The sequence below is a fragment of the Mustela nivalis genome (assembly GCF_964662115.1).
Source record: "Mustela nivalis genome assembly, chromosome: 5".
In the NCBI taxonomy this organism is placed as follows: Eukaryota; Metazoa; Chordata; class Mammalia; order Carnivora; family Mustelidae; genus Mustela; species Mustela nivalis.
The window spans coordinates 142,084,143-142,203,321 of record NC_139024.1 but is presented as its reverse complement, the minus strand read 5'-3'; the positions used below and the strand labels follow the sequence as shown (position 1 = coordinate 142,203,321).

Sequence of the window (119,179 nt, the reverse complement as noted above, 5' to 3'; positions counted from 1 at the left end):
TCAAATAGGGTATACCACTTTCAGAACATTTATTAAAAAATTGCCCAGAGGGGCACCTGGGTGGCTCAGTGGGTTAAAGCCTCTGCCTTCGGCTCGGATTGTGGTCCCTGGGTCCTGGGATTGAGCCCCGCATCGGGTTCTCTGCTTGGCGGGGAGCCTGCTTCCTCCTCTCTCTCTACCTACCTTTCTGCCCACTTGTCTTTCTCTCTCTGTCAAATAAATAAATAAAATCTTTAAAAAAAATTGCCCAGTGATATAATCCAACTCCAATAAAATATTAATCTAAAATAAAATGGGGAGCCCCTGGCTGGCTCAGTTGGAGGAACATGGGACTCTTTTTTTTTTTTTTAATTAATTTATTTATTTGAGAGAGAGAGAGAGAGAAAGCTCATGGAGGGAAGAGAGGGACAGACTCTGCTAAGAGCTCTATGCGGGGCTCCATCTCATGGCCCAACCACCCAGGTGCCCCAGAGTGTGGGACTCTTGATCTCAGGGTTGTAAAGTCAAGCCTCATGTTGGGTGTAGAGATTCCTAAAAGTAAATTAATTAATTAACTTTAAAAACATAAGAGAAATGGCATAGAATAAAAAGGTAGCGGAGACATTAAACTCGTAGTTAAGTCTAAGTTGTTGTTAGTGCATTGCTTTTAGGTTCAGGGCAATTCTGGAGAAAATTATCCTAGGATGTAGTAGATATTGGGTAAACATTGTGGATCTTTCCCTCCTGCCCTAAAACTTACCCATAACAGCAAAGATTTCTTTCTTTCTTAGGAAAGATATATATATTTTAGATAGAATTAGCTGTTGACAGTACTGGAAAATAGTAAGAGTAACATCATCATTAAATCTGGCTGATCAGGATGTCCTTTGGAAGACAGAGAGCAATAAATCAAGTTCAAAGCTTATAGAAGGAGGTGTTCTGGTCGGAGTAAGACGGGCCCAGGGATGGCACCAGGCACAGAAACAGGAGGGCTCAAGAGGAACAAGGTAGGGCCCTGCACAAAAGTCAGAGTAATCTCTTGGAAAAATAAGATTAGGAGGTACCTGATAAGTAAGTCCTCTCTTTCATCTCCACTTAGGTTAAGCAACAGGAAAGAAACATTTGTCTCAGGGTAGGGGGACGAAGGTAGAATTGGAGCAAAGGCCAGCAAAAACCAGAGTCCACAGGCCAAATCCACCTGTGGTCCATTTTGTATTTTGTATATTATCTGCAAACTAGCTATGGTTTTTCCGTTTTCCATTTTTCCACTTAAAATATTTTTTAAAAGGCAAAGAGTACACGACAGAGACCTTGGTGGCCGGCAAAGCCTAAAATCTTTACTATTGGGAATTTTCCAGTTTGCTGGCCCTTGGTGTAGACGTCTGGGAAAAAGAAGTTGTACCATCTCTGAATGACTAGTGATGCTCAGGAGGAGGAAGAGCAAAGATTTAAATGAAGGGTACAATGTAGTCTAGCTGCAAGCTCGATCCGCTGGCTCCCCATCATCACAGGCCATGAGGGATATTAACCGATGTGCATAGACAGGAGGAATGAATCTTAAAAAATAAGAAAGGAGACATGCCAACAAATATCAAAACAACCGAAAATGGAAGCAAAGAATCCCCAAGTTCAAAAAACAGAAGCATTAACACCTAAGAAAAACAGTTAATAAAGAAAAGATAGGGTGCGTGGATGGCTCAGTCGTTAAGTGTCTGCCTTTGGTTAAGGTCATGATCCTGGGTTCTAGGATCAAGCCCAGCATCAGGCTCCCTGCTCCGCGGGGAGCCTGCTTCTCCCTCTCTCACTTACCCCACTGTGTCTCTCTCTGTCAAATAAATACATAAACTCTTAAAAGGAAAAAAAAAAAAAAAGAAAAGATGACTAAAATAAAACTAGAGAGACATTCAGTTTGGGGCTCTTTTACTTGCAGATTAGTACTAGGAACAGCTTACAAAGGTCTGTTACAAATCCTGCTGTGATTTTTATTGGAACCGCATGGAATTTGGAAATTAATTCGGGGGCATTGCCATCCTTAAAATATTGAGTCTTTCAATCCATGAAAATTGCATATCACTCCTTCTAAAATTTTTAGTAACATTTATAAATTTATCTGTTAAGGTCTAGGACATCTTCTGTTAGATTTCATTCCTTAGTGAGTTAGGGTCTTATCATTGCTCTGGATATTCTTGGCTGGTACCTATGAACACCATTCACCTACAAATAATGATCTTATATGCAGCAAACTACTGACCTTGCTTATGGATTCTAAAAAATTTTTGGAGGTTCTTAGGCTCTATATATTATAATTCTTTATTCGTTCATCAGTGGACAGTTGGGATGTTTCCATATCTCGGCTATTGTGAGTAATGCGACAATGAACATGGGAATGCAGGTATCCTTTGGATACCCTTTGATGTCTTTATGATACCCTTTTCATTTCCTCTGAGTCTATGGACAGATGTGGAATTCCTGGGTCATATGGTAGGTCTATTCTTAATTGTTTGAAGAACCTCCATTCCCGTGGAGGATGGGAATTTACATTCCCAGCTCCAGTATAAAAGGGTTTCCTTTTCTCCCTGTCCTCACGGGCATTAATCTCATCTTCTTCCTAATAGTCGTTTTAATAGGTGTGAAGGGACAACCCATTGTGGTTTTGATTTGCATTGCTCTGATGATCAGGGGTGTTGAGTGTCTTTCAATGTACTGACCATTAAATCTGGCTGATCTAGGTTATCTCTAGTTTCTCTCTGAATATGACCATGAACTTTGTGGACGTTAGAGTTAATTGTACTGTAAGAGCCCGACATAAGCTTTTTGATTGGGAAGTAGGTGCCTGACAGTAAGCTTTTGGTTACTGAGGCATCCATTTCAAAAGGCGTCTGTATGGAAAATTGCCAAATAGTGCCAGTTGTGTGACACAGCTACTGGCAAAACAATCAAGTAAGGAAATTAGGTTGCCCCCATTCATGAAGGTTCTTCTTTCAGAAAGCCCCGGATAACCAAGATAACTGATCTCTTGAGTGACTCTGCTTCTCCCTTCCTATGCCTTAATTCTTCATTTTATATTTTAAATTAGCTAATAAAGAGTGAACTCACAAAATTCTAGATACCCCACCCTTGGATCCTAATAAAGGCAGTGCCCGACACCCTCTGTGTGTGTGTGTGTGTGTGTGTGTGTGTGTCTTTCTCTCTCCCCCCGTGACCTTGCTGTGTGCCTCTTGGATACACCACGTACATCTTGTTCTTCACCGTTTGCAATGACATGGATGGAACTAGACAGTATAATGCTTAGAGAAGCACGTTAGTCAGAGTAAGGCACATAACAGAAGATTTGACTCATATGTGGAATTTAAGAAACAAAACAGATGAGCATAAGGAAAAAGAGAGGGAGGCAAACCAAGAAAAAGACTCCTAGCTGTAGAGAACACACTGATGGTTACCAGAGGGGAAGGAGAGGATGGGCACTAAGGAGGTGATGGGGATTAAGGCACACATTATGAGCCGTGGGTCATGTACAGAAGCGTTGAATGCCTGTACTGTACACCTGAAAATAATACGACCCCATCGCGGGGCTCCCTGATCATCAGGGAGCCTGCTTCTTCCTTTCCCTCTCTCCGTCTGCTGAACCCTGCTTGTATTCCCCCTCTCTCTCTGTCAAGTAAATATATAAAATTTAAAATTAAATTTAAAAATTAAATTAAAATTAAAACATTTAAAATTAAAAAAAAAAAAAAAAAAGGAATCACAAGGAGGGGGTCCAGCCACAACATTGGCCCTGTGAGTAATAGAGTTGAGCGAGTGGTTCAGGCATTGCTAACCCATAGCATCATTATCAGTAGACTGGGACCCACACCACATAAACAATCCAAATGTGGTCCCACATCTTCCCACATGAGCATCCTTGTTCTAGCCTGTGAAATATTAGGTTGCAAATTTTTCCTACATCGTACATCAGATTAAGATTACTCATGCAAAACTGGATTTAATATTTTAAACATTAAAACATAATTTAATAACTAATAAAAAGAACTAGAAAATATATTATTTATTCAAATGCTAGTATTGCCTGGAAGGGAAACATTCATTTAACAGTGAACATTTAATGTAACCAGGTATAAGGAATTTAGGGCATCGAATAAAACTTAGTTTTCTCTAAAAGGATTTCCACCCTGGATAGGAAGAGAAATAGACATTAAATATGTAGTGGGATAAATCCAATCACAGAGGAATAACAAAAGTGTCGTGGAAATAGAGAAGAATGATGATGATTCTGTCTGGGAGAGTCAGAGGAATGAATCTGTGTCCTTCATTCTACTTACTTCAAGCTCAAATATCTTCATTCTTACTCAAATATCTTACTCAAATATCTTCATTCTGGAACCTTCTGCGGCTAAGGCAGTGTGCTGTACATAGAGGAGAATCTGATTCAAGAAATGCTCCTTGTTTAGAAGCTAAGCTGGAATGTGGGAACGAGTGGAAAAGGAAGAACGCAGGATGTCTCAGGACATTTGCCTTGAAAATGAGTACCGGAGGAAGAGCATTCTGGGGGAGGGGGTGAATTCTCCCGGGGATATGTTTATGGGTCAGTTAAAGGAAGTGAATCTTCCTGAAGTCACTTGTGAATTTTTGCATCCCTACAAGGGAGACAACCAGACATTATATGTATCCTGATTCCATGCAAGAGGACCCCCTTGCCCTTCTGGCCAATCTAACCATAATCAAACTTTTAGATCTAACTTCTAGTCTGTAAGAAATGCGTGGGATAGAGAAACAAGTGAAAAACGAAAGAAGAAAGCAATCAGTCAAATCTAGAATGTGTGGTGTTCTACATGACTAAAGATCTGTTTTAGAAGAAAAGAAACTTAAAAGAGCTTTGAGAGGTCAGAAACAAATTCAATGGGTGAAACTTGTTCAGATCCTTATTTTAACAAACTAATAGTATGAACTTTTTTTTAGAAAATTAGGAAATCTGAATTTGAATTGGGTATTCAGTTACGTTGAAGAATTATTGCTAATTTTCTTCTATGTGTTTATGGCATTATGTTGAATAATAAAATGGTGGGGTTTTTTTTTCTTCTTTTGAGATGCATCCTGAAATTTTTAAAGACCAAAAGACAAAAGGGCCTGGAATTTGTTTTCAAATATTAAAGTTAAGGAAAATGTGGAGGGCAATAACTGAATTAAGTATAGATATCACTGTACGTATCATTCTTTTTTTTTTTTAAGGATTTTTTTTATTTATTTGAGAGTGGATGTGCACCAGGGGAGGTAGAGATGGAGGGAGGGGGCAAGCAGACTCCTCACTGACTGTAAAGCCGTTGTCGGGCTCAATCTAAGGACTCTGAGATCACGACATGGACTGAAATCAAGACGCTTGGGGCACTTGGGTGGCTCAGTGGGTTAAAGCCTCTGCCTTTGGCTTGGGTCATGATCCCAGGGTCCTGGGATCGAGCCCTGCATTGGGCTCTCTGCTTGGCAGGGAGCCTGCTTCCCCCCGCCCCCTCTGCCTGCCTCTCTGCCTACTTGTGATCTCTGTCAAATAAATAAATTAAAAATCTTTAAAAAGAAAAAAAGAGTTAGACATTTAACTGACTGAGCCACCCAGGAACCGCTGGATCATTCTTAAAGCTGATTGATAGGATTGTGGGGTTCATCATCCTCTATATTTAAAGTATGTTTGGATACTTTTGTATTAAAACATTAAAAATAAATTGGACCAGAGAAAAAGCTGGACTTGAAGCTGAGTAGGGAGGTTGGGCTGTAATAGAAATACAATGCATTGTTTTATCATTTAACATGGACAGCAGCAGGTTCATAGTGCCAGTTGAGGGTGACTCTGAAGGACAGTGCTAATGGGAAATCCTCCAACAGGCAAAACTTTGAGGACATTTGGTAGTTGGCTTTGTTTGGAGGGAGAGGTGACCAGAAGTATGGATCTATACTCACTACATGGGCAGTTGCATAGTTGGACTGGATGTTAGGGACTTGGGAGAAATGGGATTGGAAGACTGGTGACAAAGAAGTTTAGGGAAGAGGTATATGGATGGGTATCTCACAACGGGAAAAGATTATGAAGATATTTGTGTCTAATGTGAATGCCTACCCAACAGCATATATTGCAGAGAAGGCTCTTAATTACCGGGTGAAGCAAATGACTCATTCTGGGTCTCTTAGCCAGCCACTATCCCCTATCATCCAATCCTTCTTCTTGGGTCCATGAACAAAGTGGCTGTGGTGGCAGGAATGGGAGCTAAGCATGGGCTCAACAATACAGACTTTCCATTACCAAGGCTGACTTAGCCGGTGCTACTGCTGAATGCCTAATCTACTAACAGCAGAGACCAATACTGAGCCCTGAAATGGTACTTCTCTCTAGAGGGTCAGCCAGCTATCAGGCGTCAGGGTGATTATACTGGACCTCTTTCATCCCTGAAGGAGTAAAAATGTGCCCTCACCGGAACAGACATGGAATACGGATTTGCCTTCCCCATCCGTAATGCTTCTGCTAGCACCACAATCCATGGGCTCATAAGATGACTTATCTATCATCATATCATTTTGCATAAATAATCAAGGAACTCATTTAGAGTGAAGGAAGTTTGGCAATTCACTCACATCCATGGAACTAACTGGTCTCACCACATACCTTAACAGATACAGGAGGTTGTCCTAATTTAAATTTGTAATGGCTTTCTGAAAATTCAGTGCCAGCTCCTGAAAGAATGGAATTCTCTTATACAGGATGCTACAAATATTTCGAATCAGGGACTGTTATATGGCAACCTTCTCCATAGCCAGAATACATGGGTCTGGGAATAAAGGATTAGATTGAATTCTGTGATTTTGTTTTTAAGTTGGAATGCTCCCTCTAAGGGGCACACCAATGGTTCCACTGAATGCAAAGATGAGATTTTCCCTTGGTCATTCTGGATTCCTTGTGCCACTAAACCAACAGAGGAAAAAACAAAAAAAAAAACAAAAAACAACAACAAAAAAAAACTACCACTCTAAGAGAGAGAAAAAAAAGCACATCACTCTTCTGGCTGAAGTGATTACTATTTTCAAAGGTAATTTCATCATACTACCCAGTAGGGGCAAGGTGGACAGTTTTGGGAACCAAGGAAATTCTCTGGGCATTTCCTCTTAATATTTCTATGCCCAATAGTAAAGGTTAACAGGAAACTAAAGCAACTAAAAAGAAGTAAGATGATAAAGGACTCATAACTTTCAGAATTGAAGATTTGGATCACCCCACCAGGTAAAGAACCCTGACCACCTGGAGTTCTAGCTGAGAACATGAGAAATATAGAATGGGTAGTGGAAGAAGAAAGTCATAGTTACAATATGCAAATTTGTGACTGATGATAAAAGTGGGGACTATAGTTGGGAATGTAAAATGGTGTAGTCACTATGGAAAACGATATGGAGTTTCCTCAAAAAAATTAAAAATAGATTTATTGTATAATCCATAAACCCCAATTATGGGATCCAAAAGAATTAAAATTAGGATCCTGAAGAGGTATTTCCATACCCTTGTTTTTTTCAGCATTACTATTCTTAATAGCCAAGAGGTGGAAGCAATTCAAATTGTCCATCAAAGGATGAATGGATAAAGAGAATGAGGTCTATACGTACAATGGGATATTGTACAGTCTTTGAAAAGGAGATCCTGTCCCATGCTACAGCATGGAGGGACCTTGAGGACATTATGCTAAGTGAAATAAGCCAGTCACAAAAGGGCAAACACTGTATGATTCTACTTATATGAAGAATCTCTAAAGTAGTTAACTCATGGACACAGGAAATAGGATGTTGGTTGCCAGAGGCTAACAGGAAGGGAAATACAGAATTATTGTTCAATGGGTATAGACTTTCGGTTTTACAAGATGAAAAATTTTTAGAGCTCTGTTTCACAATAATGTGAATATACTTAACACAGTAGAACTGTGCACTAAAAAATGGTTATGATGGTAAAATTTATGTCATATAATTTTTTAAGACTCTATTTATTAGAGAGAGGGAGAGGAAGTGTACATATGGACAACCAGGGGTGTGGAGGGGCAAAGGGAGAGAGAGAGAATCTCAGGCGGACTCCATGTTCAATGCAGAACCCAACGTGGGGCTGGATCTCATGACCCTGAGACAATGACCTGAGCCGAAATCAAGAGTCAGTCACTCAATCCACTGAGCCACCCAGGTGCCCCAACGCAATGTAAATAAATGATAAAAACATCGAGGACTACGGTAGCTTTGCATATTTTCTCATTGATTGTGTTTATTTGTACATACTAACAAGTTTTTCTCATTCTTCCCATTATGTTTTGATGTATACAAGTTATTGAAGGTTATCTTTGCAATGCTTTCCTTAGGTAATTCCCAATATTCAGTGGGACTGTGACTGCACGTAAGTAATTAACGTAGCCAGTGATGGATACAGTAACTGTTTAGACTGTGTCTTCCTGTTTTGGAGAAGTATGAGGTCCTCTTACACAAAGGTTAGCCAGATCTTGTTGGATGGAAGCATAGAGTTATTTCAGTTGTTACAGGGAAGTTCAAATGTGTGTAGAAAAAATTACCTCTACGGTCCAAATGAATCCTTTGTGTTACTAGAGCTGGACCCTCATGTTCTCTCATCATTTAGCTAATTTGGCTCTGAGGGAAGACTTGAGTAGCTCACATAAGAATATAAAGGAGAGGCAGGTGTTCCTTCAGAGATGTGTGTGTGTGCCTGTGTCTCTGTGTACATGTGAGCGTGTGTTCCAATTTCTTGACACTGGCTTGTGTAGCCCAAAAGACTAACTACATAGACTCCAGATTAGTGAGATGTTACTCTACATGGGTATTTAGTTTTTGAATAATCTTACCCCCAGGATATAAACACTAAACCTTTTCCTCCCAGCAATCACCACTCCTAAGTCTACTGCTTTAAATCTCCCTTTCTTCTCATAGCAGATTCCTTAATAAATAGCACCTTGAGTGGATTCCAGAACTTTCAGGTTACCCTCGTGATGGAAAATCCATTCTCAAAAGCTACAACCTCATTCCAATCCAAGGCTTTCCTTCCCCTGCCACTGAAAAAGCTCCCAAATCGAGGGAAGCTGAAGTGTGGAGGAAAGCAAGGTGTGTTCTTTGAGGTCCCCTCACTCCTCCTCACCTCCGCATGTGTAGTTTGGTGGAGAAGAGAGGACATGTGCTCTTGCCCTTTCTCTTCTTGGGAACAGATGAATGTCTCCTACTGATTCAGCTGCTAGTGTGGCTTTTTGTTGGCTGTGGCTTACTTCTCTTTTTCATGCCCACTGGCTGTGGATACCTACTTCATGGCAGGTCACCAGCCACTCTTTCTTTGTGGCATGGTGTGCATTCTTGGGAAAGCCTAGAAGCCTCCCTATTGAGCATGTTCTCTGACCTGGGAGGTCTGGTCCCGGCTCAAACTCTTTCACAACTGACTGGGTCATCTTTGGGCCAGGATACAAGTCATGTTAGATAAAATTAGGGCAAAACCAATCACATGCAGTTTCCTTCCCTTGTGACCCCTGGAATTAAGGGAATCTTACACATATTTGTTACAGCATATGGGGTTGCTCCTTCCTCTTCTATAGCCTCTCTCTCTGTCTTGCCATCTCTCTCCAGTCTGTTCACTCCTTGGAAATAGATCTAACTAGAGTAGGAGATGCCAGTCTTCCCTTTGGACTTACTTTGTGTTTTCAAGCAATTCTCTTGTCTTCCTCATTTTGCTTTGAGGTGGGGGTAACCACAACATTTCCACTGGGGTGATAATTCACGTTTGTGATTTTCTTTCTCCCTTATCAATCTTAGTTTGATATTAGGGAGGAGGGAATGTTTAGATCAGGAGTTGACAAACTACAGCTCATGGGACAAATCAGTCAGAGAACAAAGTCCTCTGAGTTAGAGAATCATGGTTGATTGTAGTAAGACTGGTTTTGGGGTTGTCTGAGTGGCTCAGTCTGTTAAGCATCTGCCTTCAGCTCGGGTCATGATTTCAGGGTCCTGGAATCTGACTGGCATCAGGCTCTCTGCTGGGGAGGAGTCTGCTTGCTCCTCCCCCTCTTCCTCTGTGATCTCGCTCACTCCCTCTATAATAAAAATAAAAATAAAATAAAAAGACTTGTTTTGCCATGTCTTAAGAATCTCTGATAGGGATTTATGAGCCTAGTAATGTGGGACTTAATGCTCTTTTGACCTCCGTTCTGGCTCTTGTCACTAATTCCATGGACAAGAAGCTAAATCCTATTTAATATTTTGTTACAGTTGCTTAGACACACACACACACACCATTTGAAGTTTGACTCTTTGCTTGATATTTTATCTTTTGGCTCATTGACTAAAGTGACCCATTTAAATAATATTAGTTGGATTTTTTTTTAACATTTTATTTTTAAGTAACCACTACATCCAATCTGGGGTTCAAACTCACAATCCCGATGTCAGGGGTCGCATTCTCTAACAATTGAACCAGCCAAGTGCCCCTAGTTGAGTTATTCTTAGCCAAAATTCAATGTGAGTTTCAGAGACAGAGACAGAGAGAAATATTATTTCTCACTCTATCCCTCTATCCACTGTATCTAAACTTATGTCTGAGATCTCTAAATAACAAAGAATTGGCCCGTGACTTTGTTGACTGTCTTTATTGTACATTATTTCCTATTTCATTAATTTCAGCTACTTTTATAATTAAAATTTCAGGTACTTATCTTTTTTAATTAATGCATATATTCCTTATAAATTCCCCCTTAGCACAGTTCAGCTACACTCACATATATTTTATTTATATTCTCAAAATATTAAAAATATTTTCAAATTTTTATTTCGATATTGTCTTTGACCCATGGGTTATTTAAAAATGAATTGTTTAATTTCAGAACATATGAAGATCACCTAGTTACTTTTCAAACATTTCTTGCTTAATTGCTTTTTGGTCAGAATAGGTGCTCTGTATACTTCCAATTCTTTGAAATTTGGTGGTTCTTATTATATGAGTGATAACTTATTGTAAATGTTTCATCTTATGTATATGTCACATTTTGCTCATCCATTTATCTGTCAATGGATATGTGAGTTGCTTTCATGTCTTGGCTGTTATGAGTAGTGCTACTGTTAACATGGGTGTGTGCAAATGTCTCTAACGTTTATTCTCTAATGAGTTGAGTAACTATGACAGTGAACTAGAGACTCTGATCTACAACCCTAAGATATTTAACATCTGCACTTTTTAAGAAAAGATATCAACCCCCATCCCAGGTCAGACTATCAGTGGTGCTGTTCAGCCTCCAGACTATTTCTCCCACATCAGAAATCTCTGGATTTCCATTTCTCTGGTATCTTGGCTTAGTCCTGCCTGACTATCTTGCTGCCTCTTTGATGCTGTTAGGAAGGACACATTTATTTCATCCAACTTTCTTGGTTGGTTTCAGCAGAAAGCTGGGTCTGAAGGAGGAGTCCATTAAATTTAAAAGTCAGAAGCGCCTGGGTGGCTCAGTTGGTTAAGTGTCCGATTAAGTGTCTGATTAAATGTCTTGGTTTCAGCTCAGGTCATGATCTGAGGGTCCTGGGATCGAGCCACACCAGGCTCCAGTGCTCAAGGGATGTCCTCTTCCCCTTTCTCTCTCCCTCTGCCCCTCTCCCCATTCATGTATCTACATGTGAACACACACACACACACACACACACACACACACAGTCTCTCACTAAAAGAAATAAATATGTCTTAAAAAAAAAAAAAAAGTAGGGGTGCCTGGGTGACTGAGTCAGTGAAGCGGCTGCCTTCAGCTCAGGTCATGGTCCCAGGGTCTTGGGATTGAATCCACATTGGGCTCCCCGCTCAGCCGGGAGCCTGCTTCCCTCTCTCTCTCTGCGTGTCTCTCTTCCTACTTGTGATCTCTCTCTCTGTCAAATAAATACATATTTGACAGAGAGAGAGATCACAAGTAGGCAGAGAGACACGCAGAGGGGGAGGGGGAAGTAAAAAATTTTATGTATTTATTTGACAGAGAGATCACAAGTAGGCAGAGAGGCAGGCAGAGAGAGAGAGGGAAGCAGGCTCCCCGCTGAGCAGAGAGCCTGATGCGGGATTCGATCCCAGGACCCTGAGATCATGACCTGAGCTGAAGGCAGCGGCTTAACCCACTGAGCCACCCAGGCGCCCCATAGATAAATAAAATCTTAAAAAATTTTTTTTAAAGTATAAGTCAGCTCTAGTACCTTTTAATAAATTCCTTTTCTAATGAAATCAGCCAGAATCCGTTTCTGTTGATTTCTGGTAAAAACCTTGTGTGATAAACATTTTTTCTGTTGGAGATATAAAAACAATTCCACGAGAAAAATACCCATCTATTTTGGATTTCTTTTCCCTAGGGGTTGTTTTTTAATTTAATGAATTTATTTATTTAAATTTATTTTGTATTTTTAATTTAAATTCAGTTAAGGAACATATAATGTATTATTGGTATCAGAGGTCGAGGTCAGTGATTCATCAGTCTTCTATAACACTCAGTGCTCATTATATCACGTGCCCTCCCTAATGCCCATCACCCAGTTACCCCATTCTCCCAGCCTCTCCCCTCCAGCAACCCTCAGTTTCCTGTGATTAATTGTCTCTTATGGTTGGTCTCCCTCTCTGGTTTTGTCTTGTTTTATGTTTTCCTCTCTTCCCCTATGATCCTCTGTTTCGCTTCTGAAATTCCACATATCAGCGAAATATATGATCATTGTCTTTCTCTGATTGACTTATTTCACTTATAATCCCCTCTAGTTCCATCTGTGTCATTGCAAATGGCAATACTTTCTTTCTTTCTTTCTTTCTTTCTTTCTTTCTTTCTTTCTTTCTTTCTTTCTTTCTTTCTTTCTCTCTTTCTTTTTGATGGCTAATATTTTGGATGTTTTATGCCCATGGGAAACCAGGCCAAAAAAAGAAAAAAATTTTGGTTTTGGCTAGATTGATACACACTGATCACGAAGGATCAATAAGGTTTCTGGTGCATGTGAAAGACCGAAAAGATTATGCTTGGAACTTGGCTTCTGGTACTACCGTATGTAGGGTAATGAGTCAATGGGTGTTCACTTCCACCTTACGGGGCTGTGCAGTTAAGGTCAGAATTCCCGCCAGAATGATAACTTCAATCCTACCACCAGATGAAGCAGGTTAAACAATTGAGGTTTAGGGTGTGTTTGGTTGGTTAGTTGGTTGGTTGGATTTTTGGCAACATTTCATATGGATATATGTTCGTACTTAGAGGAAAACTGAAATAATGGTACAAGGAACTCCCTTACACCATTTACCCAGACCCGCTCCGTGTTTTTGCATCCATCTCATTTATGGTTCTGTGTGTATACTTTTTTTTGAAGCTTCAGAGACTACGTTGGAGATATTATGCTACCTTATACTCTAGACACTTTGGTACAAAGTTACAAAGAAAAACTTTTATAGAATCAGAACATTTAATACTGATACAATAACGTTATCTAACCCATAATCCACATACTATTTTTTCTCTATGGTCCCAGGAATGCCCTTCATTGCTTTTCTTTATTCCTCCGGCTGACAATCAAATCCAGGATCGTACATTGCATTGATTTTCATTTCTCCTTAATTTCCTTTAGTCTAGAACAGTTCACCTGTTTTTCTTTACATCTTTGAAGAGTACAGGCAGTTATTTTGTACAGTGTTGATCGATTATGACTACAACCTCAGCTTATGCACTTGGGATAGGCGTCCCGTCACAGGCATTTTATGCCCAAATCTGCTTTCTTTCAGTTTCAGTCGATTTGTCCCAGTGTTAGTGATGTAACTTCACTCCCCTATTACATGATATCTCCAGGTTTTTTTCGCTGCAAAGTTACAACTGCACCTTTACAGTTAATAAGTAATCTGGGGGAAGATATTTTGAAACCGTAAACATTCTGTTCCTTATCAAACATTTGGCCACCAGTTTGCAGCAACCATAAATGATGTCCTAACTCCATCATTCCTTCTGTGTTTGCTAGTTGGCCTTTTACTGTAAAAGCTTTCCCTTCTCCTTTGTTTATGTACATGTATATATATATGTATGGGTTCATGAACTCATTTTGTTTATTGCGTTACAATCTATTCCTTTCTAAATATTTATTTTGATGTTCAGAATGTCCCATGTTAGCCTGTAGGAGACCCTTCGGGGTGACACTGGTGCTTTTGATTTGTTCTCATCATTCTTTGCGTACTTTCTACTTACTGGTGCCACGTTATGGTGCAAACTCATACTTTCCCTGCTCAAGCTCCGGAACCAGACTTTTCTCCAAGGAGAACTTGACTGGCTGAAATTTTAGCAAAGCCAAGGAGTACATGGGTAAAAAGCAAGTCCCTAGCGTCCGGCCACTGCCTTGGTGAGCAACTGCAGATAGCAAACCTTTAATCTAAAAATGACCCCTCTGAGAAGAGGATTTGCCGGACAACCTAAAATTGTTGTTGTTGTTTTATTAAAGGTTTTTTTTTTTTTTTTAAAGATTTTATTTATTTATTTGACAGAGCGAGATCACAGTACGCAGAGAGGCAGGCAGAGAGAGAGGGGGAAGCAGGCTCCCCACTGCGTAGAGAGCCCAGTGCGGGACTCGATCCCAGGATCCTGAGATCATGACCTGAGCTGAAGGCAGCGGCTTAGCCCACTGAGCCACCCAGGCGCCCAATTGTTGTTGTTGTTGTTGTTGTTGTTTTTTAAATTTTATTTATTTATTTGAAAGACGGAGATCACAAGTAGGCAGAGAGGCAGGCAGAGAGAGAGAGAGAGGGAAGCAGGCTTCCTGCGGAGCAGGGAGCCCGATGCGGGGCTCGATCCCAGGACCCTGAGATCATGACCCGAGCCAAAGGCAGCAGCCCAAACCACTGAGCCACCCAGGCGCCCCTGTTGTTGTTGTTTTAAACAGGGTCTTTTTCTTACCAGAAATACACATTATGTACGATAGTATGTTAATTTCAGGTGTACGACAGAGTAATTCCACATTTCTATGCATGACGAAGTGACTACCATAATAAGTCTAGCTAGTCAGCATGCAAATTTATTACAATATTTTGACTATATTCCCTATGTTATACTTTATGTCCCTGTCATTTATTTATTTTATGACTGGAAGTTTGCACCTCTTAAACCCCCTTACCTGTTTTACCTATCCTCCTACCCCTCCTCCCTGGCAGCCACCCTCTTATTCTCTGAACTTATGACTTTGTTTCTGTTTTGTTTGTTCATTTATTTTGCAGGCAAATGAAATCATACGGTATTTGTCTTTTTCAGTCTGACTTATTTCACTTATCATACTACCTCCTAGGTTCATCCATGTTGTCAAAAATGGGAAGATTTCATTCTTTTTTATTGCTGAGTAATATTTCATTGTATATCTATACATATACACCTTCTATATCCACCCGTCTATCAATGAACACTTAGGTAGCTTCTATATATTGGCTATTACAAACAATGGTGCAATAAACATGGGGTGTGTGTATCCTTTCGAATTAGTGTTTTTGTTTTCTTTGGATAAATACCCAGAGGTGGAATTGCTTGATCCTATGATATTCCTATTTTTAGTGTTTTGAGGAACCTCCATACTGTTTCCTGTAGATCCTACGTCAATCCCACCAACAGTGCACAAAGTTTTCCTTTACTCGCCATCCTCACCAACACTTGTTATTTCTTATCTTTTTGATGCCAGCTGTTCTGACTGGTATGAGGTAATACTTCATTGTGCTTTAGATTTGCATTTCCCTGATGGATGCTGAGCACCTTTTCACACACATGTTGGCCACCTGTATTTCTTCTTTGAAAAATGTCTCTTCTTTGAAAAATGGTCCTCTGACCATTTTTGAACTAGATGGTGGTGGGATTTTGGCGGGGGAGGGGGAGGGGGCAGTGTTTAATTTGTTCGGTGTTGAGTTGTATGGGTACTTTATATATTTTGGATATTAACCCCATACCGGATACATCATTTGTAAATATCTCTTCCCCTTCAGTAGGTTGCTTATTTCATTTTGTTGATGGTTTCCTTAGCTGTGCAAAAGTTTTTTAGTTTGATGGAGTCCCAACTCTTTGTTACTGCTTTTGTTGCCCTTGCCTGAGGAGATGATCCAAAAAAGAAATATAGCTCAGACTCTTGTCCAAGAGTTTACTACATGTTTTCTTTTAGGACCGACAGCCTAATCTAAAGGAGCTCCTCTCCCTCTAGGTCTGTTGATCTCTATCCCCTCCCGTTGTTTTGGGTTTTTTTTTTTTTTTCCCACAGAACTTAAACATTGTCTAAAATTATCTTGTTTGTTGATATCTTGTGTAAGTTTTCTATCTCTTCAACTTGAATATAAAAGCTCTATCAGTCTTAAAACATAGGTATATTACCAGAAAATGAACCTGGCACAATTTCTTTGTCAAATATATGTGAATAAATGGAATCTTCCTGCTTGAAAATCCTGTGAAAACACAGCATATTTCTTTACCCTTATTTTACATAATGAAACTTTTTCAAACGACATTTGCCCTGATTCCCACCATCCCTCAGAAAAGTTTCCTGGCTACATACCCAGATAGGAAAATTTCGATGTATGGGAATGACTACCACATTAGTGTTTTAAATTTCCTACATTTCCACATATTTGTCTGGCAGTCCAGAATGTATTTAAAGTCACTCTGTTGCTTTTTGTAACTGTATCCCCTAAGAATCTCACGCTGTTACTGTGGTTACTCTTTAAACCATTCTTCCTCCCCTGGGTCATCTCTGATACACAGCCATGCAGGTGGAAAGTCTAATTTAAATACTTCTTGCTGAGTCCCCTGTAAAGGCCACCATATGAATGCTAACTGTGGAACTTCCATGCCTGGCGCACTCAGAGGTATGCAGAAGGGGGTCACCAAAGGTGTTAAGTGTCAGAGTTTAAATGTGTAGGCATGGCAGTCATCAGTACTTTTCTTCCTAGTTGTTCATGAGCCATTATATCTATATAGGGAAATCCTGAGAAAATTAACCTACATCAGAATTTTCCAACCAGTAATCTGTAAGATACAAGATACATTTCAACCACGCCATTTTTTTCTCCACCATTTTCTTAGTGCTATGACTATGGATCTGCTCTTCTATCTTCTTTTATCTCACTTCCATATCTCACTTCCACATACTGAATGTACAGAGTTTTCTTTTCCATTGTACTTTTCATCAGGAAATATCACTTGAGATCAGTCTAAGTCTCATTGGGTCTAAGATGATGGTACTACATGTTACATACCATCTGGTTTGTTCTGTGCGAAGGTAAAAGTCCATTGGCCACAACTCTCAACACACAGCCAGCCCACAGTTAAAAACCAAACAAACTGGGTTTGATCATTACATTTGATTATGCAAGATGTTAACACTGGAAGTAGCACTTTGAAGGATATATAAGAACTCTTTGTCATTTTTGTAAGTTTTTCTTTAAGTTTAACATTACTTCCAAAGTAAAAAATTTTAAGGAAGTCTCTAAAAACCTACATTTTTGAGACACCTGGGTGGCTCAGCCAGTTAAGCATCTGCCTTCCGCTCAGGTCATGATCCCAGGGTCTTGGGATTGAGTCCCATATTGGGCTTCTTGTTCCATGGGGAGCCTGCCTCTCCCTCTGCCTGCCACCCACCTTGCTTGTTGTGCTCTCTCTTTATCTCTCTCTGACAAATACATAAATAAAAACTTTAACAATAATAATAATAATAAATAAAATAAAATACAACCCTACATTTTTGCCTTGTGTACCTGGCCTCAAGCTCACTAATAATTCACTTTAACTGAAACAAATGGCCTGAAGTTCATAAATAATTCACTTTAATCTTGTAATAACTTCTTAACTGTTTCTCCTAATCTCCTCAGCTTGTGACAACAGTTAGCCCAAGATTCCCCTCTACAGTTCGACCCTCGATGCTGTCCATCATTTTCTGAATTTTGTCCTCTTAAGAACCTTTCTTTCTGGATCATTCAGCTCACTTATCTGGTTGAGCCCCTGGGATCCTTCCCAAGTTGTAGGTTAGGCTTCCTGGGCTCACAATAGGACTTGTCAAGTTAGTCTTCCAGATGGCTACAGTGGGTGCCTTTCTTTCTAAGTCTGTAGGTATCCCTCATGGAAAAGTGAGCAGGGACAGCTTCACCTCTTACCCTCTTCCTCTCAGAGACATCACTGTTAGTTCTCTTTCCAAGGTCGGAAGTTGGCTCTGAGAGGTTTGACCTCTGCTCTGTTTCCCATTGCCGCTTAAACCCTAAGCCATCTTGACCAGAAGAGGGAGTCAAGTGACAATAAGGAATCTTCCAGTCAGCCATTGGTTTTCTCAAACTTCAGTTGTTTGCCCGGTTGTTCAAAGGGATCCCTGCTCCAGATTCCCCTTTGACATCGACAACTATACTAAATTCTTACTGTTTAAAAAGTTTAGGAATAGTGACTTTTCCCTCTCATTTTTTGAAGTAATATATGCAAAGAAAAATTTTAAAAGCCAGTCACCCATAATTGTATTACACAACAACAAAAAAAGGGAGAGAGCAACCAGGTTATATACATATTATATTTCAATGTATATTTATTTTCGGGTATTCTTTTCAATAAAGAGTATCTACCAGGAACCTATACCAAACCTCCGACATATCATGCACATGAACTAACATGCCATTTAATGTTGGGAACAACTCAAGGATAACTGCTATCACTGCTACCATTTAAAATTGTACCACAAATTTTTGCCAATGTAAGAAGACCAAAAAAAAAAAAAAAAAGAAAGAAAGAAAGAAAGAAAGAAAGAATGAATGAATGAAAGAAAAAGAAACAAGATGACTTAATTTGGGGAAGGAAGAGGCAAAACTAGTATTTATAGATAATTACCAGAAAATGTGAGGTATAATAGATTGAAACACTATTAGAGAACACACTGAGAGGGGCCTCTGGGTGGCTCATTTTGTTAGGTGTCCAACTCTTGATCTCAGCTCAGGTCTTGATCTCAGGGTGTGAGTTCAAGCCCCATGTTGGGCTCCATGCTGGGTGTGGGGCCTACTTAAAAAAAAAAAAAAAAAAAAAGGAGAAGAAGAAAAAAAGAAAACACATTGAGAAACTATTAGGAATAATGAAAAAATTTAATAAAATCCACATACATGATCAAAATCAGTTGTTTTCCTTTATGCCACCTACAACATTTAAAATCCCATTCCCAGTAAGCACAAAGAACTGTTTAAAATATGGGCGATTAATATAACTTGCATAAGAAAACTATACTAAGGAAATACACAACAGGGGGCCTGAATAGACGTACTACAGCTCGATGTTGTCAAGGTATAATTACCTCAAAACTAATCAATATGAATTCTGTGCAAATTCCATTAAAATCCCGATAGGATTTGATAAACTGTTTCTAACATTTGCCTGAAAGTAAATGAGCATGAAAATGTTGAAATGTTGAAAATGTTGAAAAAGACAACAGGGATTCTTTGTCTTGCTACAGAGCAGAGATCTACAGTTTGGCATATGGATAGACCAAAAAATCAGTGGAACAGAATAGATTCCATAAAAACACCCCCAATACATGAGAATTTAATATATAATCTTATTGACATATCAAAGGAATGGGGGGAAGAAGGGATTGGGATAACTGGTTTTCCTTAGTAGAATAAAAAGTTTAGGTGCCTACCTTAAATTGTAAGGGAAAATAAATTTTAGATGGCTGAAATCCTGAAGAGTTAAACATAGAGGGTGAAAAAACAACTACGAAAGTTAAAAAAGAAAATACAGGTAAATTTTTTTTTTTTTTTTTTAGATTTTATTTATTTATCTGACAGACAGAGATCACAAGTAGGCAGAGAAGCAGGCAGAGAGAGAGGAGGAAGCAGGCTCCCTGCTGAGCAGAGAGCCCGATGCGGGACTCGATCCCAGGACCCTGAGATCATGACCTGAGCTGAAGGCAGAGGCTTTAATCCACTGAACCGCCCAGGCGCCCCAAAATATAGGTAAATTTTTGTGTCATCGTTTGTGCAGGGAACATGTTACAAGTGAGGTTCTCCAAAAATCAGACTCTCAATTGATGAGTGTGCAAGGGAGCTCTTCACATTCAGTATTTATGGAGGAAGAGAAGGGATCAGGATTACGTAAAGAAGCTGGTCTGTAATACAATCACAGTAAGGCCTTGTTCCCCCCGCAGAGAGCTCATCGGCTGCTATGGGCCCAAGTTAGGGTGAGGGCATTGGGCCTTCATAGCCCCACACCCTCCTGCCGTTGGGTGTAGGCTGACCTCAGATGGGATGTGACATAGGGTGGGGTCACTCCCCGAGGCTGAGAGTCATTTCCAGGGAAGGCTGACAGCTTCAGTCTGGAGAAGATCCCATTTGTCCACTGCACCATCCACACCAGGGCAGCTTGGATCAGTTTCTTCTGATAAACTGAGAGAGTAGCTCCTCCGAATCCCGTGAGTGTGTTTTCTTGGGGAAAGCTTACAAAGGGAAGATTAGTGGAATGACCTACAGTTTCCACCACTGTAGTTGGTCTTGGAGCCATAACCGATGCCCCGTATCCCCTTCTTCTCTTTCCCATTCCAGATTCCCCATATCCTTCACTAGCCCCTCTGCTAGTCCGTGTGCCTAGTTGGGGAGGTGACCCAGACCCTTATCCGAGAGTCCGAGCCTCTGATCACCATGTACTTCTCATGCCATGGCTATTGTACTTGTCATTTTTCCTCAGAATGGAGTAAGGGACTAGTAAGAGTGGAGCACCTTGCCATGCCAGAAGATAACTAAGAGTTCAAGGAAAACCCACAGTGATGGGGGTAGGTCAAAGACTTGGGGCCACATGAAAGAACTACCTATGGCCCCAACTGGAACAATTAGAGAAAAATATAGTATTGGATTATTTATCTTTTGAATATTTTATTTATTTATTTGAGGGGGAGTGTAAGAGAGAGATCACAAGCAGGGGGGAAGGGCAGAGTGAGAAGCAGACCCCACACCGAGCAGGGAGCCCAAGGCAGAACACCATCCCAGGACCCCAGGACTGCAACCCGGGCTAAAGGTAGACACTTCAACTGACTGAGCCACCCAGGTGCCCAAGGTAATACTGGATTATAACCTGAAGTTTAAAATAAAAATCTATGAGCGCCCCACTGATGTAAGCAAATTTTTTTAATCAATAAGTAAATTGGGGGAAAGAGACAAATCTCCTTTATAGATGAATTCTAAATAATTTATGTAGGTATTTTACTCTAAAGAAGGTGGAACGTAACTCCCTATTCCTTATATACAGGTTGCCAATAGTGACTTCCCTCCAAAGAGTGAGGTATGGAAAGGGGAAAAAAACAGTGGCTTTCCAGTGGAGCAAGTTAACAAACACCACTGAAGTCAGGTGATCAAGGCCAGCCTCAACTCCGGTTAGGTCCCGTCGATGGAATGTACCCTGGCACTTCACCTCTGTGGTCTTCCTCTTCCAAACCCAAAAGTCCAGTCTAATCATGAGCAAAACATGGGACAAAACCAGGGGGACACTTTATGAAATAGCCGATTAGTATCCCTCAAAATCGTCAAGGTCATCGTAGCTAGAGAAGACTGAGAAACAGAGCCCAATGAAGCATGTCGACTGAAAGTCACATGATGAGGCATTCTAGATGGGGTCTTGCAGGTAAAAATTTAGGAAATCTAATTAAAACGCACCATACTACTCTAATATGGCAATAATGGAAAACTGAGTGGGGTGTACGTGTGAATTTTCAGGACTATCTGCATTTTTTTCCTGTAAAGTTTCTGTAAAACTAAAGCTATTCAAAAATTTTAAGTTTAATTATTTTTATTTATGATTTTATTTTTAAAAGAATACCTCCACACCCAACGTGGGGCTCGCGCTGACAATCTTGAGACCAAGAGTTGAGTGCTCCACTGACTGGGCCAGCCAGGTGACCTTTTATTTGTGGCTTTTTTGTAAAAATGCTAGAATTACCTGGTTAAACATGACCTTTAGTGGCTATTAGCCAACCATCACATAAAAAGACACAATAGCCCCTAAGGTGAAAACAATATATTAATTTATTTCTAAGACGACAACGCGGAACATCATTGCAATCAAGGATGGATTTAGTAGTTTCAGCCGTCCCTATGGGCTAGCAGAAACCCACTGGCCCAAACACTACAATCTTCCAATATTAAAAAATGCAAGATACAGAGATGACCAGCAACAGACATGTAAACATCATCTACTCCAAAAAAGAGTCTCGTTCTATATGAGAAAGATCCAGTGTTAAACATTCCTTCTTCTCCAGTGGGGTCATTTAAAGTGGAGAAAAAAAAAAGATGGTTCTTAGACTCCATTAGCTCTGGGTGTGTTTCCTATGCTTCAAGACTTTACCACTGCATAGCTACATTTTTTTCAGTAGCAGGAACAAAAGGCGGCTTTAGTTCAAAGGCACTCCCTTAAATACAATTAACACTCAACAGGCACAGTCACAGGAAAAAATAATAAAATTTGTGAATTAAAGATATCATTAGTTGTAGTAACTTTTTTTGGTTAGAATAAATAAATATTAAGGAACTTAATGGATTTAGGAGGACAAGAGTAGACTTCACATTTTTCTGAGGGGACAGCACATTTTCTCACATTAACGCTGAGACCCTTCTTAAAACCTACCGTTTCTGGTATACTAAATATGGCTTTATTTCACCTTCTCTAAATACTCCATCTCAGGAAATCGAACGAAGGAGACCAGTAAAAACACCCCGACCCTCAGAGAATTTGTTTCCTAACGCTTATTAACAACGTCTCTAAGCCTCGCTTACTTCATCTGCAAAATGGAGGCAATCTTGTGGGACTCCCAGGTGTTGTAAGGTTTTAGCACAACGAGCCCTAAGGGAGCTCTCAGGATGCCTACAACCTTCCCTTCTCCCTTTGCAATAATCTCTGATATCTCTGATTTAGACCTTGATTTCTTTTTTTTTTTTAAGATTTTATTTATTTGAGAGAGAGAACGAATGGGGGGTGGGGGTGGGGTAGGGCAGAGGGAGAGGGAGAAGCAGATTCCCCGTGGAGCAGGGAGCCCGATGTGGGGCTCGATCCCAGGTCTCTAGGATCATGACCTGAGCTGAGTGCAGACGCTTAACAGACTGAGCCACCCAGGAGCCCCTAGACCTCGATTTCTGATTACTCAGATTCTTGGCCTGATATCCCAAATCTATAACTTTGCACATGAAAGTATTAAAATACAAGCAATCCGGGAGATTCTCTACAGCTGCCTTTTCGACCTCAATGCTGTTTCCAAGAACTTTAGAGTGAAAAAGCTTCTGTCTCCCTTTTCTCCTGGTGTCCAAGATGGGTGTGGTGTACAACAGGCCCTCAACAAGTATTTACGGACTGCAAGTATGTACGGAACGAGACCAGGGATCGGTGACATAGATGCTCACTCACAGCGGAGAGCTCTTAGAAACCTAGTCGCTCTTACTAGCACTAAGCACTGTAAACCTACTCAGAGAATACTCCGGAGTCCTTTGAAGCCTCACGGCGTAGAATCTGGACTCCATTTTGCAGGTAAGATCACTTCGGTGGCGATGGAGGGTGGTGACCAAAGAGGAAAGTGACTCATTCTGAGGCTAGAGACTTGGACAAGATTCATGCAACAGCACCTCTCTTCTAGAAATATCTTCATTCTTGGGAATGTTTCAGCGTTCTCCGTGGAAAGCAACAGCAAGGGGACTAGCGCACATTCTAGACACACCCCAAGAAAAGTCCAGTTTCCCTGGGATCCCTTTGCTGAAGCAGGAAGCATTGGCCACTGTCCGAAAAGCATATCCTGCCTCCTGTCAATGATTTTACTTTCTACACAGAACTCCAGACACAGTCAACTGGAAATGCTAGTGTTGGAACTTGGGAACAAGACCTAGTTCTCCCTTCTGGTAGCTCAAGTTCTAAAGGAGACAGCTGTGTTGCCCAGAAAGCTGTTTCTATGCCTCAGTGCAGCTGAGCAAAGAGGACTTGTGTCCATGTATGCGTGGCTACAGACCTATCAGAGAAGCCTTCAAAGAGACACAATTCCTAGTTCCCTCAACAGTTCTCCTTTTCATGAGAACGTTTCTCTCCAGTGAGCATCTGGTGCAAATGTCTGACGTCAGTTCAATTTATCACCGATCAGAGCATCAGCCCCACTGGTGAGGCCAAAAGGCTGGCCTCACCCCGGGCAGCCACCCTGATGGCAGAGTTCACAGTGTCCACAGATGTCATCACACAGAATGACACGGCCAGGTTCTGCAGCCCTAACCTCACTCCGGCACCTCCTCCCCTAAACGAGGCAGAGTTCTCCCACGAAGCAAGGCTCTTCTCCCCGGCCGCAGGCACCCGCTGAGCCCGTGTTACAGGGGATCAGAAATACCAGCTGGGTTGAATTACGGTTTCACTCTGATTTAGGGTTCTTTCTCGAAGCCTCAGCTCCAGGCATTCCACGGTGAGGGGGTAGGTGGTAAGCTCAAACTTGTTAGCGAAGAGGCTGGGCGAATTAATCAACCACTTCAAGTCTCCGTTTCCGTAGATACAGATGCCGTGTACGTAGCGGCCTGCGGAGGGGAGAAGAAGAGACTGTCAGAACATGCTGGGTTTCCCAAGCTGGGGGCAGTGAGGCTGCCCAGCAGTAGAGTCTTGTCTACCTGCGGAGCGGCTAAAAGGGTGCTGAGCACTATGGGCTTCTAATGAAGCAGGACTGTGGGGGCCCAGCCCACAAGGAAGTTCAGCTCTTTATGGGAAGACAAAGGGCACACAGAAGTCCTTAAAGAACAGGACAGTGAGCGGTACAGTACAATGGTACACTTCCGTGTATTAGCAAATGAGAGTGATGGAGGAGAGGTTCTAGAAGCGTACAGAAGGGAGAGGTCCCTATGGGCTGCCCTGGTCAGGCCTGTTCTGTGAGCCTATCCAAGCGCTGACTTTTTATCTCCACTTAGATGAGAACGAATCTCCCTGAGAGGACATGTCAGGACTCAACTCCTCACCCGCTCCGAGCTCCCCTGGGTACGTCTCCTTCTTTCTCTCACACCCCAGACCATCTGTCAGCCATTCTGACACCTCAACCTTCAAAATACTAATGGAATTGGACCCCTTTCCACCACCTCCGCTACCACCACTGGGGTCCACACCACCTCCACCGTCCTGTCCAAATTGTTACAGTAATAACCGGATTCCACTGTGACCACCTTGGTCTGTTAGTATGTTCTCAGCGCAAAAGCCAGAGCGACTGCTTTCAATGTCAGCACATCATGATGTCTCCTCTGCTCAAAACCCTCTAAGGGCTTCTCATCTCATCTGGAGTGTTAGGTCCGGGATCAAAGGAGCGAGACTGATACGAAGCGAAGGTCAAGCAAAGCTTCATTTCATGCCAAGCATCGAGAATCAGACCGTTCGGGGCCGCCTCCCAGCCTCACAGACTAACTTTTCTAGAGCAAAGGTCATGTGGTTGAGTCTGGCCACACACAGCTGGCCAATGAGATTGCAACACACAGAGAAAGCTGCACAGTCATGGTAGGTCCCACACAGGTGGCCAACTGAATTACAATTCACCCTATAGTAGCTATTCGAACTAGCCTATCACCTTGGTCAGAATTGGCGCCCAAAAGGCGGGGCCCACACTCCTTGGTAGCTAGGGGACAGTATGCGCGTTCCACTGATTGAATGTCTCCACCTGGCCCGACTCATCCCTGCATTCGGGCTCTGTTACCTCCACCTGACCTGACCCCCCCTTGTATTAGGGCTCTGTTATCAGGGACTGGTCGACCACATTCTACTGGTTTCCGGGACTTGCTTTTAAGTAAGTTCCCCTGGCGAGGTGGGGACAGGGTCAGGTTAAGTTTTACTGCATAAACAACATAATCACTGTTTAACCCGATGGAATCGCTCTGGCTAAGTAGGCCCTTACACGGACTCCTCAGGGCCTGGCTTTTACCTCCCACCCCTTGCCCATTGACTTCCAACCCTTAATAGCCCTTGCTTAGTCCCTTCCGCCACACTGGCCTCCTTGCCGGCCCCGAGCCCACCATGCACACTCTACATCCACGTTGCTCCTCTCCCCGCCGCCAGCCCCTTCCCACCACACATCCTGGAGGCTCACTCTCACACCGCACCCCAGGCACCTGCTCCAAGGCCGTGTTCTCAGTGAGGCCTCCTCTGACCCCTCTTTCCTCCTTCCCTGATTCATTTTCCTCTTGGCTCTCATGAGCAACAGGTAGATATGTGTGTCAGTGCCAGGAAGGCAAAAATTTGTTTACTGTCTTTCTTTCCAGATGATTGTTTATTGTCTTTCTCCCTAGACTAGAACATAAGGTTCGAAAGGGCTGAACTTGAGACCATTTTGTTCCCCTCTATGTCCTCGGCATCTGGGACAGAACCTTGTAAACATTAGGTGTTACATTAATACTATTGAACAAACAGATAGAGAAGGATGGGTGGCGACTTTGTGGAAGGATAGAATAGGGGAAGCCATGGGGGGCACAGATGGTGGCTTCATTTGGAGACAATGCCTCTGGAAAAATGTGCAGGGGTGGGAATTTTCTACTAGAACTGGGAGTTTGGTTGGGAAGTGGGTCAGAAGAATGGTAGGAAGTTGAACCTCTTTTCTAGAGGTTTCTTGGCATAGAGAGGAACGACTATGGTTGACTGACCTAAAACAAACTAAGGGCCTGGGCCTTTTTTTTTTTTTTTTAATCCCATACACAAGGAGTCTCTGAAGATTTTTGAATGGAAGATTCAAATGGTGAAACGAGCTTTAGCAAGATTAATTTTGCACAGCTTGGCAGGGTGCATTAGAAATCAATCATGAGGCACACTAACAACTTAATGTAAACCAGAGAACCGGTTCAAAGTTAATGGTTGCCATGAGAGGGGAAGGAAAGGTATTAGAAACAGAGCAGAGAAGGGCTGACAGGACTTGTGATTAATTGAATGTGCCTGGGAGGAAGTACAAGAGAGACTGGAAATCACGGGGCACAGAAGCCAGAGTTGTGGGAAGTCCGAGAAGGACCCGGGGGAGGAGGCGGGGGTAAGAACTGAAGTTATAAGCAGCTCGTCCATGCTTAAGAGAGTGAAGTGAACAGAGGCGACTGTTTCAGTGTGGATGGAGTAGAGGCTACACAGACAACTTGGTCTTCAGGCCAGAGGCAATCCCTACACACTGATAGAGAAGAGAATCCCTACCCATCAGCACAGAGGGGGCAACACAGGAAGGCAGGAGAGCAAGGGGATGCTCTAGGGAAACCCACACAAAGCTGAGCCCCCCCCCCCATGGGGACGCCGGTTGTGAGGATGGGTAGCTTTCCTCTCAGAACAGGAAGGAACGATGAGTGTGTGTCCAAAGTACCCTGACATGGAGAAAAGGGGATGGCATGACAAACGGGTAAGGGGATGTCCATCAAATGTCTTGAAGGTTCTTCCTCAAGTTGAAGCTGTTACCTTCTGAGAGTAGAAAGGCCATTTTAGCCTAAGATGGAGAGTTTAAGGTGAGCAGGAAAGATGAAAAGGACACCAGGAAGATAATGAGGTAAATAATGTAGGCAGCCAGGAGGGTCTAGCCTCCTTGTTGCGGGGGGGACAGTCTCCAGCGATGGTCTGCTTAGGCAAACACAAATGGCATAAAGAGGATGGTGGTGACCCTTATGCATAGGAATGGACCTTGTAGGGTCAAACGGCAGGGGAATCTGGAATGTTGAGTGAGACAGCTGACCCCATTACACAGGCGGTCAGGGAGTCCTCAGAAGGAAGCTAGTAGGAGGAAGCAGCTGGGACAGTTGAAACCTTGGCAATCCCAATTTTTTAAAAAGCTGCCACGTTTTAAACAACAACAACATATTTTAGATGTGGGGATATAGCAATGAACAAATTGGTCAAAAATCCTAGCCTTCTTGGAGCTTCTATTCTGCTCTGGGGAGAAAGACGGGAAGATACAAAGCACGTAAGCTGGTGAAGAAAACTAGCAGAGTGACAAAAAGATTGTAATCAAAGGCGGAAGCTCCAAGTTCAAGACCACGGAGCTAGAGCGGTCGGGTGATTCTAAGTGCTGGCAGGGTCCAGAGTGGGTACACATCCACAGGTTTGGAACGATTCCTATTACTCGCCAGCAAGGGGAAAGGTCCAGATCGTACTCCTGACTTGCTGGTCTGGCATGCACTGTTCTGCCTTCTCTGGGTTCTTTTTCTTTTCCCTCTTGAGTGGTTTGGGGGACAAACTATTTTTATGCTCTGTACCGTACAAGGCTTTCAGATCTTGACTGGTGTAACAGGTGCTAAAAGAAGAAAAATGAGACATTCTCTGAGAGACTTGGGCTGCCCACGCTTTGTATGCTAGGTAGGTCCCTGGCTCAGGGCTCCTCTCATGGGCCCACTTGTCATGTGGTAAGTAAAAATCCCTCTAAAAATGTAAACCTGACTAGCCTATACCTTCTCTATGGGGTAGGGCTTGGGCACAGGTGAGGATGAGGAGGTGGAAGGTAAGGCTCTATGGAGGGGTAGGGGTTGTGACGGAGGCACAGGGGGACAGGAGCCTCTGCGGTGGAGGCTAGAGCCACAAAGTCATGATGTCCCATGGGTCCCTGCCATGGAGGCTGAAGTCCTCCCGAGTTACAGCTGGAGAGAAGCAGCAGATCAGAGGATGACCACGGCGGTCCCCGAAGGAGGGTGACAGGGTTACGGGAGGACTTCGGGGAACTTAAATACTGGGCCCCCCAACTGATGGTGATGATGGTGTCTTTTCTAAAGAAGACCCAGGAGACCCAAAAGCAAATGTCTTCTCCACCCTCCTTCCACCAGCAGGATGGGCTGTGATGAAATGCAGGCACGTGGCACGGGCGTCCTCTGGGGACAATATGTTGGCTGATTAAGGTAAAGACATGAATATGCCTGCTGAGGGGCAGACTGTACAGTGACATGAGGATTTGCCATCTGCAGCGGAAGCGGACGCTCAGAGAGACAGGAGAAGGGGGTGGGGAGGAACGGAGAGCTGCCAAGAGGCAGCCATTTGGAGGTTTTCCTCTGAAACGTGAGGTGTTGAGATGTCCCCGAGAGGGAAGCCAGAGACTGCACGTAGACGGACTGATGGACGAGTAGAGGTGGCAAAGCTTTGTCAGCATAGGGAGCAAAGGCCACCTCCCCTTATGGGCTGAGTTGTCCCCCTCCCCAAATCCATCCATTGAAGTCCTAGCCCCCTGCCTCTGTACCTCAGACTGTGACTGTGTCTGAGACAGAGCTATTCAAGCTAAAATGAGGTCGTACAGGATGGGCCCTAGTGCAGTAGGAATGCTGTGGGGTTAAAAAGAGGAGATGAGGACCCAGACGCACACAGAAGAAGAAGAAGAAGGTGGCCACCTGTGAGCCTCTCAGGAGAAACCAAATCTGTCACCACCTCGATCTCCAGCTTCCAGCCTGCAGGAGGGTGAGGAAACAAATTTCTGTTGTTGAAGTCACCCGGTCTCTCATACTTGGTTACGTGAGCCCTAGTTAATGAATACCATGCTCGCTACATACCAGGCAACAGTTTAAATGGAATGTTGACTAGGGCGGATGAAAGCCCTTCTTTATAAAGTCCTACAGAAATGAAAACTACTGGGGCGCCTGGGTGACTCCGTTGGGTAAGTGTGTGCCTGAGGCTCAGGTCATGAGTCCGGGTCCCAGGATAGAGTCCCTCTGGGTGGGGAGCCTGCTTCTCCCTCTGCCCACTATTCCCCCTACTTGTACTCTCTCTCTCTGTCAAATGAATGAATAAAATCTTTTAAAAAAAGAAAGAGAGAAATGAAAACTACTTAAACTTTCTCATTCTTGTCCATTTGGAGGAAAGACATCTCTTGTTAGTGCTGCCCGTCATCACGCCTGAGCTTCCAGCTGCATGGGTAGCAGAAGCTGGTGTAAAGGGTAGGGGTGGCGGTCCAGCTTGCTTGGTGGTGAGAACATGACATCACTTCTCATCTTGACCACCGGCCCCTCCTAACCGCTGCACTCCCAAAAGGAACAGAAAGAGGAATAAATAAGAAGAAAGCAGAAACTAGCAAGAAAGTATCCTTAAAGTTGAGGCCACTTCTACCCCCTCTTGATAATCATGAGCTAGAGAACATCGGTGAGATCTATCCATCTTTCTTTCCTTCCTTCCTTCCTTCCTTCCTTCCTTCCTTCCTTCCTTCCTTCCTTTCTTTTTTAAATGCAGCCTCCACGTCCCGCATGGAACCCAATGTGGGGCTTGAACTCATGACCGTGAGATCAAGACTTGAGCTAGGATCAAGAGTTGGATGCTTAACCAACTGAGCCACTCAGGAAATCACCTAAATTGACCATGTCCTGAAGCCTCTAGCTACTCTAAGAACACATAGATTGTTCTCCGTGAGAACCCCTGTATTTCACAACAATATTCACGCCAACACCAACAAACTGCGTGGCCTCAAAGTGTGGAATGAAGAGCTCACCATGGCAGCCTCCGTGTTTATCTTCCATGTCGATCCACTTTATAGCCCTGAGGTTACCGGTCCATGATGCATTTGGCATGGAGCCAGGGACACCTGCAATGTTGATAAAGAAGAAAAGCAGAAATGAGAACCAAGAGAGATGGGTGCCATTTCATCAACGAAGCCTGCAAGTTATGCTTATGTTTTCAATAGATTATCTTTCACATTAGATTTTCCTTCCTGGGTGCAAAAACTTCAAAAGCTTACGGCATTAATAGTTGGTGGTTATGACCCCACCTTGCCACCAGTGAAAAAAAGAAAAAGAAAAAAAATATATATATGCATAATTTTTTTGGTTACAATGTGTGCAAAATAGAGTTTAAGAAATACCATAGCTTGAAATCGTAATGAAGACGGAAAAGTTGGGAGATTTGGGGGTTATCTCTTAGTGGCCCTCAACTGACTTTACATTCAGTCCTAACATTACAGCTTTTTAAGACTTTTCAGATGACTTGTATCTTAAAATGAAAGCTCAGAAAACAGGCTAATTTATGTGCTAAGCACTAATAAGTGAAAGCCCTTTACATGAGGTTGCAATGTTAGGCATATAGAAGGGAAATATCTTGTTCACTACTTATTTTTTTTTTTATATTTTTATTTATTTATTTGACAGAGAGAGAGATCACAAGCAGGCAGAAAGGCAGGCAGAGAGAGAGGGGGAAGCAGGCTCCCTGCTGAGCAGAGAGCCCGATGTGGGACTCGATCCCAGGACCCTGGGATCATGACCTGAGCCGAAGGCAGCGGCTTAACCCATTGAACCACCCAGGCGTCCTTGTTCACCACTTATAAACTCATACACATCCCTTATCATGCTACCTTTTTAAAATTATTATTTTTATTTTTTTATAAGCAATCTCTATACCCAACATGGGGCTCGAACTTAGGACCTCAAGATCAAGCATCCCACGCTCCACGACTGACTGATCCTGCCAGGCCCCCTGACACATTCTTCTTCTTATTCCTTAGAGTGCTTCTTGAGCATTTGGTGTTGCCAAGCACTGTACAGGGCCCTGGGGAGAGAGAGAGGAAACAAGACCCAGTGAAGATGAATGTTGACCCCAAGCCATAGGTTTGAGCTTTGAGATCCCCACTATGAGGAAAACTGACGTTCACTGACCCACCCATCTTCTCTATTTCTTTCCCCTGTTCTTTGGCCCAAAGTTTAGTGGCAGACCAATGAACTAATCAGGAATCAATGCACTTTCTCAAAATGTAAAGAGTCTTTAAAAAAAGAGAAGAGGGCTTTGGGTCCCCACTAAGCCAGGGCTTTTTCACCTTGGCAATACTGACACTTTATCTATTTATTTATTTTTGTGTATTTTTATATTTATTTATATTTTAATTTTATTTTAAAGAAATTTATTTTATTTGCATTCAATGAATGAACATACAGAGCATTACTGACACTTTAGCCTGGATGATTCCCTGTGATCAGGCCTGTCCTAGGTGTTGCGGAATTACTCAGCAGCATGCCTGCCTTCCCCCCCCACCGGATGTCAGCAGTACACAACCCTCTGTCGTGACAATCAAAAACATCTTCCAGTGTGGCCACATGCCCCCCAGGAGGGACGGTGGATACACAAAACTACCCCATTTAAGAAATGCTCTGTTAAACCATTTTTTAAAAGATCTACTTATTTATTTTAGAGAGAGTGAGAGAGAGTGTGCACACACACGAGCAGGAGGGGCAGAGAGAATTTCAAGCAGGCTCCCTGCAGAGTGTAGAGCCCGATGTGGGGCTTGATCCCGGGACCCTGAGATCACAACCTGAGCTGAAGTCGAGAGTCAGACGCTCAACCAACTGAGCCACCCAAGACTCCCTGCGCTAAACCATTTCGTATAACCCTGTCTATCTCAAATAAATTTTGAACAGTTCACAGAGATTAAAGGGTCCATTTTAATCCTATAGAGTAGTTTTACTCCAAGATTCCCATTACTGGAAAGTGGGTAGATGGGAATCAAAGGTAAATGCAACAAAAGAAGAAATACTTTGTTTTACAAGAGCTCCAGCAATTTCACTGGTGAGCAATGCAAATCTGAACATAATTCTGATGTTAATAGTACTGCTGTCATGACATCTGTACCCAGATTCTAACAGTCCTTTCTCAGAAGACCCAGTAGGCAGAATAATGCCCCTCCGCACGACATGCATTCCAAGAAGTCTGGATCCTAATCTCTGGAACCTGAAATTATGCTATGTTACAGGGCAAAATGGAATTTAGTTTGCAAATCAGCTGACCTTAAAATAGGGAAATTATCCTGAATTATCCAGGCTGGACCAATGCAACCACAACGGTCTTTTAACAGTGGAAGAGGCAGGTGAACAGCTGGTACACGGGTGGCCATTAGAAAAGGCTCAGACCCTGCAGAAAGGAATGGAGCCCAGCCAACACTTTGGTTTTAGTCTGGTGAGACGTGTGTCAGATTTCTTTCCTAGTAAGATAATACATTTGCGTTGGTTCAGCTGCTAAGTCTGCGGTAGTTTGTTACAACGGCAAACAAAAAACTAATATGCATACTAATGAGAAAAAAATGATCCAGGATGATAGATATTTTTTAATAAGAAAAAAAACTAGACAAGACCAATACTTTTCAGAAAGTTTAATTGGATTAGGTGCATGAACATGTTTCCTCTTTAAGAACATTAATAAAAATGTGCATGTTCAGAAGAAAAAAAGCTCTGTTCTTTTGCCCTGGTGTCACATGGTAATTATATGATGACCTAAATCAAGAATTGTACCCAGGTCTCCCAACTAAAATTAAATTTTGCACAGCCCTTCCTGTAAATGGCAGGATCCCTACTCCTAAGGCCTTGCTACAAGACAGATCCTTTTTTTTCTCTCTGCCAAACTTGAAAAGTTTGCTTATAAATACTGAGTAGTCCCCAAGAAAAATACCATTTATTTAGCAATATTTCTTCCTGTTGCTCTGATTTGCATTAATTACTTTAAAAATTACATTAGCACATGCCTTTCCCAAGAGAAGCTTCTTTATTTTGTTCTTAGTACTCATTTTAAAAGAATTTAGAATAAAACTTGCCTTGGTTAAGTTGGGGGGTGAGGGGCGGACACCCCAAAAAACATAGAGATAATCTGGTATATTTACTTGTTATCAACAAGATTAGCGGACATGAATGTAATTTCTACAAGTCTATTTTGGTGACAAGCTACAGCAGAAAAGTGCGAACACATCGCCGTAACAAAAAGTCCCTACCCTCCTTTACGCGATTATGTCTTTTAAAGGATACGATTTTTTTTCCTCTTTCATTCTCATGAATATTGATCATCACAAACTGACTCTTCCTCGGAAACACACTCCATTATTCTAGAAATAAGATGGTGACATTTATAATTAATGACTGCCGTCTTTACAATAAACACAGAACAGGGGCGCCTGGGTGGCTCAGTCGGTTAAGTTCCTGCCTTGGGCTCAGGTCATGAACCCGGGGCCCTGGGATCGAGCCCGTGTTAGGCTCCCTGCTCAGCGGGGGGTCTGCTGTGTGCCTCCCTCTGTGCCTCCCACCCCCACCCATAGGCACATGCTCTCTCCCTCTTTCTCTCAAATAAATAAAAATCTTTAAAAAATAAAAAAACTAAAACACAACACATGTGAACTTCCTGCTCATGGAATTAAAAACCTCCATTTTTTTTTTTTTAAGATTTTATTTATTTATTTGAGAGAGAGCGAGAGAAAGAGAGCGAGCCCAAGCTAGGGGGAGAAGCAAGCGCCCGGCTGAAGTGGGGCTCCATCCCAGGACCCTGGGATCCTGACCTGAGCCGAAGGCAGACTACATTAGTCCGTTAAACTGACTGGGCCACCCAGGTACCCCAGGCCTCAACTTCCATACTTTGTTTATCGACAAGTCTCAAACATGTCTGTTTAAATATTACTCATATGTGTGCAGACAAAAATTACATTTTTCCAAGTGGAATCAGAGAGAGGGACAAAGTCGAACTCTACTCTGTCTTTTCTTGCAAAGAATTCCGAGGCCCAGAAATACCTGGCAGGAGTGGGCAGCGCCCCTGGCTTTGTTGGACTGGGAATTTGGGCGTCCCCTGGAAGCTTGTTAGAGATGCCAAATCAGCCATCCTGCCCGAGAATCTGCACCCTCACAAGATCCCCAAAGCATCCCAGCACGCGATTGAGCCTGAGCAGCCCTGGGCCATAACCAGCTTGCAAAGAGGACGGAGCTTCTGTCTCCTCTCTCCTTGAAGTCTTTCCCTCAGCCTTCACCAAGTTTCTGGTTACCTTTTCTTTCTCCTTTTCCCCATTATTTTGCCCTGGTGAAGAAATCTGGTACTATGTACCTTCCATCCTTTGGTTAAGTTTGCAAACCTGTCTGCACCGCAGGGAACACAGGCAGGCATTTGAGTAGACCACTCAAATCACTTTCCTGAAGACCATCAGCCCCCTCTCGTGTGGGGGAGAGCTATGTTGAGCAGAAGACCGGTCCTCAGGGAGCCTTGACCTCACAGCATGGGGCCCATGGGGGATTCTCAGTCAATGTTAAAGGACTGAACGGGTGAGGCACGCAAGGGTTGCCCCCAGCAACTCAGTCTCCAGGGCTGCCCATACGGTGTGGCTAAGACAGGCCTCTTGCCACCTTGGTTTCCCAACAGGTCACTGTACGATGAAGGTACAATCATGCTCTACCTCTCGGTATCAAAGAGTATTTATTGTCCTCTCGTGGCCGAGGCCAACCTGTTTCGGTTCACCCTACAGCAACTGCTTAAGAGGCCATCAGTCACCTATTTGCCACGTGGGTACTGCCTGGTACAACTCGCTTGATAACCCTCCACAGGGCTTCTGGCGACAGCTCAAATGTCAACTCAGTGTGAATACTCTGCAGGTGTCGCTTGATTATTTTTGTCAGGGAATGATGGCAAGCGAGAGACTGAGTGGTCTGAATGCACCGTGTGCCTACTACCCAGTGACTTAATGCGGCCTGGGTTAAAACATACGTGGAGACCCCAAAGCTACTGGCCGCATCACTTGCGCTGACATCCGATGCTCCTTCTACTTCCTGAAATTATCTACTAAGCATAATTTTCTCCCAGGGACAACCCACAGCAGATGCTCCAGCACCCGTGGAACACAATTTCCCACTGCGATTGGGGAAATTCGTTCTCACCCCAGCTTTGTCAGCTTTGTCGCTAACCGGCTGTGTACCCTGGAACCATCACTTAAGACTGTAGACTCACCTGTCAAATGAAGCCTAGAACAGATCGGAGGATTTTCAAACATTCAGACTGCAATCCACAGAAAAACAATTTATACCACCGCAGGCACACACTCGTACATATGTGTCATGCACCTGTTTATTTGGTGTTATTTTTTCATATTCTGGTCAAAGCCTACTGAAGTGATTTCTGGATCCACTCATGGGGAAAAGTGCTATTTTAAAAATACTGGACTAGGGTGCGCCTGGGTGGCTCAGTGGGTTAAAGCTTCTGCTTTTGGCTCAGGTCATGATCTCAGGGTCCGTGGAGGGCTCTCGGCTCAGCTGGGAGCCTGCGTCCCTTTTTCTCTCTCTGCCTGCCTCTCTGCCTACTTGTGATCTCTGTCTGTCAAACAAATAAATAAAAATCTTAAAAAAAAAAAAATGCCACCTGGGTGGCTCAGTGGGTTAAGCCTCCGCCTTCAGCTCAGGGTGCTGGGATCGAGCCCCATATCAGGATCTCTGCTCTTCCGCGAGCCTGCTTCCCCCTCTCTCTCCGCCTACTTGTGATCTCTCTCTCTGTGTCAAATAAATAAATAAAATCTTAAAAAAAAAATACTGGACTAGATGACTGTGTTTTTATTATTGCGGATATGATTATGATTATTCTCACTAGGAGCGCAGTTTTGGGGTATACGGATAAAGTCTACGTTCAATTCACCCGTGTCCTAGGAAGGGTCTCTTTTGCATTATTTCTAGGTTGGGGCAAAAAGACAACACTAGTATTATCCGAAAAAACCATTCTAAACTATCAACTCCAATTCTCTCATTTGCTCTTCATAGGCTTATTTAAACAAAAGATTTGAGATACGTTTACAGAGTAACCAAGAATGTTTTTCTTGGAGCTCAGCCATTATTAGTCAAATAACTGCATTTGTTGAATAAATGAATACGGTTCTTTGAAATGCAGGCTTTATTTATGTTGACTTGACTTTCTCCTTATTGTTCTTACACAGTGTGGTCCTCATTTTGGGAGACCAACTCCTGCTAACAAATTCCAGCAATTGCTTATTTTTGAAGCTCAGATGTATACTTTTTAACTTACTGAATAAACAAGGGCTTTTGGTTTTAAATGTCAAAAGTCAACCCCAAGTCTCCCAATGCTCACCCATTAAGGTCATGCTGTAAACTGGTCTAACTCTGGAAAATCTGGAAATATGCAAAGAAAGCCACGAGAACGCCCAATTCCCTCTGGCCCTTTAAACCAATAGCTTCAACGTGAGCTAGGAACCTAATTTCTTAAGTGTAAGTATCTTTATGTGAAGATGGTCCTTTAAGCATTTTTTATACATAATGATTAACAGCACAGGCTTTAAGGTCAGAGTCCACATCTCAAATCCTTATCTCTGGTACTACTGGTTGTGACCTTGAACAATTACGTAATCTCTTTAAGAGATCACAGACTAACCTTCAAAACCTAACAGGGATTTGTTCACGTTAAGTAAGATAACGTATGTCTTGTGCTTAGCACCGTGCTTGGCATAGTTCCCTAAATTGCAAACAAAATCCATCTATTAAAGTCACCGGGACCATTGTAGCTGTGGAAGAGACTGCTTCTTTACTATAACCAGAAGCTAGTTTACCAGCCTCGGCACTACTGACATTTGGACTGCAGTGACGTCATTGCTGTGGGGGCTGACCTGCCCACCGGAGAATGTGGAGCCTTTATCCATTAGAAGCTGGTAACAGTCCCCACACCTGTCCCATCCTCTTACCTCCTGCCCCCACCCATGACGACCCAAAATGTTTTCGGATGCAGCCCAATGTCCCCTGAGGAGCAAAACTGCCCCGACTTGAGAACATGAAAGTATGCATTATTAATAACATCATGTGCAAATATTTGCGTGTAAAATGAACATTTTTTAGTTTATAAAACCTTTAATGTTATTGCTTTTATATTTTTCATACATTTATTTATGAACCTCTGAGGCTTACTGGCTTTGCTGACTTAGTCATGGTACTTGTGACTGTTCTAAGAATAATTCAACAAAAGACAAATGCACAATGTTCAGTGGTGATTCGCTTTATCAACAACAAAAAAAGGAAAATTACCTAATAAGTGGGAAATGTAGCGTGAAGTAACTTGTAACCCTTTTATCTCATTGTCAATTGGGGTCATGTTTAGCAATAAAACGGTATGTTTATATTTATACCTACAAAGTTGTTCATTAATCACTTAGTATTTTTGACACATGAAATTTCCTAAAAGAGATGCTGTCTGGTTTCTTAATGGATGCTTCTAGAGTTCTGCAGCTTTGAGATCATAGCATAATATCTTTAAAATGACACCCCGGCATTCAACTCCAGTGATCGTAAATGAACTGATTCCTCTTTTGTTGTAAAAAGAAAAGACGAAATGAGTAGAAGGAAGAAAAACCCAGAATTTGAGACTCGAAGCAATTTTAGAAATTTTAAAATGCTTTACTATTTTAATATATTCCTTCTCATTGGCATGCTGTATAAGCCAGAGCCTAGGAGATGTAAATGAATTGCCCAGGAATATGGGCATGCTAGGTGACTTACGGAGTTTGTTTCAAGACAATTTACTCAGTTATTCAATCAGTTTTCTTGAACGTTTCCTATGTTCTAGAGTAGATGTTGAGGATAAAGCTATGAATGAGGCGTTCTTGGAGCTTTTGGCCTAGCGTATCCAGAAGGGTTTATACTTATTAATATTTCTACTAGCAGCCCAGATACCTCTACTCAGGTCTTTCCTGGACAGTCTTCTGGGGAAGAGCAGGGAAGGTCAGGGACAGGTTTAGAAAGATGGAGAATCTTTGACCCAGAGCAGCTCAGATTTCAATACAACCTTAACCTAAAGGCTGACCTTGACCCACTGACCCTCTGCCTACAGTTCTCTTTGGCTGCTTATTACCTTTAACTCTTCTCAAACACTCCTTTTAATCACGGACCATTTTTCTGAGATGGAAAGACCTCCAGGTTCACCAGTGCCAGGCTTGGAGGCTGTCAACTTGGCCTTTCTTTCCTCCCCTAAACCACGACAGCTTTCAAAATTCTTCATCTTCGCAATGAACCCCAATCCACTATTACTCCCTTCCAGCTGAGACTTTGCCATTTTGTGCAGTAGGGGAGCTCCCAACTGATTTCCATCCTGCCCGTGGTTCCTGGTACAAACCCTCCCTGGCTTTATAATGGTGCTGTTTCCCTTTGTGGGCACTGTGCTAACTCAGGGGCTTCCCCTCTCTCACCTAGACTATTTTGAGTGCCTCCAATCTGTCCACTTTACTGACAATACCACTAGATGGCTTTTTCCATAATCACCGTTGACCCCGTTTACCTCCTGTTTTGGGGGGGGGGGGTGCAGGATTACTTTGACCTGTCTGCCCATGTCTGTTTCTTCAAGCCACGTTGAGATGCTTACCCGCCAACCACTCAGCCCCCAACACATGAAAGCAAAGGCAGACTTGCCGACATCCCCAACCTCTCCCACAGGTGCCCATTCTGCCTCTTACCAGAATTCCCACTCCTCACACCACTGCTCATTTTACATGGCTGCTTCTGCTTCCCCTGGACCCAGTTTAAAACATTGATCTCCTCCCTCCAAAGCTTGACCCTCAACTGCCATTTTTAATATTTGGCCTCAGACTGTCACTAATCAAGCAGCTGGGCCCAGCGAGCCCCTCAGACCCGAAACCCTCATTCACAGCTCGAGTTCATATTCTGGCCAGGAAGATACCAAGATACTGACCATGACAACATAAGGATCCTTGTGATCTTGTCCCCAGGTTGTGAACAGCAGACGGGCAGCTCATAAGCCACATCTGATCACAGGCCTATTTGTTTCAACCCTCAGAGAAGTGGGGGCTGAACACTGAAAAGGAACCAGAAGGTTCCCCATGGAGGTTAGGACTGCCAGTGTCCCTTGACAACAACTTATTGGACTTTAAGAAGCCAGGAACTGTCCAGCTCCTATGACCCCTACATACTTCACTCATTTATCTTGTCTACCTGGCCCGGATCAACGTGTAGCGTGTAGTACTTGGTTTCCAGACCCTTCCTCCATACATCACTGCCCACACACATCGGGCTGTCCTGCCACCCTTTGGGAAATTCTTGAATTGGTTTTCCATTTTCACTACTCAGCGGTGAGGCCCAGATACTGCTGTTTTTCAAAATGCGCGTATATTATATTATTGCATAGTCAGGGTTGAGAACACCTGTTCTTACAGAATATTCTATGAAACATCCCTTCCCAGGGATAATACTTTTTAACTTCTCAGACAACAGGCCCTGTGCCTCCTAAGGAGAGATTTTATTTTTTCACCAAATAAAGCAATTTTCAGTTTTAGAGACTTTAAAAGCACAGGAAAAGTACAGAGAGACCAGATGTTTATTTTCCAACTCCCCAAAATTAAGCATTGTCAAGCAAGGTGGCCCATTTGCCTTGTGACTCTTTCCTTTTTCTCTTCCTAATATATCAGTCTATAATTTGTGAAAAATTGAACTCTGGTTATCGGAATGGATTCAAATAATGCATAGTAGTACAAAGAACAAAAACGAAAGCTGAATGCAAACTGGTGTAGCTACTGTGGAGAACAGTATGGAGGTTCCTCAAAAATTAAAAAAAAAAAAATAGAACTACTCTACAATCCAGTAATTGTGCTACTGGGTATTTGCCCCAAACCCATAAAAATGCTAATTTATGCACCCTGATGCTTCTAGCAGCGTTATTCACGATAGCCAAATTACAGAAGCACCCCAAGTGCCCATCAATAGAAGATGGATAAAGAAGATATGGCATACATCTACAATGGAATATTACTCAGCCATAAAAAAGAATAAAATCCTGTCTTTGGCGACAATGTGGATGGAGCTAGAGGGTATTATGCTAAGAGAAATATGTCAATCAGAGAAAGACAAATACCGTATTATTTCACTCATATGTGGAATTTAAGAAACCAAAAAAATGGCCAAAAAAAGAGAGAGAGAGAAACCAAGAAACAGACATCTTAACTATAGAGAACAAACTAATGGTTACCAGAGGGGACGTGGGGGGTGGGTGGGTGAAAGAGATGATGGGGACTGAGACGGGCACCTGTCATGATAGACTGATATACAGAAGTGTTGAGTTACTATACTGGACACCTGAAGTTAAGATCGCACAAATGTTAACTATACCATAAAAATTAGGGAAAAAAAAAACATTATTTCATAAAGCATCTTCTTATACAAATAAATACTTCCATGGCCCCTTAAGACTTCCACATAGCTATTAACTAGGTGACTAACCTATACTGGATATAGATTGCAAATAACCTCTCACAGGTGGCTCTTACCGTTGAGATGTATGGGTTGTTGGGGCACCTAGTGGCTCAGTTCGTTAAGTGTCCGACTCTCTTTCAGCTCAGGCTATGATCTCAAGGTCATGAGGTCAAGCCCTGTGACGGGCTCTGTGCTGCTGAGTGTGGAGCTTGCTTAAGATTCTCTCTCTCTCTGCAACCCCCTCCTCCCCTGCTCATGCGTATGCTTGCTCTCTCTCCAAAAACAGAGAGAGAGAGAGAGATGGGTTGTGTTCTCTAAATGTGTCTGGGCATTCCTTACGTTCAAGTTTACCACATTCATAAGTGTATCAATTCAAAAACAGTTTCCTTAGGACTTAAGTTTTTACAGATTCTAGAAATGGGAGATTCTGTTGTTATTTGCAGCATGTGAACATGACATACTCTAATTTCCTGTGATCTATTTGTTTAGATGTGTTTGTTTCCAGCTTCAATGGAGTATTTCCCTTTCAACGGGGCATTTCCTAGATTTTACATGACTGTTTCAAATAAAAGCATGTACCAGACTGATTCCCCTTCTCATTCCATTACATGGTAAAGGATTTCATGTCAGGATCATTCCCTGTTGGAGGAAACAGAACACTGCATGCCCTGTGCTACCTCGTTGGTTGTCTGGGAGAAGGTTCTTACCAAATCCATTAGACAAATTTTCATCTTGCCCAGTACACAGTGCCTTCTTCATCTTCAAAACAAGGCACGAGGCTACACCCAGTTGGAAGTAAATCAAGAACTCATCTGCAAGGTTAAAACATTCCCTCCAATTCCACGGAAAAGCAGCCAGACAAAAAACTTAGGACTTAGGACTTTTGTCTTATTTTAATCCTATTTTCAATTCAAGACAGGTCCGAAGAGTTAAAGGTCAGTGGTAAGTTCCATTGGTTGCTACATGTACTGGGGTACATAAAAGGTTGCTAATTCTGGGAACTAAGTACCTATCTATAGCAAGCAATCTTTGATATAGAATCGGAGAGAAGGAGTTCTTCTGTTTACAATCTTCTTCTACAAATATGAGAAACATCCAAACTTTCAAAAGAGAAGAAACACGGGAGAAAGAGTCTTGGGATGTGCCCCTGGTATGTGGGCACCCTCACCCGTCATCCTCTATCTACCTCCCCCCCAACCCTTAATCCCGTGGAGTTTGTAGCAGTTTTTAAAGAAATACACAAAGCCACGGGGTAGGCCTAGCATTTCTTCTGGAAACATCTCTTGAACCTGAACATTTGGATGAAAAGCACTGGGCTACAATTACAAGTCACACAGCAACACAAAGACACACATAAATAATTTGGGGGATTGGGAATGCTTGTCACTCTTGGAAGCAACTAGAGTGGAAATCCTGGGTATTAGCAGTAACTATTTTCTTGTGCAGGTCAAGTAAGATCAGTTGAAAATTCAGTGATCGAGTCTAAGATTTATGCTTACGTTTAGGGAGTATTTTCAGTGTACAGTTAATAAAGTTACAGATGTGTAGGAATGTGCTATTTTTATAAATTTATAAAATAAAACTTGAGACTTCAAAGAAACGTTGTCCCCATCGGTTTTTTGCCCTGGTCCCTCTGCCCCTGCCCTGGGTCATCCTTGGGATCACGGGGCTAGTTCTGAGTCTCCAGCTCTTGGGTTTCGAGGCCCTCACTCTGAAGTACTTGAAACTGGTGTTCTCATTTGTATGATAGTTATTTCAGTATGTTAGAAACTCTGAATTATGGGCTAAATACAAGACTAATGACTAATGCATTTCATTTGTAGTAAAGGATAAACTCTCAAGGCACCCAAAAATCTAGACAAATCCTCTTCTGTATGAGTTTTGGTTTGTTTTTTAAGTAGGCTCCACGCCCAATGTGGGGCTTGAACGTCCAACCCTGAGGTTAAGAGTCACGCTGTCTACAGACTGAACTGGCTAGGTGCCCCCAGATGAGTTCTTTTAATAAGAGATAATACCGGGATGTTGTGAGGTGCTCATTATGATGCTTTCATATGACTGACTAAAAAGACTCACAATGGAAGTTTTGTGAATCTGTCACATGTTACTGGAAGAAAAGTGAAATACAGTTTTGTTACTCTTATTCTTCCAATGAAGCCCGTGATGTTCCTATGATTTACAGATCTTCCTTGACTTACAATGGGGTTAAGTCCCAATAAATTCATTGTAAACTGAAAATATCAAACTGAAAATACATTTAAGACACCTGAACTACTGAACATCAATGCTTAAGTCTAGCCCACCTTAAATATGCTCAGAACACCCCTTTTGCCTCTGGCTGGGCAATACCATCTACCACAAAACCTATCTGATAACACAGTGTTGACTATCTCCCGTAATTGATTGAACACTGTACCGGAAGTGAAAACCAGAACCGTTGTCTGTATACAGAATTTGTCAGCCATCAGCTGCGGACCCTTGCCATCAGATGGGGACTGACCCAGAGCTGCAGCTTGCCGCTGATACCCACGAGAGGGGACAGAGTAGCACCAGCCCGGGAAAAGATTAAAATTCAAAATTCAAAGTGCAGTTTCTACCCAATGAGAATTAACATTCACGCCACCCTAACGCTGAAAAAGAGTAAGTAGAACCAGAACCATCCTAAGTCGGGGACTGTCGGTATTCTGAATCACAGATACTGTCAAGTCAAAGCTAACAGAACCTTACCAAATGGAAGCTTAGTAATGATATAACTACATACCGTATTTACTTTTAGTTTATTTACCCCAGGGAATAATATTACTAAAAAATGATCATGCTTTTTTTTAATAATAAGAGATCCAACTGATTCTATTATTCATGGCAAACAATAAATAAATAATATGGGGAAAGTCTGCAGAATGGAACCAGTTATCAACAGCTGTTATGAGGCCATAACGTCTATAAGAAACCATTCACCATTGTCGCAGTTTGCACTCCAAACTATTCACCCTGGAACACACAAAATTTATTAAGATTTTTTAAAAGGCTGAATAAGAAGCTTCTTTTCCAGACCCTACAGGTGACATATTCTAGGATCTCATTTTTATGACATTCTGGAAGAGGCAAAACCACAGGGCAGAGAACAGGTCAGACTCTGCCAATGTGGTAATGGACCCATGACGTGATGTAACTATCAGAACACAGGGGACCGGACACCAAAAGGTGCCTAAAATTTAAAATAAATTTAAATAAATTTAAAAATAAAAAAGGAAGCTTCTTCAAATTCAACAGTATTGTGTAACAGAACGGGTCTCCTTCATGGTAAATGGATACATGGAAAAGTTCCCTTCTGTAGTAGACCAATAGAGATTTTCATTTGACAAATACGACTATTCATTACCTTTTTTGATAAATTTGGAACACATTTATAGAGTTGCATCATTAAGACTAAACTTTCAGTATTAGATAACATACATAACAAAATGTTACTGCTCTTTTGCTCCAAAATCTAGAGTATTTCAGAAAGAAATGGTGAGAAGTACTAAATATACAGACTACTATATTATGACTTAGAAGTGCCATCTTTGGGGCGCCTGGGTGGCTCAGTCAGTTAAATGTCTGCCTTCCGCTCAGGTCATGATCTCAGGGTCCTGGGATGGAGCCCTGCATTGGGCTCTCTGCTCAGCGGGGGGCCTGCTTCTCCCTCTCCCTCTGTGCTCTCTCTCTCAAACAAATAAATAAAATCTTAAAAAAAAAAAGAAAGAAAGAAAGAAAGAAAGAAATCCCATCTTCATGTCCCAGACAATCACTTCACCTTCCTGAGCTTGGTTTCTCTAAACTTAAGTGATGGGAACATATCTCCAGCTCCAGAAGGAAATTACCCGTTCCGCTTCACAGTCATCTTGTTCTTGAAGTAGCCCGTTCCAAGTTTTCACTGTTTCTAGTATGGTCCACTTAAAACAAAAACAGAATTTACTCCCAAAACCACATTCAGGGAGCACCTTCTGTGCATCAGTGGCATTACGGGCTTCAGAGTTCTGGCTGGAGTTAAGTTACCAGTTACAGAGTCACGGTACAGTTAAGAGTGACCACATGATTCACTTCTCACGACACGTGCCTCCTTTCCCATCACTGCCGTGAGATTGGCTGTACCATTCCTCAGTTGGAAGTTTGAAGAATGGAAGGGATGTTCCCAATCACGAGCTAGAAAAAGACATGATTTGGGGCCCCCTTCCCCTCAAAGGGGAAGGGGGCCCCCACTCCTTCTCCCACAATTCTTTTTATTTTTCTTTTATTTTTAAAAATTTTTTAATTTTTTATTTATTTTCAGCATAACAGTATTCATTATTTTTGCACCACACCCAGTGCTCCGTGCAATCCGTGCCCTCTCTAATACCCACCACCTCGTACCCCAACCTCCCACCCCCCCAACCACTTCAAACCCGTCAGATTGTTTAAGATTTTATTTATTTGACAGACAGAAATCACAAGTAGGCAGATAGGCAGGCAGAGAGAGAGGGGGAAGCAGGCTCCCCGCTGAGCAGAGAGCCCGATGCGGGGCTCAGTCCCAGGACCCTGAGAACATGACCCAAGCTGAAGGCAGAGGTTTTAACCCATTGAGCCACCCAGGCGCCCCAACCTTCTACCCCAGTTCTCAATTCCATGTGGCCCACTGGAGGACTCTGAGGGTAAATGAGGCCATGTCTGTCTCATCTGACGCACTCCTCACTTCCCATGTCCTTCTTGGGACACAGTGGATGGAAGCGGACAGGGAGATGGACCAGATGCCCCTTCCTGAGGCACCCTGTTTCATCCTGGTTCAGGATGCCTGGTGCCTCCTCATTCTGCTGGAAACAATACCGCATTTTTTTTTTTCCCAGCTGGGGCAGAGAGAGGAGATTCAGATGATCTGGAAACTGCAGGTATCCTCAAGAGTCAAGATGTCAACACTGAGGTAGGACTGCTGTTGGTCACCTGTGTTTCCTCATAGCTAAGCATGAGCTTGCGCACCCACAAATGATGCCCATGCGATAAATACTCTCACTAACCAGTGCTTTACGATCAGTTACTCTGTTCCTCTCATGTTCCCACACAGGTGAGTAGTACTGGAAGCTGGGGGGAGGGAGAAACTCAAACTGATTTTGTCGGAGTTCTAGAACATCTTCCAGATCCTTTGTGGTAATCTCAGAAGCCTTCGCGTCATGGAAAAATTGTGTTTTTTCAGTACCTGTTGTCTCTTAGTGAGGACAATTGGGTGGAATAAAACAACAAAAACAAAAAGCTAATAGTTATTACTAATAAGCTAATAGTTATTACTACTTACCAGGCACCAGACACCACTTTTGGCATTTGAAAATGTCTTACTACACGTAATTCATTTACAAGGGTTGGTACTATTATCATCCCCACTCTACAAGTACTGAAACCAAGATTCAGAGTGATTACATCATTTGCCTCAAATTGTAAACACTAGGAATCTGAAAAACTGCATTTGAAGCCAAGGAGTCTGGCTCCAGAAGGCCTCTTTCCCTCCCCCACGGTGACGTATTACACTGGCCTCCCTCGAGCTCAGTATTTATGGGTGTGCCCAGAAAATACGCTCCCGAACAAGGAGAAATGTGCTATATTAAGACAGCCAGGCAAATGGAGATAACGTGTTAGTACTCAGCAACTAACATCCTCATTTGGTTAGAAATTTTACAGCACAAAAATCACTTCCATCCACTGCCTACGATGACTGGCCCGAATTTTAAGAAGTCATGGCAGGAGTAGCAGTTGGCATCTAAACACAGACATAGTGAGCGTAACAAGGAGAGAAGAGAAATTCATTGCCCAGAGGCCGCTGTTCCAGAAATTCTATACTGGGAAAGGGGGCAGAACGGAAATGGTCACAGAATCAACAAAGGCTGAGCCGGGAGGACCCTCTCGATCATCTTATAAGTTGCTAGTATTGTCTCCATTTTACAGATGAGTCAACAGAAGCCCACACAGGACAAGTTAACTGCACAAGGTCAGCCAGCAGATTTGTAAATGAATGAGTAAAGTTTCTGCCCCTTCCACTGCATGCGCCAGAGCTAAAGCAAAATAATGCAGGAGAACTTTTTGATCTCACACAGCCCAATTCTTTCATTTTACTGAGGAGGAACCCAAGGCCCAAAGAAGTTATGTGACTTACCTAGGGTCATACAGCTAATCAAAGACAGAGGCTAGAGTAGAGGTTAGAAAATAATTTTGCAGTGCGTATATCTAGGTCATTGGCCCTTCTTATATGGTCCAGTGGCTAGAGTTTGAAGAACTTATAAAAAGGAAAATAAAACATTCACATCATGCTCGTAGCACTTATGGTCCATTTATTTAGTATTAGATGTGCAGCGTGTAGTGTTTAAAAAACTCCAAGTCCAAGGGGCACCGGGGTGGGTCAGTGGGTTAAGCCTCTGCCGTTGGCTCACCTGCATCCAGCTCCCTGCTCAGTAGGGAGCCTGCTTCCCCCTGTCTCTCAGACAGGCTGAACTGCCTGTCTCTCTGCCTGCTTGTGATCTCATTCTCTCTCTCTCTCTTTCTCTCTGTCAAATAAATAAATAAAATCTTAAAAAAAAAAAAAAACCAAAAGACTCAAGTCCAAAAACGTGCTCTAATTTTTTTTTTTTTTTAAGATTTACTTATTTTTTTTAGAGAGCAAAGGTGAGAGAGGGCAAGGGGCAGAGGGAGAGGGAGAGAGAGAATCTCAAGCAGACTCCCCACCGCGCTGGGAGCCTGACCTAGGGCTCGATCCCACGCCCCCAAGATGATGACCTGAGCCAAAATCAAGAGTGAGGTGCTCAATCAACTGATGCAGCCAGGCGTCCCTGCTGTTCTAATTCTGGGGTGTCCTCTGGGGTCATCCAAAACAGTCATCCACAAAGGCATCCCAAGATTCTTCTGGCTCTTTCACAAACATCTTGGAAAAGAAATACTAGCCAGTCAGGGCCACTGCTGTGAAATGCATTACTCTACCTATTGGTAATTAGGAAGTGAAACTGAACCAGAACCGCCCAATACACAAATCTCACTTTTTAATAAATTCCCAAATACCTTCCACATTTTCTCTAATGTCCCAAAACCAAAGACGAACTGAGGACCCAGTCGGTAAAAGTAAACTCCCCCAGGGTCAGACCAGCTGCTAACGGGGGAGGCTGGGGTGCCAATGTCAAAACTGGTCCCTCCGCACAGTCCTGCAAGATGACAGGCGCTTCACGCCAAGCTCAGAAGCTTGAAACCCGGGGAATCTCAGATGAAATCACACATGTGAAAAATTAACAAGTCGACTGAAGCCACCAGAGGCGGCCCTGGGAGAACCGTGGTCACGGTCACGGTAAACACATTTACATGTAGCTGATAGCGAAGTATCTTTGTGTCAATTCCACAAACACACAGCGGGCGCCCCCTCCCCCCCACTAAATCGAGGAAGTGGATATTTGGTAGCAACAAGAGATGAACAAAAGTTATCTCTAAAACATTGCAGGTGTTAAGGGTCTACCTCACTAAATCGGTTTTACCACTCCTAGTAACATACTCTTCCCATTTTCCCAGCATGAAGAGGAAGGCCAAGAGAAGGGAAATCTTAACAAGCATTATTCTGACTCTTACTTTCTAAGGCTTAAAGAGTTTGTAGACTCGGTTTTGTCCACTGGGGAAAAAAAGGGTTGGGGGGCGGGGAGAAAACATAGTCTGGTTGATGTAATATATCCTGAAAGTTTAGGTTGGATAAAAAGATTTTCGCTTTTCAGCAAATCATTATCATGGAATACACAGAAAGCCCCAGGCTGGACTATTGGAATTTTAGATTTCCTTTGATAAGAGGAAGCAACTCAAGTCTGAGAATTGTATCTATTCAATGATTTTTCGTAAATTTTGCTTTCTGGCTTTGAGTGTGTGTAGTATGTTGGTAGCTGCAGAAACTGGCTGGTGGGCACAAGAGGGTTATGATGCTGCCTGCCGGTGAATTTCACATTAGGGTTTATAAATTATCCTGTGTTAAGTATCTAGGAGGGGCTGCGTTTGTTTTAACTTTGAGGAAGTTGAACACCCAAAATGGGAAGGATGTGGCTACGCCAGCAAAAACCTGTATAGAATGTTTGTGAAAAAGCTCTCGCTTCTTTTGGGTCCTGGCTGTGCTAATTTCCCTTTGTGAGAAATTATATTATGTTCTAAACAAATACCACGTAAGTCCCTTCTGGTACATGGTGCGATTTCAGAAAACAACCTATGAATCCCAATTCCTGTTCCTTTCACCTGAAGTGACCACAAAAATAAAGTCCTGAAGACACTACTGACATCCTTTGGATTTTTAAGGAAACTCTTCTTAAGGATAATACACACTTAGCAATATTCATATGAGGACTGTAAGGACCTACTTAGCAAGAGGCTTTCATTCAAGTTAAACTATCCCTGCTCCCCTTCCCTCAGGGGATTCACTTAAAACAAGTCCCGGAAACCAGCTCCAGGTAACAAAGCCCAGATACAAGGGTGGGTGAGGCCAAGTGGAGAGATCTGATCAATGGTGGGGGGGGGGTGCATACTTTCTCCCTGGTTACCAAGGAGTATGGGCCCCGCCCTTTGGGAGCCTTTTGGGCGCCAATCCCAACCAAGGTGATAAATTGGGTCAAATGTCTACTAGGGTAAATTGTATTCAATTGGTCACCTAGCATCACTGTGGAGTTTCCTCTGTGTGTTACAATCTCACTGATCACCTGTGCGTGGCCAGGCCCGACCGCAAGGCATTTGCCTTTAAAAGCTAGTCTGTGAAACTGAGAAGGGTCGCCCTCTCTTGTAAGAGGTGCGTCCCCAAACATTCGGTTAGATTCTTGATGCTAGGAGCGAAATAAAGCTTTTGCTTGAACCTTCGCTTTGTATCAGTCTCGCTCCTTTAATCCACAGACCCATTATTGGGCCATAACAAGGACGATGGGAGCTATTTTAGTGGTTTTAAAAATTCACATTAAGGGAAATTAAAATGACAAAGTGCCCATCCCAACATGTGCACCTGCTTACATTTTCCTATACTTCCTCCCGGGTTTCTTTCTTTCTTTTTAAGATTTTATTTATTTGACAGAGACACAGCTGAGAGAGGGAACACAAGCAGAGGGAGTGGAAGAAGGAAAAGGAGGCTTCCCACCCAGCAGGCAGCCCCATGTGGGGCTCGATCCCAGGACCCTTGGGATCATGACCTGAGCCAAAGGCAGACGCTTAACCACTGAGCCACCCAGGCACCCCTCCTCCTGGTTCTCTTTGGGTATATATCTATATCCAGTTGTACATGGTGGTGGAGTCATAGAATAGATATTCTTTTGTAAAAAGATACTTAAATTAATTTTATTTAACACCTTGAGGATCTCCTTAGTTTAAGAATTTGAGGTCACATTAAGGTTTTCTTTATGTATATTCGTATTACTAAGTAGATGAACACTTATCCTGTCACTTTACACTCAACGTTTTCCTTTAATTCTCAGAACTTGATTTTTTTTAAAAAATTTGGGTAAGCTTTAAGTAATCTCTACACCCAGCATGGGGCTTGAACCATGACCCTGAGATCAGGAGTCCCATACTCGACCAACCTGGCCAGCCAGGTGCCCTCCTCAGAACAACTTATTAAGTAGCTGTGTTAATCCGGATGGTACAGATGAGGAGTCTGAGGTCAGAGTTACCCACGATCACCAAGCTAAAAGGGACAAAGCTAAAATTCATCAGCAGGTTTGTCTCATTCCTGAGCCCTGGAGTTATTTGCTCAACAGCACTTTCCCATTAGCTCTTTGTACACCACCTCTAAAACATCCTCTACATGTAATCAACACCGTCCAGTTTTTCCTTATACACTCTCACTTCCCTTTGTCCTGGTGGCTGTCTTTTTTCCTCAGTCAAGGAGAGTGTCTGGAGGAAATCAACACAACCAACATTTGCTACAGATCTATAAATGGGCCAGTCTCCATAAAAGAGGGTCTAGAGCAGCGGTACTCAAAGTGTGCTTCCTAGACAAGAAGCATCAGGATCCCCTGGGAACTTGTTATAAATACAGATTCTAGGGCTTGCTCCAGACCTGCTCCATCAGAAACTCGGGGCGGGGGTGGGGGCAGTATTCTGCTTCACCAGGCCTTCCAGCAGATTTTGGGACTCTGTCCGAGAACAGCATTGCACTATACACATGATCTTCCTTAATACTTTTAACTTCTCTGGGAACTAAGTGTTATTTATTATTCCCATCATTGCAGATGGGTAAACTGAGGGTCAGCACACACTAAGGCCAATATCACATAATTAGCAAATAATGGGAGTCAGGACTTCAACTTTTTTGGTCTGACTCCCAAGTCCTTTTCGTTAAGTATCATGTGGACTCACTCAAAGGCAGATGGAAGGAGATGCTGTTGTAATGGTTCAGAGAGCTGGTGTAGAGATACTCATGTTACAGAGACAATTTTGACATCAATTATACATCTACTAGGGCTTTGACATGCAAAATAATTTATGGTGTTCCTTAAAGAGTCATTGAAATGCACTATTATGTTTTTGCTTAAAAAAAGGCAACTATGGCTTCTAGAAAATACTTGTCTTATGCAGTCGGTAGACAGTGATGGCAGGTTGAAAGAATGTTGGACAAATGGTCTTGCCAGTTCTGAAATCGTAGCTACATTAATCCTTTCCGCCAGAATTCAAGCCATGTTAAGCTCAGTGAATATTTACCAATCATAATGGTATTTATATTTAATTACATCTTCATATATACTTTAATCCAATATCTTCTGTCTTGCATAATGTTGTTCTAGAGATTAGGAATTAAAAGTTAATTAACAGCAGTGTTTCCGGACTATTTCCTTCACAGGGGTGGGGGCAAAGAATGTTTGGGCACAGATTCTCCAGTAAAGATGTTCCAAACATTACAGCACAACCAATGGCTTCCAGCAACATAAATGAGCCCTCAAACTGCCTACGGCTTCAGCAGATCTTAATTATGCAAATAGTAGGCAACCTGCCTAAGGTTTCTCTACCAGGAACTCACCATTTTATGATATAAACTCATCAGTCGGGGTACTGGAGAGCTATGATGAATTGTAAACTATAAATCTTCCCCAAATTACTGGCCTGAGAAGAGCCTCAAGCCCTTTTGTAATGGAAGAAAAATAGGCCCAAAGGCCCAAACCACTGATATAATATTTTAAAAATCACGTCCAAACTCATTATGTGTATTTTGTATTATCTGGCTATACAAAAGTGGTATCATTTTATTTTTTATTTAATTTTTAAAAAGATTTTATTTATTTATTTGACAGAGATCACAAGTAGGCAGAGAGGCAGGCAGAGAGAGAGGGGGAAGCAGGCTCCCTGCTGAGCAGAGAGCCTGGTGTGGGGCTCGATCCCAGGACCCTGAGATCATGACCTGAGCTGAAAGCAGAGGCTTAACCCAGTGAGGCACCCAGGCGCCCCTTTATTTAATTATTTTGAGAGAGAAAGAAAGAGAGCGCATTCATGGTGGGGAGGAGTGGGGTGCAGAGAAGGAGAGGGAGAGAATCGTAAGCAGACTCTATGCCCAGCCTGACATGGGGCTCAATCTCATGACCCTAAGATCGTGACCTGAGCCAAAACCAAGAGCTGGATGCTTAGCTACCCAGGTGCCCCCAAAGAGATATCATTTTAAAGTTCTGTTAAATGGATAAACCCATGGAAGTTTCAGTGGGTTGTCCTCTGGCCACACACACACACACACACACACACACACTCAGCTTTCTGGTAGACCTGACTATTCTATGACATTCATGAAGACAGGACTACTTACACCAGGCCATCAATGTTTCTAATTCCCGGTCACTGGTACAATCAGCATGACTGAATGCATCCTTTGTGGTTCTAGAAACTAACTTCTAAATTAGGCTGATGTACAGAGCACACAATGCATACTTTGAAAAGGACTGGGACTGATCCAGCCCTGCCCAGATTTAAGGGCCTGGTAACCTTTCCGTAGAGAACACATACCTCCTCAATGGCTCACTGTTTACGTTTGCCGGGAGCTACACCTGGAGAAATGTTTCAAGTTTCTTTCTATTGTTGTCTTTCCTAACCTTTCATTTCCTTATACTCAGGTTTTTTTTTTTTTTCTTTCTTTCTTTTTTTTCCCTCCTAATCCCATTGCTGAGCAGCAGCCTAGATCAAATTAAAGACAGCAGAGTAGGCCAGGAAGAGGTCCTACCAGCAGGACTGGATGGGCAGCAGTGCTCTCTCTTGGAACCAGATGAGACTGCATGAACGGCCCAGGGTGACTACCTGGAAACCAGGATTTTGCTTTTTGTTCCTTTTTTTTTTTTTTGAGGAACTCTGCCCTACTAACTTTCCAGCCGGAACTCTGGGGCTTGCCAATTCTACAAGGTCTTTCTGATACTGTTATCTTTCCCCTTACTGATACCATTCACAGGACTTGTGGTGGAATGATACCTCCAAGCAGTATCTTTACTTCCTGTTTCTCTAATCCCTCCTATCGAAAATTCACCCCACCCCACCAGGAGACAACAGTTGTGTCCTTTGAAGCTTCGGGTAACTATCTAGCCCCTCCCACAATTTGCCCCACAAGCTACAAACCCTCGAGTCATGGGGAAGACACGGATGGTGGTCCTATTTCGAAGACAATCATCCGATTCCGTACCCTTCAGGAACCCAAACACTGAGGGGGTAGGGCAGAGGAGATGTGCGTTTAGCGGGAAATGATAATCCAATGCTTGCAGGAGGGGCCTCCGGGAGAGGAGAACCCAGAGCTTAAGTACCACCCATCTGGGAGGTGAGTGACTGGAGATGGCTTCAAGAGGTGCCATCCCAGATGGATTAGAGAAGATGAACTGGAGTTAGACAGAGATGGTCAGAGGGATATCCAAGAGAGGACATCGCAGAAAGCCCCTCACTTCCCCCAGATTAAGTGAAAATTGCCAAAGCGGAGAGGGTCAAGCAGTTGCTGAAACATCAAGTCTGAGGCATCAAGTAAAAAAAATCAAAATAGAGAGATAGGTTAGGGATGCGGAAGGGGGAGGAGTCAGGTCATGGAGGTCACGTCCCAGTAAGAACTTCAACCTGATCTCAAGATAATGAAAAGCCAAGGGAAAGCTCCAAGCAAGGAAACAGCAGGTGTTGTACTAACCTACCTGAGAGCTCCCTGCACCTGCCATTGCTGCGTTCTGGGAAGCAAAGATCCCTGCAGACTTTTGTTCCACCGAATTGTTTGCGTCCAGGTTATGAAATGCTTCCAAATTAAGAAAAACTTAAGCATTTAAATGAAAAATTAGCTTCCTAAATATCTGCATATGACCTATGTAAATACGGAACAGAGCCAGGAGTCCTTTGTTTCTCATTTACAGACGACAGGGTGCCTAAAATGAAGATCAGTTTTTTCTGTTTATTTTGTGGTAAACTTAAAAACAGTATATGTGGGGTACCTGGTGGCTCAGTGGGTTAAAGCCTCTGCCTTTGGCTCAGTTCATGATCCTAGGGTCCTGGGATCGAGCTCCACATCAGGCTCTCTGCTCGGCAGAGAGCCTCCTTCCTCCTCTCTCTCTCTCTGCCTGCCTTTCTGCCTACTTGTGATCTCTGTCAAATAAATAAAAAATAAAAAATCTTAAAAACAAAACAAAACTATAGGTAAAAGGAAAGAGAGGCGACTGGCTGGCTCAGTCGGTAGAGCATGTGACTCTTGATATCTCTACCCCACCTTGGGTGTAGAGATTACTAAAAAAAAAAAAAAAAAAAAAAATCTTGGGGTGCCTGGGCGGCTCAGCCGTTGGGCGTCTGCCTTTGGCTTAGCTCAGGATCTGGCCAAGGTCCTGGGACCGAGCTCGGCCTGGGGCTCCCTGCTTCTCTCTCTCCCACTCCCCCTGCTTGTGTTTCTGCTCTCCCTAGCTCTCTGTCAAATAAATAAATATAATCTTTTTTAAAAAAATCTTTTTAAAAAAGGAAAGAAAACCTCTACTCATTGTAAAGACAAAGTCCTCAAGACACTTCACGGTCATTAGGCTCAAAAGACACTTCACAGTCATTAGGTTCAAAGTCTCAAGCGTGTTTGTTTCCTCCCCTCACCGGCCTTTAGTAAGAACATTAACTAAAGAACACCTCCCATTTCCACCGGCTCACAGAGGGAAGAGCTAGACCAAAGCCCATTCCAGATAGGGACGGAGAAAGCTGGCACAGAAGGGTGTGTGGGGTTGGCAATCCGTTCAGCAACTTCCTGTGACTCCAGCCAGCACAGTGGCCCTGCTAAGCCTCAGCAAGTTCATTGTGCTCACACACACACACACCCCTAGCACTCCATATTCCTGCTTACCTTATTCCAGCTTAAAGTGGTCTAGTAGAGCTTACTTTACACTGTTCTTCCCTGCTTCCCACCCCCCTTACCTTACCCCCATTCTGAGATTCTGCAAGAAATTTGCTTATTTGTTTTTTAAAAGATTTTATTTATTACTGTAGGAGAGCACACCTGAGTGCGTGCGAACAAGCAGCGGGGAGGGAGAGGGGCAGAAAGACGCCACACTGAGCTTGGAACCTGACCCAGGGCTCTGAGATCGGGACCTGGGCTGAAATCAAGAGTTGGACACTTAATTGACCGAACCCTCCGCCCCTCACCCCAGGCACCCAGAGAATTTGCTTTAGATACAGGAAAAGAGAAATGATTATTCCCTCCTTTTCTGGTGCAAGCTCAAACTTCAGGTCATACGGATCCAGGATTAGACCCCGGCTTTGCTTGGACAAGCTGAGGAGCATGTCACTTCCATCTCTCTAAGCCTCTTTTTCTTCCTCTGTGCATGAGGGTAACAGTGATTATTTCTTATAGTTGAACAAAATGATGTAGAACACACATCTGGAGCAAACTCCATCAACCAAAACAGTATTAGAGATGCCACCAACAGCATACTGCCGTGTGTTTAAACTTTGTAAACAGTAAGAATGAATACTCCCTACACTCAGATAAAGTGTTTACTCCCCTCCTAAAAGTCTTTGTGATCTGACAATTTCGTAGCCCACGGGATAGAAAAGGTCTCTGTCCCCAGTCACCTTGCCTGTCCTCTTTCTGCCCTGAGTAGACTTTTGTGGCCACCACTCCAGTGTGGCTCTAAGGAATGCCGGGTCACTGAGAAAAGAGTCACTGCTACGAATCTACTTTCAACTATGAAGCTAGCTTCAAACCGCTCTTAGATGTGTCCAGGATACCAAGACTCCGTGTAGAAGCAGAGAGTTTTTTCACATATGGCAGGCATTAGGGTCTCGTTCACACAGGGCTGACAGCCACAGCCCTGCTGTCACAACAATGGAAACTGGTTTATTGGGACATCACCAGGAACAGGTGCTACAGGTCACACGGGTGTTCTCAGACAACAGACAGAAAACAGAATTTTGAGAAGAAACTCAGTCCCGAATCAAAGAGGAAAGCCGGTGCTGTTTTCTGCTTTCAGTGGCCTGGCAGACCTCAGACCCCTTTCCAAGTGATCATAAACAATGGAAAAGACTTCGCAGTCTACGAAATCAAGAGACTGCAAAGTGGAATTTCCAATAATCTGTGACTTTGAAATTGAGAATTAACTTTGGATCAACTCCCACTGTTGATCCCCTCTGTGTTCACTTTACCCATTCTCCTTGACAACAAAACATCAGACGGTTCTTGTTGAACCAAGTCGGTTGACACCTGGGTACTTGGTCAGGTCTTAGGTTAGAGACATTTAATTGAAGAGCTAATTTATCAACTTCCAAAGAAGATTCACAGATTCCAAAAACAGTCCGGGCGGCTTGGAGCGATGCCTTTGAGGATGAATGGGATACTGTGTGACACGGTCTGAAAGGAACATACCTATTTCAAGTCATGAATTCTAGGATGCTTATTAAAAATCGATTTCAATACGCTGTAGCTGTGCTTATCAAGGATGATGAAAAGCATCCATTCACGAGACTGAGCTAGTATATGTCAATTATGCCTCAATTTAAAACACACACACACACACACACACACACACACACACACGACTGAGCTACAGGATACACGATCAAAGACAGCTCTGCCAGAGCTCCTGCAGCTTCTCATGCTTCTTAGATCACTATACTGCACACAGTTATAAGACAACACAGTGGGCACTAAGCTGGTCACTAAAAACAACCAGACTGAGGCACCTGGGTGGCTCAGTCATTAAGCGTCTGCCTTCAGCTCAGGTTATGATCCCAGAGTACTGGCATCGAGCCCCTCATTGGGCTCCGGGCTTGGTGGGGAGCCTACTTCTCCCTCTCCTACTTCCACTTGTGTTCCCTCTCTCGCTGTCTCTGTCAAATAAATAAATAAAATATTAAAAAAAAAAAAAAAAAGAAAGCAACCAGACTAATAGTTTTCTACGTTTTAAAGTTCTGTTTTTTTTTTTTTTTCCAAATAATCTCCAGTGAGTCTGTTCTCTAGAAGCGTTGGGTATTAGTGAACTCAGTCTATGAATACGAAAAATTTGGAATGCACATCGGCACATACCTGGAATCCTATTAAGTGTCACCCAGAAATGTTCATCGGGGCTGTAAGTATCTTTCGACCAGTGTAGAAGATCAATGGCCCTTTTGTCGTGGAAGACAAAGTTGACAAACTCTCTGGTCAGGGCCACATAGGCAGTGCCAAAGTAGATCGTCAGCTGATGCGGAGGTGAGCTTTTCAAAATATTAGTATTTTTCACAAAAGAGCCATCTTTGCCTATGTGCTCCTGGTGCACGAACTTAGTCCGTCCAATGGCGTGATCGGGGGGCAGCACCCCCGGGGTGATGTTTTTCCCTTTAAAGCTTTTCAGATACCGAACGATCTCCTTGTTGGTCTTCAGGGGGAAGTCTTGCCCACACGTGTTGATGGCGTACTTCCAGGGCACCTCGGACAACGCGAGGTCTTTGAGGCAGTTCAGGTCAGCCTGGAGCCTAGAGATCCCCCCATAGACAACCGGCTCCATCTTGGAGGCCAGGAAAGCATTTGGGAAGCAGCTCAGCAACTGCTCTACTGACTTCTTGAATTCAACGGTGGCCTTTTCATCCACGTGAACGCAGTAGACATTCTGGGGCATGTAAACAGCTCGGAAGAGCCTCTGGAAAGTATCAAAGTCCTTATGGATGACCATGACATAGGCCAACGGGAAAGCAGCTTCCTCTTCCGACAGGGGGCTGGTGATGTAGTGATTCTGGGTCAGGTAGTCCTTGCACGGGACGCTCCCCAAAGGTGAGGGCAAGGTCCTCCCCCACAAAAAAGGAGCCTGATCTCCTAAGGCGTAATCACAGGCATGAATCCCCAAGTACTTGTGACGGGAGCCATTCAGCGACCCGAACCTCCCCGGCAGGTGTAACTCGCTGTTATAAAGTATCACAAATAGAAGCGCACTGAAGACCGCGAAAGCAAAAAGGCAGTACCTCCAAAAGTTCATTATTTTCACTTCCCTGGGGAAGGACGCGCTCTCCAGGGACTGAGAAATGACCAGTCCCTGAAACCGCGAGTGGGGAGAGGTTGGACTGACCGCTCTTCCCGGTCTTCCGACCGGCTTCTCCCGAGGGCTGGAGTCCTTCAGTCCTGATGCACTGTCTGCCCCAGCGCGGCGTCCATCCTCCGCGGCGGCGCCGGCGGGAGGAGATGCTGCCGCAGCGCGCCCGGCTCTTCCGACCCGGAGGTGCTGAATCCGGAGCCGCGCTCTGCGCCGCGCTCAGCCGAGCCCCGCGCTCGCCCAGCCCAGCCCAGCCCCGCCTCTGGGAAGCCCTCCTCATTTGCATGCGAAATGCAAGTGGCGGATATAGCAAATTGCGTTCTGGAATGGACTTTCCACGGGGGCTGAGTTTCCCTCGCTGCGCCCCGCCCGCTTTCCGTGCCCCGTACTCCGCTCCCACCTCCCTGCTCTTCGCCTGCTATCTCCTCGCCTTTTCGAGTGAAGAGCGTCTTTTTCTGCTTCGCCCCGGCAACCTGCTAGCAGCCCTTGCAAAAGCACAACATTTAGGACTTCTGCCCCCTCGGCTTTATTCGTCTTTCCTCTTTTGCATTTCAGTGTTATTTCTACCTCTGGGCACACAGACACAGGTAAGAAAAAACATGCACTTGTACTAGGCATTAGCAGAAGACTGTCAACGGCGACAAGAGCCTGTGGCCAGGTGGATGTTCCTGGGTTAAATCAGACAGTCCGATCGTGTTACGTAGAATATACAGGTGTGTGTAGGCTATGGGAAGGGGGTGGAAGAATTACACTCTTGGAGTATGGGATGAGGGCAGAAGGAACCTAGCAGTGACTTGTAACGTTAAAGGGTCAGTGTGGCTGACATAAATGAAATAAACACACCTTTCAGTTTGCACCACCCAAGGGAAAGGTGATAGTCATTGTTCCCAGAAAGTTGGTTCCCCTTTCACACAGAGCTTCAGATAACGTGAACTCTTGACACAGTGGCTATCTCCAGTATGTGGAGTCACTCGCCAGTAGTCTTTCAAAAAGTCTGACATCTTCAGATCTGAGGTCATTTCATACAAATCAAAGAAGTCTCCTTCCCACCCAGCCCCCTCTTCTCCTACTTCCTCACTCTGAAGAAAGAACAAAGGCTTCGGGGTTGCTGCAAAATTCCTGGAAGTACCAGTCAGTGTAATTCAGGGGAGGCAGGAAGGGAAGCCCAGCAGGTCTGGTCACATTACAGAGGGCTTGTTTGTCATAGCTCACCTGTGAGGGTGGCTGGAGCACTTGGCAAATGTGGAGGGCGCTGGAGACATAGGAGGGTAAGACGCTCCTGGGGGAAGAAACTCCAGCAGCTACAAAAGAAAATCAATGGTGGCAGCCACAGGGGTAGCTAAAAGTGGCCTGGTCCCTTCTCAGCCCTCAGTCACCTAGCCATCCTAACTGTCTGGGCACCAGGTGGCTGTTGGAGCAGGTGTCGGGCAGGTACCCCGCCCGAAAGCGGGGTATAATGCAGCACTCTCCCTGCCCCCTTCCTATCCCACACCCCTCTTACTCTATGAGCACTTGGAAAGGAGTCCAGCCGGGATTCCTCCCCTGCCCCTGTAACCACCGCACCAGCATTCGCGGTTACCTCTCAGGGCCCAGCTGGGGTGGACACAGAGTTCCTAGAATGTTCATGAGAACTATGGGACTGTAAGCGGGGGAAAAAGTTTCCACCATGTTCTCAGAAAGCCCCAGAGAGCCCCGACTTTCTCTTTCACGTAAAAGTGGATTACTCTAATCCATAGAGCTAATGAATGACAACAGCGGCCTGGAGATGATGGATATCGATTTAGAAACAGACTCAAAGATCATCTAACATGACCCTTTCTTTTACAGATGAGGAAATGGGAGCCAAGAAGAATATTTTTTCCCAAGGCCATTCAGCTGGACAGAAGCCAGAAACCTTCACTCTGCAGCGCCCTTGTCCAGATGCTGAAGCCAGTCTATTTGGCTTCTAATCCCTGCTGGTCAGTGACCAGCTGCAAGACCAGGGTAAAGTTACTTAACCTCTCTTAGCTCCGGGTTCTTCATCTGTGAGATGGAAAAAAAAAAAAAAAATCACAGCGATTCCCGTTTCTCGCGCTTGTGAAGAACTGTAACCGAGATGACTTCTGTTTAGGGTTTGGGCATATGATCTCATGTGTTCAATACGCATTACCAATTACTATTGTCACTTCTCTTTTGAAAAACAGCCAACATTTCTCACCAGGTGAATGACCTGATATTTTGACTTCCGTTCATAATAATAGAAAAGAGATACATTTATCCTGTTAAGGCTTTCTACCGGGTTGATTTTATTCCCACTCTTTTCCTTCCCCATCCCTAGCCCCCTTTGGCCCAGACAAAAAGCAGAAATACTGCTTGAGGAAGGGAAGAATGGAATGGTCCATTTGGATGCCTTCACTTCCCCTCATTCTAGTTAGAACTACACCCTTTTCTGCAAAATACATCCTTGGCCAGACTTGTGGAGAGCAGGAGGGGAAGTGCCAAAGGGGAGAGAGGGGAGGCCTAGGGCTCTCTCTCCTCACAGGTTCTGTGGGTTCTTCCCTCTTTGTGCCCCGAGCCTTGGCCCCACAAGCGGGAGCGCCGCTGGAATGCCCACCCAAAACAAACCCAACCAATCTTTAATCAGGACTTAGTCAAAGCAGATTGCACATGGGGTGGGGAGTGGTGCAAGGTGATTTACAGTTCAAAACACCAGTTCCCCTAGAAACCCTTCTGTGGTCTGACCTGCCTCGCTTACAGTTGTGTAGATGAACAACCAGACATGAAAATGGGATGCCTGCTAAGCGCTTAGCCCAGCGGGTAGGTTTGTTTTGCTTGGTATCTGTGGCAACCGAACAGGCATTTTCTTCTAGCAGATCGCTGGGCGGGCTGAGCTAGTAACTTCCAACCAGTACGTTATTTCTGCTCTGTTCATTCTAGCTGGCTTCACATACTGAAAACTGTCACCACGTGTCATCATTTGGTATCCCAATCCCTGCCTCTCTTGGTCCCGGGATCATCTTTAACATCACCAACAAGGGGACAGCACTGGACAGCCGCTTGCCACACACCATCAGCTTAGCCCAATGTAAGAGCAAAAGGTGGTGCTCTCTGGGGCTTTCTGAGAACACGGTGGGAACTCCCCCCGCCCCCTTACAGTCCTTTAGTTCTCATGAACATTCTAGGAGCTCTGTGTCCACTCCAGCTGGGCCCTGAGAGGTAACTGCAAATGCTGGTGCAGTGGTCACAGGGGCAGGGGAGGAATTTGGGCTGGACTCCTTTCCAAGTGCTCATAGTTCTCCTTGACCTCAGATCACTCCTCCTAGCTTAACTTTTGCTACCGCATCAAGGCGATGCTTTCTGATGGATTCCTTCATCTCCACCAAGGGTACACCTATCGCTGTCAGTCTGGCAACCTGAAACACTTGGGCTGCACGGGAGACCCAGAAAGCAAACAAGATCTCCCAGCAACCAGAACAACGACCACAAGGCTGTGGACTGGACTCACACACTGGAACATGTTGAGGATGGCAAATGTAAGAAGGAAGTGAAGCTGGTGGAGGAAGGGAAAGATCGGGCTGGTATGTTCATGAGTGGCAGCAAACACTTGGCCAAGGGGTCATGGACATAGAGGAAGAGTGGCGACCACAGGGAAGAGCCTGGGTCCCACTTAAAGAAAGCAGCTCCCTCTCAGCACCGGCTATTAACACCATGCTGGTCACAGGGCCAGGATGCCAGCTCCTCAGGTATTTTAAGAGAAGTGAGAAAGCTGAGTTTTATATATATAAAAAAATCCCAAACCCTTTAAATGTTACCGAGTCACTATCACATTTGTAAGACACAAGTGTCTGCATACATTTACGCCCCCAGAGATTGCATTTGGCCCTAAGAATGCCAGTGTATCATCTTTGCTTTAAGCATTGAAGGTCATGTACTTTGAATCTCTCTTGAGACTTAGCCTATTGGACTCTTAGTTTCGAGGACACAATCGTAACAATCAGACTCAGAACTGAACAGATAAGAAGTCACGGATTAAAAGAGGGAGGTAGCCCTGGGGGATTGGGACACCCTATTGTCAGCAAGAGGTGATGGGCAGAGGATGAAGTGGAAGGTTCCAGAAAAACTACGGGAGCAGAGCAGTGCACGATCATTCAATGGAAGGATGGCTGGCTTTCATACAGCTGGGTGACCATTTTATTACTGTCGGTAAGGACCTCCAGCATTTTTAAATTATCAACTAAGTCCATATCACTGTGAAAGTGCTTGACAACTGTAAAGATCGCTGCAAACATTGGGCCAACCAGACCTGGAAAACAAGCAGAGTGCTAACATTTAGGAATAACATAACAAGAATATAAATGTACTTGTCTTATGCATACACGCTTCAGATACTATTTAAAAAGTCATCTATTGGGGGCGCCTGGGTGGCTCAGTGGGTTAAGTGTCTGCCTTCAGCTCAGGTCATGATCTCAGGGTCCTGGAATCAAGTCCCATGTCGGGCTCCTTGCTCAGTGGGGGTCTGCTTCTCCCTCTCCCTCTGTCTCCCTCTGCTTGAGCTCCCTCTCGCTCTCTCTCAAATAAATAAATAATATCTTTAAAAAAATAAAAAGTCACTTGTGAAATGTTTATTCAGAATCCTTTTCTTTTTCTAAGATTTTATTTATTTACTTGACAGAGATCACAAGTAGGCAGAGAGGCAGGCAGAGAGAGACAAAGGAGGAAATAGGCTCCCCATGGAGCAGAGAGCCTGATGTGGGGCTGGATCCCAGGACCCTGAGATCATGACCTGAGCGAAAGGCAGAGGCTTTAACCCACTGAGCCACCCAGGCGCCCTCAGAATCTTTTTTTAAATTTACCATTTCCTGTACAAAGTGGGAGGCTTTTGGTTATTTAATAAACTCCCCATTATGACAAAAATGTTTCTCTGAAAGTATTAGACAATTGCGCTGACCACACGATCCTATATCAGGTATCAGCATTTTTTTCTATAAAGCGCCACACAGTAAATACTTTAGGCATGTGGGACTTTTGGTCTCTGATGCAACCACTGAGTGCTGCTTCCCCAGCATGACAACAGCCATAACAATACCGGCCTGTGTCTTTTTTTTTTTTTTTAAGATTTTATTTTTATTTATTTGACAGAGAGAGAGATCACAAGGAGGCAGAGGCAGGCGGAGAGAGCAGGGGAAGCAGGCCCCCCGCTGAGCAGAGAGCCCGATGTGGGGCTCCATCCCAGGATCCTAAGATCATGACCTGAGCCGAAGGCAGAGGCTTAACCCACTGAGCCACCCAAATGCCTGGGCCTGTGTCTTACTAAATTTTCGTCTATGGACACTGATATCTGAAGTTCATATAATTTCCATGTCACCAAGTCGTCTTCTTTTGATTTTTTTCCCCAATCATTTAGAAATGTAAAGTCACTCTTAGTTCGTGGAAGGTAGAGATATGGGTCAGATTTAGCCCAGGGGTTGTAGGTAGTTTGCTGATCTCTCTTCTAGACGGCAACTGGGATCCTCCAAGGCCCACATTTTGCATTACTGGAGTCTTTGCAATCACCTAGAGTTTCTGTATCTTTGCAGATAAAGAAACGTGAAATGAGGGCAAACAGTGATGTTGGTCATCCTTTTACTTGCATGAAACTGCTTACATACACCATCTGGGTTAGAGCGCGGGGCACTGGATTACATGCCTCAGTATCCCTCTTTCTTCTAGAAAATGGAGATGCTAAGAAAAGACTGACCCCATAGGGTTCTAGACAGATTTATCTATTTATCTATTTTAAGATTTTATTTATTTATTCAACAGAGAGAGGGAGTACCTATGCACAAGCAGGCAGAGCCATAGAGGGGGTAGGACAAGCAGGTTCCCTGATGCCCGGCTCCATCCCAGGATCTTGGAATCATGACTTGAGCCAAAGGCAGAGGCTTAACTGACTGAACCATCAAGGTGCCCCAGGTTCTAAAGAGTTTTAAACAGGTCAGGACATAAAAAGAGCTTAGAACAATGCACATTGAATGACTCAATATAAGAATAAGAATGCACCTAAGAATGACTCAACACATCTAAGTCCTCTCTCTGTTGGCAAACTTGTCTCACCTAGGAAACTACCCGTCCCGTCCACGGCCCAGGTACGTTTAGTGAAGCAGAACATCTGTGCTTGAGGGGTCATTCTGCCACCTAAAAGAGCCTGAGACAGGCAGGAGCCCTCAAGGCCACTATTATCATGGGAGGCATGGGCCTCTTCTGCCCTGTTCTCCTGACTCAGGGTGGGGCAGCGACCCTTCATTCCCAACTGCAGCCTCTTTAGCCTGTTTTTCCAAACCACATCCAAGTGGTTAGCTCTCAGAGTGCCAGCCTGCTGGGGCATCCCACAGAAAGGTTATGATGGAGACAAACACACAGCATGGTGGGGAAGACTAAGGCTCTGGAGCAGGGTTTGAGAAAGGGTGGCACCTGCATGGCCCAGTCCATTAAGCAACAACTCTTGGTTTAGCTCACATCCTGATCTCAGCGTCCTGAGATCGAGCCGCACATCTGGCACCACGCTCAGTGTGGCACCTGCTTGTGATTCTCTCTCCCTTTCCCTCTGCCCCTTCCACTTGTGCTCTCTCTCTCTAATACACAAATAAATCTTAAAAAAAAAAAAAAAAAATCAAGGCTCTGTTGCTTACTACGTGACCCTGAAAAGGTCTCTTGAGATCACTTTGTCTTAGTTTCCCAATTTTTAAAAAAGGAGTAATCCTTTTTTATCCAAGTGGTGGAAAGTAAATCTGGCTAAAAAGACTTCTTCTGCATGTTCTCCCACTATGCCACACACCACCACCACATTCTTCTGGGGTCACAAGCCTTTTCCTACTTCCCTAGAAGTAGTATTCTTCGGAAAGCAAAGTTCTCTCCCTTCTGAGGTGAACTGCCCAGATTTAATTCTAATTGCCCAAACAGAAACAAAAGTGAAAGCCAAATACAAAACAGAAACAGAAATTTTTATCTTCGGTTGTATTCTGTTAAATTTCAAGGAACAGAATAGGTGACTGTCTTTCTGTGCAAGGTCTCCTTTGAGAAGAAAAGATTGAAGATTCATGATGAGAACTTGCATGTCCAAGGTCTGTCCAGATCTGGGACAGTCTTCTGACACCCTTCTGACGCCAACCACCTCCCAACTCCTCCACCTCCACAGTTTTGAACACGCAACTGACATTGCAAGGGGATGGTACTTCCATCAAGAAACAGTATTTTATCTTTCAGCAGCTGCCACAGAACTCTATCTTGAAGATATTCCTTATCGGTTGAACATTTTCAATAAGTGGAAACAAAACAGTCTTAAAATAGAGATAGGCTAAAATAGAGTGGCTCCCTCCAACTTCTTCTTTTAATAGCCCTATTAAATTCTTGACTCTTGTTCAGTTTATTCAATCCACTGTCCTACTAGCTTCTTTCCCACAGAACCTGTCATTAACTTGAGTTTAGACAGTTTATTAGGGCAGAGGGCTTGGATCCATCCCAAAAAGCAGACACTTCTTCTTTGCTAGACATTAAAATGCTGGAACAAATTTGTCTCCAAGATATGTCCTGTGTTTGCATTTCTTCGAAGATCTTTGCATTTGATTCTCCCACTGGTTAAGGCGGATTCAGATTCCAATTTTACATGTACCAATTTATCCTTTTAAATGACTTCCTTCAGCTTTATCCTTTCTCCTCAAAAACAATGGAAAAATTGTTATAAATAGAGTAGGCTTGGTCCCAGTCTGCTTTGGTTAGGGCCCTCGTGACTGGTAGTAAGTTTCAATGACTACCCTTCAACAAGTCTTCAGTATGATGGAACCTGCCTTACTAAGTGGTTTGATTGTAACTTGTTTCCAGTTTATTGATCAGTGTTGTTCTATGGAACAAGAATACCTAGGGTGCTCATTCTTGACCCTGAGATGACCCACCTAGGCTTTGGGGAGTAAGCAGGAATATGTTGGGGCAGTGCTTAGGGTAACCATCTGTCCCAGTTTGCCCAGGATGGAGGGATTTCTGGGGATGTGGGATTTTCAGAGCCAAAACTGGGGAAGTCCTGGGCACACCAGGATGAACTGGTGACCCCAGACAACAGCAGCCCTGCCCACTCACAGCTGAGAGATATATGTTGGAAGAGTATTCAGTAACTGATCAGTGTGTGGGGCATCTGAGTGGTCCAGTTGGTTAAGGGTCTGACTTTTGATTTCAGCTCGGGTCATAATCTCAGGGTTGTGAGATCAAGGCCCCCCCCCACCCCCCACCCCCCACCCTGCCCTGTGCAGGGCGCGGGGCCTGATGGAGATTCTCTTCCCCTCTGCCCCTCCTCTCTCTTTCTTTCTTTCTCTCGCTCCCTAAAGGTGGGGGTGGGGAAGAGGAAAGCAAGAAAAAAGAAAGGTTAAAGAAAAAATACCAGGGGCACCTGGGTGTCTCAGTTGATTTCAGCTCAGGTCATGATCTCAGGGTGGTGAGACTGAGTCCCGCATTGGGCTCCTCCCTTCAGTGGAGAGTCGGCTGGAGCTTCTTTCCCTCTGCCCCTCCCCCTCCTTGTGAGCTTGCATGTGCCCTGTCCCTCAAAAATAACTGATCAGCATGGAAGGGAAAGAAATGTTTAAGCCATTTATCTGTGTAGGAGAGCACGCAGACCATCAAAAATCTCCAAACTGTAATCCATAAAAACTCCATAACCCTTCCCAACATATCCCTTAACACTGAGGAATGGTGACAAAACGATTAGTGTCTGTGGGACTGCTTCACAGTGAACCAAAAAGAACACACGTAAATTGTTCTGTCTACACGGATGTTCCCCAGTGGATATAAGAATGTCTTAATAACAACCTACATAATGAAGGGAGAACCCAAAAAGAAAATAACTGTTATTATAGTGTTAACGGATTCTGAAGTCCCGCACCCCTCCACATCCCATGTGACTTGAGAGGTCTTCTTTCTGTTACGATGAGACTAACAGAAAAACAGGGGGTCTTAAGAATGGAAACACTTATTTTAACGTTTGCAATAAATGGGCAATAAAGCCAGAAAATGTTCACTTATTTGCAGAGCAGCAGAATCAGCCAGCCATTTGAGCTCTCTGACTCTCAATTTCCAAATTTGTACAAACTTAGGACTGTACAAGTAGAAGCTCCCTCAGGCTTCCTTCGGCTCTAAATGCTGTGATTATTCTAAATTCTGCCCAGAATAAAGAGGAGGCTGTTTTTACAGGAAAACTGCACTGGGAAATTTTGTTTAGATTCAGTAAGTGTCGGGGGAAAGTCCAAAATGTGGTAGGATAACTGACCCGTGATATAATCAAGAAGTCTTGGAGGTGGGTGGAGGGCAGTTAGCTCAGACAGACCAAAGTCCTGGGAGAGGAGGAAACCAGAAGGGGGTGTGCAGCCCCTCCAGGAGGCCACCAGAGACCTAACCAAGATTTCAGGGTCTAAGCTAGGCAGTTTTCAGGTCAGATGGGGGAGAGCATTTGGAGACCTGAGCAGGAGGGCCTTCCTTTTGCAGACCCCCAAGGAGCTCTGACTTGAAGACAGAATTAGAGATTTTCATGAAGACGGAGTCCTGTGAGGACTGGGCTAAGGAAGTGGGTGGGGGGGAAAGGAAGTGTCTAGAAGAGGGGACTTATGATGGCAGGAAGCTAACTGCATTGGGATGATCTGAGTATCTTTAGCTTACTTAATTTTTTTAAAAAAGGAAGTTTTGGGGTGCCTGTGTGGCTCAGTCCATTGAGTGTCCAACTCTTTGTTTTGGCTCAGGTCATGATCTTGGGATGGTGGGATCAAGCCCTGCACTGGGCTCCATGCTCAGTGAGGAGTCTGGTAGAGATTCTCTCTCTCCCTCCCTCCTGCCCCTCCCCTGCACATGCACACACGTGCGCTCTCTCTCTTAAATAAATAAATAGATCTATATAAAAAATGACAGCTTTATTCTGAAAAATGTTCACAATTATGTTCTTATCTTTCAAATCTGGCTGAAAAGAAAGATTATGGGGGAATAAGTATCATCCATCTGTTCTCTGAAAACATGGCACTGATATAGATACGGGATAAATATATTCTGGGGACACTAATATAGATATGGGATAAATATGGGGGAAAAGCTGCTACTCATGGCTTTGTCCAAAAGCGTCTCGAGAAAGAATGTCATATACTCTGCAGGTCAGAGCATGAGAGAAAGACAGGCTGGTATGTAGTTCAGGCATTGAGAAATCACATCAAGAAATAGTTAAGTTGGGAAAGTAACTAATACATGTACTGTTTTGGATGTAACTTTCTAAGATTGCAAATAGTCTACTCTGAGTCTCAGAGGAAAAAAAAAATCACCCAAAGTCTTAGCAAGATCACTTTCTTGACCAACTGATGAGTTTTTTCCATGAAAGAAGCAGCCTTATGGGGTGCGCGGGTGGCACAGTCCATTGATTGTTCAACTCTTGGTTTCGGCTCAGGTTTTGATCTCGGGGTCTAGGGATTGAGCCCTGCATTGGGCTCCACATTTAGCCAGGACTCTGCTTAAGACTCTCTCTGCCCCTCCCCACTGTGTGCTCTCTCGCTCTCTCTCAAATAAATAAATCTTTTTTTTATTTTTTAATTTTTTTTAAGCAGCTTTATGAAAGCCCAGATCTGGTCTTTAAGGCAGGGGCCTCTACTGTTGGGCTGTTCTTTTTACTTCTTTGGTGCAGAATAAGGCACCAGTTTGGTAAACTCAGAGCTGGTAGAGCTAGCTCCGAGTGAAGCACAGTCTGGCTTGAGCCCATGCTGTTCCCAAAATAAGCTTGGCATTTCAAAGCATTCCCAAGGTGAGCAAGATGCTTTGGAAAAACTGAAGGAGAGAGAACAGTCCCACTGCTGTTGACCGGGAGCAGAAAGGACTTCAGGAAGTGTCCCAGAGAGGCTGAACATGGCTAGAAAATGCTATCTTAAGTTGATCTCTCAGAATGCGACAAAGGAATCTAGGGTGTGTGTGTGTGTGTGTGTGTGTGTGTGTGATGATGATGGGGGTGGAGGGTGAGGCAATGATGATTTGCAGCTGACTGAGTGGCAGGGAGGAGCGGTGTATTAAAAATTATTTCCATTTAGGAAGAACAATACTGGAGGTATCACAATCCTGGATTTTAAGATATACTACAAAGCTGTAGTAAACAACACGGTATGGTACTGGCACAAAACAGACACATAGATCAATGGAACAGAATAGAGAGCCCAGAAATAAGCCCACACTTATATGGTCAATTAATCCATGGCTAAGAAGGCAATAATATACAATGGGGGGAAAGGCAGTCTCTTTAACAAGCAGTGAGGAATACTGGATAGCTGCACGCAAAAGAAAGAAACTGGCTTTCTTACACCAGATACAAAAATAAACTCAAAATGCATTATCGACCTAAATGTGAGACCTGAAATGGTAACATTCCTAGAATAAAACATCTAGAGTAACTTCTTTGACATCAGCTGTAGAAACATTTTTTTTTCCTCTAGCTACATCTCCTCCAACAAGGGAAGCAAGCAAACTTGATCGAATGGGACAGCACCAAAATAATCTGGCACAGCGCAGGAAAGCAGCAAAAGACAGCCTACTGAGTGGGAGAAGATATTTGCAAATGATCTGTTAAGAGTTAATATCCCAAGTAAACAAAGAACATGTAAACTGGACATCAAAAATACCCTAATCCAATTAAAAAATGGGCAGAGGAAATGAATAGACATTTATCCAAAGAAAAAAATACAGATGAACAACAGACGCATGAGAAGAAGCCCAACCTCACTCATCATCAGGGAAATACAAATCAAAACCACAATGGGATAGCTAGCACCTCACACCTATCATTATGGCTAAAATAAAAAACACCAGAAATAAGTGTTGGCAAGGCTGTGGAGAAAGGGAACCCTCGTGCACTGTTGGTGGGAATGCAAGCTGGTGCAGCCACTGTGGAAAACAGTATGGAGGTTCCTCAAAAGAATTAAATTGGAATTATCATATTATCCAGTAATTCCACACTGGGTATTTACTCAAAGAAAACAAAAACAGTAATTCAAAAAGACAAATGCACCCTTATGTTTATTCCAGCATTATTTACAATAACCAACATACAGATGTAACCCAAGTGTCCATCTATAGATGAATGGATAAAGATGTGGTATATATACACAATGGGATATTCTCAGCCAACTGAATGAATGAAATCTTGCCATTTGTGACAGTATGGGTGGACCTTCAGGGTATAATGCTAAGGGAAATGAGTCAGCCAGAGAAACACAGATACCATAAGCTTTCACACACAAGTGGAAATTAAGAAAAAAAAAAAACAAAGAAAAAAGAGACAAATAAAAACTCAGACTCTTAATTAAATACAGAGAAAAAACTGGGAATGTTTGGTGGGGAGTGTTATTAGATAAAGGGGATTAAGAGTACACTTACCTTGATGAGCACTGAGCAATGGATAGAATTGTTTTTGCTTGTTTATTTGTTTAAAGATTTTATTTATTTGACAGAGATCACAAGTAGGCAGAGAGGCAGGCAGAGAGAGAGGAGGAAGCAGTCTTCCTGCTGAGCAGAGAGTCCGATGTGGGGCTGGATCCCAGGACCCTGAGATCATGACCTGAGCGAAAGGCAGAGGCTTAACCCACTGAGCCACCCAGGTGGTGCCCCTGGATAGAATTGTTAAATTGTTATATTGTACACATGAAACTAATATGACACTGGATGTTAATTATACTTGAATAAAAAAATTATTTCCATTTAAATCAATTCAGTAACTATTCTTTTTTTTTTTTAAGATTTTATTTATTTGACAGAGAAAGTGAGAGAACACAAGCAGGTAGAGGAGCAGTGGGAGAGGGAGAAGAAGGCTCCCCACTGAGCAGGGAGCCCCATGTGGGGCTTGATCCCAGGACCCTGGGATCATGACTTGAGCTAAAGGCAGTGGCTTAATCGACTGAGCCATCCAGGGGCCCCAATTCAGTAACTATTCTTTTTTTTCCCAGTAACTATTCTTATCCCTCTGGATGCTCACTATGTCTGGCTGCCCAAAATATAAAAGACCCCAAGAGAGATTATACAGTTCAGTCAGAGTAATATGAGATTCACATTCATGATTATAATGTAGAGAAGATTATAGAATGACATAAAAGAGTTATGAAAAGGTTTACAAAGTGTATGGTTGAAAAAAAAAAAAATCAGGGAAGGCTTCCTAAATGACAAGTCATTGGATACGGACATATTAAAACCATTATTTAAACGTGAGAGGTGGAGGAGAATGGCCCATGTAGAGAGAATGACCTGAACAAGAAAAGTGCCAAAGGCAGGAACACGAGGCACACTGTTTTTTTTTCTGGGAAAGCATCCGTGGGGATTGACAGTGAGGTGGTATTGTGATAATGAGGTGATATTTACCAGGAATATGCTGATACCCAACATGCCATGTTGAGATGTTTATACAGAGTAATTCAATAAGCTCTCGGAACTCCTTAAAGCATTTGGGATTGAGAAGCTATTCTTAGAGGCATGCCTTCATTAAAAAAATATGTCAAGAGTGTTAGAATGGTCTGAAGAGAGAGACCTGGGCTGGAGAGTGCACTTGGGCGGGTTTAACAATCTGTTAGAGTGGTAGGATGGGCTGGAGTTAGAGCGGTAGTGATGGGAACAGGGAGGGTGATAACTCACTAGAAACCATCCCAGACAGAATGTACAGAATGTGCTGATTAGATAGGGGGGCAGGAAGCCATTGGCTAACTGGAGGGAAAAGTAGTGGCAGTCACGGAGATTCTGAGAAGTGGGTCTGTGGGGAGTAGGGAGGTAGAAGGCGGAGCATGTCCCTGGGAGCCTCAGGAAAAGATATCCAAGAGATAGGGAGAAGTGTGTGAGAGGACCTGGGGAACACGAAGCAGGGTAATGACTCATCAGTACCCAAGCAGTGATGAGCTGTAGACATAAATTAGAATCACCAAGGGAAAGAGAACATTAAGAGCCAAAAAAGCAAGACTCCAGGGGGATGCTGACTGAAAATTCCAAGGTCCATAATTCTGAATTTCTCTGAGAAGAGTGACTATAAAATCAACCATTAACCAACTCTCAACTCAATAGTCAATAACCAGGAGTAAGACCAGAACAAAATTATCCCTCTAAATATGAGTTTTTCACAGAGGGATTCTAAAAGCAATGCCCTCTAACTCATTTGGCAACATGACAGCCTTGACATAATGTTGGAATCATAGCTGAAAAAGTTAAAAATAGAACTGCCCTCTGACCCAGCAATTGCACTGCTAGGTCTTTACCCAAAGAATACAAAAATACTATTTCAGTGTGGGTACATGCACCCTGATATTTATAGCAGCATAATCTACAAGAGCCAGATCGTGCAAATAGCCCAAGTGTCCACTGACTGATGCATGGACAGAGAAGATGTAGTACCTATATATGATGGAATATTAGTCAGCCATAAAAAGAATAAAATCTTGCCATTTGCAATGGCATGGATGGAGTTAGAGAGTATTATGTTAGGAGAATAAATCAGAGGAAGACAAATACCATATGATTTCTCTCATAGGTAGAATTTAAGAAACAAAACAAATGAGCAAAGTGGAAAAAGACAGACAGAGAGAGAGAGAGAGAGGGAGAGGCAAAATCAAGAAACATACTCTTAACTCTAGAGAACAAACAGATGGTTACCAGAGGGAAGTTGGGGGGGGTGGATGAAACAGGGGAAGGGGATTAAGGAGGGCACTTGTGATGAGAACCGGGTGGTGTACAGAAGTGTTGAATCACTATATTGTACACCTGAAACTAACGTAACACCGTAGGCTAACCCATTAGAATTTAAATAAAACTTAAAAAGATAATGTACCTCCTCAAATATGTAATTTGTAACTGTAATTAAAAATAAATCAATAGATTTGTAATATGGAATTAAAAATAAATCAATAAATAAAACTAGATAGTCCTCAAGAAAAAAAATTTCCACAACAAAGTACTGTTCAAAGACCACCGGCTTTAGTCTTTGATAATGATCTCTTTGTGGCTCTTACTCTATTGCTTTTCTAAGTAAAAATGACTTTTATTATTTACTTATTTTATTTATTTGAGAGAGAGAGAGAGAGCATGGTGGGAGAAGCAGGGGGAAGGAGAGAGGGAGTGGGAGAAGCCGACTCCCCACTGAGCAGGGAGCCTGACATTTTACTCCATCCTAGCACCCTGGGATCATGACCTGAGCTGAAGGCAGACGCTAACCGACTGAGCCACCCAGGTGCCCCTAAAAATGACTTCCAGAGAAGAATGATTCTGTACATTCACTCCAGCGGGGAGAGAAAACACTAGCTTAGCCCTGAAACAATCTGAATTCCTGTTCAGAGTTTCCTGATTGCTGGCCAGTCAATAAACTCAAGACACACTGAGAGAAAGATATGCATCCTACAGGGAGTGTAGGTTGCAAAGTCAGTTTATAAAGGGGAAACAACATACAGTCAAAATTCCTCTGGAGAAATCCCTTGGGAATGTGCCACATTAAGATGACAGGGAGTCTCCGTGATTCCAACATGACCGATTTTCCCTTCAATCTCAGTGCAGAGGGCGGTTTCTTCTAACAAGCACCAGATGAGGAATTCGGCTGGATCTGAGGAGCTCTCTTATGAGATACACATGGTATCTTTAACACTCGGGAGTCATGGGAACCAAGACCCACCATGGGAATAAGCAGAATCCAGCTTAAGCTCACTCTAAACCCCAAACTGGGTGGAACAGAGGGCAGGGTGGCATGGGCAAAATCATTTAAATTTACACACGCATGCATGCGTATAGGTGTGAGTTTGTGCAAGTTAAATGAATAGAAGTTGAGACTCCATTGTATTGAGCGCTGCTCAGGTACCAGGGGTTGCACTAGGTATTAAAAAACAAAACAAAACAAAAACAAAATTAGCAGGTGCAGGTTCTACCTTTGACGCTCAGTCTAGAAGACGACTGGGAACACAGACACGGCATTCCAAGGCTATTAATAGTACAGTATGGTACAGGAGGAGTGAGTCCATGGGAGTGAGAATCACAAAAGTCTTTTTAGAGTGACTGTAAGCTGAATCTTAAAAGAAAAGCACATGTCAGTCAAATGAGGGAGAGGGAGGAAAAGTCCAGAGGATCCTGGAAATATACATCCTGGAAAATACAGTTCCTGTGCATCCCATTCGCACGAAAATGCCTGAGTTCCAGGAAAATGGGCTAACTATCCAGATGACGTAAGTAATAAGAGAGAACACTCTTACAGTCCGGAGGGTCCAGCCATCTAACCATCCCACAGACTTCACAAGACCTACAATGAGCTAAGTTCCATCTTCGGACCACTTGCAGGTTTTGCAATAGAGTAGGAATGGCACATTTGGGACTCACAAGTCATCTCGAAGAGCTGGGGACTACACCCCTTGGGATGGGGTACATAGCAAGAGAAGGTGCCAGAAAGGCTAAGAGTGCCCTGTGCCCAGTGAAGGGCTGGGATGTTATGTTGGAGGTTATGGGGATCTGCTGAAGGTCCTCAAGGGAGAGAAATGATTGCATGATCAATTTTTGCAAAGGTCATCCTGTCACTATGGAGAATAGGTTGGAGCTGGTGGAAAATGGAGTCAGGGAAAATACAATTGACCCCTGAACAATGCAGGGGTTAAGGGTGCCCACCCCTTGTGCAGGAGAAAATCCACATCTAACTTTAGACTCTCCCAAAACTTAACTCCTTATAGCCTGGTGACTGGAAGCCTTACCAATGGCAACCAGTCAACACATATCTTGCATCTGAGATGCATCATACCCTCTATCCCAACACTAAAGTCACCCAGACAAAAGAAAATGTCATCAAGAAAATCATAAGGAAGAGAAAAGATTTCATCAAGAAATCACAATACAGCACTGGATTGTAAAAAGTCCATGTGTCAGTGGGCCCACACGGTTCAAACCTGTGTCGTTCGTGGGTCAGCTGTAGTTAGAAAGAAACGAGACTGTTGTAGGAGAGAGACGAGGGGACACAGATAGCAGCCCCAGAGGCGGAGAGGGGGCAGGCAGCCAGATTCCGTTTACTGACTGTTTAGTCTGTATCCAGCGCCATGCCAAGAACTTGTACTCATCATCTCGCTTTTTCTGCCAGTAACCCTAGGAAGGTGGTGCCAGGTCGTGTCATCCCCGCGGCCGTCACACGAGGGCTTGGCCCATCTCATGCCAACTCCAGCCCTCACCGTGACTCATGTGGCTGCTTTTCTGGCTCACAAACACCCAGATCCCCTGCTCCCCCCAGGACCTTTGCAAGCCCGGGCTGCTCTGCCTGGCACCTTTTCCCCAAGAGCATGGCTGGCTCGTTCTCATTTAGGAGAAGCAGCTCATGGACTCCTTTCCCCAGGAAGGCTTCCCCGCCCTGCCCCATTTTAAGCAGGTCCCTTTCTGGACCAGCTTGTCCTTCCTTCATAGCACTCGCTATAAATCTGTAATGATCTTATCTGTCTGCTTATTCTTGTCTATGTTCCACAAATAGAACATATACTCCACGAGGCTAGGGGTCTTCTCTGTCTCACTCGCTACAATATCCTAATACCCAGCATAGTATCTAGGTGACCAACAAATACTTATTAAGTGAGTATAAATTTTATAGGTGAAGACATAATAACAATAATAAAAAATTAATACTTAAAATAGATGCTGGGCACTAGTCCAGTTCATTTAAGCCTCATATACTTTCCCCATTTTATAGATGGGGAAACTGAGGCCTCCAAATTCAGTAACTGGCAAAGCAGGGATTCAGATCCAGGCCATTTGGCTACAGGTTGCATGCTTTCAAAACTTTGCTCTACTACTCAAAGCTGACCCATTTTTATAAATGTCAGGCCATGTGGCTGGAGGTGGGGAAGTTAGGATTCCAACCTGGGTCCCTGTATGTCTTGGAACCCAAGCTCCAGGGAAAACTAGATCCACAGGGATGGGACAGTGAGAACTGCCCAGAGAAGGGGAATCCAGCCCATGGGGCGGAGGTAAGAGAGGACAGTGTGGGATTCAAGGGCACAGCAAGGTGAGAGGGTGTGGGCTGAGGTCTGAGTGGGCAGGATTTGAGGTTCTCATTGTAGCCACTCCCTCTTTTGCTGTGCCTTCTACTTGCTCCCAAGACGCCTTACTCAACCTTTCTGATTCCATCTTCTTGTTGGTAAAATGTGGGCTTAAGGGCTGACCAGACAAGATTCTTGAGAAGATTAAACTAAGATAAGGCGATGTTCAGTAAATAGTCCCCTCATTTTTCCTGTGCATCCCACTCACACAAAAAAGCCGGGAAAATGGGCTAACTATCCAGATGACATAAGTAACAAGAGAGAACACTTTTACGGTCTGGCGGGTCCAACCACCTAACCATCCCACAGACTTCACAAGACCTACAATGAGCTAAGTTCCATCTTCGGACCACTTGCAGGTTTTGCAATAATTAAGGGAAGAATTCATTGAAGTAGGTACCATTTAATCTAAATACATAACAAGTCTACTTCTCCTTCTTTTTATTCTTACTTCTTGCTAGGTATAGGAAATATTTGTCTTTGGACAAGTCACATATTTTAGTCTGCACGTTTCTTATCTGCAAAATGGAAATGGTAGTCCTTTTATAGGGGTCTTATAAGGATTAAAAATCATGCGTAAGTACTTTTGCAATAATAAGTACTCTCTCAACATAACAAAGGAACATTAATAAAAACGTTTTTATGGAAGGTGCCTGGCTGGCTCAAGTCAGTTGAGCATGTGACCCTTTTATTATTTTTTAAACATTTTATTTTATATTAATTTTATATTAATATATAACATATTTTATTTTTATTTTGGGGGGGGGAGCACAAGCAGGGTGGGGAGGGGCAGAGGGAGAAGCAGACCCCCTGCTGAGCAAGGGTTGGGGGGCATGCAGGACTCGATCCCAGGAGCCCGAGGTCATGACCTGAGCTGAAGGCAGACACTTAACCGACTGAGCCAGCCAGGTGCTTCGAGCATATGACTCTTGATCTTGGGGTTGTGGGTTCAAGCCCCACGTTCGAGCCCCAAAATAAAATCTTAAAAAAATATGCTTTTATGAGGCAGAAGGGATATGCTTATTGAGCTCACTCCACTCCCACAAAAGTAACTTAATTCATATTCTCCTAATTACAAATCCTCAAGGGCTTAAAGTTTTATATCTCGGCTAAGTCTTGTCCTTCCGGTACCAGGTGGAGATGCTCATAAACTCTTTGCCCTTAGGACAAGGAGCCATTTTGCTGTGGTCTGACCAGTGTCACCCTAAGGAACCACCTTCCACCGTAGCCTGCCCCTTGGGAAAGAGACCCAAGAAAGGCTGTCAACATTCTTCACCGCCCCCCACCCCCCCCACCTCTGCCCCAGTTTGGTTAGGCACAGGGATTTGAACCAAGCAGGACCAATCTGAGGACTCCCTTACACTGCTTCTGGGACTCTCAGCAAAAAGATCTTCTTGTCCCCTAGGGCGGCCAGCTGTCAGAACTGTGTACCTGGCGTCTTCTCTGACGCCCTGTGGGGAGAACCTGTCTGAACAGCGGCGCCAACATAGATAGAGAGAAGGAAAGAGACAAGGTCACCAGCTCCTCCCAGTTCACTGGGACTTTCCTGATGGTAGCACTGAGAGTCCCATACCTAGGACCTCCCTTTAGCTCTGGGCAAACACAAAAAGTTTTTTATCCCCAGAGACCATCTGGCAAGGAGTCCTGAATATATGTTTCCACTCTCAATCCAGCTTTATTTGAAGCCCTTTGAGCATCTCAATTCTGTGACCCAGTGGGTTCTGGTTTCTATTTCAGCAACTCTGAGTTGTGTTTCTGCCATTTACCACTTCAGGAGTCAGAGCACACTCCCAAAGAATGCGCACATATAAATACAACTCGAAGTTAAAGAAGCAAAATAAATCAAAGTAGGAAACACGCTATTTTTAGATTTGAAAAATGCGGAAATGTGATCATGTGGTCACTTCTGAGGTTGAGATTATTTATTTGAAGAAGGGGCTCTGAGAAAAAAAATGTATACAAAATGGAAAAAAGGAAGAGAGACAAATGAAAACATTCTTATGGAAGAAAAACCTCATAGCATGAGAAAGGTCAGAGTCATGCAAGAGCAAAAATTCAAAAGAACAAACTTACACAGTCCGTGGGGGAGTAAAAAAAAAAAAAAAAGCAGCTGGGGGGAAAAAAAAGTAACAGCTTTGCCTTTCCATTGGAGATGGACCGCTCCTGAAGCAGGATCAGAATACAATTCAGGGCGCCTGGGTGGCTCAGTGGGTTGGGCCTTTGCCTTCGGCTCTGGTTGTGGTCTCGGGGTCCTGGGATCGAGCCCCGCATCGGGCTCTCTGCTCGGTGGGGAGCCTGCTTCCCTCTCTCTCTCTGCCTACCTCTGCCTACTTGTGATCTCTATCAGATAAATAAATAAAATCTTTAAAAAAAAAGAAGAAGAAGAAGAAGAAAATTCAGCCACAGGAAGGGACTTGCAAAAAACAAGCACAACAGCTGTTTCTGCAGATCCTAATCAATTTCACTAGATTTAAAGCAAAAATCTAAATGACCTCTGGCTTTCCACCCTGGGGCAGGTAGGCCAAACACAGTGCTATAAGAATAACCAGAACCTGGTGTTTTGTAGTGTCGGTCAGAGAAGTGTTGAAATCTGTGCTCCTGGAGGCTTTCTTTTGGGAATGTGGCCAGAAGGGAGAGGTCTAGACAGTCTCTCTGTAAAAGAGCCGCACAGAGTGGAACGAAAGCCCCTCTGCCGGGCCTCCCCTGAAGGATTCGAGACTGGAGTCTCTTTCCCCAAGGGACTCTTTCAGGCCCGTTTCGATACCATTTCTAATTCTAATGCAGAATGGAAAAGCCGAAGCGTTGAAAACCAAGAGAGAAATCATTTTCTCACTAGAAAGAGAACATGGAAAAAAAAAAAAAAAAAAGCCATGAAGCTATGTAATTCGGGGACACCTCTATGATACTTTCCCTTGAATCTCACCAACTTCAAACAATTTTCACTTAGTTTTCTGATGTCACCTCATTAGAGGGAATTAGTCATTTTCTTGGTCCTATTACTTTGATGGGTGATTTGGGGAAACTGGGGCACCCTTGCATGGTCTTTCTAACAACGACTTTAATTTAGGATGGTAGGGGGAAGAAAGGAAGGAACTTCTGAGCGAGGAAAGGAACAACACTATCTGTACTTGCACGTTAGCAAAATTGATGTCAAAATTGTACTTGCTTAAGGATGATTCCTCTTTGCACGTGACATTGAAAACCGAAAGAGCTGCTATCATTGCAAGTTGTCTGATAACAAAGAACCAGATCCACACACTAAAGCTTAAGTCACAAGGAATGCTCACTCTTAAAACCTGGGAGTTAATTGACTGTGTGACTGGATTTTACATTGCCTTTGAAGACGGAGACATCAAACATCGGCCAGAGTATTTGGTGATTTGGTTTTTTTTAAAAATAACTTGTAATTCAGGAAGACCCCACCTACAAGCAGGATATCCTTCTGCTTTCTCCCTGAACCAGGACGCCATCCAGCATCCAAGAAAGGAAGGAGGCAAAGCCGCAGGAGACGTCATGTTATCCTGAAACGCATCCCTTGCAGAATCAGACCTGAAGGATTACTGATCCTGGGCTGCGCTCGACTTTCTCATGAAGGATGCTCGTGGTGGAGCTCTTGCCTCCAAAGGAAATGCAGTGCATTCGCCAAGGCTAATGGGCAACCGAGAATCCAGACTCACCAGCACTTCTACCTTCTTACAAATTCCTCACAGTCACGTGCCAGGTGTTTATGGGGTGCTGGGCATTGTGTTTTCTGCGAGGAAAGGCACAGGTAGAACCAAAGGGGGTCTTCTTATCTGGGCCCTCATTTGGTAGTTGGGGAGATTAGAGGTCCCAAGAGGTTATGTGATTTACATGGAGTGATACAGTGACTCCGAGAGGGTGGAAGCCAGCGAGTCTACCACACTACAAATCTATAGCAAAAATGGTTTCCTCTCCTGGGTTTATCTGCATAACCACCTTGGTCTCCCATCTTGTCTATTTGACTATGGCTGGAAAGGAGAAGAAGGGGACTAAAGGGAAGAAGAAAAAAAGGGTATGTGTGTGTGAAAGATTCTTTTTTCCTTGGTTTTCTTCTATTGATTTGACATTGAGAAGACTGATTGTACACCTGCCACAGTAACCACGGACATTTGACACCAGCCCAAATGCACGTTTTTCTTCTTTAAAAAGTTATGATTATGGCTTTTGTTAAGCGAATGAAATGCCCTCATCTCAAACCGTATGTAGGGAACCCCATATGTAGTACCAACTTTTTATAAATCGAAAGGGAATAGTGAGAAGAGAAAGGGGCTACATATTTATTTGTGAAAATCAGCCTCGACATATCTAATGCTCCCAAATTACATGCCAATGATTGAACAGCAGACAAGAGATGAAAAGATGGGGGCCAGACTGAGAGGGAGGTCAGGAGAGCCCGAGCTCCCAGTACAAGAGCAAACCTTATTCACTAGGCCAGTCGCCCTGGGATTCGGAGACCAAACACGGTATTTTCCAGAGAATGCTGGCATGTTTATCGCCCAGCAGGCCCTGCCCTGCAGCCTGAGTGCACCTACCAGTGTTTCCAAGTTGGCAGTCCCCCAAAACCAGAACAATGATTGCTTTTCTCTTGCTATAATAATGCTGTTGAGTTCATCAGAGATCCATTTTGTATTTTTCATTGAGTCCAAAGCATGCGATTTCCTTCAGAAGAAATTCTATCGTGGTTTATGTAGTTTTTAAAAATAATTGATCTGGTCCATTAGTAAAGGTAGAAATGTTTTGATGAGAGAAGAAGGAGCTGCTCCTAGAATCTCATTACTGATCTGAAGTAAAATGTTAAAAAACAAAACAAAACAAAAAAGCTCTACACAAGTGATATAGTCTATGCGTGAGTCCAAATACTGCTCAACTCACTGGGTCTAAGGGAGGCAACTATGGTGTAAAGCCTTATGCTGGGTCATTCATTCATTCATTTCATCACACAATCATTTATCAAATTTATTGACCATTTACTGTGTGTTCTAAGCATTGACGATGTTGCAGTTAACAAGATAGAAAATGACCCCAGCGTCATGGAGCTAATGATACAGAGAAGGCCAAGAACAAACCCATGCAAATAAGTAAATATGATCATTCCAAATTAAAAAAAAAAAAAAGAAAGAAAAAAGATTATTCCAAATTCCTTTGAAAGAAGAACAGGATGGGGAGGTCAACCCAGCCTCTGGGAGCTGTGACATCTGGCTGACCAGGAGCCTGTGCAGGTCTGGGGGTAGGAAGGAGAACGGCTGAGGCAAAGACTCCAGGTTAAGAATGAGTCTGACAAATCTGGAGGAAAGCAAGAACACCACAGCGGTCCGAGAACAGGAATACCTATCGCGGTAAAAGTTTACTAAAATGACCACCAAAGCACATGACATAGCCCGGAAAGGTCTTACTGGACCATGCTAGGCCATGGTTCTGCACATGGGAAAGATTAGAGGGAGAGCTATGGATTTCACTTTTCATCTACGTGTACAAAAAAGGAGCCGGCTCTTGAGAAGCCTTTCCAAGGACAACACGCTGCCGGCACGAGAAACATGGAAACACACATACCTGGGATCCGATTCAGCGTCACCCAGAAATGCTCATCGGGGCTGAAAGTGTCTTTGGACCAGTGAAGCAAGTCAACAGCCCGCGGGTCACGGAGGACAAAGTCGGTGAATTCTCTTGACAGAGCGACATAGGCAGACCCAAAGTAAATGGTGAGGTTATGGGGAGGAGGGGGCTTGAGCGCCGTGGTTCTGATCACATAGGAAAGTTCTTTGCCCAGGTGCTCCCGGTGGACGAACTTAGTCCGTCCAATGGCGTGAGCTGGGGGCAGCACCCCCGGGGTGATGTTTTTCCCTTTAAAGCCTTTCAGATACTGAACGATCTCCTTGTTGGTCTTCAGGGGGAAGTCTTGCCCACACGTGTTGATGGCGTACTTCCAGGGCACCTCGGACAACGCGAGGTCTTTGAGGCAGTTCAGGTCAGCCTGGAGCCTAGAGATCCCCCCATAGACAACCGGCTCCATCTTGGAGGCCAGGAAAGCATTTGGGAAGCAGCTCAGCAACTGCTCTACTGACTCTTTGAATTCAATGGTCGCCTTTTCATCCACGTGAACGCAGTAGACATTCTGGGGCATGTAAATAGCTCGGAAGAGCCTTGCAAAGGTATTGAAATGGTGATGGATGACCATAATATATGCCAAAGGAAATTCAGCTTCTTCCTTGGATAAAGGGGCCGTGATGTAGTGGCTTTGGATCAGGTAGTCCTTGCAAGAAGACATCTCGTACATTATCAGTTTGTTTCTCCACAGGAAGGGCGTTTTGCCTTTGATGAAGGATGTGCAAACCTGAGTCAGGATCAAAGTGTCTGAATTATTCGGTCTCTGGAAGCTTTGCTCTCCCCCAAAACTGAACACGTAGAACACAATAAAAATGATCACGCAAGAAACAGAAACTATAAAGAGGTAACGCATCGGAGGCATGCCTCACAGGGGAGCAAGATTGCAAAGACGGGCAGAATCTGGAAGTCCTTCCCCAAACTTACTTTTTCCTCTGAGTTCTTAGTTTGGTACATACTCCAGTCATTCCCAGCTCAAAGGAGACGCTGGGAATTGAGTCCGTTTCCTGCCGGGAGTCCAGCTGGCTGGCTCGTCCCCGTCCCCGTGCTGATATTAGCAACTGGTCCCGCCTCGTTCTCTGCCTCTCAAACCGCCTTTGTCTAAAGCCCAGCAGCAGGTTCCCGAAGCCCAGCCTTTTCCCCTCCTCTGCCTCCCTGCCTGCATCTGCTCGCCCCCAAAACTCCGGCAACTCCTTTCCCCCTCAGATTTAGCTTCTCAAATATCTTTTCTTTCCGTTCCCACGTGTTTCTCCCTCCCGCCCCCTTGTTATTGCCATTCAGGGAATTAGCGCCCTGAAAGCCAAAGTTGAAATAATGCGTTCTGGCAGGCGTGCTGTTTCCTGCTAGTCATTGGCGGGCTGCGGCGCGATCCCCTCTGGCTGCCCCTGGCTATCACCTGGCTCCTCTGCTCTTCCAGTACAATCCACAGCATGTAATGCGGCCTCCATGCTCAAATACTTTCATGAAAAACATGCTCTAATGACAAAAGGGACTGAACAGATAAGATCTAAAAGAACAAAACAACAGCATCCATCCAAGCTCCTTTGTAATGCTTTCGGCCCCGCCCTAGCCTTTACAAAAACAAGAGATTACCGGGCACCGAGTCCTAGGGGACCTGACAATGCAGGCTCCCTGTGACTTTGAGATCAGGTGCGAGCTCCTCTCTTCCCTTATGGCATCTATGAAGGTGCTCGGCACAGAATGCTAGGGTCACATGAGCTAGTCTCAAGCTACATCCCCTGATTTACATAAGGATTTAAAGTTTCCCTGGAAAAAACTTGAATTCTGGCCACAAGTGATGTTCTGATTGAGGGAAGGGGGAGTACACAGGTCTTAAACACCAAGAGAACATCATCAGTACTTAGAGAAGTGCGATGAACCTTCGCAGTCAGGCTTATTGACCTTCTAGGAAAGGAACCATGTTTCCCCCCACCGACCTGTAAAGGGTATCAAGCCCTTTGACTTCAGAGCTTCTTATCTTCAACCCCTCACTTTTCTGCCAGCTGCTTTTTTTAAAAAATATAGATTAATGTATTTTATTTAAGATGACTTTTTTTTTTTAAAGATTTTATTTATCTATTTGACAGACAGAGATCACAAGTAGGCAGAGAGGCAGGCAGAGAGAGAGGAGGAAGCCGGCTAACACCAAGCAGAGAGCCCAATGTGGGGCTCCATCTCAGGATGTTCAGATCATGAACTGAGCCGAAAGCAGAGGCTTTAACCCACTGAGCCACCCAGGCACCCCTATTTACAGTGACTTCTAAACTGCCAGGTCAACAATTTTTCCCATTTTTCCTCATGCTCTGAATGTCAACCTCACACCCTCCGCCCTATGGAATCAACTCAAAGCACAGACTGAGCCCCCAACCACCCCATGAAGAAATAATGTCCTTCTACGGGCTTTCTCTCCCTCCTTTTCAAAAGTCTCTACCCTGCTATTAATGGAATTAAGATGACAATATGCTGATTTCCTGCTTTGGCAAGGATAGGAAAATCAATGCGAGCCTTCCACAGTCCGAGGCACTGTGCTCCAAGTGATGGACCCTTTGAGCACAGTATATTGTTTAAGCAAACTTTATGCCCAACATGGGGCTCGAACTAGCAAAGATCCCCCCAGCCCCCCAGATCAGCTGTCCCACGCTCCACTGACCTAGCCAGCCAGGCCCTCTGTAGCTTTTCCTTCTGCTAGTTTTCATTGTTCCTACTTTTCACCCTTCCAACTCGTACCTTCTCTTTCTCCCCTTCACTAAATTCTCTTCATTCTTTAAGACCTGCCACAAGTACACTCCACGTGGAGCCCATCTTCAGATTTTTAAGCAAAGTAGAAGAAAAAAATGTAGCCATTATGTGGGTAAAAACAGATAAATCTAATTCTTAGCGTCTTCCACGGGATAAAGCAAAGAAAACGACAGCAAAGTGCATGATCATGGAAAAGTCAACCCCAAGCTTCTCTTTTTCCAAATAATACCTTTAAGTATTAGGTTATCATATATTTTATTTCAAAACAGAGTCATTCCAGGGTGCCTGGGTGGCTCAGTGTGTTGGGCCGCTGCCTTCGGCTCAGGTCATGATCTCAGAGTCCTGGGATCGAGTCCCGTATCGGGCTCTCTGCTCAGCAGAGAGCCTGCTTCCCTCTCTCTCTGCCTGCCTCTCCATCTACTTGTGATTTCTCTCTGTCAAATAAATAAATAAAATCTTAAAAAAAAAAAAAAAAAACAAAAAAAACCAGAGTCATTCCAGAATCTAGTTTGGCAAAGCCTTTTGGCTTAGAATATTAATATATTTGCAGCCTGGAAGTGTTCAGGGTTAACCTAATTAGTCCAACAGAAGCTGTTTACATTATTGTTTCCAACCGGCCATTAACACAGGGGTTCAGATCCACACAGGCTTGGGGACAGACATTAAAATGCCCCTATATTGGGCCCCTGGGTGGCTCAGTGGGTTAAGCCGCTGCCTTCGGCTCAGGTCATGATCTCAGGGTCCTGGGATTGAGTCCCGATAAAATCTTAAAAAAAAAAATAATGCCCCTCTATTAAGACATACACACCAGCCAATCTAGGAGCTATCCTAATGCTTCTGGATTCAATCTATTACTCCCAATGGCATTGTTTGTGTGTTGAAAATACAGCTGTTTTCCCACTGTCCTTGAGCTAGCTAACTTTCCCCATCCCCAGGTTCTGGTCTTAAACAAACCAAAACAACAAACAAACAAACAAACAAACCCACCCACAGGAGAACTTTTTTAAGAAACTGCGTGTCAAAGCAGAGAAAGGCTGTACTTGCTACCTGTCCTTCCTAACAGGCCACAAGACCCGCTAACTCAGAACGGACCCCATGTGTTTTTCTGCTGCCGAGGCTCAACTGCTCAGCCTTCCCTTCCCTCTCCGCCTCTGACAGCAGGCAAGGACCGGGCTGGCACCTGTAGGCCTGGCAACTGAGCCTGGTGCTCACTTTGGAAGCAATTATTCCCCAACTAGCCAATTAATCAGGCGAGACGGGTTTCCCCTCCCCTGCGGCCGCCTTCAACACTTGCCCTTCATTCCCTCCAGTTTTAATTTTTTGTCCATTGGTAAAGCATTCTTCCAGCTCTGGGGCTATCTTAGAACACAGCTCCCACATGAAGAGCGTATCCTCTCTTGGAAATGACAGAAGACTCAGAATCTCCACGAAATTAAGAAATCATCCTGGGGACGAAAGAAGAGGCCCCGACACCTCAGCACCATTAGGCTTTCCGCATGAAAGGACAAGATGGCGGAGGACCCAGAGAGGACAGCGCTGAAGGGGGCTGCGGCACGACAGAAATCGTGGCGCACCAGACTGTCGTAAAAGACTGTGCAGAAAAGACTGGGCCTCCATATTGCCGTAAAGGAGGTCGACCAAGGACATGGTTAGATGGGGGAGCGCTCCCAGGCAACCTGTGCCAGCTGAGGGAGGAACAAGAGCAAGATAAGTCACAGTGAGGAAGGATACGTCAGTATATTGCATCCACTGATAATAATAATAATAAAAATAATAAATTCATTATTTATGTACTCATTAACCATGTTTTAGAAGCAACCCTGAGGCTTTAATGAGGCTTTCGTCGTGTACATACTCACAGAACATCAGCTGCTGCACCTTTTGAGTTTTTCCTTAAAAGAATATAGGTAAGAGAAGGATTTAAAGTTCTGGGTCACTAAGGAATTCATGGGCTGAGAATTATCAGGAAGTCTAGACTTACTTTTCCACTTGCTCAACCTTGTAATGTAGAAATATGTATGTTACCATATTTATACTATTTTTTTTACCTGTTTGTATGGGTTGAATGAATGAATGAATAAATGAGGGGAGTCTACATCCCCCATGTTCCAGTTAAGCATGGTAATTGCCCTCTTAACTGGAATTGAGAACAGAGCAACTGGTATCTTTTATTTTGACAAACAAAAACTCTCATCAGACTGATTTTATTTTTTTTCTCATTTTTTTAATAATTAATTAACATCTATTATACTAATGGTTTCAGAGGTCCAGGCCTGTGATTCATCAGTCTTCTAGAAAACCCAGTGCTTATTACATCACATGCCCTCCTTAATGCCCATCACCCAGATACCCCATCCCCCTGCCCCCTTCCCCTCCAACAACCCTCAGTTCTTTCCTATGATTAAGAGTCTGGCCAGAATGATTGATCAGTTAGATTAAATGACATTAAAAAACCCACAACTTTCAATCAAGTTTCTGTGAGAAACCATGCAAATGTGTTTTCACTTGTGCGTCAAGATGGTTGCCCAGGGGTGCCTGGGTGGCTCAGTTGGCCCAGCGTCAAACTTTGGTTCAGGTCATGATCCCAGGGTACAGGGAGTCTGCTTCTCCCTCCCTCTCTGACCCTCCCTTCTGCTCATGCTCTCACTCACTCTCTTTCTCTCTCTGTCAAATGAATAAAAGATCTTTAAAAAAAAAAAAAGGTGGGGTGTCTATTAACCCTCACAATATTACTAACAGGGCATGGTGCAAAATCAGTACACTGGATCCTAGTCCCTTTTCTAACTTCAACCAAGTATATGGTCTTTGGCTCCCTACTTGCTTCATCTTTAAAAAAGATGTTCTCTGTAGTCTCTTTTAGCTAAAATGAGTGGTAATTCAGTATGTGTATGGTGAATCCGCTAAGCAGCAGTGACGAAATCCAGGAAGTGTGAGGAATGGCCCCTGTCCTTTAGGAAATTCCATCTTCACTAGGATTCAAAATACATACAGCTGAAAATACCCGACCAGCAAAAAACAGAAGACTGTGGATCGGTTCCAAACAAGAGGATATCCAATAAATGCGATGGGAGCTCAGAGGGGAAAAGTTCCCTAGGAACTGGAAGGATGAGAAAGGGCTTCCAGTGGTTGGATTCTGCCCCTCAGAACATGGAGATTGCAAGCGCAAGCAAGAACAGAAGAACAAGAAAGCCCAATGTGGAGAAATTTCCCTGGCAGAGTTGTGATTCTGGAGTTTCTCCAGCATAGCAGCAGATTAAAAACCCTCCTATCAGCGAACCATGACCTCAGAGTACCAGTCAAGGTTAGAAGGTGAGCTGCAGGAGAGCCAGGGACATTTTCCCTCTGTTCTTACCATCATCCAGCAACTCAAAAAGCCTTCCCTTGTGTTCTGGAAGGTGGGCCATCTGGCACACGCTGCATTCAATGCTAGTTGAATGGGTCCAGGATCATCTGGTATTTGAAAAGTACTGTTTTCAGCAATGAAAAAAGGAGTGTTAAAATCTATAGTTGCCCTTTGTTCTAATTTGTGTATTAGAATAGCAGAGGCTAGGAGAACCCTCCATGATTTATGACTTTCCTGGTCCAGTATTCCTTTTTTTTTTTTTGCTCTTCTGTTTCAGCACACACCTGCAGAGACCTAACCATGAACATACCATATCAGGCTTGAACTCTCTTGCATTTCCTCACACACCTTTTCTTTGTTTAATTGCATGTACTTATGCAAACTTCATTATGGTTTCATAATTGTTCTGGGACTGGTTTTTCCATTCTCAATTAACTGCTGTCCTTTGGTTGGGAAAGAAATTGAGGGGACACAGGCTTGAGCAGGCATACAACATTTGAAATGTTAAATAGTAGCAGAAAGGGCCCCACAAGAACAGGGTCTGATCAAGTTTATCAAAGTGACATTGAGAGCCTAAGTCCCATGGCAGAAAAATTTGAGTGAATGAGGTGAGATATTATCATTTCTTGGGCTCACTGATGGCTGTTCTTTGGAAGGTCATTTTTGTGTGGTTTTCTTTGTTATTGAAGCAGGCCAAATGACTCAGGGATTTATTCTTAATTATAACACGTAGGAAATTATGTTTTCCCCTTGAGCTTAGGGTAATTCACAGGGAAGTAGAGAATGGTGACAGTCCAATTCACTTCAGACAGCCAACTACATAATTCTGTTCTGGTGGCCAGATAATTTGTAAATGGAGGTTTTTGGTTTTCTCTTTCATGATGATGATCACGATGTTAAAGAAAGAAGACATTTCCAAAACACATCTTCAACTGAAACAACTCTGATAACTGAAGAGTCCTCTGATGGGGCTCTCTGGGGAAAAATCCACCTTCTCCCGAGACCCAATCATTTTGCTTTCTATACCATTCTTCTAATTAGCAACAGAAGAAGTTGTTGTCTAGATCATGGAAGCCAAAGCATTATTTCAAACTCTTCTCTCAGCGGAGGGAAGAAGTTTAATATGTAGAATTTTAAGACCTAGAGAGCAAGTCCAGAGGACGGTCATGCTATACCATATCGTGGTGGTATACACTGAACGGCTCTGCATCTGATTTTGATGGAGCAAAGGTATCATGGAAATGCTTCCTGGATGTTAAGGGAGGCTATGGAAATACTTGCAAAAGATAGCATATACATATTCAAATAGGCAAATGCCCAAGCATGCGCAGATAGGTTGCAACATTCTTGTAGCATAAATACACCAATTGGAAATAGCAAGAGCCTGAAATTTGTAGGCTTAGAAAATGAAATTTCCCAAATAAATCACAGCAAATTAACTTTCCAAGAGGAAACTTATCACTGAATTTACGTGTGGAAGTGAATTTCTAACCCTGGCAGAACCACAACCTTTGTTTCTAAAAGTATTCAGCCAGACTAGGTGTGTCTGGGGCTTGGGGAGAAGGATGGTCCTGATCAAGAGTATGCAAACCTCTGTGAAGCATCCAGTCCCCTGGAAGGGCTGTGAAAATACAGGTTGTAGGGCCCACATCCCAAGTGGTCAATAAGTTTCAGGTGAAACTTAATAATCTGCAGTTCTTTTTTTTTTCCTTTTTAAAGATTGATTTATTAATTTGAGAGAGGTGGGGAAGGGTAGAGGAAAGAGAGAAAACTCAAGCAGACCCTGCACTGAGTGTGGAGCCTGATACAGGGCTTGATCTCATGACCCTGAGATCACAACCTGACCTGAAACCAAGAGTTGGATGCTGAACTGACTGAGTCACCCAGGAGCCCCAACAATCTGTGTTTCTTTTTCTTTCTTTTTTTTTTTTTTTAATATTTTATTTATTTATTTATTTGACAGAGAGAGAGAGATCGCAGGTAGGCAGAGAGTCAGGCAGACAGAGAGGAGGAAGCAGGTTCCCTGCTGACCAGATAGCCTGATGCAGGGCTCAATCCCAGGACCCTGAGATTGTGACCTGAGCCGAAGACAGAGGCTTAACCCTCTGAGCCACCCAGATGCCCACAGTCTGGGTTTCTAAAAAGCTCTTGGGACCAACTGTCTGAGAACCAATAGAACAGATACCAAAATTCTTTGATTTTGTTTTTCCCCAATGACTCTACCTGACCTATTTTTCTGTGACTAACCATTTTACCATAAAAGAAAAAAAATAATTGCACAATTTGAGAATACTTAATAAACATGAACTCAAATGGTGGATAATCCGATCCCTGTAAAATTTACTATGGAAATCTATCAGCACCCTCAGGAAGAATGGAAGAAAATGGACATACAGAAAAGTGTTTAATACAGGTATTTAACTGAGAAAAGTCCAGGGGCACTTGGGCGGCTCAGTCAGTTAAGTGGCTGACTCTTGATTTCAGCTCAGCTCACCGTCTCAGAGTCACGAGATAGGGCCCTGCCTCAGGCTCCTTCTGTCTCTGCTCAGCAGGGAGTCTGCTTGAGATTCTCTCTCCTTCTTTGTCCCCACCCTACCTCCCTTTCTAAAAAAGAGAGGGGGGGGGCGGGGGGAGAAGGCCTAGTTGCCAGGGTTTTGCCACAAATGCCTTCTCTAACTTACTGTATACAGCAAGTACACCTCTGCATAATCCCAGTCTCCTGCAAAATATGGAACAGGATTATTTAATGACAAACACTGATGTTTTGGGTATCTGATATGCCATAAATTGACTTAGAGGCAGGGTATAGGAGAGAGATTAAAAAAAAGATAGCCGAAAGTAGCAGGCTGAGACAATACCAGGTAGCAGGAGATCAGCTAGATAGCTTATCTAACTATTGCGAACACCTACAAATCCAATGGGAAATTGAAGAGAAGAGGAGCAACAATTCTAGAAACAGAAAATTGATCACTTTCTGAAAGGTAGGACCTGCAGAGAAGTGAATCCAAAGTGACAGGAAGATAGACCGCGGGGGGAGGAGCCGGCTCCCAGCAAGTGGCCGAGCAATGGAGCACAAAATCAGGACTTTTAAAAGTCTGCTCCACAGAGGGACATCGCTCCAGAGGCTAAACCGGGGAGGGGGGGTGTGTGTGTCCATGCAGGGTCAGTGTAACCCCAGGTTCCACAGGGTCACAGAAGGACTGGGGGTGTCTGAGTGTCACAGAGCTCACAGGTATTAGAGCGTGGAAGCCGGCTACAGCAACAAAGCCAAGGAGTGAGCTCTCTGCTTGGGGTTACCTTGAACCGGTTGCAGTCTGCCTGAGCTCGGAGCATAGCCAGAGGCCACGGAGATGGAAGCGACCAGGCACTTTTCTCCAAGTGCAAGTGATTGAGCACTTTCCTCCAAATGCTACCAGAGGCCAGAGATATGGGGGCAGTTAGGTGCTTTTCTCTGAGGGCGCACTGAGGAGCGGGACCCCGAGCTCTTGGCTCCTCTGGGCTGGAGACTGGGCGGCTGCCATCTTCATTCCTGCCCTCCAGAGCTCTAGGGAAAGTGCTCAGTGAACAAAAGCTCCCAAAAGCAAACCCGAGCAGATGACTTAGCCAGGTCCCTGGTAAGGGCGGTGCAATTCCACCTGGGGCAAAGACACTTGAGAATCACTACAACAGGCGCCACCCCCAGAAGATCAACAAGAAACCCAGCCAAGACCAACTTTACTCACCAAGGAGAACAGCGGAATTCCAGAGGAGGAGAAAGGAAATCTTATCTGGACAAAACAACAAGGCAGAAAAACTCATCACAAAAAAAAAGAACAAGAGGCAGTATGGAAGGCTGGGGACCTAATCAATACAGACATTGGTAATATGACAGATCTAGAGTTCAGAATGACGGGGCTCGAAAAAGGCATAGAAGATATTAGACAAACCCTCTCTGGAGAGATAAAAGCCCTTTCTGGAGAAATAAAAGAACTAAAATCTAACCAAGTTGAAATAAAAAAAGCTATTAATGAGGTGCAATAGAAAATGGAAGCTCTTACTGCTAGGATAAATGAGACAGAAGAAAGAATTAGTGACATAGAAGACCAAATGACAGAGAATAAAGAAGCTGAGCAAAAGAGAGACAAACACTGGACCATGAGGAGAGAATTTGAGAGATAAGTGACACCATAAGATGACACAAAATTAGAATAATTGGGATTCCAGAAGAAGAAGAAAGAGAGAGGGGAGCAGAAGGTATCTTGGAGAGAATTATTGTAGAGAATTTCCCTAATATGGCAAAGGGAACAAATATCAAAATCCAGAAGATGCTAAGAACGCCCCTCAAAATCAATAAAAATGGGTCCACACCTGGTCACCTGATAGTAAAATTTACAAGTCTTAGCGACAAAGAGAAAATCCTGAAAGCAGCCCGGGAAAAGAAGTCTGCAACGTACAAGGGTAAAAATATTAGATTGGCAACAGACCTATCCACAGAGACCTGGCAGGCCAGAAAGAACTGGCATGATATATTCAGAGCACTAAATGAGAAAAACATGCAGCCAAGAATACTATATCCAGCTAGGCTATCACTGAAAATAGAAGGAGAGATAAAAAGCTTCCAGGACAAACAAAAACTGAAAGAATTTGCAAACACCAAACCAGCTCTACAGGAAATATTGAAAAGGGTCCTCTAAGCAAAGAGAGACCCTAAAAGTAGCAGATCAGAAAGAAACAGAGACAATATACAGTAACAGCCACCTTACAAACAATACAATGGCACTTACCCTGAAACAGTTACCCTGAATGTTAATGGGCTAAATGCCCCTGTCAAAAGACACAGAGTATCCAAATGGATAAAAAAAACAAAATCCATCGATATGCTGCCTACAAGAAACTCATTTTAGTCCTGAAGACACCTCCAGATTTAAAGTGAGGGTGTGGAAAACAATGTACCATGCTAATGGACATCAGAAGAAAGCTGGGGTGGCAATCCTTATATCAGATCAATTAGATTTTAAGCCAAAGACTATAATAGGAGATGAGGAAGGACACTATATCATACTCAAAGGGTCTGTCCAACAAGAAGACCTAACAATTTTAAATATCTATGCCCCTAACATGGGAGCAGCCAACTATATAAACCAATTAATAACAAAATCAAAGAAATAAATCAACAATAATACAATAATAGCAAGGGACTTTAACACTCCCCTCACTGAAATGGACAGATCATATAAGCAAAAGATCAGCAAGGAAATAAAGGCCTTAAATGACACACTGGACCAGATGGACATCACAGATATATTCAGAACATTCCATCCTAAAGCAACAGAATATACATTCTTCTCTAGTGCACATGGAACATTCTCCAGAATAGACCACATCCTGGGTCATAAATCAGGTCTCAACTGGTATCAAAAGATTGGAATCATTCCCTGCATTTTCAGACCACAATGCTCTGAAGCCAGAACTCAATCACAGGAGGAAATTTGGAAAGAACCCAAATACATGGGGACTAAACAGCATCCTTCTAAAAAATGAATGGGTCAACCAGGAAATTAAAGAAGAATTGAAAAAATTCATGGAAACAAATGATAATGAAAATACAATGGTTCAAAATCCGTGGGACCCAACAAAGGCAGTTCTGAGAAGAAAATATGTAGCGGTACCAGCCTTTCTCAAGAAACAAGAAAGATCTCAAATACACAACCTAACCCTACACCTAAAGGAGCTGGAGAAGGAACAACAAAGAAAGCCTAAATCCAGCAGGAGAAGAGAAATCCTAAAGATCAGAGCAGAAATCAATGAAATAGAAACAAACAAACAAACAAACAAAAAAAGAACAAATCAACGAAACTAGGAGCTGGTTCTTTGAAAGAATTAATAAGATTGACAAACCCCTGGCCAGACTTATCAAAAAGAAAAGAGAAAGGACCCAAATAAATAAAAACATGAATAAAAGAGGAGAGATCACAACCAACATCAAAGAAATACAAACAATTACAAGAACATATTATGAGCAACTCTACGCCAACAAATTCTGGAAGAAATGGATACATTTCTAGAGACACATAAACTACCACAACTGAACCAGGAAGAAATAGAAAACCTGAACAGACCCATAACCAGTAAGGAGATTGAAACAGTCATCAAAAATCTCCAAACAAACAAAAGTCTAGGGCCAGATGGCTTCCCAGGGGAATTCTACCAAACATTTAAAGAAGAATTAATTCCTATTCTCCTGAAACTGTTCCAAAAAATAGAAATGGAAGGAGAACTTCCAAACTCATTTTATGAAGCCAGCATCACCTTGATCCCAAAACCAGACAAGGATTCCATCAAAAAAGAGAATTAAAGACGAATATCCTTGATGAACACAGATGTGAAAATTCTCACCAATATACTGGCCAACAGGATCCAATAGTACATTAAAAGGATTATTCACCACGACCAAGTGGGATTTATTCCAGGGCTGCAAGGTTGGTTCAACATCTGCAAATCAATGTGATGCAATACATGAATGAAAGAAAGAACAAGAACCATATGATACTCTTAATAGATGCTGAAAAAGCATTTGACAAAGTGCAGCATCCCTTCCTGATTAAAACTCTTCAAAGTGTAGGGATAGAGGCCACATACCTCAATATTATCAAAGCCATCTATGAAAAACCCACCGCAAATATCATTCTCAATGGAGAAAAACTAAAAGCTTTTCCGCTAAGGTCAGGAACACAGCAAGGATGTCCGTTATCACCACTGCTATTCAACATAGTACTAGAAGTCCTAGCCTCAGCAATCAGACAACAAAAAGAAATTAAAGACATCCAAATCGGCAAAGAAGAAGTCAAACTATCACTCTTTGCAGATGATATGATACTATATGTGGAAAACCCAAAAGGCTCCACTCCAAAACTGCTAGAACTTGTTCAGGAATTCAGTGAAGTGTCAGGATACAAAGTCAATGCACAGAAATCAGTTGCCTTTCTTTACACCAACAACAAGACAGAAGAAAGAGAAATTAAGGAGTCAGTCCCATTTATAATTGCACCCAAAACCACAAGATACATAGGAATAAACCTAACCAAAGAGGCAAAGAATCTATACTCAGAAAACTATAAACTAATCATGAAAGATATTGAGGAAGACACAAAGAAATGGAAAAATGTTCCATGCTCATGGATTGGAAGAACAAATATTGTGAAAATGTCTATGCTACCTAAAGCAATCTACACATTTAAGGCAATCCCTATCAAAATCCCATCCATTTTTTTTCAAGAAATAGAACAAACAATCCTAAAATTTATATGGAACCAGAAAAGACCTCGAATAGCCAAAGAATTGAAAAAGAAAGCCAAAGTTGGTGGCATCACAATTCCAGACTTCAGGCTCTATTGCAAAGCTGACATCATCAAGACAGTATGGTACTGGCACAAAAACAGACACATAGATCAATGGAACAAAATAGAGAGCCCAGAAATAAACCCTCAACTCTATGGTCAACTAATCTTTGACAAAGCAGGAAGGAATGTCCAATGGAAAAAAGATAGTCTCTTCAATAAATGGTGCTGGGAAAATTGGACAGTCACATGCAGAAAAATGAAATTGGACTATTTCCTTATACCACACACAAAAATAGACTCAAAATGGATGAAGGACCTCAGTGTGAGAAAGGAATCCATCAAAATCCTTGAGGAGAACACAGGCAGCAACCTCTTTGACCTTAAACATAGCAAATTCTTCCTAGGAACATCACCAAAGACAACAGAAGCAAGAGCAAAAGTGAACTATTGGGATTTCATCAAGATCAAAAGCTTTTGCAAAGCAAAGGAAACAGTTAACAAAACTAAAAGACAACTGACAGAATGGGAGAAGATATTTGCAAAGGACATATCAGATAAAGGGCTAGTTTCCAAAATCTATAAAGAGCTTAGCAAACTCAATACCCAAAGAACAAATCCTCCAATCAAGAAATGGGCAGAGGGGGGCGCCTGGGTGGCTCAGTGGGTTAAGCCGCTGCCTTCGGCTCAGGTCGTGATCTCAGGGTCCTGGGATCGAGCCCCACATCGGGCTCTCTGCTCAGCAGGGAGCCTGCTTCCTTCTCTCTCTCTCTGCCTGCCTCTCAGTGTACTTGTAATTTCTCTCTGTCAAATAAATAAATAAAATCTTTAAAAAAAAAAAAAAAAGAAATGGGCAGAGGACACGAACAGACATTTCTGCAAAGAGGACATCCAGATGGCCAACAGACACATGAAAAATTGCTCCACATCACTCGGCATCAGGGAAATACAAATCAAAACCACAATGAGATACCACCTCACACCAGTCAGAATGGCTAAAATTAACAAGTCAAGAAATGACAGATGCTGGTGAGGATGTGGAGAGAGGGGAACCTTCCTACACTGTTGGTGGGAATGCAAGATGGTGCAACTCCTACACTGTTGATGGAAAACAGTGTGGAGGTTCCTCAAAAAACTGAAAATAGAGCTACCCTATGACCCAGCAATTGCACTACTGGGTGTATATCCTAAAGATACAAACGTGGTACTCCGAAGGGGCACGTGCACCCAAATGTTTATAGCAGCAATGTCCACAATAGCCAAACTATGGAAAGAACCTAGATGTCCATCAATAGATGAATGGATAAAGAAGATGTGGTATATATACACAATGAAATACTATGCAGCCATCAAAAGAAATGAAATCTTGCCATTTGTGACGACGTGGATGGAACTAGAGGGTATTATGCTTAGCGAAATAAGTCAATCGGAGAAGACAGCTATCATATGATCTCCCTGATATGAGGAAGTGGAGATGCAATTTTGGGGGGTTAGGGGTGGAGAAGAAAAAATGAACGAAGATGGGATTGGGAGGGAGACAAACCATAAAAGACTCAATCTCAAAAAACAGACTGAGGGTTGCTGGAGGGAGAGGGGACGGGAGAGGGTGGTGGGGTTACGGACATTGGGGAGGGTATGTGCTATGATGAGTGCTGTGAAATGTGTAAACCTGGCGATTCACAGACTTATACCCCTGGGGATAAAAATACATTATAAGTTTATTTTTAAAAATAAATAAATAAATAAATAAATGTTTTAAAAAAAGACAGTCGATTAAGCATCAGACTCCTGCTTATAGTACAAGGTTCAAGTCGCATTCTCAGGTCACAAAATCCTACCCTACGTCTGGTTCTACGCTTAGCATGGAGTCTGCTTGTCCCTCTCCCCCTCGCTCTTCTCCCTGTTCTCAGGCTCTCTCTCTCTCTCTAAAATAAGTAAATAAAATCTTTTTAAAAATAAATAAAAATAAAAAAACAACGTCAAAAAAGAGAGAAAGAAGCAGAAAATACACAATTATTGGGGGCAGATGTGGGACGACCTGAACCTCATGTGTAGCTGGTCAAAGTGTGAAGGGACACAACTCTGGGAACCATGCGGAGTCTCCCAAGGGTGAACACAGGCAGGTACCCTGACCTAGTAATGCCATTCCCGGGGATTTACTCAACAGAAAGGCATCCATGTTTATCAAAGGACATAGAGCTCAGTATTCACTGCTGCCATATTCACAACACACCCAAATGCCCATCAGCTTTCCTCAACCTTGGCATTACTGGCATTTGGGGTTGAATATGCCTATTGTGAGGGCTGCCCTGTGCATTGTCGGATGTCCAGCAGCCTCTCTGGCCTCGACCCACTAAGTGCCATGCCGGCAGCATCCCTTGCTCCCAACTGTGAATTGTGACTACCAAAAGTATTTTCAGATATCTCTAAATCTTCCTGGTAGGGGTGGGGGGGGAGGGGAAATCATCCCTCCTCACCTCCCACACCTCCTTCTCTCTACACCATGATGGGAATGAAAAAATGTAACTGCTTGCGACACAAAAAGCGAATCTTACAGATATAACACTGAGCAAAAAAAAGCCAGACAGTAAAAGAGTACATGCTGTTTATTTCCATGTATTTTAAAGGACAAAAACAGGTAAAAGTAATTTATGGTCTTAGACATGAATTAGACATAAATTACACATAAATAAATTAGACATAAATAAGACATTATGGTCTTAGACATTGGGGTAATGATGGGGAGACGGGTCATGTTCTTTGTCTTGATGGTTGTTATTTGGGTATGTTCAGTGGGTGAACATTCTTGATCTGTGCATTTTCCCATGTTATGCAATTCTTCACCAAAAACAAATGAATGAATGAATGAACGAAGAATGAATGAATGAAATGAGTCATGGTCCTTCTCCTGGGAAAACTCTGCGAGGTGAGTTTTCTAGGTAAGTAAAGATCAGGCGTCCTGGAATGACTAATATTTATGGGATTTTATCCAGAGTGATCAAATACTCTGCAGACACATTCAAGAGTGCACTCACTTCTTCCTCAAACCATCAGACTGCTAAGAAAGACTCCAGTCTGGTTCCTGAAACCAAGCCACCTTGGGCCACGACCCAACCGGCCACCTCTCTTGCCTGCCAGTGAGTAATGTCCAGAAGAAAAGGAGTCAAGAGAAAACAGAACAGGAGGTCAAACATTCAAAAACCCTCTGTGCTCATCAGCACAGATCTGAGTGCCTGCCCTTATGGCACTTGTCACCAGGAGCTGATGTGGTTGGAGAAGGTGCCACATGGGCAAGCAGCAGGTGTGAATGACAAAGCTGATAGCTGGCATCCGGGGCGATCACCCCTGTCTGTTCAATGCGGCATTGAGACTCCGGGACCTCCCAGCCCAGGGTCACTCAGCATGACCTAGGACTGGAATGGGAGTCATCGTGCCATCCTGGGCCCCATCAGGCAGGCCCAGGAATGGCACAGAACCCAGATGGGCTCCATGGGGAGACCATGAGAAGGAAAGGGGGTCTGGCTTCACTTCCAATGAGACACAGGCATTCCTTCTCTCCAGCATTTCTTTTTTCTGTGTCAAGTTCAATCAGTCATCGGTGTTCAGAAAGCACCTAAGACAGAAACACTATGAAATTTCTTTTCCTTTCCTTCCAGCTTCTTTTTTTTTTTTCTACAGCTCAGAAAAATTGTCAGGACAAATCTTTTCCTGATGGCTCAGATTATGATTGATTTCCAAATCAATCCCTTGCATGGAAATCCCTTGATTTCCACCTCTCCCTTCCCTCTTCAGGTGGCCACAGTTCTGTATGTTCTGAATGGTCACAAGCAGAAAGGATCTAGGGAATTCCTGGTACAGGCTGAACTAGGTTCCTGAGGTCGGGCTCTTGAACTCATTACCAGGTGCTTGGTAGTCATCTGGAGTACCAGAAGCCCCGTGCACCCTTCCTCTCGCTCTTCTCTTTCTGCAGAGAACAATTCCCCACGCCCAAAGTACTTATTCCTCTGTTCTGATCTGACTTGGGGACGCCAGGGGCACAGACCTTGCCTCGTGCTTCCTGGATTCCCAGTCCTTCCCCATCCACAGATACTTGCTGTCCTGGTGATTTCTGCTAAGGTTCTTTTTTTGTTAAGCATTGATTTTCAGGAAGACTAGGTCTGAGGCCATCCTCATGACTGATATATTTGAAGGGGGTTTGATACACTACTGTAAGAATTCCATCAGAATCAGTGACCAGTGTGACCAAAACATTACCCCTGCCCCCAACGTTGAAAAATGGAGCTGAATAGCTTCCATTTGGCCTTTATATATATTTTTTAAAGATTTTATTTTTGGGGTGCCTGGGTGGCTCGGTTGACTGGATGTCTGGCTCTTGATCTCAGCTCTGGTCTTGACCTTGGGGTTGTGAGTTCGAGCTTTGCATTGGACTCCACACTGGTCATGGAGCCTACTTAAAAAATAATAATAGTAATTTAAAAATAAATAAATAAAGATTTTAATTTTAAGTGATCCTTATGCCCAAGATGGAGCTTAAACTCACAGGCCTGAGATCAAGAGTCAGGTGCTCTACTCACTGAGCTAGCCAGGCATCCCTTTGTCTGGCCCTTTTAGACCCCTCCCTCTGGTCTCCACCCTTCAGGAGGGCTGACTTATAGGGAGTGTATCAGGCAGCTCTGACTCTGGTTGGGTTTGCCAGTGAGGGCACAAGAGAAGGCTCAAGGTGTTTGCTTCGGTCAAAGGAGGCAGCTCCTTTCTTGTCAGTCACATCACAAGAGCTGCCTCCTTTGACCGAAGTTGTTCTCATAGGGGCCCTTTGAGAAGGGCCAACCACTCCTTCTTTCAGGTCTCAAAATGGTAATAATAGTTCCACTATTACCGGCCCTGGGTATTACCATACTCTTTAATAAAGGTTTCCCTCCACTCTACCCACACCTTCCAAAACAGTCCTCTTGGTAAATCTTTCTTGATTAGCCTATTTAAAAAAATTTATTTATTTATTTGAGAGAGAGAGCGTGAGAGAACATATGCATGCATGGGATGGGGAGGGGCAGAGGAAGAGGGAGAGAGAGTCTTAAGTAGACTCTGTGCTGAGCATGGAGCCCAATGAGGGTTCAGTCTCATGACCTAAGATCATGACCTGAGCCAAAACCAAGAGTCCGAGGCTCAACCCACTGAGTCACCCAGGCGCCCCTTGATTAGCCTAATTTTTTTTAAAAAAATCTTATTTATTTATTTGACAGAGATCACAAGTAGGCAGAGAGTCAGGCAGGGATGGGGGGAAGTAGGCTTCCCTCTGAGTGGAAAACTGGATGCGGGGCTCCATCCCAGGACCCTGAGATCATGACCTGAGCCAAAGGCAGAGGCTTAAGCCACGGAGCCACCCAGGTGCCCCTTGATTAGCCTAGTTTAAGCACTCTGTTTCCTGCTGAGGCTCTGACTCATTCACCAGTAATAAAAGATAACATTGAGATAATACTTATCAGGTACCAAGTATTGGGTCACTAGTTCAGGCAGGACATTGTTAATGCTCACCGCAACACTGTAAAGTAAAACCTATTATCCCCATTTTACAGATGAGCAAGTAGGATCAGAGGGGCCCAACAGATCACCCAAGTTCATGAAGTCAGGTAGAGCTGGAGTCTAACTTTGTATTTTATACATTTACATATTTACCTGTCTTCCAATACAAATACATTTATGACAATCTCAAAATTCATTCGGAACTCCGTCTCTCTTCCCGGGAGCCAAAGCTACAGCTCGTGGACAGTGGATCCTGGGAGCAGGATTTCAGCTGAGCATGGTGAAGGGGAAGGACTGGATTCACAGAGTGGAGGCAAGCACGTAAGTGAATCCAGGGAAGTGAGCGGGGGCTGGGTCCCTCACTACTAGGGAAAGAAGTGGAGGGAATCAACCCTGTGTTGATGGAGATATCAGTGTGCACTTGTGGTTTTAGTATCTATTTGAAAAGCTAAGATATAGATGGGCATGTGTGTGAATGTGCGAGTGACTTGGACTGTGTGTGTGTGTGTCATGGGTACATACAGACATTATGTGTACACATATGTATATATATTTTTCTAGATCTAATCCCCAAGAAGGCATAGAAGTAATAACGCCCTTGAGTGCCCAGGCCTTGGTTTCTAAATATCATTCTCCATGAAATGGAACCAAGGTTCCTTGAAGAAAATGGCTGATTCCTAGCTAGGAGGCGGGTTAAGTACAAGCAAGGCCGTGCTCAAAGAAGAATGGGGGCCGTTGAAGGGATTTCAGAGCCACCGTGAAGGGGGCCCCACTGGCTGAGTCTGAGGCAATTTCAGCAGCAAAATCAGTAAAAATTGTAATGGATTGTAACCCTTTATTGAGTAAAATGAAAATCTGTGTCCACAGGGGTATAAATAAACAAACACATGGGAAGAAGAGAAGGCTCAGCCTTATAGATGATTGTCAACTAATAAACATAAAAGGAGGGAGTTGGAAAAAAATCACAATTTGGCAACCACATGGTAATAACTGAGCCAGACAAGAACCATCGGTGGACAGTAGAACCCGGGAGTGACCATTTGATGCAGAACAGTATATCTAAAAAGCCTCAAACTGTCTCCACACAAAATACTCATTAATGACTTAGTAATGAATATAAAATTGTACTGATTAGCTTTACAGTGGAGCAATTGGCAGGGACGACCTGACCCCAGGGACAAAAGTGAATGTCACCGCTGCTAGAAGAAATACACCGTGCAGGGTTCCCCGCGGGGGGCATCTTATCTCTGGTATCTTTGCCCAGAACGCAGAACTTGAATCTAATCACAAGGAAACACTCACACGGTACTCTTCGACAATGATAAGAGCTTGGAGGACACAGACAGGCTGAGAGGTGGTTCCAAATCAAGGGGATGAAAGAGGGATGGTGGCTGAGTGCAGCTTGAGATCGTTAAGCAGATCCTAATTTACGAAGAAGTTTTTAGTACAATGAGTAAGACTGGAATAGGGTCTGTGGGCAGTAATGTGTCTTTCGATGGTGGTGCTAGTTGTATAGGAAAGTATCTCTGTGGTTAGGAAGCCTGTTTGAACCAGCAAGGAGGAATTGACAAATGGCGTAGGAAAATTTTATAAAAGAGAAAGGGAGACTAAGATAAGGCGAAGGCAAATGTGGTCACATGTTATGGGTGGGGGGATGTGCGCATGAAGGGTAGAGCTCTATGCTATTCTTGTAAGTATAACAATTTTGAAATGAGTTTAAAAATAAAAGGTTAAAAACTCACTGAGAGGGGCGCCTGGGTGGCTCAGTGGCTTAAAGCCTCTGCCTTCGGCTCAGGTCATGATCCCAGGGTCCTGGGATCAAGCCCCGCATGGGGCTCTCTGCTCCGCAGGTAGCCTGCTTCCTCCTCTCTCTCTGTCTGCCTCTCTGCCTACTTGTGATCTCTCTCTGTCAAATAAATGAATAAAATCTTAAAAAAAAAAAACTCACTGAGATCAGAGTCATGTTTTCTTCTTTTTTAAAAAATTTTAACGTTTTAAATTTTAATTGCAGTATAGTTCATGTCCAGTGTTGTATTAGCTTCAGGGACACAATGTAGCGATACAACAATTCCATCTGTTACTCAGGGCTCATCAGGACCAGTGCCCACTTTATCCCCTTCACCCATTCCACCCATCCCCCGCCCCCCTGGGAACCATCAGTTTGCTCTCTAGAGTTAAGAGGAGTTAAGAGTCTGTTTTGGGGTTTCTCTCTCTCTCTCTCTTTTTTTTCCCCAGAGTCATGTTTCCATTATATGCACTGCTTAAGCTCTGGGAACTTCTGCAGGGCAGCCTGGAGGATTAGACAGACAATGAAGCAGAGATCACGCAAACCTAGAGTTTTAGGGGTTTTCTTATAGACTTTATTTATTTATTTGACAGTGAGAGAGGGAACACAAACAGGGGGAGTGGGAGAGGGAGAAGCAGGCTTCCGGCTGAGCAGGGAGCCCCATGCAGGGCTCCATCCCAGGACCCTGGGATCATATCTGGAGCCAAAGGCAGATGCTTCCCTGACTGAGCCACCCAAGGCATCCCCAAACCTAGAAATTAAGTCATTTTACCTTCCGGAGTCTCAGTTTCTGCACCTGCAAATTGAAGGTGATAATATCTACCCCCTTCAGAGGTTTACCTTTTTTTAAAAAAAGATTTAGTTATTTAAGAGAGAGAGAAAAACTGAGGGTTGCTGGGGGTTGAGGGGTAGGGTTAGGGTGGCTGGGTCATGGACATTGGGGAGGGTATGTGCTATGGTGGGTGATGTGAACTGTGTAAGACTGATGATTCACAGACCTGTACCCCTGAAGCAAATAATACATTATATGTTAATAAAGAGAGAGAGAAACACGCAAGAGTGGGGGGAGGGGCAGAGAATCCCAAGCGGACTCCGCTGAGTGCGGGGCCCTGACGCGAGGCTCCATTCCAGGACCCTGTGATCATGACCTGAGCCAAAACCAAGAGTCAGATGCTTAACTGACTGCACCACCCGGGTGCCCTTCAGTCAGAGGATTTCTGTGAGGCTTAAATGACTCAATCCATGAAGCATCAGGGTTAAGTGGAGAAAGCATTTGTTCTGGAGTATTCCATCTTTGAGAAAAGGTACATTATCGACATCCACAAAACTGCCAATGTTGGGGCCGTCTAGAATGTGGAAATATCCCCCATTTTATAGAACGAACACAGGACAATGATGCTGCCTCAAGATCTGTGCCTTGTTACCAGATTCAGCTCTTCCTGGCATTTTACAGCAAATGGAAAGTTGGCTCCCTGAGATTCTGAAATCTAGGGTCTCACGTGGGATGGTATATTAAGGGAATACTTTCCCACTGTTTTTTACCCTGTGACATCTACTGAAAACAATCATTCGTCTGGTACTTGTAAAAAATATGAGCAACAACCAATATATACAGACAAAGCTCTTTAAGCCAGAGGCGTACGGTCCAGAACACCGACTGATCTTCCGCCTGCCAGCCGGTCGGCACACACAGACGCCGCTGGGAAAGCTCAGCAGTGAGCACTGAGCACAACAAGGAAGAGGCTGCTCTAAGGGGAGAAAGTTCAGGAACAAGCTAAAAGCACTGCACCCGCATTGGAAAAAGACCGAGCTGCTTCTAGCTGTACTTACACATTCGGCTGTGCTGGGCCCTGTGACCTTCAGACCAAGTCAAGGTCTCCACTCTTAGGACACACATTTTATGCATGGTGACCTATCATTGTCCGTCTGTTCCTGCCCAGTCCTGCCGTGTCCTTGATTTCATTTCCCCTCCTGTCCTAAACTTCCCTTTTATGGCTTCAGAGTAGAAAACAAGGAGAGCCTTAAATCCCATCCTTTGCCTCGCTTTTTTGCCTGATTCATGGGACTGAAGACACTGGAGTCTCACAGAGCAGGGTTGGGCCCTAGGAGGTTGCCAGAGCAGCTAAAAACAGCTGTGCACGGCTCGGCACTCGAGTGGAAAATTCTACCAGGGTGACTTTACCTTCTGTAAAAATTGTTATGATTTTTCACCAAGGCTCGAAGGACGTTAGTCAGGAATGAGGAGATTATAGGAATTTGAGGCTCACTTCATTCCTAATAAGGAGAAAACTACGGAGACACATTTATGAATCCTCTGAGGTGAAAAAAAAAAGAAAGAAAGAAATGGTTGCGAAACCCTGTGAGACACTGCCCTGAATTTCTCAAGCTCAGTAACCCAAGACTTAGCATTTGGAGCAGCACACTGAGGTGCACTGAAACAGCCTCCCTCCTGAAGGCTCAGCTGTCCTAATGCAGCTAGCACAGACCAGTGCATAGCCCCCCAAAATGGAGACCACAGCCATGGGGCACCTCTCGAGAAAGGGAAGGAACAAAAAGTAAAAGCTGCAGAAACACCAACGAGGACTCCAGCACAAACCCTTCCTTATAAAGAACAGGGACAATAAGGATGAGGGCTAAAATATTTTTTATTTTATTTTATCGGAAAGGAGGGAACCGGAGCCATTTGCTTCTTAAAAAGAGGAGGAATCATGGTTTGCATAAACCCAGAGAAAAATGGTTCTGTCACAGTAATTGCGTCTTGTTTACGTGGGCTGCTTTATTTATTTTTAAAAGATTTTCTTTAAAGCTTATTTACTTAAGCAATCTCTACACCCAACATGGGGCTGGAACTCACCACCCAGACAGAGATCAAGAGTCGCGTGCTACAGCGACTGAGCCAGCCAGATGCCCCATCTTATTTATTTTTTAAATAAGTCTTAGCCAGTTGCTTAGTCAGAGGATTCAAGAGGCAAAAACCTTAACATTTGGGCCATGCAGTGGGTTCTTAATTCAGTGTTAGACAATCTCATCTCTCAATCCACTCCACGTTCAAAAGAAATTTAATCATCTTGACTGGGGTGCCTATGAACTGGGTGTCCTTGGGTAAGTACTCCAAATTCTCCATACCTCGGTGTTCTCATCTATAAACTCATCTATAAACAGGGTTGCAAGAATACTAAGGTTCAAAGAAACAGGGTAAAATAGGCAGTTTGTCCTCTCGGAAGAAGAAAATACCAAAGCTAGCAAGTATGTGAAAAGATGGTAACATCATTGTTCATTAGAGAAATGCAAATCTAAAGCACAGCTATAATTTTACAGCCGCTACCATGGTGTAAATAAAACAGAAGGCAGTAACAAGGCTTGGGGAGGATGAGGAGTAATGGGACCCTCACAGAAGGCTGGTGGGAATGTACAATGTAGCACCTGCTTTGGAAACCAGCTGGGCAGATCTTCAAAATGTGAAACATGGAGTTACCACATGGACCAGCGATTTCACTTCTGGGATCTCCCCCAGGAGAAAAGAGAACATGTGTCTATACAAAGACTTGCTCAGGAATGTTCACAGGAGCATTTTTAATGGCCAAAAAGCAGAAATAACCCAGAAGTCTATCAACGGATCAATAAACAAGATGTTAACAGCTATTCGATGGAAGAGGAGGTCGGCCATGTAAAGGAGTGAAGTACTGATTCATGCTAGAATGTGAATAATCCGCAAGAATATCACACAAAGCAAAATCACCAGATGTGAAAATATATATATAATTTGATTTATATATAATGTCCAGAAAAGGCATATCGATACAGATAGGAAGGTGAGGTTTGGGTGTGGAAATAAAAAGTGGCTGTAAAGGACAGGAGGTTTCTTTTGGAGGTGATAAACATATCCTAAATTTGTCGGCACCTGGGTGGCTCAGTTAGTTAAGTGTTTGTCTTCAGGGAATGAGCCCCACATTGGGTTCCCTGCTCAGTGGGGAGTCTGCTTCTCCCTCTGCCCCTCCCCCTGCTTGTGTGTGTGCACGTGTGTGCACGCGTGTGCTCTCTCACTCTCTCTCTCTCGTGCGTGTGCTGTCAAATTAATAAATAAGTAATCTTAAAAAAATATTCTAAATTAGATGGGGGTCATAGTTGCACAACTCTACAGACATACTAAAAATCAATGAATTGTACGTTCAGAATGGGTGAATTTGGTGTTGTATGGTGTGTGAACTAGACACCTGAATCACATGCTTCACTTTTGAGGTACGTAAATTATACCTCAGCAAAGTTGTTAATTTAGGAGAGAAGAAAGAAAGGAAGGAAAGGAAGAAAGCCGGCTGCTTCTGTGGAAGAGGAAAGGAGTAGTCTTCTCCAGTCTTCGCCTGAGGAGGTGACATTTCAGCTGGATCTTAACAAATGTCCAGAATGGGCAATGTGAGTAAAGAACATTCCAGAACAAGGGGACAGCCAGCAAGGGTAGGGAGACTATTTGTCTTTGGGCCAATCTAGAGCAACAGAAGCTTGGCAGAGTGGGAGGCTTTCAACTAGTCACAGAACACTACTTCCTAATAACAGGAAAGAGAAACCAACCACTTAAGGCTCTACCCATGTGACATGGCCACGAAAAGCTACTGCTAGGGGTAACCTCGTGGGCCCCATACCCATTTCTAGCGAAATATTTTCCCTACACCTTCATAACCAAATGGGCATGAGTTCTTCTAGTCACACATGGAAATTCTAGAATAGTAACACCAAAACCTCAAAAATCAACATCAAGGAAGTTGGTCTGTTCCCCTCTTTCTGGACATTGAATGCCTACAACATACCAGATCCTTCCAACAGGCCCACAAGAGATACGTTATCTTCAAGAAAAGACAAAGAATCAGTCTCAGAGAAATTAGGCACCTTGCCCAAAGTTATTAAGTGTAGGTGGCAAAGCCAAGACAGTCTGCTTTCAAATCGCACCAGCAGATGGAGGGCACCCACTGACTCCAGAGTAAACAGATATTTAGATCATTTATATTCAACACACTCACTCCACAGACCACTGAGTCTAAAAGCATTCTAATTGATCACTGACTCTAGTTCAGTTAGGTCTACCACTTCCTTTGTCTTTCTCTTCAATCTACTTTGTATCTTGCTCCCTCTCACCACAGGAAGAAATGTTGTCTCTGAATATTAATTATTAATAATATCTTCATTAGGTTAATTAAATATAAATATTAATATCTTAATTTAATTAATCTAGGGTCACGTCTCCCATTGTTCCTCAGAAATCAGGAATATGCTCTAATTAACAAAGCAAGTTTGTTCATATATGTCGGCACTAATGATGCAAACCCTTTTTGGTAGTAATATATGTGGATATGTAAAATGCATATAAATTAACTAAACGGCATCTTAGGGCAATTTCTGATTTGCAGAAATTATCATTATCTTGAGTTTAAAGACTCAAAAAAGTGTCAAGATCTCTAGTGGTCCTTGGCTCTGCTGAGTCATCCTAAGCAAGTAAGCATGTCATTCCAAAACTTAAACCATAAAAGACACTGAACTTCTAGGTGACCTCAGTCTTACGAGGGTATAACTGTCAAGATAACACAGGTCATCCTCTTGATGAAAAGGACCAGGAAAAGAACCAGGAAAGAAGAGTCTTAGGGAGGAAGGATAAAGAAGAAAGTAAGGATAAAGTATGAGCCACAGAAAGCTCCAAGAACAAATTCAGTGACCAGAGGAAAGCAGACAAAAGTATAGCACAGATAAGATCATTCAAAGTTACAAACCACTTCCCCCCTGCCCTGCCCTGCCCCCATTTTTTCCAGAGAAACAAAACTAATCCCACTATTTCCTTGCTAATCTAGCTGCATAAAGATGAAGTGTGTCACACCATTTATCACCTTCTCAAGAGACCATATTTCCTTGAAAAGAACTCATGGGGGCCCCACTCATAGATTCCCTTTCCTGTAAGTTTAAAAACTGTTATTTTCTAGCAGACAGAAAAAGATACTGTTCAAGCTAATAGTACGACTTACACCACTCCCCCACTGCAAGTCTGTCCATACACCCAGGGGCTCTTGGAAGCATAAGGTGTTTGAGGAACATGAACATGAATTCCCTCTGGGCATAGCAAGATCCCAGCCAAATCACTGGGGCCACAAGCATGGGTTCCCAGGACCCTCATGATTCAGATCTACTGATCTTTGACTCCTATAGTTGCTTCTCTCAAGAGCTTGGCACCTCTGCTTCGCATTTCTACAAACATGGCAATTAAAGAGATTAGCCAATTGCCAGTAATGGTAGACTCACGCTAGTGTGGCCTCGTCCGCAGCAGGCCTCCCCCATCAAGGGCACAGGGGTTCATGGACGACACAGAAGACCATCGGGGCTGATCTGTCGGCTGGCTCCAGGGGAAGAGAAAAATGGGATGCAGGGAGTCCGCCCTTCCAGGTCCACTATGTCCAGCTCTCTTCCTTCTTCTGCTCCTTCCCCTTAGGCACCTTTGCATTCCTTTCTCCTCTCGTCTCCACCAAAACCTGTGGTCAGGTTTCTTTTTCTCACTCATTCAGATTTTAATATGAATTTCAAATAAACCCTCACGGAATCATATTCCAAATATTCCTTTGGAGCAAGTGAGACAGAAATCATCGGTCAGTTATTAAATCTTTAAACCCGAGGGACACTCAATGAATATAACCGCCGCTGGTGTTACCCTAACCCCGGGCAGAGCCCTGAAAGCCAGACGCACACAAGAGGAGCAACTCAGAAGGAAAGTGGGAGGACAAGAACTTGCACCTGGGGACCTCAGATGGTGCTTTTCCATGATGGGAAATCACAGCCAGCTGAGTCAGAGGATTAAGAGGCCGCCATCTTGTTGCAGACTGGATGAAGGGAGAGAGGTAGGAGGAGAGAGCGTAGAGAAAAGTGGGGCAATGTTGGAGGCACAAAGGGGAAGCAGGGAGGTCAGGAAGCCCTAGTTTCACAACAGGTAGTGAAGTTTATTGGGAAACCTCTTTATTTGTTTGAATTTTTATTTATTTGGGGAGGGAGCAATCTCTTTAAGAACATAAGTGGGGGGGGGGGCATCTGGGTGACTCCGTGGGTTAGGGCCTCTGCCTTTGGCTCAGGTCATGATCCCACGGCTCAACGGGAAGCCTGCTTCCCTTCCTCTTTCTCTGTCAATCTGCCTACTTGTGATCTCTGTCAAGTAAGTAAATAAATAAAATCTTAAAAAAAAAAAAAAAGAAAGAAAGGAAGAACATAAGTGGGGGCACCTGCCTGGCTCAGTAGGTAAAGCATCTGACTTTGGCTCAGGTTGTGATCTCAGGGTCCTGGGATGGGGCCCCAGTCAGAGTCAAGCTCCTTGCTCAGCTGCGAGCCTGCTTCTCCTGTTTTCTCTGCCCCTCCCTCTGCTCGTGTGCACCTGCTCTCTCTCTCTCGCTCTCTCTCCCAAACAAAGAAATAAAATCTTAAATTAAGAAAGAAAAGACCCTAGGTGAACTTCTTTTCTGTGATTCTTCTGTCCTCATGGGCACCTCCCCCTTGTGTATGCTGTGCACAAATTCTTACTTTCAAGGCTTCCAGAGGACCTGCCACTTCTTAAGACATTTATTATGGACATGGATGGGGTGAGGAGTGGATGTTTTCCTTTGTGCTTTAACCCACAGCTGATTGGAACAGCTCAAGACCTAAATGAAGGGCAGCCACGCACAGAGCAGGCGGCAGCACCCTATGCAGTGATGTGACATGAGAACAGGGACTCGTCCTGCAGTTCCTACGTGACCCAAAGCAAGACTCTGCGCATACTGGAAGGGGGCGCCCTGAGAAACCGTGGTCTGCAGAACAGCTCAGCATCTGGCTATGGAGTGGGGACCCACAGAGGGCATGAGCCATGGGTCAGCGTGCAGCCCCAGCAAGGGAAGCTCTGAAGCAGGATAAGAATCTCAGAAAAGGAAAAGGAAGCAGGCAAAGCCAAAGCAGCAGAGGTGACAGACTCCGTCACGCTGCTGGGACGGCATCGCTGACGTCTGCCCATTTACCCACACTTACCTGTGACGGCGACATCAGCCACATATGCAAATGGGATAGGGGTATACTGGGCTAGATACAATATATTACTTAAATTAATTTCCCCTCTTTGTTTTTATTTTTATATGTTTTTAAAAATTTTTTATTTAAATTCAATGAGCCAGCATATAGTATATCATTAGTTTCAGATGTAGTGTTCAGTAATTTATCAGTTGCGTATAACACCCAGTTTTGTTTTTATTTCTTTTAATGTGGCTGCTAGAAAATCCAAAACTACATATATGGCTCACATTATGCTTCTTTTGAGTGGTGCTGTTCTAGCGCCCCATGAGGCCATTTTGTCTGGGAGATTTTTTAATAAACCCCCAATCACTGCAGTCAACTAGAACAGTCTTCAAACGTCCCAAATAACAAACCAGCCAAATAATACATCAGCTAGAAGTGCCCTCAAAACAGAACTGACTCAGATTTCCACACAGCAGGAGTGATAGTTGGACGAGACAGATGTTTAGGTTTCAGTTCCTTTCCCTCCTCATGACCAAGCCCTCTATACAGGCTCACCCAGCTCCTGCAGGAGACAGCTGCTGGGTGAGGGGGCACCGACTTCCTAAAAGGATCCTTCAGGGGGCGTTTGCATGGCTCAGTCAGTTAAGCCTCTGCCTTAGGCTCAGGTCATAATCCCAGGGTCCTGGGATCAAGCCTGGCATCAGGGCTCAGCAGGAAACCCTTCTTCTCCCTCTCCTTCTGCCTGCTGCTCCCCCAGCTTGTGCTCTCTCTACCAAATAAATAAATACAAAATTTAAACAAAAAAAAAAAAAAAAAAAAAGAAAAGAAAAGAAAGAAAGGAACCTTCATACATATAAGATAGAAACTCCTTCAAGGGCTCACTCTTCTAAGTTTTGGAGCAGTACAATAGTTTTCCATTGTTTCACTGATCTGTAACTGCTAACCAGAGATGTAAAAGTCCATTTCCAATAGATTACCCAGCTTGAGAAGTCAGGGTGTTACCCTTAAGTTTCTGTTCAACAAGCTGACTAGAATCATCCTCTAGAATCACGGACTTTCAGGATGGAAGAGAATCACAGGCCATCTTGTCCAATACCTGGTAAGTGAGCTGCCTTTTCTGCACTTCTCTGTTTCTACAGATCCCTTTTGCTTGCCCACCACCGAGGAAGCTACCCGTTCTAATCCCAGATTGACAGATTTTTAAATCTCCCACCACTGACCCTAGATTCTTCTTCCAAATGAGCAAATCTTTCAATCATGTGAAGACAATGACACTCCTTCAAATCTTTTTCATATTGAATAACCTTTTTGTTTGTCTTGGTCCTTGCTAGGAAAAAAAAATGGGGTTTGGTCCTTTATCCTTTTTGACTGCTATCTTTGGAACCTGCATTGTCAATGTCTTTGCTTAAAGTCTGGGGCTCCTACCTAAAAAATCTCCATCATGCTTGATCCAAGCAACATGTCAGAAGTGGGGTTATTCCTCCCTCATTCTGTACATTGTAATTCCATAGAAACAACTATATGGTCATGACTACCCCCCCCCCAACTTTCTTGAGACCTGATTTCTTTTATCACTACAACCTTATCCCTTCCAGCTTTTGGAAAACCACAAATTTAAATAGATTTCTATGCGATATCACCTCACATCTGTTAGAATGACTATTATCAAAAAGACAAGAAATATCAAGTCTTGGTGAGAATGTGGAAAAAAGGGAACCCTCTTGCACTGTTTGTGGGAATGTAAATTGGTGCAGCCACTCTGGAAAACAGTACGGAGGTTCCTCAGAAAGTTAAAACTAGAACTGCCCTATGATCCCATAATCCTACTTCTGGGTATTTACCTAAAAAAAATAAAAACATAAGATGAAAAAGTTATAGTGCCCCCTTGTTCACTGCAGCACTATTTACAATAGCCAAGACATGGAAACAACCTAAGTGTCCATAAGTGGATGAATGGATAAAGAAGGTGTGATATATATATATATATACAATGGAATGTTACTGAGCATAAAAAAGAATGACATCTTGCCGCTTGTGACCACATGAATGGACCTCGAAGACATCATGCTAAGTGAAATTAAGTCAGACAAAGAAAGACAGATACTGCATGATCTCACTTATATGTGGAATCTGGGGGGGAAAAAAAAAAACAACACTCGCAATACAGAGAATAAATTGATGGTTTCCAGAGATGGGAGGTGGGGAGGGGGGCAAATGGGTCAAGGTCAAGGTCAAAAGTTACAAACTTCCAGTTTTAAAATAAACAGGTCCTAGAGATGTAATGTACAACATATGACTATAGTCAATAGTACTGTATTATATTGTGGGGGCTAAGGGTAGCCCACCCCAGAAATGTGCCTCTTTGGCATATTTTGAACTAAAGTTACTTAAGAAAGAGCCAGCACATTACTCAAAGAATACAAAAATACAGACTTGAAGGGGTACATGGCCCCAATGTTTACAATAGCCTTATTAACAATAACCAAACTATGGAGAGAGCTCAAATGTCCACCAACTAATGAATGGATAACGATGTGAGATATATATACACATATATATACACACATATATATACAACATATATATACATACACATATATATATACATATATGTATATATCATCAATATGCATATATTAAAAATCTCATATGCATATATAATGGAATATTACTCAGCCATCAAAAATAATGAAATCCTGTCACTTGCAACAATGTGGGTGGAGCTAGAGTGTATTATGCTAAGTAAAATAAGTCAGAGAAAGTCAAATATCATATGATCTCACTTATCTGTAGAGTTTAGGAAGGAAAACAGAGGAAAATACAGGATAGGGAGGAAAAAAGAGAGAGGGAGGCAAGGCATAAGAGACTCTTTTTTTTTTTTTTAAGATTTTATTTATTTATTTGACAGACAATGATCACAAGTAGGCAGAGAGGCAGGCAGAGAGAGGGGGTGGAGAAGCAGGCTCCCCGAGGAGCAGAGAGCCAGATGTGGGGCTCAATCCCAGGACCCTGAGATCATGACCTGAGCCAAAGAAGAGGCTTTAACCCACTGAGCCACCCAGGCACCCCCAGCATAAGAGACTCTTAACCATAGGTAACAAACTGAGGGTTGATGGAGGGAAGGTGGGCGGGGGATGGGCATTAAGTAGGGCACTCGTTGTGATGAGCACTGTGTGTCGCACAGAAGTGATGAATCACTGATTTCCACTCCGGAAACCAATATTGCACTGTATGTTAATTAAGTAAAATTTAAATTAAGAAAAAAGAAAAGAAAAAGGCTGCTTAAGAGCAACATCCTGACCCTCCCTCCATCCTTTGTCTCCAGAAAGCAGGAACTAGACCTCCCACATGAAAGCTACCCTCCCTGTATCAGGAGATTAAGGGACCTTCTTCTCACCAGAGGTAGGAAATTCAGAGCTGAGAAGAAGGTAGAAACAAACCTCGGTACTTTTACTTAATCATTACCCCTGCCCAAATCCTTTTTAGAATTTCTTAGTAATTGAGTCTCCCAAACATAAGTTTTCTTTGTCCTGTCAATTTCTCACAGATTTATGTCTCTTTTTCTAAAATGTATACAAGCTGGATGCTACCATCCAGCTTTGGGTTGTACTTTCAATATTGGTTCTCTGCACACACATACTTAAACTTTGGGTTTTTTCCCTTCTGTTAATTCGTCTCAGGCCGATTGAATTCTTAGACCAGCCAGAAGAACATTAAAAAGAAGAGGTAAATTTTTTCCTCTCTGACAGTATATTGAAAATTGCTTAAAAAAGCAGTTCTTTATTATTACTATTATTATTGTTGTTATTACGTTCAAGAAAGCCATTCTTAAATGTTCTCGTCACACATACAAAAAATTCTTGTCACAAGAAAAATAAAGTTGCTAAATTCTAATCAGATTTGTGGTGGTGATCATTTTGCAATATCTATAGATAGCAGGTCATGTTGCATGTACACTTGGAAATAATACAACGTTATATGCCAATTATACCTAACTTAAAAATAAATCCTAAAAATTAATAAGAGGTTATTTTCCTGTGGTTTAAAAAAAGCACTCTAAGTCTATGAAATTTTGTATAACAACTTCTAAAGCAAGCAACTGCAGTGGTTCACAGCCCTGGCTGTCCCTGAGAATCACCTGCAGACAGAACAAATACCTAAGAAAGGTCCATCCCAGAAGTCAGGCCCTGTGGGAAAAGGGGCCTGGCCTTATGTATTTTTAAAAGCTCCAGGTGAATGTAGTATGCATCCAGGGTTGAGCCGCTAATCTCGAGAAACCATGAATCTTATGGTCATATGGATTCAAGTTACTTCTTGCTTGAACTGTGAATCTGAATTTTTATTTTTGAATTTCACTAGCAGGACTGTATCGGTTCACTATAAACAACTTGAGATCATTCAAATCGTTTAGAACTTGGGTCAAAGGGAAGGTGCAGTTAATTTAGTAACGACTGAAATCTAACTGAAATCAAAAGAGCATGAGGCTTAGAAGACCTGGTTTGTATCATTGGCATCATCACTCACTAGCTGGGCAGCTTGAGGCCATCACGTTGATCCCATGGAAGTTTCTTTGTCTATAAAATGAAGGCACTGGGGTGTCTGGGTGGCTCAGTGGGTTAGGCCTCTGCCTTCGGCTCCGGTCATGATCTCAAGATCCTGGGATCGAGCCCCGCATCGGGCTCTCTGCTCAGCGGGGAGCCTGCTTCTCCCTCTCTCTCTCTGCCTGCCTCTCTGCCTACTTGTGTTCTCTCTTTGTCAAATAAATTTATAAATAAATAAATAAATAAATAAATAAAAAGAAGGCACTGCTCTAGAAATCTTTAAGGTGCTCTAAATTTATGACTCAATTCCAGGAAAAGAACTTGCAAATAAAAAGTTTTAAAGTTATACACTGCTCCCATTTTGAAAGCAAGTGTATTTAGCTATTGGAGCTTTGACAGGAGCCAACATATTATTAAAATGTTCAAACTGCCATTCAAATGTACTTTTTTTTTTTTAAGATTTTATTTGTTTATTTGACAGATAGAGATCACAAGTAGGCAGAGAGGCAGGCAGAGAGAGGAGGAAGAGTCTCGATCCCAGGACCCTGGGATCATGACCAGAGCCGAAGGCAGAGGTTTTAACCCACTGAGCCACCCAGGAGCCCCTCAAATGTACTTTTTAATATTTATTCCTGATTGTACATGACATCACACTTAAAGGAGAATTGGGTTTAGTCTTTCATTGTCACAGCCGGCTTTCCCTCAATCCTTTGCCCTGTCTCAAGGCTGCAGCACATATCTGAATTGGGTCTGTGGGTCCCGAAAGGCATTTTGGCATGTCAGCAAAATTGAGTCAGAGGGTTGAGCTCTACCTCGGCCCTGCTAATCCCTATGCCTCAGTTTCCTCACCTGTAAATGGACATGAGTGACATCTGTGAACAGAACTGTTACAAAGATTTTTTAAATTAACATTTAAAACTGTAAAGAGTTTTGAAATGTTAACTTTTTTAAACTAGTTTTTAAAGCAGTTCATTCAGTTTTGGCCATGCAATGTTCGCCCATGAGAACAGAAGTTAAGAGACACACATACCTGGGATCCTATTGAGCGTCACCCAGAAATGCTCATCAGGGCTGTAAGTGTCTTTGGACCAGGAGAGCAAGTCAAGCGCACGCTGGTCTTGGAGGACAAAGTTGGCAAATTCCCTTGTGAGGGCCACATAGGCAGTACCAAAGTAAATGGTCATGTTGTGAGGAGGTGGAGTTTTCAATTTTCTTGTTTTAAGCATGTAGGAATTTTTTTTACTTAATAGCTCCTGGTGGACATATTTAGTCCGTCCAATGGCGTGATCGGGGGGCAGCACCCCCGGGGTGATGTTTTTCCCCTTAAAGCTTTTCAGATACTGAACGATCTCCTTGTTGGTCTTCAGGGGGAAGTCTTGCCCACACGTGTTGATGGCGTACTTCCAGGGCACCTCGGACAACGCGAGGTCTTTGAGGCAGTTCAGGTCAGCCTGGAGCCTAGAGACCCCCCCATAGACAACCGGCTCCATCTTGGAGGCCAGGAAAGCATTTGGGAAGCAGCTCAATAATCGCTTCACTGAATCTTTAAATGTATCTGTTGCCTTCTCATCCATGTGAACACAGTAGACATTTTGAGGCATGTAAATTGCCCTGAAGAGTCTCTCAAAAGTGCCAAAGTCTTTGTGGATGGTCACCGTATAAGCCAAAGGGAACTCCGCTTCCTCTTCTGATAGTGTTTCTGTTATATAGTGACTTTGAGCCACGTACTCGTAACAGCTAGATTCGCTGAGGGTAGTTTTCAGTGCATTCTCTCTTGGGTAAAAAACCTTCCCCTTAAAAATCTGGTGACAGACTTGTGCTAACAGGGAAGCATTGGACAGAGATGCCTTCAGAAAATGCTTCTCCTCCCATAATTCGTTATTGTAAACAAATACAAAAATCAGGGCAGTGATAAGAGACACAGTAAAAAGACAATGCTTCCAAGAGACCATCATTCAAGACCAGAAAGGGAGGGAAATGTTTTTCAAGAGCTGATCAGAGTATAGATATATTTAACTTACATTTTCTCCAGAATCCATAAATCATCCTCTCGGTAGACGCGACTCTGATCAGCTGCTCCGTGCCCTTGCAGTTGACCGTTTTGTCCTTTCGCTGTCTTCCTTCCCTTCTCATTCTCCGCTGTGTTTCATTTCCACCTTTTTTTGACACATTTCTGAAGTAGCTTCTTTGGATTTGCTTGGCTCCGGCTCCCGTTGACCTGCAACCTGCAACCTGTTACCACACAAAAACAAGCTGCCTCAGGGAGATGCCGATTCTAACACAGCCACCTATCACTACCGTAAAAGCACCAAGGGCTGAGTTCACCATTCTGCAAGTCATCCCCCTACGACTTCTACCCCAGCCTCTTCTCCCGGCCAAGGGTTGGCAACTGTGTCCGCTCCCCAACTTCCTGTTAATCATTGCATTCAACTGACTGGCTTTGTTTGCTTAAACAGCACTGCCAATTTCTAAAGCTTCAGTTCTAAGCATGTGAACACTGCCTGGAGAGATATTCTGTCAATAAATATTTAGTGCTTAAAAATTAATCTCGTAACCTGTCTTTTTCCACACATACTCACCCTCCTTCCTGTCTTGGCTGAGTATGTTGTAAAGTAAGGCATATGACTGGCTCTGGAGCCAAATTCTTTCCAAGGCTTAATTTTCCCTGCTGCTGGGTGAGGTCCTTTAAAAAGGCACATTTGCAAACTTACTTCACCACCTACCTTATTACACAAAGTGACCGGGACACTTCATGAATAAAGGCTAATTAAAAAAAAACCAAAACACAAAAAAACCCCAAACAGCTGTCCTTACCCAAAAATTGTGTAAAGGCTATAACTGTAAAGGCCAAGCTGATTTCACCCTCGCCCCAACTGGGTATCTGGAGAGGTATGAGAGAGGAGCTGTCTCAGTCTGGGTGGGAAGTTCCAGAACTCAAGGAGAGAGGTATCACAAATGTACCCTTTCAAAAAAGGTTACCCTTTCAAAGGGGTTTCCCCTATGTAAAAAGCTAAAATAATTTTATCGCCTTCCTAGGTCAGTCGTGAAAATAAAACGAGATAATATGTGTAAGAGTTCATGGCCGTGGCCAACCCAAAGAAGGGCTGAGAGAGAAGAGTGAACAAAAGCCCCTCCCCCACCATGTGTCAAGGAAAAGACACAATCACCACCTGTCCTTTGAAGGCTTTTTACACTTCCCTATTCTCTCTTCCATGAGCCCATGCTACTTAGATGATGTATCAAAGATAGCATAGATCAGTTTTACTTTATTTGGTGGTTGGCTGCATGTGGGTGTGAACGTCCGCCATCCACACTTGGGGGAGTGGTGTGTTTCACACATCCCTCATCTGTTTTTAGCTCCCAGCCCTGTCTGCACATGCTAGACAATCAAATCTGTATTGATCGAGTGCTCTAGTTTTCATTTCCCTGTTTCCCTGATCACATTAGTGTGAGATTCCAAGTACTGAGGACTTTGAATCTTTATTTGTGTCTGTGGATGTGGGTACATTCAACATACCTATGTTCCCAACACGTCTTCGTTATAAAGATAACATAATATTACAGACTGTTTGTAAACACAGTGTTTTCATCTCTGGTAGTAAATAGACTACTTGCCCATAGACATTCACGTTTTGATTTTTACAAAGAACACAGGGGATACGCAAGTTTGCATCCTGTGTTTTGCATTTAATGTCACAGCCTCTCATTTCCATGGTGTTATTCAGTCTTCATTGGGCTTTGTCTTCACAATCATTACCTTAGAACACAAGACCAGAGTTGTTTTTCCCACCCCAGCTGAAAGTTTTCTGTTTCAATGAGGGGATCTTTGAGAACGCTGAAAATGATGCTTAGAATGGAACCAGGGAAATTCTCCAGAACTAGGTGAGTCAATCTTACTTGTTCCTGGAATCCGATTTTATAGCACG

At 43.5% G+C, this 119,179-nt stretch overlaps 2 protein-coding genes and 1 long non-coding RNA gene across 6 annotated transcripts; 1 reads left to right on the top strand and 2 right to left on the bottom strand.

The window, feature by feature from the left end:
- Window positions 1-21,992: 21,992 nt before the first annotated feature.
- Window positions 21,993-58,732, bottom strand: LOC309864551 (N-acetyllactosaminide beta-1,6-N-acetylglucosaminyl-transferase-like). The gene is given in 4 exon segments (XM_082730175.1): window positions 21,993-24,526; window positions 30,403-30,495; window positions 57,366-58,312; window positions 58,314-58,732. Coding segments are annotated over 4 exon segments (1,548 nt in total). The 5' UTR covers window positions 58,631-58,732; the 3' UTR covers window positions 21,993-24,335.
- On the top strand, window positions 58,730-60,410 carry LOC309864553. Its single transcript, XR_014311606.1, has 2 exons — window positions 58,730-58,931; window positions 60,172-60,410. It is a non-coding gene; the product is annotated as an uncharacterized lncRNA (long non-coding RNA).
- A 1,223-nt stretch (window positions 60,411-61,633) lies between these two features.
- LOC309864552 (N-acetyllactosaminide beta-1,6-N-acetylglucosaminyl-transferase) lies at window positions 61,634-117,733 on the bottom strand. Of its 4 annotated transcripts, XR_014311605.1 has the most exons (3): window positions 116,284-117,730; window positions 108,988-109,299; window positions 97,991-99,015 (listed from the first exon to the last, which is right to left on the bottom strand). XR_014311605.1 is itself a non-coding variant. In XM_082730176.1 (2 exons), the coding sequence occupies exons 1-2, from the start codon at window positions 117,206-117,208 to the stop codon at window positions 62,472-62,474; spliced, it is 1,080 nt and encodes a 359-aa protein (XP_082586302.1). In that variant the 5' UTR covers window positions 117,209-117,733; the 3' UTR covers window positions 61,634-62,471. The 4 variants fall into 4 exon arrangements, 3 of the variants coding, with proteins under 3 accessions (XP_082586302.1, XP_082586303.1, XP_082586304.1); XM_082730176.1 differs by lacking the exons at window positions 97,991-99,015; window positions 108,988-109,299 and adding an exon at window positions 61,634-62,626 and having other exon boundaries at window positions 116,284-117,733; XM_082730177.1 differs by lacking the exons at window positions 97,991-99,015; window positions 108,988-109,299 and adding an exon at window positions 82,469-82,734 and having other exon boundaries at window positions 116,284-117,732.
- Between the last annotated feature and the right edge of the window lie 1,446 nt (window positions 117,734-119,179).

What these genes read in the sequence shown, in the direction of transcription:
- LOC309864552 (XM_082730176.1), bottom strand. Translation starts at nt 117,208, where the DNA reads ATGATGGTCTCTTGGAAGCATTGTCTTTTTACTGTGTCTCTTATCACT. An exon ending in GACGCTCAATAGGATCCCAG is followed by an intron (nt 62,627 to 116,283) that starts GTATGTGTGTCT and finishes CTTGTTTTCCAG; the next exon opens with GTCTGGTTGGCCCAATGTTT.